The sequence below is a fragment of the Muntiacus reevesi genome, chromosome 8, assembly GCF_963930625.1.
Source record: "Muntiacus reevesi chromosome 8, mMunRee1.1, whole genome shotgun sequence".
Classification (NCBI taxonomy): Eukaryota; Metazoa; Chordata; class Mammalia; order Artiodactyla; family Cervidae; genus Muntiacus; species Muntiacus reevesi.
The window spans coordinates 52,211,741-52,340,809 of NC_089256.1; the positions used below are offsets into that span (position 1 = coordinate 52,211,741).

The 129,069-nt window shown below is 37.4% G+C and overlaps 1 protein-coding gene and 1 pseudogene across 5 annotated transcripts; one reads left to right on the plus strand and one right to left on the minus strand.

Moving 5' to 3' along the window:
* Window positions 1–13,766: 13,766 nt before the first annotated feature.
* Window positions 13,767–91,962, minus strand: OPA1 (OPA1 mitochondrial dynamin like GTPase). Of its 5 annotated transcripts, none has more exons than XM_065942240.1 (31): window positions 91,786–91,962; window positions 87,687–88,005; window positions 86,939–87,035; window positions 85,212–85,319; window positions 84,528–84,581; window positions 83,782–83,849; window positions 75,148–75,258; window positions 70,232–70,285; window positions 67,293–67,397; window positions 65,229–65,315; window positions 64,507–64,620; window positions 63,715–63,795; window positions 63,516–63,590; window positions 63,140–63,211; window positions 62,958–63,057; window positions 62,262–62,392; window positions 59,220–59,292; window positions 59,059–59,131; window positions 57,870–57,985; window positions 56,624–56,688; window positions 55,787–55,863; window positions 51,775–51,940; window positions 49,631–49,783; window positions 48,275–48,383; window positions 47,739–47,818; window positions 44,392–44,532; window positions 42,509–42,625; window positions 39,923–40,016; window positions 39,329–39,439; window positions 19,070–19,144; window positions 13,767–16,901 (listed from the first exon to the last, which is right to left on the minus strand). In XM_065942240.1, the coding sequence occupies exons 1-30, from the start codon at window positions 91,815–91,817 to the stop codon at window positions 19,080–19,082; spliced, it is 3,048 nt and encodes a 1,015-aa protein (XP_065798312.1). In that variant the 5' UTR covers window positions 91,818–91,962; the 3' UTR covers window positions 13,767–16,901; window positions 19,070–19,079. The 5 variants fall into 5 exon arrangements, with proteins under 5 accessions (XP_065798312.1, XP_065798316.1, XP_065798313.1 ...); XM_065942244.1 differs by having other exon boundaries at window positions 91,701–91,851; XM_065942241.1 differs by lacking the exon at window positions 84,528–84,581.
* A 22,321-nt stretch (window positions 91,963–114,283) lies between these two features.
* On the plus strand, window positions 114,284–115,301 carry LOC136173394 (ribosome biogenesis protein NSA2 homolog pseudogene; annotated as a pseudogene).
* The last annotated feature ends 13,768 nt before the right edge of the window (window positions 115,302–129,069 follow it).

The window sequence follows — 129,069 nt, forward strand, 5'->3', positions numbered from 1 at the left end:
GTTCCCGGGGGAAGCCCCCGCTCCCCCTTGTGAGCCCCAGGCCTCGGGCCGGCCGTGACCTGTGACCTCTGGCGAGGGGCCAGCCTGCGTCAGCTGGACAGGCCACCGGGACACACCGCCCTGGGGCTCTGCTCTCCAGGAGGGGCTGACCCCTCGCTGCAGGTGCCCTGGCCCCGGGGCGGCCTTGCTGTCCGTCAGGTGACCAGAGGCTCAGAGCCTCTCTGCGGTCTGAGCGGTTTCTCTTCTTCCGTCTCATCAGAAGAGCTGGCCCTCCGTGCCCTGCCCCTCCCTCAGCCTCCAGGCCCACACATTCAGTGAGGCCTTCAGTAACCGTTAATTTAGCCAATTTCCTGGGCCCCACCGTTTCCCAGGGACCCCACTTTGGTGGGCAGCAGCGGAACAAGACCGCCTGCTGTTTCCCCTTCCCTTTTAATTACACGGGGACAAGCTTCCTTGGGCGGACTTTGGGAGGCAAGCCCCGGGCCAGGCTGGCTGCCCTCCACGAGACAAAGCACACATGTTCCAGAGAATTCCCTCCTCGCCTAATCCGGGCTGGGAAGAAAAGGGCTTTTCTTCTTGTTGTCAAAGGGGGTCTTCGATGCTAAGATACCATTTTGTGTCTCAAGTCATGTCACGGGACTTCTGCCTGGGCCTTGCGGCCTGCTCTTTAGAAATGAAAGACACAGTCCGTGCTTCACCTCAGGACAAGTACCACCCCCCCCAACACGCCCACCCCAAAATGCAGGGGCTCGGGGGCCAAGAGAAGCGGGGAAATCTCCCAACTCCCACTGTTCCTTTCTTATCCCAGCAATCTCGTCTTTCTGGACTATTTGCCCAAAGGATGAGTAGGGAGGGCTGGGCATCACCTGCTGATCTCAAGGGTCATGAATATTCTTATAATCCCCTGGAAAGAGGGACCCTTTCATTAACGAAGCAGATTCCTCCTGGTGGCTGGGGGGCTTGCCACCCCTTCCTACCGGCAGCCTGCCTCCTCTCTGCTCTGTAGCCTCTGGGTCCCAGCTGGTTTCTCCAGATTTTCCAGAGGCCTGGCTCTGCCGCTTTCCATCATGAATCTATGTCCCTATTTTATGAGTGAATTAAAGAAAGTAACAGCAAAGATATTACAGACATGCAACCTGATGCTTAGAAAGGAGTTGGGTTCAGGCCCAGAGAAAAAGAAACTTCTTGCATCGCTGATAGTTGCACACACTTAAACGTTTACACTTGACTGTGTTTGGCAAGAGGCTTGAAGGTAACTTTTGGAAATAGCCATGAAAATTCAGATGAAGAAATCAAAGATAACTGCAGGGGAAGTAGATTAAAATGAAATCAAGGCAGACGGAAGTCAGTTAAGACATGTAAATGTAAATTTCCACTTGTGAGCAAGGCTCAGCTGCGAATTTAGCTTCCGGCTTCCTAGCAGCCAAAGAAAAGGGAGAAGAATGGTGGACAGAAGGTCAGAGCACGCCAGGCGCTCAGGGGAAGCAGTTCTTGAAACTGAGGCCTGACATGTATACACCGTTGATGCTATGTATCAAATAGATAACAAATGAGAACATGCTGTATGGCACACCAAACTCTTCCAGATGCTCTGTGGTGACCTGGATGGGAAGGAGATCCACAAGGGACGGGATACACATATATGTCTGGCTAATTCATTTTGCTGGACAGTAGAAACTACCAAAAATTGTAAAGCAACTACACTCAAGTGAAAAAGAATTCTAAATAAATAAAAACAATGTAATGCAAAAAAAAAAAAAAAATGAAAGAATCTAAGGCCTGAAGCTCTTTGCTCGCTACCCCATCCCCGTGAATGGTGAGATGGTGAGTTTCAAACAAAAACACTGTGTACTGCATTGAAAATGTCATCTCTGCTTTAAGTTTCCTTAAACTGTGCCTTAAAATGGTTGAATGTACAACTCACATAGCAATGATTACTTCACTCACTAGACTTCCTTCTACTCTTGTCATTGTATTTAAAATATATCCTGCATTCAGGCTAAGAAACAAACAAATAATAATTATGGGGTCAGCATTGCTGCAGATATTTTAAACAAAGGCTCCGATCGTATCGCTAAGCCTTATAGTACAAAGCAATCATTTTCAAAGTTTTAATCTTTTAAAAAGTACTGTGCACACCAAAGTTTTTGCTGACATGGGTTTATGTCTATTGATATTTAATATTTGATATTAATATATTAGAAACCAAAACATAAAAATTAAAATATTTACTCTAATAAATTTTAAAAAATAGAACAATTCCATGTTTTAACATAAATTATATTTCTTATGGAAAACAAAAGAATGTAGTATCAAGAATAGCCTTCTAAAAGTTCTTTGCAATCCTTTTAAATATCCAATTTGATAGGAGATAAATGGATTCTTCTATCTGCTTTTAGATTCAATCTGTTGCAATATGTTGTTTTGGTTGAAGGCGGTGAAGAAAACTTGGCCTCACTCAGTAATGGAATGAAAAACAAGGAGAATGGGAAGAGCCTTTCCAGGTAATCGTGCAGCTTCTTTGATGCAACACTAACCCTTGACAAATCAGTGACCCTAACCTCTGTGACATAGAATCCCTTGGTCCATTCCCTGCTTAGAGAGGAGCTTCCCCCCATGCCTGTTCTAGATCTGTGACACACTAGCTAATCAGAAAATACTGGTTTCCTTGGTTATGCAGATCTTCCAGCTGACACATTTCTTTTGACAATAACAAAAAAATCACATTCCTGGATACCATCCTCCATCTCATCAGAAAAATACTGAGAAGTGATCAGACTTGTAATGTTTCTCCAAATTCTCATTTTGGCTTAAATGAACAAGTTTTCCCATTGGTGACCAATACAGCAGAGGTATTTTCCTGGAAGTGGCAGGTTTACTCTTCTTTTTGAGAAGATATCTGCTTTATGAGTCAGTTTGAATTACCACAATCTATTAGTCATTCTTTTAAGCAAAATGATATTCCTTGAAAAAAATGAGTTTCGGTCATAAGTCAAATAATCGCACAAGTACCTTTTATCAATACGACCATCATATTCTGGATTGCAAACACTTTTTTATGTGATTCTCCTAATTTGTCACAGACTATGTACTTAAGGGTTGAGATTAAATAAAGCTAAAAATCAATAAAATACATTGTAACATAACAATACAAATTAATAGGATGAATGATTTTTAATATTTCATCAAGTCACTCTTTAATTAAACTGACTTGCTTATTTTTTTTTTTTTTTTTTTGTTTTAAACCATGAGTGCATCTTAGTAAAGATGACATAGCACCCATTAGGACAGGTCATGCCATTGTCTTGATCATGCTAAGCAGTGTTACCCACACTGCTTTCACAGAGCCAGTGAACGTTGACATAGTGAGAAGAAGAACCAAAATACCAGTGCCATGATAACATCATGTTGACCATGTGATCACTGAAAGGGTCGTAAGGACCACCAGGGGTCCATGGACCACCCTTCTCAGCTACTGATGTAGAAGACCTGGCATCTAAGACTGCAGTTACTCTAGAAGCGATTCCAGATACCAAAAAGGAAGAGGATTTCCCTCTGAAAGTGGTTTGTATCTTGAGTGTAGCTTTGATAGCTAAAGGAATTAGCAATGTATCCTCTGTTGCAGCAATAAATATTTCAGAAATTTAGTGCTAGAATCAAGTTATTTGATTAAGGTCAGACAAAGGCTTAAAATAAGCCAATAACTGAAATATACTCATTTCATCCCAATGGCTACCTTATATTTTAAAGATCAAGTGAGATAATAACTCTGAAAGCTATATCCCAATTCACGGCAGTTTTATATCAAAATAGTATCAAAGGTTTTTACAAATGTCAGCATTAGAAGGACCTTTAGTGAACAGCCAATCAAACCCTCATATTTTATCAATGAGGAAATTCATAAAGATGCAAAGATCCAAATTATAGCAAATCCTGGTTTATGGGTGCATAAATGGTTTTTTGCCAACTGAAGTGAAAAGTTAATTATTTAACCAGATAGCAAATGAAAAAACAGAACACATGCACGTGCTCACTAACACATAAACTTGAGTAAACATACAGATAGCAGTAAAGGTTACCATACCTTATACATAACTCAATGTCTACATAATACATGTTTTATAGATATAAAAAAAAGTTCACTCATTTAAATAGTTTTTTAATATTTGTCATGTGCCAGATGTTGTGCTAAATGCTAGGGATAAGGAGATCTGTAACACTCAATGTCTGCCCTTAAATATCTTCCAGTCCCATGAAGAAACATGTGGATGAAGCAGCAATCCTAGTGCACAATGCTATGTCAAGACAGACACACACGTGGGGTGCTAATGGGAAAGCAGCCAGTTCAGGTGGGAGTCAGGGAGGAAGGAAGGGGGCACAGAAGTCTCCCAGAGGAAGTGGTGCTGGATCAGGGTCCCCAAGGATGGGATGAGAGTTATCAGAGCAAGGAGGACATTCCATCCTGAGCAGTGTGTGTGCACCGCTGATAGCACACACTGCTGATAGAAGGCGGGCTGACAGTCTGTGGTTCTCCATACAGATGTGGGCTGAGGGGGGTGACTGAACTGCTGTTAGAGAAATGGGCAGATCCCATCCCCTGAAGAACTCTGTGCTAAAGATTTTGAACTTTATGTGAAAATTATCTGGAGACAATTTTAATCAAAAATGGTCATGTTTGCATTTTAGATTCTTCTTCCTGGCAAGAGTGTAAAAGATGTTTAAGAGAAGTGAGACTGAAGGCATGTGGTGGGAAGAGAGATGAGCCGTGGGGCCATCTGAGGTGTGCAGAGACAGGAGGAAAGATACTAAGGTCAAAACTGTAGACATTGATGACTAGGTCTGTTGTTTGTATCAGGGACAAGGGGAGTCCTGGGTGTCTGTCTTGGCAGCCATCACAGTGCCTGTCACCAAAACAGTGAAATCTGGAGAAGGAACAGGTTTAATGAAGAAAGGGGTGCTTGCACTTTGGACAAGTTGAGTGTAAGACGTCTAGGGTACATGCAAGTAGGGAGTTGGAGCTGGTGTTTGGTAAGGAGAGAGAGGAACAGGATGGAACTGGAGAGTTTAGAGTCACAAGCAATGTGGCTGGAAGTTGAGGAGGTAGGAGGAATGGAGACAGAAAAGAAGAGTTCCAAGAAGGCACTCTGAGAAAGGCCCACCCTTGGGAAGGTGGGTGGACAAACCTGACAACCAGCAGCCATTTTGTCATAAGATGGAGGATGAGGATAAAGTGGGGTCACAAAAGGACAGAAGTCAAAGAAATGAGTTGACAGGGAGAGAGAGAGAACAGATGTCACAAAGTATTACCTGGCCTTAATGAGTCAAACAAAATAAGTATAGAAGCATTTGGGGGGATTAGCATGGAGGTTGCTGGGGGCCTCTGTGAGAAGCAGTGGTGGAGGCAGTGATGACATGGAGGAGGGACGCCCAACTGGCAAAGAAAATGCCAGCTTGGAGTGAGTTAAAGAATGAATATGGCGGTGATCTCTCTTTCAAGGAGCTTGGCTGAGAATGAAAAGAAATATAGGGCATAGTTTACAGATATATAGGGATCACGGGAGATGATGATTTATTTCTAGATCCTGTGATTCAAGGACATTTTAAAAGTTAACTTGCTTTATTTCCAGATAACTCTACCCAAAGTATTCAGAAGACAGTAAGTTAAAGTGGTGGTATAAAATGGAGGATGAAATGGAGGTATAAAGTGGTGGTATAAAAGTGGACGATGAAGGAAAACATGTTCAAATTAGAAAAATGTAAAAATAGCTAACTCAAGCAGGCATACTGAATACGATACCCTAAATCCAAGTTTCCGTACCCTCGCGTGATAAAGTGTGGCCTGTTAGCAGGGCCAGTAGGCAATACGGAGTCAGTCCCTTTGTGCCCCCGGGAACACGAGGATTCACACAGCTCACACTGCGCCCTCCCAGACAGCCAATCCACAGTCTTCAAAGACCTACTGGGTCCTACTTCCCTCCCATGTTCCAGTGCAAGTTAAGCTCGTGCCCTTCCCTCTGGCAGGGAGGAGATCTGGGCGTGAACCCTCTCCTTGGCAGTCAGGGGATCCCAAGACTGGGCGGCCGGGTTCCCAAGGCCTCGGGTGTGGTGAGGTGCGGCAATGAGTCCTAGAAATAGAAAAATGTTCTATTTGCAAACATTCCCGAGGGAGCTGGAACTTTCTTATCTACAAATGCCTGCCTTCTGAACTCACAACCTCTCAAACTTTTCTGACGCCCTTTGCCAACAGCAGCTTCAGCCTCAGGCCTCCTGCTAAGCGATGCAGGCCATTTCTAGCGGAGAGGCAGTTTCCAGGGCAATGGTTAAGTGTACATCCACAAGAAGCCAGACATACCAGGTGGAAATTCCCACTTTGCCACTGACGAGCTAAGCAAACTCGAACAACTTGAACAGCTCAGAGACTCCATTTCTTTTCTTCCCCTCCTGTCTATAAAAGGGGGGGAAATACCAGAATCTAGCTCTCAGGGCTGTGGAAACCAACAGTGTTCATGAAGGTTAAGTGTTTACAGTAGGACCTGACACAAAATCAGCACTTAGCAAACGTTTCTATCATTATTTAGGAGGATTTAGGGAACACCTTGTACCCAGTTTGGAGGCAAACATGATGCTTTCCACTGAAAAGAGAATGTAATCTGGAAAATGTCCTGTCCTGACTTAGCTGAACCAGGAGACATTTTCCTTTGGGTTTGGGAAAACATTTTTAGATGCGAAGTGTAATCAGTGGCAGAAACTCATAGGCCTTCTGGGCTGGAGGCCTTCGGGACCATCCCAGAGCAGTAAGGGGCTCTGATAAGGTCACCTATCACGTGGGCACAGAGCATAATTAGAAGCACAGCTCTCTGGCTGCGTGGCCTGTTCTCTGCCTTTGCTCTTCTACAGAAAAACACACAGGTTCAAGACCTGAATGTATGTGCTTGTCAGGGCCTTGCCCTTCCTGGTAACTGCCTTCTTTCTGGTGGAATTTTTCCAAGTAGAATTCTTTTTCTGGAACCAGTGATGAATTCTTGATTACAAATCCAGGAAACACACACACAGACACTCAGTATTCAATAGCCTTTCCTTTATGACAAAGCGTGCTTTAGTGAGTGAGGTGGTTTTATTCCAGCTGTGCCACAAATTATCAATACAAAATAATTATTTAATACCAAGATTCTGGATTACCTCCTCCTCATGCTCAGCTGTGTCCAACTCTTTGTGACCCGTCAGGCTCCTCTGTCCATGGGATTCTCCAGGCAGGAATACTGGAGTGGGTTGCCATTTCCTCCTCTAGGGGATCTTCCCGACCCAGGGATTGAATCCGAGTCTCCTGCATTTACAGGCAGATTCTTTACCACTGGGCCACTGGGGAAGCCCAGTACCCCTTCCTCAATAAACCTTAAAAATAATGTGCTCTGAATACTCAGAATTCACTGAAAATATGAAAAACTGGTATGACAAGTGCTGGTTTCCCTGACTGAGGTTCACCAGTGTGACTTTCAGAATTGAACAGTTTGATGTTTAGAACGAAACGCTTTTATGTAAGTCTGTGCATCTTGTTCAGTTGGGGTTTTCCCTGAGCGCTGACTCATCCAATCCAGGTCTCCCTTTATGAATATGCCTGCCTCTTCACCAGGCTGCTCACAACACGAAAAGGAACTGCCATTTCAGAAGAGTTGAGGAGGGAAGGCAAAGGGCTGTTTAGCACGTGGCCAGCCCATCCAATACCTGCACTTTGTTCAAGATTCTGTGCTGAAACCTACCTGGGATCCCAGAAAGACTTGGCCAACAAGCCGGTCCTGGGACTGCAGGTAGCTTCTCTGAGCCAGAGTTGACCTGCTGGTAACATGTTCCCTTTAGTCCAGCCTCATCATCAGAGAAGTTAGACCTCTGTGTATCTAAATGAAGCTAAAAACCTATGCATCTCTAGGAATGACCAGAAATCATATTTTTTTCAGAAGTCCTAGTAATACTGTCACTCAAATCCAATGGGGCCAGAGGTGAGCATAAAGTTACAGTTTAAATCAGAGATTTCAAATGGTGACCCGGTAGTGTGGGTAGTGTGTTATAGAAGTTTTGGTCTGACTCACACACTAAGACTCTTAAAATCAGCTGCTAACATTTCAAAGGAAGGTTTCACAGGACTCTCAGGATCCCCAACTTCTACAAAATGATTGGCTTTGGAGGTATTACATCTGTGTCCCCTGACATAAATCATCATGGAACAGAAACAATACTTCCCTGGGGAGTCAGAAGGCAAGGGTTTCAGCTAGACCACTAATTGAACAAATTGCTTCTCTCTGGGCCTTTTTCTTCTACTTTTTTCCTTCTTTAAAACAAAACAAGAGTTATTGTTGTTCTAAAACTATAATTCATTTTCTAGATAAGCAAAGTAAATCTGAGGGTAGAAAAAAAAAAAAAGAATACAATTCCTCTGGAAATCACACCATACTCTGTACAGTTAGCCAGGTGGTAGGAGGTTTTAAAAATGTTTCAGAATATATATAACTGTTAACACAAAAGATTATCCAAACTATAGGCGCCGGTATATAAGTCATGGTAACTCAGAAAGAGGAAGCTATTTTTAAAGGATGAGGTGCTGGGTCTCATACGCTCGGGAAGATGGAAGCTGCCCGCCACCAGATGCTGAGCATGCAGACTTGCTACATATCCATCTGCCATGGAAATTTCCCTGCTTCCACATTCTCATCTTGTCGTCCTGAGGTTGAGCATGCCACGCCTCAGCCGTGGAGGCTTTCTGCTCTGGTGGCTTCAGACAAAGTTACCATTAACTCCCCAACCTGCAAGAAAATTATTTGATACAAAGGATTCCAAAATGTCCTCCTCTCCCCCTACAAGCCTGCAAACAAATGGTACAGGAATGAGGTCAGAAAGGAATCCCCCGCCTACCAGGCCCCTGAATTCATTTACCTACCTCAGAGCCCATTCAGGGGAAGGGGTGGGACTGGGAACAAGAGCCCCTTGGAGGCCAAGTGGAGTTTGGGGGTCGAGCGCTACATTACAAGATCTGACAGGCCTTTGCCAGCCTTCAGCTTCTTTGTGTCTCTCACATAATAGAGAAACACAAACTGAGCAGCACAGGATCTGCGGTTACACCCTTGGACCCGGCGCACTCTTTGCAAATGCTAATAGTATTGTAGCATCCTGTCACCCAGGAACACAAAGAAAGGATGTTGATTTTCACATGAACCAGAACACGCCCATTGTACACAAGCTGGTGACCAACTTGTAGTATCTGCACATCAAAAGCCCAGCCAATCACAGGGCACACAGCTGGTGAACTGCCCCGGTTGGGCCGCCTGGCCCAGAGAGCAGATCCAAATGCCCTGTCCCCCGCCACAGTGACAAACACAGGACTTCTGAAGTGAAAGGGCCCACAGTTTCAGGGTCCTGATTCAGTGATGACCAGAGCAATTGGTATGATTAGCAAGAACGTCAGTGTCTCAGATATTTAAAGAGAAATCTGAATGTATGAAAATGGGAGTGGCTTCCTGCTTCCGCTGAGAGTCTTCAATACAGCAGAGGCTGCAGAGGGCAGGGATGTCCAACAAGGCATGCACACTAGTGGGTATCAGAGGAATAGAGACGCTCCCAAGAATGTTGGCAGGGAAGTATTTATTATCTATTTCTTATTCTAATAGTCCTGGGAAACTAGAAACTCTCAGGGCAAGAAGATGAAAGAATATATAAGCTATTCCTGAAAATAAACATACTAAAGATTGCAAAGATTTCTGTTAATAGCTTTTGGAAAGTGTTTAAGGCAGTCAAAATTTGGAAAAATAAAAATATTCAATCAAGGTTTTGAAAACAGGTAAAATTAATTCTGTACCTTGATAGTTGGGCTAACTCAGAAAGAAAGGATCTGTAGAAGTAAAATGGGAAAATTAACATGGTTAAGATGTTGAGGGAAAACTGCAGAGTATTCATTTCCACTCCTGCAACTTAAGTTCTTGGATAGCCCTGAGATTAGAACCCCCCTGAATCTCAATATCACTTTGCCTCGCAGGGACCTGTAGGGAACCGTACATCTCTGCAGGGCTTTCCATTCTCAAGATGCGACTGAAACCTCATATAAGTTAGGGAAAGCCATCCTAGGGCATTTCTGTAAAGTTAGCTCAAATTGCACTTTCTAGGTATATCAGTGCCCTAATATACTCAGAATTTATAAATACATTCATTTTCCTAAAAGTATTTTTGAGAGCGAGCGAGCATGTTTTGGACAGTGGCTTGTAACCAGATCTGTTTTCCAGTTTAGACTCTATTCACATGAATGACATTGGTTACTTAAAACTTTTCTGAGCCTATTTTCTCATTTATAAAATAGAAATAACACTGCCTGTGATAATGGATGCATAACACAAGACATACAGTTTCCTTTGCTTTAAAGTTCTTTTCTTCAAAATTTAAAAGGAAAGTCGAAGAAGTTTCATGGGATTAATCCTTGGAAAAGACAGAAGAGTGGCCTAAAAGTGTTTCAGGGGGTTTCCAGATAGATCCCCAAAAGCTCATGGCCAGTGAGAGTCCACTTCCCTGCTGTCCTTTACATGGACACTAAGAGCCCTTCTGGGAGTCCTCCTCAGGGTGTGTGGCCACCCCTGCAATGCTGCAGATGGAGGTGGCTGCACACATTTCCTCCCAAAATGCATCAAGCACCACCTCCCATCAGGGCTGCCGCTGGCAGTGGGGCGGCACGTTCGCTGTGAGCTGGTGTGTGCCTGAAGTCCCAGCCACGCGGGGTGCTGAGGCAGGAGAATCGTCTGAGCCCAGTTCTGGGCTGTAGTGCACTATGCTGACTGTGTGTCTGCACGGAGTTTGGCATCAGTATGGTGACCTCTGGGAGTGGACTACCAAGTTGCCTGAGGAGGGGTGAAATGGCGCAGCTCAGAGCTCCTGTGCTGATGAGTATTGGCTGCATCCCACCCGGAGCACCGCCGAGTGCAAGTGTGAGGCCTTCTGACTTAAGCCCTCTAGACAGATACAGTTCTTAATGGAGAAACAGTAAGGATGGCATTTTTGTTAATAACCCATGACTACTTCCGTGTTAAGATGTACGGAAAAGAGATTAAAAATGGAACACAAACTAAGGAAGCAGAGAAATGAATAGGTTCATTCATTAAGAGATATGTTAATTTCAATGCTTCCTGGTAGCTGAGGCAGAAAGACAGGTGAAGTCTTGAGTTCTCTTTGACAGAAGGGAAGCACTGTATATGGGTTTCCCTGGTGGTGAGCCCAGGCAATAAAGAGTCTGCCTGCAATGCAGGAGACCCGAGTTTGATCCCTGGGTCAAGAAAATGCCCTGGAGAAGGAAACAGCAAACTACTCCAGTATTCTTGCCTGAAGAAGTCCATGGATTTACAGAGAGATGGGCATGACTGAGTGATAAGCACTTTAAGCACTATATGCTTTGGTCTGGAATGGAAAACTCGGCTGGTCCTGAACGATATATCTAGTAATCCTTACTTTAAAGAACCTAACCGTTAATTGAGACATGTCATTTTACTTTTGCAAGAGGTGCTGTGTATTTTCTTCAAACAGGTGCATCATAAAATATTTGTCTGTGAAAACAAAGGACATAATATTAGATAAATTAATAAATGGGTAAAGGTAAGTAGTTCAGGCAGTAATCCTGATTTGGCCTAATTCTCAGATAAACTTTAGCAAAACAAACAAGATGGAGTTAACCTATTCCCTACATACTTTCTCACAAATGTTAGAAGTCTCACAAGCTTTTGGCAAGTATTAGATCATGTACACCAAGACCATAATTTTTCACAAGTGGATAAAATTCTAATTCCTGTGTTGTTGCTATGATTTAGTTATTCCAAGAGACAGTTTCAAAATGGACATTCTTCTTTGAACTCTTAAGGAGTGAAACCTATATTCTTAACTCTACAATAAGACATACCTCTCTGGAGGCTTCTGGCAGTTTTCATTGGATCTTCAGTGGGGTCTCTGGCCTACAATTTTTTAAATGACATTTTGCATTTTCTCAAATATTTGGATAGGAACCATGCTACACATAGGTTAATTAGTTAAAAACAAAACATACCACATAGAATAAGGAACTGGTTTACAAAAACATTTAAAAGCTGTAGTTACTCCAGTCAGTGACTTGACCCCAAATAAACCTTAACACTGATCCTGTAGAATGTGAGCAAAACCCACATGAAAGCTTCACAGGGTGATCATATACACATTCTCTGTCAAGCTGGTAACTCAACTCTCATTTCAAGATACACACTTAACCCAATGCCTTATGATGTACATCTTTCCTCAGCTTATTTTATAAAAGTGTCTTTAGGCTAAGTATCACTCACATTTAAACTCTGGACACTACTCTGCTTTTTAATCTTTGGCAACTTTTATAGTGCCTGTCTTAAGTTTTCTACATCTATCAACTTAGTCTAATATGTGCAGAAATTATTTATGACTTAGTTATCACAAGTTGAATATTTTATTGTTTAAATTTAAATAGTAATCATTAAATAACACACTTTGTAACATAATTAAATAATACATCTCTATTATTTACAGGCACATGGTAGCTGCTTCACTTTGACAAAGATGCTAATTCTTCAGCTGAAAGTATTGGCAGAAAACAGATAAATTACCCTATTAAATCTTCAGGAAGCAAACTCTTCAAACTTTCTTGATTTATGAAGTTCTTGAGGTGCACAAGGGTGAAATAATTTAAAATGCAACTACGTTTGGGGTCTCACACTAGGAGTGATCTGTTAGCACTGATAAGTGAAATAACTGTTAATATGATTGAAATATGTCCTTCCCTATAAATCTTCTCAAGGAATTTAAAGACTGTCTTAACATCTATTCACTAGAAAATATACCACACTCCAGCAACTGTGCACTACTTATGGAAGTAATCGTGACTTTACAGACGTTTCCTGGTTTTGGATTTAGCTAACCATATGAATCAGGGAGAAGAAACACCCACACTCTGTCTTATTTTACATATCTAATGATCACCAAATCTTTAGCTCAGCTGGTAAAGAATCCACCTGCAAGGCAAGAGACCCCTGTTTGACTCCTGAGTCGGGAAGTTTCCCTGGAGAAGGGATAGGCTACTCACTTCAGTATTCTTGGGCTTCCCTGGTGGCTCAGATGATAAATAATCCACCTGCAGTGTGGGAGACCTGGGTTTGATCCCTGGGTTGGGAAGATCCCCTAGAGAAGGGCATGGCAACTCACTTCAGTATTTTTGCCTGGAGAATCCCCATGGACAGAGGAGCCTGGTGGGCCATAGCCCATATGGTTGCAAAGAGTTGGACATGACTGAGCAACTAAACACACACATGAGCAAAGTTCTGGGAAAAATTTTAAAATTAAAAAAAAAGGGAGTTCATAATCAAGTGGTGGATGGAATGAAGTGATCTTTAAGGTTCCTTCTGGTTCTAATACTTAATGATGCCTTCTTAGCCTCATAAATGACTAAACAGGTTAGCATCATCAATGAAAATGATGGCCATGGTAGCAAAATACAATTAAATACATTTAAAAAATATATTTTACCAAAGAAAATACCAAACTGTATTGACAAATATCAAGACATGAAAAAGAGCATGGTTAGATCGTGTGCAATGTGAGGCATGTGAAAGTCAAGCATTCAAAGGAGAGTCACATATTAAGAGGCTTGTTAGACCATGAATTTGGTTATACTGTGGAGTCAATTATCCTGGGTGTGTAAGTTTCTCTCTCTCCCCCTCATTATAACAAAGACAACTTAAAAGATGCTCTCCAATAACATGATTTCAGTGTCTTTAATTACTCATCTACACCAATGATCTTAGATCAAGCACAGGCAAAATATAAATTGCAGTAACATCTACATATAGTGTGAACATTTTTAAAAATAATACAAAGTTCATTTATAGTGCACAAGTAAAAACAAGGCTAAGTTTTAAATATTTAAACATAAAGCCATGATTATTCAAAAGGTAAGCATATTTATAAGCACATTTCTATACTGCTGAAGTTCCTGAAACTATAGCATATACCAGCTTAGAGAACCAAAACTGAAAAAAAGAAAAAAACAAAAACCACAAAACTTTGATCCCCTTTATTAGAAAACTAAAACGTATTTCTTTTAGCACATAAATACATCTAAAATAAATAAAAATAAAATTATTGACTGGTTAAGGGATTTACCTTTTAAACCTACACTCTGAATCTTAATATCATATGCAAAATTCCCAAATTATAAGGTCAGGAAATACCACTCTCTGCAACATTCCCTACTCATTATTACACTATTCATTTGTATCTGGAGGCTCAATAATTTGTGGGAAGGAGTGTGTTGGAGTAAAGCCTGGAAAGAGGGGATAATATAGAGAAAAAGAGGACATAATTAAGCAGCTAAGAAAGGCTGACTGCTCCGCTTGTAACTACAGCTCAGCTGAACTATGGTTCAACCGTGAAGCTGCAGGAACCACTCATTTCCTATCATTCATTGCCTACATAGCTTGATTTCTTAAATTGATACCTGGATTGAGTAAATTTTAGATACAATCTATTTACAGTTGTTCAGTCTTTAGTACAGAGCTTTGTTCATTCTATTCCTTGCAAATTCTGTGGTGAAAAACAAAATGACTCCTGGTCTCATTAGAATTTAACTTTTGTATACTGAATTTGTTTCTATTTGTTACATTTTTATACTTTTGTGTAGTAATTTGTTTGCATTTGAATCATTTGTGATTTCTGAACTGCTGACACAACACAGTTTACTGCTGAGAATTTGAGGTTTTTTTTTCTTTTAAAACATCCAATTTTAAGAAATAGCTAGCTTTTGAGTGGGGAGGGAAGCATGCTTAGTGTGATATCTGCCATAAAGGAAAACAATATATAATCCATATTAATTACTTTAATTAATTATGAAAGAAGTCATATTACCAAGTAGGACAGGGAAATGTCTAGACTCTAAAATGGGATTTTTAATAAAATTTTATTATTTATTTATATATTTAAATCACAAATACCAATCTCAAAGGGAATGGAGACATCTCCTTTAACCCCTTCTTAAATTTATAGAAAGAGATGCAATAAAAGCACTGACTTAACATCAGCCTTTTACTTGGGGGAAATCTGTAGAAACACAGCTGAGCGTTTTCCCTATCCATAGCTCACAGAAATAAACACGGTCCTTTTCCTTTTTTTTTTAGAAATACATTTGTAGTTGTAAAGTTGCTGTGTTTTACAACTGCAAAAATATTAATTACTAACTGAATGATGTCTGCTTCAGTAGGGTATTCACTCACTGGCCAGCACTAGTTAGAGGGAGTTAACCAGAAAGGTCACCTCTTAACCTTTGTACAGAACATCGGGGCACCCTATTCCCTCTCCATTCATTCACCCACCCACCCATCCACCCACCGTCCCCAGGTCTGAAGGATACAGAAATGTTCTCGAAGACTCAGCTCCCAAATAAAATATATTGATACTCTCTGCTTAAAACTGCATCTACATCCTATCAAACAGTATATAACAAGTAATTCCTGAATTTTCAATTTCTGAAATATTTTGTGGTATCCTTTAACCTTGCATATTGTGTCAGACCTTGACAGAGATCACAATAAAGAATGTACTGATGTTAAATTTAAAAAAATGTGGAAACTGTTACCAGAACATAATTCTAAGAAACTTAAAAATTAAGTAAACTGTAAAATAAAAACTGTCACAAAACTGGGCACTTTTATTAGAATACTAAAGGTGTAATGAAATGGCAGCAAGAAGCAGAGTTAAATGGCAAAGACATTGAAAGTCAAAAATGGCCTATTTCTTTGCTTTAAAGTCCTTTAGCCATTATAAAATATTAAAGAAAAAAAACACATGAAAATGGTGTGAGGATATTACCATAATTGAACTGCAATGAATTAAACTTTACATTTTTCTTTAAACATCCAGGGAAGAAGGGAATGGTCAACATAATTCTAACTGTTTAAATAATTTCCATTTAAAACACAGTTTTATGAAAGAAGGCTTTTCCTGAGGCCTCAATGAAATGTTTGACAAGAGTCTAAATGAATTAGTCAACTGATTATTCTTAATCTTCCCCATCTTACGTCACAATCCAACAGCTCTGTCAACAGGTTAAAAAAAAAACAAAAAAAACCCACTGTCAACAAGAAAGCCTAGCTCAAGTATAAAACATCCAAAATGAATGAATTCAAATGGATAGAGAAAGTACAAAGACATCAACTGAATCAAATAGGTAAGCTGCTACTGACTTAGCTTCTAAGGCAACTTCTAAGCTGTCAATGAAGGGCTGAAATCTTTCACTGAATGTACACAGAATTGTAATACAAATTAACCTATTTGAAGAGTTTTCCTGTTAACTCACTTTCTTTCAAGTAAATATAAACTGAACTATCCTGGTCAAATAGCTTCTGTACACAACATTGCAGATACAGATAACAACTCAGCAGGTTACCATCATTTTATATACAATTGATAGCCTTTAGAAAATTGCCATAAGTTTTATTTCAAAACACCTAACATTCTTTCTCTGGAAAAGAAATTACATCAAGTAACGTTGGCTAATGAGTTAGTTGAACTCGTGCCACTAGAAATGAGACAACAAGCAGGAGTACAAGTTTCTTATCTTCAAGGACAGCCTAATGGCCCCACCACTTAAATTATCCCAGTTTCTCACTTTAATACAATAAAACAGAATGTTAATGGCATTTCCACTTTTCTTCCATTCAAAAGGCAGCTGACTGTTAAAGTGCCTCTAACACACATAAATCATTTTTATTCCATGACTTTATTTTATGTTTAGAAAGGCAGAATAGCAGAAGAAAAAAAGGCAAGACAAAAGACTTTCGAGTTTTCTTTCTTCAGATGTATGCAGAGGTGATTATATGATGAGTAGGATTCTGTAAAAATAAACAGAATTTTCATTGGTAAATTTAGGTCTGGGGAGACAAATGTAAAATTTCTAAGTAAATTTTACTATTGTATGATCATAAAAATATTGAAGCTTAACTGCCTAAGTTGCTAGCTTCATTAAATTTAAAATATCCACCAGAACAATACAACACAGTTTTATCAAATATGATGTATGAATCAAAAAATATTGGAATTAATCTTCAGCAAGTATCAATTATTCAAAATGATCAGGCTGAGTAACTACATGCATCTCAAAACTCACTGAGAAGAATACAAATTCCTTAAGATGCCTGGCAACTTTTATTAAACGGTCAAATGAAGCAAGGCTACAGTTTCACCAGATTTATTATTTTACTTTTTTTCTCTAGCCTCGCCTGTGGCATGTGAGATCAGTTCCCCAACCAGGGAACCTATCGAACCTAGGCTCCCTGCATTGGGAGCATAGTCTTAACCACTGGACCACCAGGGAAGTCCCAGATTTATTCTTTTAAGTGGATTTGCAGTATACAAAATAGATCATCTGTCCAACTCACAGATAAATGTAAGAGTTCACAGAGCCATGAATCCCAAGGGGTGGGAAGTGCCCTAGAGAGCAGAGACAAGTAGGGAACAAAAATGCTGGGACTGTTTTCCGGTACACAGTCTGCCTCGTAGGACTGTCTCGGCCTTCACCTGGGCCAGACACTTTGGCAGGAAAAGGCATGCTCCTGGCAGCAACAATCACTCCAGACGTCACACTGACCAGCTTAGGTAAGTGACACTGACCTGGTTGGCTCTGGGCTTCCTTATTTCCTTAAAGAGATGGAAATGCACCTGATATTTTTAATTGGGTTTCTGTGAATTCCAACCCACCAAAAAACTATATTTGTAAACAAAAGTATCAAGCAAACTCTGATGCTTATGAAGAGAATCTCCAAATCCAGAAGATTCTCAAATGTTTCTAACATTAACTACTGATAGTAAGGAACTATGACAATGAGGAAGACATTGTAACATTTCATGGTTTTAAAAGAAAATTTTCGTACACTGAAACTGTATAAAACGTTTACAAGCATAGACACTTAAAAACACTGAATTATTTTTGGCCTGTGTGAAAGATGATTACTATTTAGTTTCTAGACACATTTTTGCATACATCCATACCTGTCTTAGCTTATCAAAGAGAAACAAAGTAACAAAGAATCATTCTAAAGCTTTTTACTCCTTCCTCTCTCATGCATTGCTGGTGTACCATTCTATGTGATATTGGTCTGAGCTGTGCTTCCTTTTTCTAGCTTGCTTTCTCAAATATATTGCCTCGACAGTACAAGAAAGTAGGCAATCTGATTTAAGGGCCTTTTTTGAACACAGTGCAGCTAGGGAGAAAAACTTTCACATTTCTACTCCGTCTACTTCTGTGTTGCAAGCTGTCTACAGAGCAAGGACTCACAAATAAAGTGAGTAATTAAATATTTTAAATAAGTGATAAGCTCTTAATTATAGCATTTTCCCTTTCTCGACTTATTCAATAAAAGACTTCCTAATTATATTTTTTCAGCAATAATTAGCAATTAACTCTGCTATTACAGGAAGTCTTCAAATAATATATTTTATTAGGCACTGCTTACAACGCCACACTACAGAATTAGACAAGAGCCCACACATTCACAAGAGTCCTAAATTCTACAGCTGTCAAGTTATTTTAAATTGAAAAAGTTTATTTAAATGTCTTTAAATACTGAAGACTAAGAACAATTATTAAAATTTTTAGTCAACCCAAAATAAAAAGCTTTGCAAGTGAACATATATGTGATTATTTACTGAATACGAACAATGAGAAAATGAGTGCAACAGTTCTTTATAAACAGAAAACCTATGAGCCACCAGCATATCATGAAACATTTTAGCTTTGTTCACCTTTTTTCTGTTCAAAATGAGTTCTAGGGGAGATTTTTAGTTCAGCCACAAGGCGATCAAGTTATTCAAAGGAACATCATACATAAAAACTGTAGAATCTAGTTTTGGAAATTCCTGCTTTTTAAATTATTTAATTACATTAAGATTATTATTAAGAAGTAGGATATAGTTAAGTAGAATGATAAACTATTAAAGTAAGTTTTAAATATAAATTTTGTGTTTAGTCAGTACCAATGCAGTAAGAGGTTTTTTTACTCACTTATTATAATTTATTTCTCCTGATGAAGAGCTTCAATAAATGCATCAAGTTTTTCTTGAATTTCTCTAACTTTTTCTGTAGATATAAAAAGATAACAAATTAATTAAAAACAAATTTATTTCTTGAAGGCAATGGTTTGGGATACTTGAACTACTTAGGAAAAGGGAAAGAATCATCTTCACATGACACACCATCTGATATCCAAATGAAGTTCAAACAGATTATAGCATTAGCTCTTCTAATAATTTTTTGGAAAGGGGAAGAGTGTAGGGGACAGATCCTTTTGAGAATCTAACAAATGTTGCAGATTCTTACACAGAAAAAGGGAAATATAGATATAGGTACACATACAATTATGTGTAGAACTTTAAGGAGTTGTTAAGATTCTCTGGGGTCTAACCAAGGACTCACAGTTAGCATTATCTGGAACAGAGGAAAATATAAAATAATAAAACCAATTTTTTAACATTAGAAGAGAATTACAGGTGAGTATATAACTGGCCTTCAACTAGGAAATGACTTTCTAGGTGTGAAGTAACAGGAAGAGTTACAAAGATCAACCAGTATGACCACATTAAAATGTACACTTTATATGTCAAAATATCCTAACACTGAAAGACAAAAAAGAAACTGTAGGAAGTACCTTCAACAAAAATGAAAAAGGCAGTAACACTTAAAAAAAAAAAAAGTACTTTTCTTTCTGTGAATGAAGAAAGTTAAGTTTAAAAACACCAGAGCCACTGAAGACAGATTTACATTATTTTATTTGATTTCAGGTTTTCACTTTGGGTGTTCAAATAAAATCTACAAATTCTCTCTGAAATATAAAAATTTCCTTCAAAATGTGTTCACATGGCATGCCAATCCCCTAATATTAAAAGCAGAAAGAATCATGATTTATTCTGCTTCACTGCTAACTTAATCATGTAGCTCCTATTTTAAAACACAGGTTAGGCATGCTATTGAACTGTGGTGCTGGAGAAGACTCCTGAGACTCCCTTAAACAACAAGGAGATCAAACTAGTCAGTCCTAAAGGAAATCAACCATGAATATTCGTTAGTAGGACTGATGGCTGAAGCTGAAGCTCCAATACTTTGGCCACCTAATGCGACTCATTAGCAAAGACCCTGATGCTAGGAAAGATTGAGGGCAAGAGGAGAAGGCGGTGACAAGAGGATGAGATGGTTGGATGGCATCACTGACTCAAAGGATGTGAGTTTGAGCAAACTCCAGGAGATAGTGAAGGACAGGGAAGCCTGGCGTGCTGCAGTCCATGGGGTCGCAAAGAGTCGGACATGGACATGACTTAGTGACCAAACAACAATAGTAAGCATAGTAACAAGTACTTTTATCCTGTTATCGTAGTATGTTTGTGAGAATTACCAATTAAAGTGAAATGACTGGTTCAAAGTTGGTGACCTAAAGGCAAAACCGCAAAGCCTTCTACCTTCTATTCTTACTCTTACGAAGTTTATATTTTTTTCAGCTTTCCTTTTTTATTTTTTAAAAACTGAAATATAATTGATTTACAACATTTGCATCTTTAACATTTAAAAATAATCTGCAATCAAAGATATAAGTATCCTTTTCTATCAATGAGACAGCATTTGTGATGAGTAGCCAATAAAAAGAACTGTTCTTTTGGTAAATTCTTGTCAGCACTGCAGGAACTCAACATAGCCTACCAGAGTTGTATATAAAGAATGCAATGTCTTCATTTTCTTTTTCCAGTAATTTAGAACTTCTTAGTATTAGACTGAGATGAATACACACCAAAAAAAGCCAGGGCAGAGGGATCCCCTAATATTTTAAACAAATTATTTACTGAGAAAATATGTTAGTTAAATATAAACAAGAATTCCTTGCTTCTATCTAAAAAAATCAAACTCTTGGAAATTTAGTTTGTACTTTTTGTAGTCTGTTTTTTTATGGGGGGTTTTGTTTTTTTAACTAGCAGTCAAACCAGTAAACATCCTTCCTTCCACAAAATAAGGCTACATTTTTATTTTAAAAATTATTTCATATAGTTACTTAGGAACAGTTCACCTATCTTCTTCACTGAACATTTACAGAGCTTCAGATATTATAGCTCAGTTGAAGACTTTCTTTAAAGGAGGTTGGGAAATAGGGGGAAAAAAGTTTTCTAAATCATCTCATACAATTTTGGAAATGGATGAGGTCATTAAAAAATCATCCAGCTTAAATAGCACAAAACATGGAAATCTCAAACAAGTGTTCAGAGCCTTAACAGCTCTCTGAACACTGTACTGAGAACTACTTCTACGTGGGAAAACTGTATTAAATCACAATCTATCTGCTCCATCATCTGAGTACAATAAGGCAGCTGAAGGGCCAGTTCTATCTGTCCTTTGCTCTGTCAATGACCTCTATGCTCAGCTGGACAGTCTATCTGTGAGTGTGTGGGACAGTAGCGTCACTCACAAGAGACTGTTCACAGCAAGATCTACTTGTATTGACAGAGACCAAGAGCCACTCTGATGCATGTGCCTAACTGTGGAATCTGAATCAAATTCTTCTAAAATTTAAGTGATGTTTCTCATAAATTAAAGTTTTTTAAAAAACTAATTATATATAAAAACCACAGAATAGAAAATTACTAATTTTCCCTTTGAAAAGTTGTTTTTACAAAATATTTTACCACTGGAATATCAAGACACTGTACCTCTATGCCCTGAAACCTCAAGAATAACACAAGGAACAGTAGTGTTAATGGGAGGAAATGAGAGAGAAGAGGATGGAGGTAAAAGTTGAAAGAAAAAAGAATAACTGTGATAAATGTTTCTTTTTAATACTAAATTGGAAAACTCATTTCTTCATTTGTTCCTTCACTTATATAATGTACTTACTGAAGTGACATGGGAACATATGATACCCTGCCTTTAAGAATTCCTTGCTTACCTTCTACCTCTCTCTAAGTCTGTAAGTGTCTACTATGTTTTGTGTGATTTCAGATCCCACATTTCATTTAGTCCTCATATAACCCCACACGTTTCACTGCCAAAGACAAGGCTATTAAGCCTGGAGAGTTAGCCTTGTCCACATTCCTCCATTTCAGAGACATATACTAGATCTACTACCATATGCAGACTCTATACGGTAACAAAACAAATGCTATTATTGCAAGTGTATTTGTTGCAAGTTTTGCCTTTTGTGAAACAAGATATTTTGATAATAAAAATAGGAATTTACTGAGCACCTCCTAAGTAATTCTGTGTCTAGGAATGTCTAAAAAATGTATATTATGCTATCATAATATGAATATTATGAATATGAATATTATGATAAGATGGGTATTATTACTTCTTCCTCTTGAGATTAAAAGGAGACCCTTGAAGAACAATATAAGAACAGGAAACTGGACCAAAAAAGCTTAGCGTCTTCAGTGTCTACAGCAATGTCTGACTTACTACACATGTTCAATAAATATTTGATAAATGAAGTTACCAAAAGTATGGCATGGAGAATGATGGCTACAGGTTATCAAGCGGGGGGAAAGAAGCATTTAACGTGCTTCCAGGATGTTATGCCAGGATCACAAGAGCTAGAGCAAGTCTGGGAACAAGAGGCAGGGTAAACGGTGACAATGAAGAGCTGGTGGGCTCCCAACAACACAGAACAGAGAACACTCAGGTCTTAGAACACAAAAGCAATTGGTGGCGGAGGGGAGGGAGGACTTAATTATTACACCTTACTTAAGAAGGCTAAAATATGATGACTATACAAGCACACACAAGCATGATTTCAAGCTTTGCAAGGAAGTTATATTACAAATAATAAGCAACATTATTGTGCATATTTGAATTAATTTTAAATTCTGATGTAAAGTTTCAGCAATGTCTTGTATCTGGCTGCACAGAAAACTGAGTTATGCATAAAAATCAAGTTGGAATGTTAGCAACTAACACTTTCCACTTTCTGATCCTTCAAACTAATGTCTCACTGTTACAGTGTTTTCAAATCCCCAAATCTTAACGGTATTTAATTTATCAACATTAGAACTTACTTTCCCATGGAAAAATGTGTATATATTAGCAAGGCTAATTATAGAGCAAACTCCTTTTTCTATTAAATATTTGCATTAAATATTTACATAGCTAGAGAATTCTTATAAATTTGTGATTTACTTGATAAACTAAACCAACTCAGGAAGGGATTAACAAACTGCTATTTCTGTACACTGAAACAGCCAATTCCACATGGAGTGAATACGGCGTCTACTTTCCATTTATCCAATATTTACTTAAAAGATGAACAATTTCAAACATCAATTCATTGTGCTTCTTGATTGAGTCATGAATATTCCCATAATCCCCAACTCATAAACCATCAGTCTCAGTGAATGAAGTTCCTTCTCTTTTTTCTTTTCTTCAGATGACTTGACACCCATTCATGTTTAGGGTCTCTTTATCTCTACATGAAATGATACCACTACTCTCATTTTCTTTTTGAGTCTTCTGATACTCGCTCTAAAAGTCTCAAAAACACACTAATCTGTAATTAGGTTTTGAATACACTGTGAATCCAAAAGGCCAAACCCGGGAGAAGGTTCACTTCAGTGGTTAATAACAGTTTAGAACAGGAACAAAGAATCACACACAAAACACTACTACATGAACCGAAATAAACCTTTTACAACTTTTGATGTTTTTAGAGAAAGCCTTAGAGAAATGAGCTGCAAACTTATGGATGCAGTGTATTTTATACAAGCACACATCCAAAGATCCAAATGTTCCTTAAGAGAACTGTTTCATAACACGCTGCGTGTACGTTTTCTACCAAGCTTGGGGACACCTTGTAGGTGAAATTGTGCTATAAAAAGCTATTCACTAAGGGACTGAAAATTAAAGGAACACTTCTTATTATGTTACATATGCTGTTCCTGAACAGGCTTGCTTTTTATGAGACAATTACACTGTAAGTGCTCTTTAGAAATTTAGTGTTTAAAGGAAACATCTAGGGAAACAAGGAAAGAAAACCAACCAAAAACAAGTGAATCGAGACCAGATTCAAGATTCTCAAAACCACAGTTAAAATCTTAGACTTAGCACCAGAAAACATGTACACCTTTGACAGCTGAAAGGAAGAGCCAAAGAGATATAGAATCAAAGATACACATTTAAATCTAACACTTATCTTCTGAGTCCTGGTCCTCCAGTTTTTTTCTTCTCTTCCCTACAAATAGGTATGATTATTTTGAAACATACTCATTAATGAAGACAAACGGTAGACTACTGTTTGTTACAGAAGAGGGAGGTGTCATCTCCTACGTCCTGGGGAAAGCTGTTTGAGACTGGGACAGTAATTTCAAAGCTGGGTGGGGTCCAGACTTCCAGGGGTCTGTGAGGTAGAAATAGAGTTCTCTGAGTTATTTCTATTGCTTCAAAAGTTCAAATGGAAATCTTTGTTTGGGCTAGAATTACATCTACTCTTGTAACAATTATTTGTTTGGGCTGATTAAGAGATATAATTGCAATTCTATGTTTCAAATTAAAAATAAAAGTGTATTATAGACAAATCTTACAAAACATGGACTTCACAAAATGAAGTATACAAAAATAAAACGAGTGCCTGACAAAAAACAATGTTAGGAATCCCTGGTCGAATGCTCCTAATCAGCAATGGGGTAGTTATTTCATATGATTTTTATAAAAATGAGACCATACTGTACTAACAGGCATATGATAATGTGATCAGGAGAACTACGTTTCTAGTACTGGCTTTGCCTTTAACCTTACTATTGTGGACAAATCACAGTCCTAATTTCTTTATCAATAAAATGAGGGAATATGTCTTAAAAAATTCAAAGTCTATACTAATGTACTTTAAAACTTAGGACTGAAATGTACTATTCTGATGTTAATAATAATTGCACCTTTTAAAACTTATTAGTGGTCTTTTGTTCTTTAGTTATCTTTTTATCTGATATTAAGCTACTAGCAAAAACTGCAACCACAAATGATAATATTATTCTCATAGGATTGCAGAGTTCATTTTAGAAAGATTCATTTTTTTCTTTTTCTTTTTTTTTATTTTTCAGTGGGTTTTGTCATACACTGATGTGAATCAGCCATAGAGTTACATGAATTCCCCATCCCGGTCTCCCATCCCACCTCCCTCTCCACCCGATTCATCTGGATCTTCCCAGCCCAACAGGCCTGAGCACTTGACTCATGCCTCCCACCTGGGCTGGTGGTCTGTTTCACCACAGACAATATACATGCTGTTCTTAGAAAGATTCATTTTATACTGTCACCCTCCCCCACCCTCTGCCCAGGAATAGGCTGGCTTATATGAATTGTTTACTTACAAAGAAGTCTGTCATTTAAAATCACTCAGCAAGTGCTACACTTGCTATGTAATAGATGCCCATGAATATTCATTCATTTGTTCATTCATTTATTGACAGGTGCGTTATCTGACTTAACCAATACTTAATCTAAACGTTAAAGATGATTACTTTAGGGACTTTCCTGGTGGCCCGGTGGCTAAGACTCCATGCTCCCAATGCAGGGGACCCAGGTTCAATCCCTGGTCAGGGAACTAGATCCCACATGCTGCAACTAAGAGTTCACATGCCACAACTAGGACCCAGTGCTGCCAAATAAATAAATAAATATTTTAAAAAAAAAGATGATTTTAAAAGTTTTAGAAGTTTATTTCAGACCCCAAAACAATATGATTTAGAAAGAAAGCAGCAATAAGAAAAGTCTGTGAAATAAATTGTAATTTCTGTTCTGCTTCACTGACTACACTGAAGCCTTTGACTGTGTGGACCACAACAAACTGTGGAAAATTCTTGAAAAGATCCTGATGCCAGGAAATACAGAAGGCAGGAGGAGAAGGCAGTGGCAGAGAATGAGATGGTTAGATAGCATCAATGACTCAATGAACATGAACCTCAGCAAACTCCGGGAGACAGTTGAGGACAGAGGAGCAGGGTAAGACAGAGGAGCCTGGAATGCTACAGTCATGGGGGTTGCAAAGAGTTGGATACGACTTAGTGATAGAACAACAACAACATTCCTTCCCCACAACCCAGTGTCAGTTGATTGGCTTTGCTGCACCTAGGGCTAGGGGATCAGAGACTGGTTCGGCAACACCAGTAGGAAGCTCAAGACTAAATCAGCAGCTTGTTTATAGCAAAGGATGCAGAACCCTCGAGAACACCAATCTCATCCTAAGTTTCACATTATTTCACTTGCCTGGATTTTCTCTTCCCTTCCACCCTTTTTATTTAAGAATTCTTACCTTTTGCACAGGGTAGATCTTTATAAGCTGCATCAAATTGTTTCGGGAATAAGGTAGGAAATTAGTAAACTAACAAGCTAGTTTGTAGAAGATACACCACAGGCAGCTGATTCATACAATATACTATAATACTCTAAAAATGATCTTTTTATACCAACAGTGCTTTTAAAATCAGTAATTTAAGAACATTTTTGGGAAACAATATTATCACATTTAACCTTCTATGAACAATCTCTAAATGAGAGAAAATTATTTTCATTTCTGCTCAATTCTCAGAACACGCAAAGATACAAATATCTATACTTAAAGTCATTATTTTAAGCAACAGAAAAAAATCATACATTTTTATACGATTCATGATCATTTTTTAAAAAGTTAGATTGTACCATAAGATTATAAACATCTCCTGTGAGTTATTTCATTCTGTATCCAGTACATAAAATATTCCATATTCATACAACTATCAACTCAAAATTATGATGAAAAAATATTTATAAGTTATTATGTATGCTAACTCATTAACATATATTGATTTTTTTTCTCAAAAAAATTTAAATAAATACAGTATTTCAAAGTAAATAATTTCTTTTCTTTCCCCACAGGAAAGCCTGAAAATCAATACAATTTAACAACTATGATATAGGTAATTAATTGGGAAAGCTAAAAAAGCACTAGCCTTATGACCAGTAAAATATTCAGTCCCAAATAATTAAGAAAGCATACAAGTAACTTATCATTTCTTTCTTTCCTATTTTCTTCTTATTCTTAAAGGGTATTTTACTCTGAATTTTGTTAGAAGAGACTTTGAAACATTTTAAGAAAAGGAAAACCACCCAGGCAGCTCTTAAAGAGACAGGACATCATTTATCACTTGCAAAGACAGATTTATAAGAAGAGGGCCCCTTCTGTTCCTTTAAGACTGCCAAACAGATGGGAAGTGAATGGACAGTCAATGGGACAAGAAAACACATGGGAGGTGCTGTCCTATGTATGTTCCCAGCATAAGAAAGAGGTCAAGATTGTAACTGCATGACTGGATCCTGGAAAGGGTCTTTCTTCAAGCTGTTACAAAGACAAACGCTGTTCCTCATCCTGCTGTCAAACTGTTATAAATATTGGTTTGTCAAAAGACCTTCAGTTCTGAAGATTTAAAAGGGAGGAGTAACAGATGAATGAATCATGAGAACGATTCTTAAACAGTCAGCTCATTAATGTAATTTTAAAAGCAAAAGAAAATAATACAAGAAGGGAGAATGTAATTCTGATTTATGAACCAAACTAAAGATTGTAGAAAGTAAAGTATGGAATTAAAAATTATAGACTTTAATAAAGTTATGAATTAAGTGAGATGAAAAACAAAAATGAAATATAATTTTATCTCTTAAATAAAACATTGCATTAGAACAAAGTATTATTAATTTTATCACTAAACTAATAGAGAACTAATAGCATTTATATATATATTTTTTAGGCTGATTTCATAAGTTTTCAGTTATTTCTCACTATAACCCTATAAAGAGGTATTACTGATATTGGTTTCATAAGTCAGAATGAGGCTCAAAGACACAAAAATAACTTCAGAATTAATTTCATGCATTCACTAACTTAGAAAATCACCTTTAAATTATAATCATAATTTCTTCTACAGAAAAGGAATAATTGTAAAATTGAAAAGGCAATAAGCACGCATAGATTTATATGCCTGAGTTATCTTTTTTGAAGAATGAAATCATTACATGTCTTTAGGAGACAAACTTATTGTTCTAGAGTTAATGATTAGTTTAACTAGGAGAGCAGGGTCTGAAACCAACACATTGAAAAATAATATAAAAAAGGAAGCCAAACTATATGAACTTGGTTATATACAGTCACTCACTAGCACAATCCCAGACTAAAGATGAAAAGAATCCCAAAACAAACCTAAAAAGATACTATCTCTAATATATGTTGTTAGTCCCAGTTTTGCCACAAAGATTTTTGTGCTTGGCTAAACCATTTTCCTCAATGAACTTCAATTTTCCCATTTGAACAATGGGGATAATAACTTATAAGCCTTATATGCCTTTACAAGGCAAACCTAAGAAACTGTGTAAAGTGTAAAGCGCTGTACACATTTAAGGGATATATACAGAGTTCCAAGCAGGATTTGACTGGGATTCCAAAGTACCTAATGATGCAGCTACTCGAGAATATAAAGTGGAGGTAGCAGCCAAACATTCAAACCGTTTCCTGTTTAAAAGAGAATCATGAATTGACCCGACAGTTTTAAGAAGCAAATGCTTCAAGCATCTTTGAAGGAAGGGGAGACATAGTGAAGGCACAAGTACGTATAGGAAGTGCCAGGGTCCTAAATACAGGTGGAGATTAACTTTAAAACAGTAATTTTCAGTACATGTTTTGTTACAAGATAGCCTCTGGAATACCTCATCTATTTAAAGTAATGAGCACCATAGTTTTTATTTTTACTAATGCTCCTTATTCCTCTCAGTGAATCTTTTTGAAGTCAGTTTATATGAAGAAAAGGAAAAGAAATTTAGCCTACTGATAGATGAGAAACCAGAAATAGTAGCAACAACAACAAACTGAAGACTCAGAGTATAGATGGAAGCTAATCCAAGATCTCTTCATGAAAAATGCGTTCCAGATGTATGACTCAAGTTATGGCCCTAAGATCACATTAAAAACTTTATTAGAATACAGAGCTACAGTGGTTATTTCTGGGCAGTGGCAATAGCTTAAAAAGTTTTGCCATCTATATTTTCTAATTTTACAAAATGCATATGTACTAGTTCTGTGATTTAAAAAAAGATGAAAACAAAAACACCCAAAATTCTAACAGTTGTACTGGGTGAAAACAGGTACATGACTCAGAACTGGCACCATGAAGTGGTGCCAATAAAAAGAGAGACTAAAAAAGACTTGAATTCCTTGACCCAGAAAAAAGATCTAACTTAAAGCACTAAAACTAAAGGAATAGACTGAAAGAATTCTCTTCAGAGGAATTAAAATAGACCATTTCCATACACCAGCTAACGAAGAAGCAGACAAAATCTGTTTTTTAACAGGCTGCACAAGATTGAAAACTTCACTAGTTCAACAAGAAAGGTTTCAATTCATTCACAGATGACAGATCCATGAAGGAAATGAGAAGAATTCAATGTGAATTCCCCACCACAAAGGATGATACATTGATGATCACTTATTATGCAGCCCCATGAAAAGTCTCTTGGTGTCACAATCACCAAGAGGTTATTTGGGAAGATATTAGTCAGTCTTAAGATTTATCATATCACAAACCAGCTTTATCATTTCTATGAACATGACAGTTAAGAATATGCAATTTCTAAGGTAATTCTGAATTGCGCTCATTTGGGCAAAGAGGCATTTAAGGAATGTATAAAATGGTAAAGAAATTAAAATTCCTTTTGCCCTTAACATACCCCCAAAACTATTCTGAGAACCCTATTTCATAAAGATTACCAGTTCAGTATGCATCAATTTGTCCTTCAAGACAGTTTTTTTTAAAAAAATTATTCATTTCTGCTTAATTTTATTTTTTAATATACTGTTACACATGTCGATGGATTGTTTCACAGTTTGATTTAGCTTTCAATGACTAGATTCCATTTTTCTATCCATCTCAGAATGGAGAGAATAGTACAAAAGACATAATTAAAAAATAAAACAAATCGAAGTTTAATCCCAAATATAAAGATATTATTTCATTCTAAACTCTCACTGAGAGAGTGGTAAGCATTAACAGGGGGAAAACAGCCTAATTTCTAGTTTTAAATATGAGCACTGGCTTTTAAATACATATTAATATACACACAAACACATAACACAGTAAAACATAAATAGAATCCACTTTAAAATGATAACCAAAATTCAACTCATAAATTACTGAAGAGTCCTTTCCTATCTTTATTCTGACTTTTATCAGTTAAAAATGTGGCTTTTAAGCAAAATGAACATACTTGCTGGTAAAGCATTGCGTACCAGTAGCCTGTACAAGATTTTAGAGAAGTAAATATCCTTTTAACCTTGTACCAATTTATCAATATCCTTCAATGTTGTCCTTAAAAGACAGACTTAGTGCATGAAAAATGTGCTTGATTCTAAAAGCTCCATTTTGAGTATAAATTTTCTCATCAATATCCTGGAAAGCACACAATTTGGACTCATCGTGTGGAATCATGCCTGTAAATAACTACTTCTCTAACACAGAGGACTCTCCCTGAGGATTACTTTATTCTTTCTGTCAACTCACACACACTCTCTCTCTCTCTTTTTTGGGCTACAACACAAAGGCAGACTCTACTTCATCTCTGCAGACTCAAGGTAAAAATAACTCTTCACTCTCTTTCTTAGCTGCTTTTCAATTTCATTTTATTAGGAAAAATATTTCACAAAGGCAGAATTTAAAGACCGCTTCTACCCTGAGAAGATGCCTGAAAGACCTCAAACACTGATAACATAACACAGGAAGCAGTTATTTATTCTGCAGTGAAGAAAAAAATTCCAATCTTTCCATTTTTCAAATATATTCATGTCTACTAACCATTCCAAAAAGTACTAAATATCAGAGAGAATAAAAATACTCCAATCAACTTAAGACTTCCTAATAAACACACACAAAAATGAAAATGCTTTGGTGAATTGGGTGGGCCAGTGATTAGGACATCACAGGTGACCTAGAAAGCAGGGGTTTTGTTAGGGATGAAACCTAGATAATAAAATGTGAGCAAAGGAATGTGTGGATACAGAGCTGACTGCAGGAAATGTGAGCTGTTCCACAAGAGAAATGAGATGGCAGTTTCCTGGCAACACAGAGGAAAGCTTCCTTAGGATGAGAAAGTTTCCTTGGGATGAGAAAGCTTCCTTTTCCCTCTCTTTTAAGTTAAGAGAAGTGGGCTAATGAAGAGTCTGTATTAAAGCAACATGATTCAACATTCAGCAAACATACACAATGTATGATTTACAAAGTAAGGTAAACTTACGAAAGCAGCATATCACTTGGGCAGAGGAGATCATACATGACAGACATGAAAAAAAACTCTTAAATTGGTTATTTTGGTTGATCTACAGTTGTCTATAGTGGGAAGCCTGCCTTATGCTCCATTAAACAACACTGGCAGTACCTCAGTAAGGTTTCTAACCACTGATGAAGGTAGAAAAGAAGAGAGGAGGAAAACACTAGCTCAGGACCAAGAGATAACAATGACATAGAAGAAGGAACAGTGAGAGATATTAGAAAAAGAGAGACAAAGGGAAAAAGACTGCTTAGAAATGTTCTAGAAGACAGCAGAGACGAGAAACCAGTATTGAGGTTCTATAATTATTGGCCAAAACTCACAATAAAAGCATTTAGATATAAATGATGCCACAAGGATTGCCTAGGTACCTATAATTCTACAACTCAATACTATCCTCTTATCCTTTAAATCAAATCCCTTCAAAATTAATTTTCTTTGGTTATGTTTACAGAAACAAAATGGACATGCTACTACAAATGAAAGTGCAAATAACAAATTTTCAGTAGCCACATGATTTATCACACTCTTATACTAAAAGAAGATACATGACAATTTCACCCCAGCTACTAATTTGGCAGATTGTACTGCTGAAAACATGAAGAACTCTCTAGAGTACTCGTGTGAGGGCATGGCATGAGTAGGTGTTGTGATGCATGGCAAGAATCACCTATGGAGACTTGGCAAAACACGAGTGCCAGAGCCCTGGCTCTGGGAAAGGTAGTTTAAACATGACTTCCCTTTTCTACAGTGTTAAGTTTCAGATTCTGAGTATAATCTTTCAAGGAGAATTTTTAGTCTCACACTGCCGTGTGGCCGCTATTTTAATCCATAAAGGCCCTCAAGGATTCTGTAGGTATGGCAGAAGTTTAGGAATGTGAGGAACCAATGAAAATTAAATTCAAGAGTTATCTATTTCTTTTTTCTAAATGAAGAACAACAAAATTATTCTTGCTGAAGCTTTTCTCATCTTGATATTTTCTGACTACTTTTTACCCAAGTTTTAACATGGTTTGAAGAAATTTTAACTCTTATAAACTAGAATTATATTTTAGAGATAATGAAGGTACTTCTTAAACTGGAACAGCTAAGGAGCATTTCTCTTCCAGACTTGCTTTTAAATGTATCACTGGATCATTCTGCTGTTGCTCCCTTTTTATGTAATTTATAAAATTAAATTATAAAGCCACTAGTATACTAATCATGAAGAACAAAGTTTTCATTAAAAAAAATAATTTGTTACTATCTGATAGCTCAGAGAAAAAAAGAAATTTCCATCTGTCATCCATATTTCTAAGTTTTTAGCATCAAAACTGAATCTCCTGCACACTAAGATACAAAACCTGTATCTTGACTCCACTCTAATTATCAAGAGAAAGCACAGAAAGAAGGATAAGAGGAGACTGGGAAAGTGAGGAGATACAAAGACGAGTCCCACCAGCATTGTATACTCCCAAGAGAAACAAACTTTAGGGTTCGAGAAACAATTGCTGGCTGTCTGGGAGATGCTCAGGCATCAAACAATAAAGAACAGTCAACAGAGGCAAGAGGCCGAGCACGCTGCTGCGACTGCGGCTCTAATCCCCAGAGCTCTGGTAAAAAGGCCAGCTGTTGCCACCTCGTGTAGGGAGTCAGCAGAGCAAATTAACTAGGGAGAGAAAAGCTGCGGATATTGGAAAATTCTAATTTACCAGCCTCTCTAATCTACGCTGTTTTTAACATTAAGGGCATCAAAATTATCATTAAAATAAGCCTGTGCAATGGTAGCTCAAGTAAAAAGTTTATGACTGTTTTCATATTTCATTAGTAAATGAGATGTAAATATGAAAAATTTGGCTTTGACTGAAGCCTATCTTCTCTTCATGTAAAATACAAGAAATATGAAGAAATATACTGAAGCTTATTATAAAACATCTCAACACTCCCAGATAAGCTCAACAAAAAAGTTCAACTAAGAATAACAGCCATTATGCTCAAGTAAAGATTCTGTATCTGTTACAGTTGGATCTTAAGTCTCTAAGTACAAACACACCAGACTGAAAAGCTGTGTCTAGATTTTGGGCAACATACATACAACTTACCTATGGCGGAATCTGATCGAGTACCCTTACAGACACGTCTACAAGTCATATAAAGAAAATTATATGTTTTCTTCAATATGTTTACTGTTTACCAGTAAACCTTCAATATGTCTACTGGTGTTGTTCACACTTTAGTGTTCTCCTACCCGGATTTTCTATCAAAGGTTTCACATTGTTTGAAAGTTTAAGCTGCAATGCTTTTGTACTACAGAAGTACATAGGATGATAGTGATCATGATCATAACTAGTATGTATATCTTTCTGACCCACTCCATAAGGGACACTGTCAACTATGGAAGTTTCCAAATATACAAGATTGTTTCATATAATTATACTGTCTAATGCCTTGGGGTTTTTTTCGCTCCTCAAAAAAAAGAGTTCAGCACAGTAGTTAAAAAACCTGAGATCAAATTTTGGCTTTACCACTATGTGGGTGTTTTTAGGACTCCATTTCTTTATTATATGTAAATGAGAAAAAATGACTGTACCTATGAGAATATGAAAATGCGTTTTAAACATATAAGCTAGTATCTGTCATAGGAAACGTATTTAAATATTAATTCTTTTTCACAAGCAGAATCAAATTCTGATACAAAAATGAGAAGGAATTTATTGTAAAATAAGGAGAGGAAAATCTAAATGACTGTTAATACCCCTTTAATTATTGGGTTATCAGTGATTCTTTGATTATGTACACAGAGAATGAAAAGGATAACTCAGATTTTAGTGAATAAGAGCTGAAAAAGAAACCTAAGCTCTAAACTCCTCACAAATGATGTCCAGGTCCAAAAACTCACAATAATCTAGTCAACTGTTGATACAATATTCATAGAGCAAACAACAGAAGAATCCTGTGCTGGACTGATGAAACCCAGTTCAGTAACACCACCAGCAGCTGTTACCAGTGCCCAGAAACTCAGTTTCCGGGCTGGAGTGGAGAATAAACTCCAAAAAAAAAGTCTACGAGGAGTTGGCAATATTATTTTATATAATGACAATCACAAAATAGATCTTATAAATCATAAACAGATTATAGAAAAATTCTGAATTGAGCTATATAACATGCTGATTTTTCCCTCTCCAAAGAAGGCGTTTTAAAATTGCAGTCTATTTCAATAAATAGATAGGACACACTGTTAAAAATTATGCTGGGAATCCAAATGGATTTTATCTAAATTAATGTTGTACTTAAATATCTATAAAAAAGAAATCCTGAGAAAATATTCACTACAAAATCAAAAGAATTTCATCAGTGTCATAGTGGATACCGCGTAGTTCTGAATATGAGTAGACACTGCAAAAAAGGGATTAAGGTGGAAAGATCAGTTATGTATTTTATTAAATTGTCCATGAGGTGACCCAATCTTTCAACATCTTCAGAGATGATGTTTTCAAAAGCCTCATTTTTTCTAAATTATTTTCATATGATCCCTGATTCTGTATCAGGATATATCCTTTTTTATCCTTTTCTCAGACTTAGGAAACAGTTTTAAGAATACCACAAAGAGCACAATTTTCCTGAATCATTTACTGTCATTATGCCTCACAAGCCCCAATTGCATTGTGTGTTAGCTACAAATAAGATTATTTCCCTAAATAATCTCAATCTAACAATCAAAGCTTAAAAATTGATAATGTTGACATATGACTACCATGTAACCCTCAGATCCCCACCAACTGTCCCATTAACATCCTTCAGAGCAAAAAGATTCAGTTCATCATCACATATATTGTCTTTTGTTTTCCTGTTCTTGGTCTCCCTCAAGCTGGAACAGTTTCTCAGCCTTTCCTTGTCACCCATGATCTTGATATACTTAAGAGATTACAGACCAGCTATTTTGTAGAATGTGCTTTAACTTGGGTTTTTCTGATGTATCTTCATGATTGAATTTAAGTTACACATCTTTGGTAAGAAAATCACAGAAGTGACACTGGGTTCTTTTCACCGAATTCTCTAATGTAGCACATAGTTCTAATCTGACCATTACTGATAATACTATTTTAACTGCTTGATTAAGGTGATTATTACCAGTCTTTTTCAACATAGTTACTCTTTTTTCCTTACACTGTCCTTTTTTACTTTGATGCCCAAATTGTCCTAGTGTTGGCTAGCAGGAGCCTCTGCATGTTGGCTTCTGTATCTTGTTGACATGTCCCTATCATCCTTCAACTATTTCCTTACTTTCTACATTCTCAAGATGTCCCAGGGTCCTCCTGACCTTTCCCTGTTCCACCGATGGAATCCACTGTTTCTAGAATCTAGGTTCCTTGTATGACTCCTCAACCGATGAGCCTCCTAGGACTAGAAGAGGCAAAGTCTTCTTTCATCTTTCTAATTCTAGTTTTGTGGTTTCATTTCAATATTGAAAGTGGTACCTCTTCTTAAAATGAAAGAATGTCACACTACCTTTTATGTAATCATCTTAAAGTATAATCAGTTGCTGAACCTCCAAAGTAAAGTGGTGAAATGATTTGAAAATGGGCAAGCTTAAGACTGGCAAAATACACGATGCATCAAACTTGTACCGATTTCTATAATATTTCATCCTGTATCCATTTCAAATTGTAAAAAACAAAACAAAAGCCCTATCTGCCTTCCTTTCTCTAAATTTCATTAACCAACTTAACATATTCTAATTAAATATGCTATACTAGGAATTTTGATCTGTGTAATACAGTAGTAACCATTAAACTTTGAAAGTTTTCTGGCTGAAGGTATCCATGACCATATTCCGAAGTGTTACACTGAAGATAAACAGTAAGGAAAAGGTACTCTCAAGATTCTTTTTCAACTAAAGGACAAAGTCATGTCTCATCTCCTTTAGTGTGAGTGATGAGGCTGAGTCACTGGTCAAACACTTGCTTCCAAGGACATTATTTGGTACAGAAACATTATGATAATTATATATTTATACACACACACAAAAGTGGTAAGTCATTTCAAGGGAGTCATATGAGTACTTTTTCAGGAAAAACAGCAGGAAAACATAATAATTGGCTTGACAGTACACAAATTTGTGTTAGCAATACACTTTCTTTAAATAATCAAACTGGGAGTGAAAAGTGATGGGGTTACACAAGAGTCTATTAAAGGGACTTCCCTGGTGGTCCAGTGGCTAAGACTCCAAGCTCCCAATGCAGGGGCCTAGGTTACACGGTCAGGTAACTAGATCCCACATGCACCAACTAAAAGTTGCCCCAACTAAAGAGTCCACGTGCTGCAACTACGACGCAGCACAGCCAAGTAAATAGATATTTTTTTAAAAAGAAGACTATTCTAAAACTTGAGAAAAGACACATCATTTTCTAATCACTTAAGAATGCATATACAGGTAAAACACATGGAAGTACTTCACTGTCTGATAACTATTTCTTGAGAGACACAAAAGAAATAGATCTGTATACATTGTGAAACTGATACATCTCTTCCTGAACAGTACTAATTCAGCATAAAATTATGAACCAGGAACTTACAAATCTTTTTTGAACCAATTTCCCTATAAAAATTCCCTATATAACAATTCTATAAAAAAAAAAGAACTATTGTAGTACCACTCTTTCAAAGGAAGTTAAGGTTGTGGGAGACAGCCTGCCTAAGAAGGGAGAGACAGAGGATGAGATGGTTGGAAGGCATCACCGACTCAATGGACATGAGTTTGAGCAAACTCCAGGAGATAGTAAAGGACAGGGAAGCCTGGCTTGCTGTAGTCCATAGGGTTGCAAAGAGTCAGAATACCACTGAGCAACTGAACAATGACAACAAAGTACATGGTAGTTCAGATTTAAGCACAGACCGGTGAGTTAGCACAAACTTAACTATTCTGCCAAAGTGGCATGAAAAACTGAAAGAAGAGCAAAAGGAGATGGAAACAAAAGTTAAAGTGAGATATGTTTCAAAGAAAGATTACCTAAAGAAAATAAGGAAAAGGCAAGGAGAAAGAAAGAAGAAGCTAGGGTAAGCTGGGAGGAGGGAGGAGAGGACAAACAGTGGAGGACACACAGCTCCGGCACAGGGAGGAGACTGGAAAACTGCCTGGTTTTTCTTGGATGTTCTGGGGACTGTGTTGGAGTGCTACATATCAGCTCAGAAACTGTTTTCAGGGTTGAGTAACTGCTTTCTGTTGAGCATGTGCTATCTTCTGGACATCAGAAAATTCATAGATAGTAAAGCTAAATATACATTGAAAGGAAAAACTACTGTTTCACGAAGCTGAAATTAAGGGAAACTTGTTACAAGGTTAATGCAAACAGAAGCACTGATCACTAGTATTTTTATTTAATAATATAAATCTTTCACTGATTTCCTTGGATTCAGAAGTATCTAAGTAAATCTTAACATGAAATCCAAACAGCTTAAAGCGAGGAATTCACTAGCACCCAGGAAAGAACCCCGACCCCTATGCCCTGAAAACAAAGTGACAAAATGACGAATAAGGCCCAGCGAGGTTGGGGGCTGAGGGTAGGGAGCCATATCGTCCTGGTGTATGTGTTAAGGCCAGACCAAATTTAAGAGGGTATTCACATGGGGGTGTGGTGACCTGCCCAGTAGTGAGGAAAGGATTCATGGAGGAGGGTAGGCAGGCAGTGCAAAGTGCCAAAGCACAGGCAGACCAAAATGGTATCTCTACAAAAGCATGTTCGGGATTTAGGTGAGGAAGAGTCCTTGTGTCGCTGGATGGGGAGCAGGCAGAATGAGGAGAGACGCCTGGCAGTGTCAGAGCATGACATCAGTGATAGGGACTCCATGAGGAAGGGCATCCTGGCACAGCATGTCACAGCCGAGAGGAGGTGGAAGGGGTATAAACACAGGAGGAGGTACTGTGGTGATGGCCTGGAGTCAGGTGAGGAGAACCTGAGCGGGGTGAGGACATCTGAGCAATGAAGGGGACAGTGACAAGTTTAGTTACCTGTAAGAGGACTGACCAAAATAAGTAAATATATTACGGACACTAAGAGCCGGAATTCTCACTGTCAGAAAAAGGGATTATAAATACGGAAAAGGGGAGATTTCCCTGGGTGGTCCAGTGGTTAAGAATCTGCCTTCCAAGGCAGGGGATGGGGGTTTGTTCCCCGGTTGGGGAACCAAGATCTCACATGCCGTGGGACAACTAAGCCTTCATGGCACAACTGCTGAGCCCGCAAGCCAGAGCAAAAGGTCCTGCGTGCCCGGGGTGCCACAACTAAGACCTGATGCAGCCAAATAAATAAACATTTTAAACAATTACAGAAAAAGAGAAAATTAGAATGAGCTCAGTATTATTAGATTAAAATCAAAGTACTGGTGTCAACTGATGGTTTTCAATATAGACACATATGATTAGAAATACAGATATAAATATGTGTATATGTGCACACAGACACACATGCATATTTGTCCCCTTGCCCCACTGAGTGCGTCTGGGAACAGTGATATTTCAGTAATAGTGAACGTATCTAGTTCCCAGCTCTTGATTTCTAAAGGCTGTGCTGTGCTTAGTCGCTCAATTGTGTCCGGCTCTGTGATTTCTAAATATCATTCTACAAAAAACGGAAGCTGGGTCAGGGAAAACAAAAGATGCATATGGAATATCTTGTGATATGGAAGGACAATATAAGGACAACAGGTGAAACTTGAATGGAGTCTAAAAATCAGATGTAGTAATTTATCCTTGTTAAAATCTTGATTTTGATGGTTGCTAGGAGAAAATCCTTGTTTCTAAAAAGCACACATTAAAATATTTGGAACTAATGGAACTTTAAGACAGCAACTTTACTAGTTCAAGGGAAAAAAGCTTTTTGCATACACTCTTCTGTAAGTTTAAAATGAAATGGAGAAATAAATGGACATGGGGAAGGTGAAAAGGCACTGAGATGGAGGGCAGGCAGGATTACTTACTGAGGTCTTCAGCCAGTTGAACTCGTTTGCCAGTAAGCAATTTTACCTTCTTCTCACCGTCTTCAGCAAAATCTTCCAATACCTCTTTAACATTTTTCTCTAATCGCCTGACTGTTTAAAGCAAATAAAGGAACACAAGAAGCACCATTTTTACGAACGTACAAGAATGACAAAGTCAACAATATATATGGAGAGCAAGTTCTTATTTTTCTCATCATGGTAAATCTATTATTAAGTTCAGACTTCTCAGTTATAGGGAGAATCTCTACCTGATATACAGTACTTTATATATTCTCAGAGATAGTCTTATTCTTAGGCCCTAATACTTTCACGGAAGTACAGATTTCCCCAAACCCTAAGTGATGCCTAGCACACCTTTAATAACAGAGTTTTTGGATAATAAAGACTCCTGGTATGTTTATTTTCCATATTTCTCAATTATGATTTTATTTTCATTAATATTTTAAAGGCAAATTATTTTTGGTTTTTTAATAAATCTAATTTTCAGGAAGTATTCTGGCATCCTTCTATCTAAAATGAACATTACTGTTATTTTTTGATGTCAAATTAGAAAGCGGTACCTCTGTGGCTTACCTTCAGTGTTTGTAAGTTGCTGTCTTAAAGTATTTGCAGTGATAGCAAGCATACGCTGTATTCGCCAAAACAGGACAACATCATTGCATTCCAACTGAAATATGAGATGATTAAAGATTACCAGATGCAATTTAAAAATGAAAACCACAATCACGAACCCATACAACTACTAAAGTCAGCACCTACATCTTATGATTCAATAAAAATACTCAGATTTACCTAATATACATATTCCTCTTATAGAGAGAAACTAGTGATTTTTTTTTCTGTATAGGATCCATGAAGTTCTGCGCGATTTGGGTTTTATCTGCTGCACAGCTAAAAGTTTTGATTTCAATGACAAAGCCAAGTAAACTTGGGAGGTAGAGCATTTCATTACATTCTATACAAGTAGAAGTCCACAAAATATATCCTTAATTAGCATTTAGTTTCAACTAACAATCACATTATCTTAAATATGTCCTCAGGCTAACCTCTTTTCTTTGAATGTGCACGCAAGCCATTTTTGAAATTCACTTGCATATGAAAATAAATTAGTGATATTTTAAAAAAGAAGCTTATCCTCTGGGTGAGGAGTAAAAGAGGGATAGGGATTAAGAAGTACAAACAACTACGTATAAAATAAATAAACTACAAGAATATATTGTACAGCACAGGGAAACATAGCAGTATAACAACTTTAAACGGAACATAATCTATAAAAATATTGAATCCCTATACTGTGTACCTGAAACTAATATAATCTTGTAAAATCAACTATACTTCAAAAAAAAGCTAGCATGCTGCTTCTCAAAAGAGGAAGAAATAAAGCTTATTCTATACAGAGAGGTCTTTCCAACAATTGTGTGTTAGTTGCAAGCGTGCTCAGTTGCTCAGTTGTATCTTGACTCTCTGTGGCCCCATGGACTGTAGCCCACCAACCTCCTGTCCATGGATTTTCCAGGCAAGAATACTGGAGTGGGTTGTCATTTCCTCCTCTATGGGGAGGGATCGAACCCGCGTCTCCTATGTCTCCTGCATTGTAGGCAGATTCTGTATCCACTAAGCCACTGGGGAGGCCACATTCCAACAATTAAAATGATGCAAGAAAAACTTGTTAATATTTACATTGTCACATTTAAACAAAAATTTTCTTTTAAGCTGCTCAAAAGAAAAACATTTTATGGATCTCAAATAGGACTGCTGATTAACAGAGCTCTTTCAGTATACTCTGAAAAGCATTTCTGCTTGCATGAAAATGCTCAAATGCATTAGTCTACTGCCACCTAGGGGTTTTCCTAGGTCCATGGAGTTGCAGTCAGATAAATGAACAACTAACACGCTCACTGCCACCTAAGGGTTACTCTGTAAAACGCGACATTAAACTGTGCAACTGTCCATTTTAAGAACTTTACACAGATCTTTAAAGAACTAGTTAAAGCAAAATTTTCATGATATAAAGAGAGAATTATAATATGGAGAAAAAGCATGATAAAAATGTATTACATTATTTCCACTATGAAATGGATGATTATGTTATAAATCTACACACATACAACATGTGTAGAAAGAACTAACTAAAATTACTTCTAAGTAAGGGGATTATAGGCTTCCCTCATAGCTCAGTTGGTAAAGAAACTGCCTGCTATGTGGGAGACCTGGGTTTGATCCCTGGGTTGGGAAGATCCCCTGGAGAAGGGAAAGGCTACCCACTCCAATACTTTGGCCTGGAGATTTCCATGGACTGTATAGTCCATGGGGTCGCAAAGAGTGGGATACAATTGAGCAACTTTCACTTTCAAGAGGATTATAAATTACTGTTTACTTTTGCATGTTGCACATTTACTTATTCCATTTACTTTCCAAAATGGAAAAGTATATCTTTGTAACATAAAGTTAATCCTTAAAAAAAAAGTCTTTAAAAAGTAGCATAGTGCCTATTATATACACAGTTTTATAAGCAATGGAATGATAGCATGTAAAATGCAATTACTACCAAAGTGGCAAATATTTTTGAAAAAAATATGAGTTAGGCTAGTCTTTCTAAGTAATGCATACTTTTTTCCTCAGAAGAGCAAAAGATTTTAATGCTAAACCTCAATTACTTTTCCAGTGGTCATGTGTGGATGTGAGAGTTGGACTATAATGAAGACTGAGCGCCGAAGAATTGATGCTTTTGAACTGTGGTGTTGGAGAAGACTCTTGACAGTCCCTTGGACTGCGAGGAGATCCAACCAGTCCATCCTAAAGGAGATCAGTCCTGGGTGTTCATTGGAAGGACTGATACTGAATCTGAAACTCCAATACTTTGGCCACCTGATGTGAAGAGCTGACTCATTTGAAACGACCCTGATGCTGGGGAAGATTGAGGGCAGGAGGAGAAGAGGACGACAGAGGATGACATGGTTGGATGGCATCACCGACTTGATGGACACGGGTTTGGGTGGACTCTGGGAGTTGGTGATGGACAGGGAGGCCAGGTGTGCTGCAGTTCACGGGGTCGCAAAGAGTCGGACATGACTGAGAGACTGAACTGAACAAGGTTACTTCTAAGCACTTAAACAACTATCACTAAAAAACATTTCTCCCTGCTTTTGGAAACTTTACCTCAGAATCAACAAAATGCCTCTGGTAGTAATAGAAGCCTCTTCGACAAAGGTTACAATGATTTAGAGCTGTTTTTAAGAAATGTCTTCTATAAACTTGGTGCCAAGTATCCTTAATCTGAAATAAAAACAAAGAAAACCAAGACCAAAAAGTTACTGTATACTCTCCAGGTTGATAAAACACATTGTGAAAAGTCATATACAAAGTTTATTTATAAAAAATTAAAAACAACAGCAATGTTGTTATTCTGTCAACTGTTTATAACCATTAAAAAATTTGTTTCAAGATAAAGATTAGATTACTACTAATCTGACTCGTTAACAGTCTTTGTACTTCAAAATTTGTACTGTTTTTAACAAGCATTATTATTAATAATCTAGTAGAGTAGACAGGGTGGGGATTATCTTCCCCTAGCTAGAATCAAGGTGTCTGGGGCAAACGAGGTTGTGAGCCTTGACTGAGGTCAGGGCTAGACTAGGAAGCTGGTCTCAGACCATGTCCATCAACCCAACAAGATTTCCTTTCTCATTATTAAATTTAATTGTTACCTCAGCAATATGATCCCCATCATTTTATTACTACACAGTCTGTCAGTGTTCAAGGTTCTCTCACACCACTGTCTTCTCCTGAGCATCACAATGATAATGTGGATAAAGTAAACAAGCACAATCAACACCATGTGGCAGTTGAGAAGGGGCTGAGAGAGTTTATACCAACTGTTACAGGCAGTATTACCAGCCAACGGAACGGAAATGCACCAGAACTCACATCTCCTGACATCCAGCCCATCTAGATTACAGTACTTTGTTCAGGGAACATACTTTCTCTTGGGGAGAAAACTGGTATTTTCTTACTCACAGAAAGTAATTAAGATATATAGCCAATGCACATCCTAAGATATGGACAAAGTCCCTCCTATTTATAAAGTTCAAAAGTATCCAACCAAACACAATTTATTGTTAGTGAGAGCTAGGACTAATGTGGATAAATTAAATCTGTATTCAACTAATAACTGCATGTAATCACTAGCTTTAACTTCATTTTCAATTTATAAACAATGAGATATATAACAGCTTTATCTGTTTCTTTTTATCAGTTTTCTTTTCTTGTTCTGATCTCTGGTGAATTTTTTAAATAAGTATACTTTTTTCTCAAGTGCAGAAACATAAATAGCAAATACTCTTTAAAAGAATTTATGTGTGGCTCTGAAATTTCTTAAGTAATTGTTTTACCCACTAGAATTACTTTTCTAAATGGAATTCATTTAAGCTAATATTAAAATGAAGTTGATTCTTTACACCCTAACTAGGGAACATAGATCCAGAAACACAATTGCTTTTTAAAGACTTTCTCCAAATAAGCATCATGAAAGTAAGCAAAAAAGTACTTTAAACTATAATTATATAGCCTCATATTTATTTATAAAAAGGAAAAAGAGAACTCAAAGGTATTATCCAATTTACTCATACACATTAAGTATGATTAAGATACATATGACTGAAAAAACATACATACAAATGAACTATATTTAAGCAAAAATTTTATTTTGTAATCTGAGCCCGTGTAATGTGGTGCAGAGATCTGAATGTGTTTCATCCCCTTTTGCCAGAACTAACTGCTAAATTTGCCCAGATACTTCCCTCTTCTAGGTCTCAGGTTCCCCATTTACAAACTAAAGCATTACACTTAATAATACTGAGAATAAAATTTCAAATTTTTTCCACACTCAAAATCACTGAGTTCTTTCTGTCAGCAAAAGTACCCATGAACAAAATCAAATTAAGTACTTAAGTATCTAGGTAATATATTAGAAGTAATAACATTTTACTACAAGAAACAAAGACTCAGGAAGCAAACTCATGCTTTTTAGAAACGTTTATTACCAAGCTTGGGTCTACTTCTACTCCTCGTGATTCAAGGTTCTTTCGGACTGTAGTTATCTCATCACTCGCAAGGTAAGCTGGGTGCTCCTCATTACACTTCAGCATCTTCTCTAGCTCATTCTTGGTTTCATTGTGAACACACTTTGAAATGTTTAAAAGAGGACTGTGTTTAGATAGTTCATGATTTGGCATAATTATAAATACAGACTCCCATTTTTAATAAATATATTACTTTGGCATGACTGGTGCCACACGCTCAATTACAACAAACAAGAAGACCAGAACAGCACGGCTTATGAATGCAAAACAACCTGGACATGTGAAGGGCCACAGGGGTTAAGGGGATTAGCCCTATTTGCTGTATTTTACTTTGGCTGAAATGTTTTACTGTCCAAATCACAGAACCAGACACCTTACTATGCACTTCCTTTCTTGATCTTAGGGTATGAGTTCAATCTAGGAAAAAGTACCCTGTATACATGGGAAGAGATAATGTTCTATGAATGCCTTAAATCTAAGAACTGGATGACTATAAGGCCCTGTGCCTATTCACATAGTCCTTTTCTGATAAATTAAATATGAAATTAATAGTTAAGTCTTTTCATTAAAAATCATTATTAGACTGCTTCGGTGAGATATCTATCATTCTTAAATTCACTTCCAGTCTCTTCTTAACAATTATATTGCTTATAATCTCTTCACCAAATGAGAAAAACACACACACTAGTGATAACTTTGAAAGCAAAACTAGCATATGGTGTCAAAGTAAATTTATATTTTCAGTTTTCCATCCTTTCCAAATTACATGGTACACGAAACTAGCTTCAAATTCACTGAATTACATGAAACAAGTTACTGCCATAGCACTTTGCCCATAAGAATAACACTTAAACACAAAGAAATGGCTTGTAAATGAAACTACTAAATAATATTCTCTGAAAACATGATACATTAAAAGACATTTAATAAAGAGAAATTTCACTGTTTTCTTAAACTTCTGCTATCTGGTCTGACAGAGGAAGGAAATCTCTAACATGACATCCTCCCACTCTTCCTGCACCGATTCACTTCCATTTGTCCACCTGTCTCCATCACACTGGGTGTCCAAGAGGCTAGTACTCTCCCGTCTATCCTGATCAATTTTCCATCAGTTTAGCTCAAAGTGAGAATGCTTCAAAGGAATGGATCCCCTCCCCCCCCCCCCCCCCCGCCCCGGATTAAGGAAAAGTAACAATACAAAGGCAAAAAATAATTTTCAGAACATGGATTTCTCCTCTTCAACACAGGACAATCTTGTTTCTTTTCCTAAGTCATGCCAATTCAAAAAGAAATGAAACTGTTACAGAGCTATCTAAATTTGCAGCATGAGACTTTAGGAATATTCTCAATCTCTTCTAGAATCAGTTTCTCACTAAAACCTCCAGGTATGAAGCCTCCAGTGGTTTTCACCTGGGAGTGGGAGGGTTAGAGAGATTAGAGCAGGAAAACTTAATTCGGTGAGTCTGACATGAAGCTATGTTTTGAAACAGAAAACAAAACATACATATACAAACACCTCCCCTGTGATTCTCCTGTCACTCCTCTCTCCAAACTACGGCCTCCATTCATCTACGGATCTTATGCACGCTGCCCTGAAACCCTAAAAGAAAGTTTCCTCTACAGATCCTTGCTTTGACCTTAAAACTTCTGGGTTGGCCAAAAGGTTTGTTCAGGTTTTTCCTGTTGTTGTTTTTTTATGGAAAAAACCTGAACGAACTTTTCAGTCAATCCAGTAATTCCCCTGTAAGTTCAAGTTCCTGAGAAAGTAACATACAACTAGGAACCATTCCTCTCTGAGAATGTTTGGCTAAAGCATATTTACAACTAGTTGCTGAAGTAAGTTCTGCCATCATTGGTTGTTCTAGACCTAATTAAGCCTAACTAAGCCTTAAGGGTGAGACACCATTTTCCTTGGAGTTTATCTGCCTTACACCAGTTCTTTCTAATCAATGTCTCTTCCTGTCTCAAACTCAGAAATCTCCGATGGATAGCCCTGAAATTCTTTTTTGAAGACTGCCTCCCCGTAGTCCATCTGGAGAGCAGAGGTAACTGATGTACTCTGAACACAGGCAAGTGAGTGAAGTTGCTCAGTAGTGTTCATCTCTTTGCAACCCCATGGACTGTAGCCAGCCAGGTTCCTCCATCTATAGGATATTCCAGGCAAGAATATTGGACTGGGTTGCCATTTCCTTCTTCAGGGGAACACAGACAAGACCCAACCGTAATTCTGTCAATTTTACCAGCTTCTCTTCAGTCTCTTCATGACTCATTTTCCCAAAAAAATCAAATTAGAAAGAAAAAGAAAGGAGGAAGACTATCCCCTCACTATTTTAAGACAACTGGGACTCAAGATAGTCAGCTTATGAAACAAGAAATGCCTAAAACCAGAAAAAAATAATAGGATGCTGATCATATAATTAATTTATATATAATTCTTTTAAAAATGAAAATAAAAAATAAAGAAAAAAATAGAAGTGATTTATCATTTGGTAACCTTTCATTCTCTTTATCTGCTCTTTCAGTATTTCCACATTCGATGGTCTCATTTTGCTAATTATATGGATTCAAGAAAGGAAATGAATTGTATGCCACCTCCTTTTCTTACCCATTACTTTCTTCATCTATGTATTTTGATTCTATATTCTATTTACAATCTTTATTTAAGGAATTAACATAAGAGATAGTGGTGTAAGACTCAATGCTAATAGGAAAAGAAACCATAAAAAGGAAGGAATAAAAATGGGTAGAGGGAGGATTTTAATAACTACACATTTTCCTTCTATTTATTCACTTATAAAGTTACTTATATTTGCCTTACCATTTTGTTAAAGTGCTAATTAAATGTTTATAAATGAATGAATTATATAATTCTACTTCCTGTCTGAATTTTTATACTTATTTTATAAACACAGGAGCAAAAAATGCAAAAGAATAAAATAACTTGAATAGACAACTAACAGAAAATTTCACTGATAACTGAATAAAAAAGTTATATCTTTTATTCTAATCACATTTATTCTACATCCTCTGAAATCTTTATCATTTTTTTCTTCTGTTTAAACTTCAGTCTTTATTTTACATCAAACAGGCACTTCAAATGAAGAAAATAATCAATCACTCTTTTTAATAACACAGCTACCTCACTTTTCAAAAAATTTTCTTTTGTAGTTTATTGTTTATTCTAAAGATTTATTGTATTTTAGAAAGGCTGATATGAAATATTTGAAATTATTAAGTTTGGTCTAGAGGCATTCAGAGATTATATTTTAATGCCTGAATTAAAATGCTAAAGATTTGTTTGTTTTTACCTGTTCCTGAGTTCGATTCTTCCAGTATAACCACCTCTTTTTCCAATCTGGACCTACCATATTTTCAATTGCATTTTCAGCTAGAAAAATTAAAAAAAAAAATTTATCACTTACCAGGCACATAAAATATAACTAAATTGCTTTCTTAACTACTTCAAAACACTGTGTCAATAAAGTCAGTTGAAATAAAAAATTATATGATTGATATGGTGCATATAGAAGCTAAAGAATTTAATTTTATATGTTTACAATCTATGAAAACTATAACTGCTTATGAAGTTTCCATAAGTATAGTAGCAAATACTAAAACAGTCTGAATTACAGCTTTTAAGAATATAATTACACATAAACATGTGTCCAATTTAACATTTTAGTAGTTACAAGCAGCTGACTGAAAAACTGCACAAATAATATTCAACTAGAGTAGTACTGACAAAGAACTTGCGATGTTGATGCTTTTTTAACCAATGTTCACTAAAGTTAGACGACTTTCTACTGAGAATACTAAGAACTTAATAATCCACATTCCTACTTACTATCCTTGAGACGAGCCTGAAGAGCCTCTTCCATAAAATAAATAGCTGCATCCCATTGCTGTTTATCAGATATGGATCGATCTTCTAAAGCATTGTGTTGAATAACCCTCTGAAATAACAAAGAAAAACAACCACTTTGATTTATGTCTTGTCATCTGAGTAACTTTTTTCTAACCAACAGCTCAGCAAATATCCAAGCTAAGAGATGTATCTACAATAACGTAAAAGTATGTCCCTCCCATGCAAATGCAGAGGGTCCCATTATCTGCCTGCGTCAGCGTCCTGTATACTTCAAGTTACACCCTAGAATCCTGGTACTCAGGAGCTAATGGTTCAGATTGTATCTATTGCTTCTTTTTTGCCGTATGACCTACATGTTAGCATTTTCAAAAAAAAGGAAAAGAAGAAAAAAGCAATAAACATTATCTCACTGTTAACAGCAATGGAAAATGTAACGAAGGGGGCTTAAAAGGCCTACACAATCCTAAGTAAATGTGAACTACTTATTTTCAAATCTTACACTTTTTAAGTTAATGAATGAATGAAAATGGCACCATTCTCTCTCAGAAAACCAATCTTAGTAGGACGCTTAATAAGAATGAATATGACTTTCAAATATGAAGACAAACATTTCTTTTAAAAAAAAAATCACCTTATAATTAGGATTAGCCCATAGTGAGATATGCATTTCCAGAAAACAGAGCAATCTCACCAATAGTTCCTCTCATAACTCAGCAGAACCAGTGCTTAATGAAGGTTTGACTATGGTGATGAGAATATTCTACATAACAAAAGATTTATCAGGTGATGAAGGTCAGGAGCCAGGCCTTTCTTTATAACTAAGACAGAGGGAGGGTGTATCCCAGCTTTGCCAGTGACAATAATAGATATGCTTAAGAATGAAATAAAATAAAGTTTATAAAATACATAGCCGAGCTTCTGGTACCATGTAAGCATCCAACATATTATGATTTTAGGAGTCTTTAAACATTTTGACTCAGATCCACTGAAAACCAATGCATCTAATTCCTTTTGTTATCACTGAGGGTAAAATGAGAAGCATCTATAGCTCAGGCCCATGCAAATTTTGTGGAAGTTTACAGAAACCTGTTTACTGTAAGGTTTGATTTTTTTTTTTCTGAAATGACAGCCAAGGAAGAAAGAGCAGAGGGTGATTTTAGAAGGGCAGAGAAACGTCAAAAGGCCGGTTGCATTCTATAAATCTATTTCTTCCCTTCATTATTTTCAACTCAGAACCTAATTTAAACTCATAAAAACAGTCTCCTATAAAAGAATATCAATTAGAGAAATCATACAAAAATAGGAGACTGGCACCCTAACATACAAATGACATACCAAGCTGTCCTCTGCAAAGTCATTCCACTTGTGACGTTTAATACTTTCTTCCTTAACAGCCTCTTTGAGTTTATCAAATATGTCATCATGTTCTTTTCCTTTTGGTTCTGTCATGAAGCGGGAAAATTCTTCTTGTAAGGTCTCCCAAGCTACCTAGAATGATTTAAAAGAAAAAAGCTATATGTATATTCATACTTTCATTTAATGTGTAACAGGAACAATAAACACATGAATATAAGCCAAGTAGCTGTGATAAATCAGTGTATCAGAAATTACATCATGAAATCACATTTTTAAAAAAAGATAGCAAATATAAACTCTACCTAAAGACCTCATACTAGTAGCTGGTGGGATAGAGTTGGCCTACTGATAGGTTTTACTACAACACATATATGGCCTCCTAAATTTGAAAAAAATAGTAACCAACATTTAAAAACTGAGAAATTTCATATAAAATCTGTTCCCAGTCTCACCTGAACTGTCCAGCAACACTGGGCCCACGTTCTACACACCTCTGCCCACTAGAGCAGAGAAAGCATGCAGCCCCCATCCGCCACCAGACTCAGTTCACTTACTTATTTACTTCACTCTGTACAACATCTGAGTTTGCCTGCCTCTTTCATACTGTAAAAAGTTTTAAATTTCTTAATGTTTTAGTCTTTTTCACATCTTTGCCCTTATGCAAACATATGAAGCAATGTGTCAACACTTTCAAACAAAGGTGAGTACTACTGAGTTTTGTACTACTGCCAATTCCCAATGATCTGAACAGTGAAACGACAGAACAGTGTCAAAAGCAATTAAGAACTAAACCTACTTAGGACTGCGTGGGCTAGTTACTGTTGTACTTAATATTCTGCCCTCTTCATTTTAAACATGAAGAAATTATGGCATGAAGAAGGTGACTGTCCAAGAATAGAGAGTGAGGTATTAAAATCTGTTTCCTGACCTTCAGCAGGTTCATGTCTTCCTACCACACCTAGGTGTGAAGGGAAAAAGTAGCAAAAGAGAGAGTCACTTGCCATTTTTATGACTGCTTCCACTGCTTGAACCTTAGGATATGAAAATATGCTATCATGGGACACAGCCCATGTCAGGGCCAGTTGTGAGAAGAGGAGGCAGCAGCTCTCTAATTACTTTAGGGGGAAATGTGTTGAGACCAGGGGTCAGGAACACCTGAAGGCAGAATGGCTGCAAGAGTTCTTAGAAAAAGAGACTTGAGGAAATTAAGAGCAGAGATAAAGAAGCAAAGATTGGCAGGATAGGCAAGGGTAAAATACACTTGAATAAGTAGACACTGACATTTTGTTTCTAGTAAGTATGAAAAACAAAATTATTTCTAATATGGATTCTAATTTTGTGAGCACCTTCACAAAGAGGCAGAGAACACACTGACTCTGAGCTACAACAATCACTCTTCAAAGTAACATGCATGGCAAGATCAATTTGGATGATGATGGTCATCATTGTAAAGCAGCTGGCATTTACCGAGTGGTTACCATGGACCACACATTGTCTACATATTCTACATGTTAACTCTTGACTCCTTATAACAACGTTTTATGTAGGCCACATTTCCCCCTTATTTTAGAGATGAGAAAACAGAAACATTACTAAGCAAACAGCCCAAAGATCGCACAGTCGCAAAGTGGTAGAGCCAAGGTACACAGGTATTAGAAATGCATTCTCTAAGAGGAACATGTAACTTTCTTATATTCCTAGTCTAACCTTTTGGCAGGGTCTTAACTAAGGAAACTATTTAATTAAAATTGAACCCTGCAGAAAACAAATGAAATGTTTCATCTGTTAAATATTTTCTTTACGGCATATCTAACCACAGAAGAAGTTAAAGGTATTTCATATTCGAACAAATTTTGCTTGTTTTGTTAAATGTCACCTTTGGAAGGAGAACGAATACCCTCACACCAACACCATAGCAATGAGCAAAATTTTTTAATAGTAGTAATGATAGCAGCTAATTGAGATTAAAGCTAATCCCAACACAGAGGTCAGGAATAAAGAATAAAAGTAGTTTAAGAACCAAAGGAACTACAGAGACTGTGATGGGAATAAATCATAAAATTCACAGCTCCTACTCTCTTCAGATAATGCTTCTTACCCATTTAATTAAATTATATCCTAACCTCGACTGCTTTATTAGGAAGCTGCTTATCAGTCCACTGTTTAAGCTTGATATCCACTGTCGTATTAAAAGTCCCAGAATTCATGGTCTGTGCAGCTGGAAGATAGATGTTTTCAATCACATGAGTTGATACTCTTTCCCACAAAGACTGCTGAAGGATTTCCTCCCTGAAATTAAAAAAAAAAAGTTCCAAGAACACCAAATTCAAACATAATACCAAGTTTTTTTTTTTTAATATCAAGTTTTTATAAACAGCTTCACTGAAGTATCGTTAAAATTGTCATTAAGTTACAATAAGTTGCATATATTTAAAGTTTTGACATACATACACGTCTGTGCATCACAGTAATCGAGATTATGAACATATTCATCATCTGCAAAAGTTGTAACCACTAGATTTACTTTCTGTCACTACAGATTATATTTTCTACAGTTTAATGTAAATGTAATCATATACCATGTACTCTTATTTTGTCTTCTTGCATCAGCATAATTGAGATTTATCCATAACATTGTGTATATTAGTATTTCACTTCCTTTTTTGCTGAGTAATAGATGGTTGGATGGCATCACTGACTCAATGGACATGGGTTTGGGTGGACTCCAGGAGTTGGTGATGGACAGTCGAGGCCTCGCGTGCTGCGGTTCATGGGGTTGCAAAGAGTCAGACATGACTGAGCGACTGAACTGAACTGAATATTCCATTACACGAATCTGTTTACTTATTCACCTTCTGATGAACATTTGGGTTGTTACTACTTGTTGGCTATCACAAATGAAGCTGCTATGACCATTCATGTATCAATACAAGTTTGTGTATGACATAGGCTATTATTCCTCTCGGGCAATAGCTAGGAGTGGAATGTCTGGATCATACAGTAATTATATACTTAACTTTATAAGATACTGTCAAACCACTTTCCAAATTGACTGAACACCACTTTACATTCCCAGCAGAGGAGTATGAAAGTTCTAAATCCTCTACATCTTGCCAACATTTGGTATGATCAGTCATTTTCATTTTTGTCATTGTAATAATAGGTGTACAGTGGTATCTCAGTATGGTTTTAATTTGCATTTCCCTAATGACTAGTAATTCTAAGTATCTTTTTATGTACTTATTTACCTAATATTAATACACACTTTATATGTGTTGACTGTGAAGTGGAGTCCAAGACTGTACACTTCTTGGTACAATTTTAATAATTTATCAGCATAGAGCACCGAGATGCTACGGTATTGTTGCTAGGTAAAACTGCTCAACATTTCATGATAATATAAAGGATGAATAATCAAGCTGAAAATTGTACCTTAAAAGACATCTTACAAGAACACAGTTCTCTAAATAGAAAAAAGAAAATTATTTTAATCAAGAAAAAATTTATAATCTCTAGAAAATATCTATTCAAATTCTCCAAAATTAATCTCTACTGTAAAATAGTGCTACAACATACAAAAACACCCTGCTTATCAAGTGATCAGTTTTAAAAGTAATCTCACCTTTTTGGATATAGTTACAAAGCTCAGGGTAACAGAAACACCCTCTTCTGTCCAAAAGCCAAACTGTACTTTTCTTGGTTGAGGAGAGTCAACACTCCCTACTGTGCAAGTTGACTCATATTCACTCAACATTTTGTGTAACATTAAGTCTATTGGGTCAATGAGCTTAGCTGCAGGTTTTCCTTTGCTAATTTTCAGGTCTTTTTTCTATTACAACCAGAAAACAAAAGTATGCAAGGGAGGACCAAACAGTTGAAGAAGACGAAAAGGTATACACATCCAGTTGTAAAATAAATAAGTCACAGGGATATAATATACAGCATGAAGAATATGACCAATAATAATGTAATAACTTCGCATGGGGACAGATGGTTTTTAGACTTACAGTGATTGTTCCATTAGGTATGCAAATGTCAAATCACTGTGTGGTACACTGAAACTAACACAATACTATACATCAACTATATTTCAATAAAAACAGAAGGGAGGAAGGGAGGGAGAAAGGAGACAGAAAGAGTGTGAGGAGAGGATGCACACTGAGGGTCAGGACAAAGTCCATTTAGTCATGGCGACAATGACAGATAATGGGAGAATTTTAACAGCAAGATGGAAGAAAAGAAGTTTATCAGGGTCATCTATTCCGGCAACTTTAAACACAAACTCAAGGCTTCTGAAAGATGAATAAAAAATCAGGAGCCAGCCTCTGACCACGAAGGCCTTTAGCTGCTCCTGCTGCAGTCTGTGACAAGACTCTACAACCCATACACCTTTTCAAAGAGATCATAAAAAAATTCCAGACCATCAAATTCTGACAAACCTTAGGTAACTTTTTGCAAAGGACCCTCAGTGATTATCTTCAAATTCTGCCTGGAAGTTCCTAATTAGCTGCATATGCTTCAGTGTTAGGAAGAGGAAGCTATGTTCTCCCAATCCCACGACTTCTCTTTCAAACCACTAGTCCTCAGCTTACATTGGCCAATTCCCCAGCGTATGTTCTAGGTAACTGAAGGCTTCTTCTCTACTCTAAGTTTTGCAATCATCCAGGGATTCAGTTCAGTTCAGTCGCTCAGCTGTGTCCAACCCTTTGCGACCCCATGTACCACTAAAACACAAAATACAGTTACCATTATAGTTCTATTTATTACCCTCTTTATCTCCCAAACTTTACCTATATATTCTTTCAATTAAAATTTTTTTTCTTTCTTCTTCTAAAGCATAGGACTTACTCCATAAAATAATTTAAAATCAATACAAAAAAAGAAGTCCTCCATAATTTCTCTTTCACTGAAAGTAAAAGTGTTAGTCACCCAATCACGTCTGACTCTTTGTGACCCCATGGACTGCAGCCCATCAGGCCCCACTGTCCATGGAATTCTCCAGGCAAGAATATTGGAGTGGGTTGCCATGTTCTCCTCCAATCCAGGGTTCAAACCCAGGTCTCCTGCATTGCAGGTGGATTCTTTACCATCTAAGCTACCAGATGATCACTATTCACAGCTTAATTTATCATTTAAAAAATTTAATGCCTACATTACTATTTGTGTGTTGACACAGGTGATATTACACATACTGTTTAATTAACACAATATAAAGCTATATAGTACATGGTTTTCCATGTTAACATCCTATACTTTTCAATGGCTACAGAGCAATCCACTCTATGCATAAATCAATTATTATGTAATTCCAAATAAAAAGCTAGTTTTTAATTTTTTTACACTTATACTATCACTTCTATCCTCTAGGTAACCTCTCAAATATCTCAAAAATGTACTCTCTTCTCCATCTGCACAACTACTATTCTAGTCACTATTCTCTTTTCATCTAGATTATCTCAATAGCCAACTGTCTCCTTGCTCAGTTTTCTCCACCTGTATTCCACTACCCCTATTACAAAAATCTGTCTAAAATGCAAATCCGAAACTCTTCAGTGAAACCCTTCACTGGTTCTAACTGCTTGTAGGACAAATTCCAACCTTCTGAACATGGTATCTAAGGCCCTTAATCATCTATATTTTGTTTATATCCACATTTATTTAATCTTCTGGCTCTTGCTTCTTCTATGCTAAAACCATAAGTAACTGCCTTAAGTTACCTGTGTAATTTTTCTTGCTCTCATCTCTTGGCCTCTGAAATATTCTGGTCATTGGCTTACCTAGCACCTATATATTCTTTAAATCTCTTTATAAAAATCAAAATCATGTATTTTTTAAGTATAAGGTAAGGAAAAACCTAAGATGAATTAAGATTTCAAAAGAGCATGGCAAAAGCTATCCTTCAGAATATCTCTTCTCAGAGATACTTAATAAATACCTAATTCATTATACTTAAAATATTTAATTGGTTAGACTAAAATAGTGGTTTTATTTTAGACATTTTTATGTTCTTGTCTGTTTACTAAGTGCTTGGGGGATGAGCCAAGGCTACAATAAATCACTGCCTTATCAATCTAAATTTTAGTATTCCATTATAATTCACATAGTAAAGTCTTTGAGAAAAGGTCAAATACTCACCAATGTTTTGGGGTAACCTGGCTCAGACTGATAACTTCATCGAGGATTTCATTTTTAGCTTTTTCAAATAGTTCATTCTAGGCAACATAGATACAATTAAGTAAGATTTTCATAAGACAGTCAATTTGCCCTGCTATGATTTTCAGAGATAACTAAAAGGAAAGCCTGTGACAGGCTACTGGCTGGGCTTAGGTTTGAAGCATCCATGACCTGCAAGTAATGCTCTTCTCTTCTAGACTCTTTTTAGGAATGCCAATAACCAGATAAGGACAGAAAAACTGACACAAATGCCTATGTTATTCACTCAATTCTGAATGTAGCTTTTCATGTAACATTTGTTTAGGTAAGTTTTCCATGTAATGGTATATGACAGCTGTCAACACATATTAATTTACTATAGTAATGACAGTATCTGATACTATTTTACAACTGATGGCATTTTAAAATAAAGGAAAACCAACACTTAAGTCCTACTAACTTAAGAGTATAAATACTAAAAAGGTTAAAAAGCTGATGCATAATTTTTAAAAGTTTATATTACATAAACATGTTAATATATAAGACCTTGAAAGAATAGTCTTCAACTTCTCAGAAAAATTTTTTTTAAATACTTGCTTGCATATGCTAGAATCCCTGATTTTTAGTATTATGTAATAAATGATTTAAATTATTGTAGAAGTGACAACTGTTCCTTCAAATGTATTCCTGTAAACTCTAAAATTAGTAATCATGGTTAAAAACAATTTAGCTTACCAGATTTTATTCATCAACTTAAATTTTGTTAGAGGACAATATTAAATTAGATATACACAAAATTCAGAAGTCCACAAATATTACCCGGTCAAGTTCTCGCAGGCGAGGATAGTTATTCTTCCACTCAGTTTCAAGGTTAAAACGTGTTGCTGAGGAAGAAGGAAAGATGCTCAGGTTTGAGGATTCTCCTTCATTCCAGACACATTGGTTAAAGGCTATCTCATATATCTGGTATATTAACTGAATTTCTGAATGTGCACTGATAGCTCCTGAGTACTCTGGGCTCTCGATATCTGTTGCTGCTGCTAAATCGCTTCAGTCGTGTCTGACTCTGTGTGACCCCACAGATGGCAGCCCACCAGGCTCCTCTATCCCTGGGATTCTCCAGACAAGAATACTGGAGTAGTTTGCCATTTCCTTCTCCAATGCACGCATACATGCATACTAAGTTGCTTCAGTCATGTCCGACTCTGCGACCTCATGGACAGCAGTCCACCAGTCTCCTCTATCCACAGAATTCTCTAGGCAAGAATACTGGAGTGGGTTGCCATGTCCTTCTCTGTCTCAATACCTCAGAATCTGCATTATCGCAACAGTTTTCCAAAGTAATCCTTTTGACTTTAGTTTTTCCATTTTCAATCCACAAATCATACAGATGACACAATTTAGTACAGTTGCTAAGAGCATGGGACTCTGAAGTCAAGTCACCAACTCAATTCTGATTTTGAACTCCATTCAAATCCCAGGTCTATTATCTATTACTGTGTGATGCTGGGTACGTTATTACTTAGGCAAATTATTCTCTGCCTCAGTCTGCTCTTTGGTAAAATGAGAATAATACAAGATTGCTGAGGGACTAATGGGATAAATAGGTAGGATTTCCTAAAGAGAAAATGGAAGGAGAGTATACTCTGGCCAAATGAATCTACGGAAGCAAGCAACGCCATGGAAAAGGAAGGCCTGGGATTCAGAAACCAGTACAATATATCTGAAAAGTACACTGGCTGCTCTGCCGCCTAACACATTTCCTCTCATTCCTCTAACAATGCGGAATCTGAGTTCTCTATAGTTTTCTAGGCTCTTTCTCTCAAACATTGCTGCAAACTTTCTGTTTAAACTTTGTAATGTGCTCCTAGCAATTGTTCCTCCAAAAGGAAAAATCCTGCTCTCATACAACTGAAGATTGGTATTTTTCCATTTCCCACATACTATCTTATAATAAATGAATGAAAAGCAACTGTTAAAGGAAGTCAAGAATCTGATGGATGCCTAAGTCTGTCAGGTAATAAAATACATAAATTTGAGAGCTTATTTTAAAAACCCAACGTACCTTTGAAACTATCAGCCTGCTGTTCAACCGACTCTCGTACCATTTTCCAAAAGCAGTCTGATACAGCAAGGCTTAGATTTCTTGTAGTCACCTGGTGTGCCTTTAGCATGCTTGTCCTACAAAACAATAACCAGAATTAAAGTATATTATGAGAACAGCCACTTAATTACCTTATACTAGGGCTGTCCAATGAACATTCCATGATAAAGTAATCTATATCTGTGCTGTCTGACACAGCAGCTACTAGTCACGTAGGGTTAATGACACCTTGAAATGTGTGGCTAGTGTGACTGAGAAACTCCAGTTTTCTTTAGTGTTAACTGATCTGAATTCAAACAAGCACAGACGGTTAGTGACTACTGTTAGTTAGTACCGAATAGCTTAGTTCTTGTCGCTGTTTAGTCGTTAAGTAGTGTCTTCATGTACTGGAGCCCACCAGGCTCCTCTGTCCATCGAATTCTCCAGGCAAGAATACTAGAGTGGGTTGCCATTTCCTTCTCCAGGGACTCTTCCTGACCCAGGGACTGAACCCACGTCTCCTGCTTGGCATGCAGGATTCCTTACCACTGAGCCACCAGGGAAGCCCTAGCATAGTTCTACCCCCATCCCAAAAGATAATTCTCAAGACAATGGGTGAAAAGACTACCTTGACTCACTATACTAATATAGAGGCAAACACACTCTTTCAGCTCAAGACTCTCTACATGTTACAATGTTTTAAAATTCAGTTGCTCTTTAGCATCTCCTTTTTGCTTTTCTGTTAGTATCTTATTTTCTGTTAACATTTGTCAGTATCTATTTAAGGATACCCCTTTGACACTGCCACCTCTCACTCCAACTTTCCCCAATACTCTAAGAGAAATCTGGACAAGTATTTAAAAATCTAAGTGTTGATTTTTTAAAAAATCACCTTGTAAGTAAAATGACTTAAGAGGTATCAGTGTTGTCTCCAGTGCCTGTATGCCAAGGGGCAGTTGATTACGACACAGTTTTGCACTATGTGATAAACTGCTCCCAACTTTGTCACAGTAGTCTGAAGACTTGCTTACTAGATACAGATCACTATTTGAGAATTCATCTCTGGAAAGTCAATGTTAAACTGACAGTTATAAGACAAGCTTTTAAATTGAAAACAGCTGAAGTTACTCCCTCACTATAAATTCTTTAAAGATTTCAACAAGATACTTACTTTAGGAGTTTTGAATTCTGAAAAAATTCTTCTTCATAGTCCCTTATAGCTTCAATGCTTTCAGAGCTGTTTCCTAGGGAAAGATGGTGGTAAAGTTCTCACTAAGTTCATTTTTATTACTTGAAAACAACAAAAACCTGTAATAATCCATCTTTGCATACCTTTTCCTGTTACAACAGCAAAATAACCTAGAGCTTTCATTGGGAAGAGCTTTCCTTCAATTATCTGTTGAATCTATTTTTAAAAGTGGGAAAAAAGAAACATGACATGTGAGTTTACATAATTTTAAAGCATAATATGCTATTTAGAAGATGAATTTAACAATGTTGTATTTGTAAATGTTTAGGTAAATGTATGTCTGTACAAGTGCTGAAATGTATTTCAAATGCTATTTGAGGAAAAAATAAAACACATTTAATTTTGTTATATCAAAAATGTATTAAAACATAAGTACCAAAATTAGAATTTGGAATGATATACAGTGACTTAGAGTCAGGCCTTATTTTGAATTTCTGCTCTGTCACTTACTAGGTATGTGGCCTTAAGTAAGTTACTTAACTTTTCAAAATGGTAGTTGAAAAGAGTATATGATATTTAACACAGTGCCAGGCATGCAGACGCAATCAGTAAACAGTAGCTACTATTATTATTTCCCCAATATCTAAATTCTAACAAAGTTGGATGGTCTTTCTTAATTAACTCTGAAAAAAAAATTTGGATCCACTGTTGTTAACTCTTTTGGGTCAGTCAAAACTCCTTTTCTAAAAGTAATAAAAACTACAGACTCTGTCCCCAGAAAAATACACATTTGCAGAGATCTATCATTCACACACAATATAAAAGAATTCCTACTTCCAGAAGCTCATTCAGATAAATATTGAGGTAAGAATCCCTCCTGTAAGATAAGTAACATTCTTAAGCTAACGCTAAATCTTTAGTGTAAAAAGAAAAGTGATACAAGCTTCAACTGTATTTAAAGGAAATACAAGCTCATTACCCTAAAGAAGAGAAGAAAATGAAAGAAAAGATGGGAAGTGGGAAGGAAGCACAGAAGTTTGCTTCTCCATATCAGGACCAATACTGCCATGGCAGGCCTTCTCCTTGAAAATAGGGCAAAGCTAAGGTCATGGAGACTGCAGAGTTAACACAGCAGGCTTGAGACTGCTGTCCTCAGAAAGGCCTGCTTGTCCTTGGCTGGCATCTATGAACTTAACTGGTAAACAATCCCCTACATTGATACAGAACTTTCCCTAAATAACAGTGGTTTATTGTGCAATCAATGTGGTTTATGCTGAACATCTGCTTTCCTTTGGGCGTCTGGAATTTTGGTACTTGTGGGTGCCTATGTGACCAGCCCCCAGTAAAAACCTTAGGTGCTGAGTCTCTAGTTAGTACACCTCGTTGCTGGCGGCTTGAGGGTTTCCTGTGTGACTCTACTGGGAAAGGACTCTTGGAAACTTGAGCCTGGTTTCCTCTAGACATCATCTCTTGCACCTTTTTCTTCGGTATAAGTATGACTATGCACTGAGTCCTATGAGTCCTTCCAGACAATCAGTGAACCTAGGGGTAAGTCTCTCTTGGGAATCCTTACCACAGAGGCAGAGTCCCACAAATTTTCAGATTTGTGAGAAAAATAGAAATTCTAAACAGAAGCACAAGTGATGGCTACTTATATTTCAAGCTGTTGTTCTATGGGGGATGAAGCTATGATAATAACAATGGATGATAGCCACAATTTACGTAACACTTTCATGCTAAGTTCAACCACTTTACAACAAACATTTAACTCAATAAATCTTCATCACTTATGAGATGTGCTTGTGCTTAGTTGCACATGTGTGTCAGACTCTCTATGACCCCACGGACTGCAGCCTGCCAGGCTCCTCTGTTCATGGGATTCTCCAGGCAAGAATATTAGAGTGGGTTGCCTTTCCCTTCTCCAGAGGATCATCCCAACCCAGGGATGGACTCAGATCTGCTGTGCTGCAGAATTTTAGTAACATTAATATTTTCATTTCTAATAGCCTAAAGCACTGAAAAAGTGAACTAACTTACCCGATGTTACATAGCAACAGCAGAGCAGATGAGAAACTAAGCAATCTGGCTTAGTTTGCACACTTCCACCCACTTTTACATTACAGTGAAAGTGAAGTCGCTCAGTCATGTCCAACTCTTTGTGACCCCATGGACTGTAGCCTACCAGGCTCCTCTGTCCATGGGATTTTCCAGGCAAGAATACTAGAGTGGGTTGCCATTTCCTTCACAATTAAGAAGAGAGCATGCCCTAGTAAAACTTGCACACAATGGTACCTTGAAACAAAATTCTTTCCTTGTTAAGGGAGGAGGAGAAAATGGACACGGAACACCATGTGTAGATGTCACGTGTGTGTGTTTGCGAGTATGCTCAGTGGCTAAGTTGTCTGACTCTTTGCAACCTCATGGACTGTAGCCCTCCAGGCTCCTCTGACAATGGAATTTTCCAGGCAAGAATCCTTCTTCAGGGGATCTTCCCAACCCAGGAATTGAACCCGTGTCTCCTGCATTAGCAGGTGGATTCTTCGTCACTGAGCCACCTGGGAAGCTCATATAGAAGCCACAAGAATATAAGAAATGAAAGCGACCCTAGAGATAAACTAGCCTAATAGACTGGATCGTGCACTGTCTGGATGCAGAACAAATTAACAAGATTTGCCCAAGGACATGTAGCCATCTGTTGGTAGAGCATGGATAAGAATGCTGAGCCTGGACACCCCATCCAATGCCTTCTCTATTATGAAAATCTGCCACATGTTCTTTAATCAGTTAAGAAAGATAATATTTATCTGAATAAAAAAATAAAAAAATTTAAAACAAAGAATAACATAACTAATGTCCAAAAGGAATCTAAACTGTCACTAGTTTTACACTATTTTATGAACACTAATGTTAAAAAATACTGCAATGAGGTTCATGACTATGTCAGCCTGCAAAATTTAGAGTAAGCAACATTAGTTTTAAGAATTTGAATCAAACTATAGTTATAACTGTAGAATTAAACTTAAATCTCAATTCTGCACTTACATCATTTACTACAACTTTACAATACTTTGCTTTTTTTTAATGAAAACCAAGAAAAACCCCATTACTACTTGTACTTCACCAGGAGATGTCCCCCCGTCAGTTTCTGTCGGAATTAACGCTTTGCTTAAAGAGCCTGTCCTCACCCTGCTGGGGCTGGTCACGTTCTTCTCCGCCAGGTCTACTTTGGTCAAGACGAATATCGTCCTTCTTCCATGAGGGTCCATTTGACTGACCAAGTCTGTAACAATGCTGCGTTCAGCATCCACAGATCCATCTGAAAATACATTGAAAAATGACACAGTAATGGTTACAGAGTGGGTTTTTAAAACTTCAAGAAGCTACAACTGTGTCATCTTGTGTCTACACTATAGTAAGATCATGTTTCCTTAATATTTTATCTTAATTGTGAAAAGAAATTCTAGCCAATAAGAATTTCTATGATGCCTACACAGTGAGATTCATCAAACATATTACCAACTTCAATTCTACTTACTAATAAAATGAACAAGAGGAAAAATAAAACATCTATTTTATATGTTTATGTAAAGTGAAGCCGCTCAGTTGTGTCCGACTCTTTGTGACCCCATGGATTGGAGCCTACTAGGCTCCTCCATCCATAGGATTTTCCAGGCAAGAGAACTGGAGTGGGTTGCCATTTCCTTCTCCAGGGAATCTTCCCGACTCAGGGATCGAAGCTGGGTCTTCTACATTGCAGGCAGACACTTTACCATCTGAGCCACCAGCGAAGCCCGTGTTTATGTAACACATATGTAAAACAAACCTTGATTGCTAAATAAGGAAGAATATTAGTGCAATTAAAATCTTTCAATAAGATTTACCTTGAATACATAGTATGATGGCATTAGGGTTCTGCATGTAAGCTTTGCTGATACTGAAAATAGTTTCCTTTGTGTCGGGAGCCATGCCTGATGTCACAGTCTTGAAGAAAAAGGTTTTAAAGGTCATTATAAATGTCTGCCACAACAGAATAAGAAAAGATACGTGCTTTGTATACACTTACATTAATCACACCTGGTAGGTCAACAAGCACCATCCTCTGTAGTCCAGGACCTTTTACATTTAAGGATATGGTCTGTTCAGGGGGAAAAAAACCCAAAAGCCAAAAAACTTTGAAAGGCAGCTTGTTAGGAATTTTTTTGTTGACACATATCCTGAAAATTCTTTATCTCATTCATTTAGATATGTGGTTCAGAAAAAAGTTATGGGAGTAATTATTTCATAAAACTTTTCCACAAAATGATACATTCTTTGGAGTATTAGAAAAAAAGACTGTGTATCTTTGAATTACTTCAATCTAAATATCAACGCTCTAAGATTTCAAATCATAAAACACTGGATCTCCATAGAACACAGCTGACATGAACTGTAGCACTTACCTCTGGACTGACAGTACAGCCTTCTTTCACATTTTTCCGCATTCGGAGTTCTATTTCATGTCTTAATGCTGCAAGCTATCAATGGGAAAACAACAAAATCCTAAGAAAATTGTCAGTTAAATATACCATTTAGTTCTCTTTTATGTTTACACAGATTATAAAAAATTACACATACAAACTTCATACAAAATCTACTTACATCTTCCTCTTTAGTAAGATCAAACTCCCGAGAACTATCTTTAAATAAGGCCACATGATGAGGGCCTTCACTGAGAGTCACCTGAAATTAACAGAAAATTGAGAAGACTGTATTTACAATTTCTATTAATTCCCACAGTACTTACATGGTTCCATTTCCCAGTCAATGTTATAGAGAGTACCAAGCACAAAACCATCAATCTCAAACAAAACTTGAAAAACTAAAAGGAAATTTTGCATTTCACATCAATGGTAAAGTTAGGTAACAATTCATTTCTTTAACATCTACTTATTGAGAGTTAAAGGTGTCAGAGGTTGTAGGTCTTCTCCATCTCCATTCACTCCCTAGGCAATCTTAGCCATTAGGGAGTTAACTACCACTTTTAGATGTTTGATTATGACTCCTCCATTTCTGTCTCTAGTCCAGACTGCCCTCCAAACTTGCACATCCAGCTGCTGCTTTGTTAACATCCCACAGGCAAGCCCCAAACTCCTGATCTTTGTTTTTGTCTGAGGGGTGACTTCTACTAATTACTACACTAGGAATAATTCCAAATGCTACATATCAGTTATTTTTTTGGTCAAAATCTTCATTTCAACACAATGGACAAACTTTGTTAAAGTGATTACTTCCCTGAAGAACTTCATTTTGCCTATCTTTTTCTTTTAACCGAAGTACAGGTAACAAACAATATTATGTTAGTTTTGGTGTACAAAAGTGATTCAACATTTAAATACATTAGAAAATGATCACCACAGTAAGTCTATTAACTCAGAGAGCCTATTTTCTTACCTTAACTGGAGAACGTGTCATCATCTCCCCAGATCCTCTAGGAAATATTCGTGCCTGAGCAATCATTTCCAACACACTAGTTTTTCCAGCACTTTGATCTCCAACCACAACAACCTTACCACAAAATAAATACCACATATTCATATTTTTTGATACAAACTTAAATTTAATACATTTGGAATGCTGCTGAGAATTAGTCTTTAAAAACTGTCCAGTTAAATGATTTTAAAATATCCACACAAAAAAATGATAGCTTATACATGGATGTGTACTGAAAATAAACAGCAAAACATTAATTGGGTCCATTATTTATAGCCAAATTTTTATTACTAATTTAAACCACTAGTTTTAAAACCAGATTAACATTAATATTGCATAAATCTCTTCCACAGCTAATTTACTCTTTACAAAGACATTTTCAATTCTGTGAGGTTATATTTCTCCTATGTACCTAATTTCATCTACCATTCAGGAATTTTAATATCATGGACATCATGAACATATAATGCCAAATGTCTTTCTTCATTATGCATAAACATAAGTAAACTAATGGACCAAAATAGTCAAACAACATTCAATGCTTGAGACATCACCTAGAACACATGAATATCATAGAGAAAATTTTATGTCTTTGCCTATGTATACACATACGTAACTTTTTAAAAAACTAACACGCTTTTTTGCTGATGGGCAGTTTCACTGTGCACTAACTTTTCACTCACCCTTGGCAGATGATCTTGTGTGTTATAACTGGCATCATAATCAGACAGAACATCAAGAACTTCAGAATACATATCAATCAAAGATTTCTACAAAATTCAAAAATCAATATTATAAAATACAGAAAACACTTTTAAAACCCACAGATGTGTCAGGATAAAAAAGCTGATAAATTCAAGGAGTTCTCATAATTGTATTCTGAGTAAATGTAAAACAGTACAGAATAAAATTCCATACTTTCTTATCCAATCTATTTCAAGAGACACTGATTTAACACAGTATGTTAATTCACGGTTTCCTAATCTTCCAATTAAACAGTAAAAGAGGGAGGTTATTGTTTAATACTGAAGACCTAGGGACTTCCCTGGTGGTCCAGTGGCTAAGACTCCAGCTCCCAATGCTAGGTGCCCCGGTTCAATCACTGAGCAGGGAACTAAGTCCCACATGCCCACAACTAAGAATTTGCACACTACAACTAAATATCCTTCATGATGCAACTTAAGAGAAACTAAGGACCCGGGGCAGATAAATAAATAAATATCCAAAAAAAAAAAATACTGAAGAGCTAATATTAAGTGCCCAACAAAGAAAGACCATTAACACTAAAAAGGTCCAATAAGCCAGGTACCAACTGAAAGGAATGTTTGGTGTATGTGTCAGAGAGGGAGAGACTGAAGAAAGGGTAAAGTAGAGAAAGAATCACCAAAATTCCTGTTAAATCAGTAAGGAGGAGTAGTGTATACTGATAACTGGGCAGACTAAAACGTGAGAGCACCAGGAGCAGACATCCTGTACTATTCTCTCAGTAAAACCAGGGTCAAACATGTTTTCTGGAAAATAACAAGCTTCAAAAATTTGAGGAATGACTGAACATATAAACAGGCCAAGCATTTAATAATCAAAAGTAAATTTTAATACCAAAGTAGGAACAAAATGAGGCCTGAAGTTCCTTTCATCTCCTTTAACACCTAAAATTAAAAGGAAAGCAACTATTATCCCTTTGACCTAAACAACAAACTTTTCACTTCATTACTATTTCACTTAATGAGAGAAAATACAATTTCTCAGGTAAAGTCTCAATATTTATTAACATTTGGATGTGACTTTTCCAACTGCCACATACCGGCTTATAAATAAAGTCATGCTAGTATTATGCAGTTGCAATTTGGAGTCAGAACTATTAATACATGTTGGTTAAATCAGAACTGTATTATCTTTGGACTGTGGCCACAAAATGCATGTGTCATGATTTATTGCAGTTTTGCTACATATACATTGTTTACTTATATGACATTTAAGTTAAAAAAAGAATTACTTCAATTTAATGTAGCACATACAGGTTGGTTTAGTGGGAAATAATAATATTGAATTTACTGATAATGGTAATTATCAATATGCTGATAACAATACCAGCATATTTTTTCAAAAATTCTTTAAAATGCCCAAGGAACCTTCCAGAAGAAAATGTTAACTATTGTAAAACTGAAGAAAGTGGCCTCTTCATTCAGTGGAATTACAAGTAAGGTATAAAGATAGGACATATGTAATTTTCTATTAACTTACTGATTTTACAGCTGCAGAAATGAAGCAAACCTAGGAGTAAAGTGTTGGTCACTCAGTCGTCTCCAGTTCTTTGCGACCCCATGGACGGTAGCCTGCCAGGCTCCTCTTTCCATGGAATTCTCCAGGCAAGAATACTGGAGTGGGTTGCCATTCCCTTCTCCAGGGGATCTTCCCCACCCAGGGATTGAACCCAGGTCTCCTGCATTGCAGGCTGATTCTTTACCATTTGAGCCACTGGGGAAGTTTCAATATTTCAGAAAAAAATAAATTGATTCATTGATTCACACGTATGAAGAATTTATGGATCTAGTAAAAAAACAAATGTTTGGAGACTATAATTTACGAAGTCTTAACAAAAGAGGAGACCTCCCTTTTCCTTAAGGACACAAGATTAGAAAGAAAAGGACGATAGAACCCTTTGCAGTTCCTTAAAAACTGATAGTGATGGACACACAATGTGAAGTGGCAGAGTTTTGAGAGATAACAAGACACACTTAAAATACCTTAAGCTTTCTATGATGGATGCCTTTGTCATCTTTCTGTAATACTAATTTTCTCAATTCTTTGTTCTCCTTTTCTAGCCGTTCCAAGATTCTCTGGTACTTTAACTGCAACACAGTAATACAAGTAACTTCATGAGAAACCATCAGTTAAAAAATAACATAAAGTATAAATTAAAAGATTCCTTGATCCTGAAGTACTTAAAATGAATTATTTCATTTAAAAGTCAACTATGAAAATGCTGAACAAAATAATATTATCTCAAACAATGAACTTCATAGTTTTCTGTTATAATTGGCATCTTATTGGAAAATTCTTTGCTGTTTATGTTGAAGAAATTAATAAAAATACTAAAAATAAAAGGAGTTTAAAAGGCAAGCTCTTAAGTATCTCTATGAAGCACTATTTCCTGCATCAAAATTTTAAATCTTCAGTTAAGGCACATTTGACAAAAATTCAAATTTTCCTAATGCCTCTATAGTATTAAAATGGTATAAAATAAAAATAGCTAACGGTACCTGACCATGAGTTACATGACAGGCCCTTTACTCAGTGCTTCACCTGTATTAGCTTCTTCAAGGCTTCACGTGAGGCAAAGGTTACACAGGTTAGGAATCAGAGGTTAGAGATGCTTAGGAGCCTATCCGAGGTCACAGAGTTTTGAATATAGGTCTGAGTTGAGGGCTCAAACTCTTCTAAGTTTTGGTAAGTTTCTACGGTCAGAGATTACACATTAATTTTTAAAATCCTGACATAAGAACAATTTAAAAGACTAATACGTTTATACAGGCTTTTTTGTCAAATTAGATGCTTGGCTACACAGTTCTCCAATAAATGTGATCCTTTTCTAACTGGTCTTCTCTGTTTATACACGATTATTTCTTCTATAAACACTAACCATGTTCAGAAAATTATTAAGAATTACTGTTTCTTACAACCAACTAGATTTTTTAAAATTTATTTTCAATTGGAGGACAATTACTTTATAATATTGTGCTGGTTCCTGTCATTCATCAACATGAATCAGTCATGGGCATACACACGTCCCCTCCGTCCACAACCTCCCTCCCCATCCCACCAACTGGATGTTTTTGTCCAATTTTACAGTAACATGTCTTTTGTTAATGGAAAGGAGATGGAAAATATTTCTTGGAAAATATGTTAGGCTGTTACAATCTTCCAAGCACAAAGTAAATAACAAGAGATCATGGTTTTATCCTCAGAGGATGTCCAATTTAAGATAAATTTAAGAAATTACATAGTATGAGACAGGTAGAACTATAGGCTAGTTTATATTATAAACATATTTTTATAGAACTTGTTCATTTATATTCAGTAACAGTACACACAACAAACTTCTGGCAGTTATCTAAGAATTAGACCTATGCTGTCTAATACAGACGGCAGCCACTGGCCACATATGGATACTGAGCACTTGAAATGTGGCTAGTCTGCACTAAGGTGTGTGTTAAGAATAAAACATACATCAGATTTCTATAAAATATATCAATACCACATTAATATTTTTATACTAACTAGATATATAACTATTTTAGATCTACTTTGTTAAATATATTATTAACATGAAAATTCTACCTATTTCTTTTTACCCTTATTTTAATGCAAAAATTTTAAAGTACACATGGCTTGCATTTTATTTTAACTGGACACTATTAATATACATAATGCCATTATTATATCATGAATTCTCCATAAAGTACTTTCAACAATGCCTACCAGCTTCCAACAAATGGAAGGATTGATATCAACAGGTATATACAACAGTGGTAGGATTTCTACTGGTTCACTTGGTAAATACACAATCAATTATGGGGTCTACATTTTCTGGTGCTGGAAACACTCTTTAGTATACGTCAGTCTGCAGGCTTCCTGCAGAGATGTGCTACTGGGCCATCCTGCAAAGTTCTAGGCCAGTAATTCTCAAACTTAAGAACTCATCAACATCACTTGAGGGTTTTTAAGAACAAAGACTGCTCAGTTCCATATCCAGAGTTTCTGATTCAGTGCATTTGGGATGGGACCAATAATCTGCATTTCCAACAAGTTTCCAAAGAGTAATACTGATGCTAATGCTCCAGAGATCACATTCTGAGGCCAGTGATTCTTAATCTCTAGCTACAGACTCCAATCATAACAATGTTAGGGCTGCTCAGAGCACACTTGATTCTAACATACTGTTGAGTATAAGAAGCAATACATAGATATGAAGAAAACCTGAGACTCAACATACACTGGTTCCTAATTTTATTTAAACTGCTTTGTTGTACTTTTCCCTAAAAAAGAGTCCCGACGAAGTCTTTTAAATTTAAACTTAATTACCACATATCATTGTATCTATAGAGAATAATTAATGATAGAGTGGATAATGTGGCAATTTTTCACGAGAATGTTCCCTACTCAATTACATTGCACAGAACAAGTCTTTAAAATAATAATTGTATCATCAACTATAAGAGAATAACTCTTTAAAGTAGTGTGAGAAATATTAATACCTTTAGAAAGATTATTATCTGATTGGCTTTGGACTCTAGAGAACTGTGATAGACTCCACTTCAATTTCTTTTAACTGTTACTCTAATTAGCCAATCAATGTAAAAAGGCAAGCACAGGTTTATACAAGGACAAGTCACTTTCCCCCGTCTTTTCTGCCACAGTCTTCCTCTAAAATTAAAAGCATAAGATTCACTCAACAATAGGTTTTACACATAAATGAGTTAATTAAGCTTATCAAGTTCCTTCATTATTCCTTATTTCTCAATTAGCTTTTACATTTGTGGGGGCATCTACTGATGACAGTAATAAGGTTCTATCATTAAATCACTACAAACTTTGCTCAGATAAATTTCCACATCACCAAATTTAGAGTACAAGACAAACTCTTTGGTTCTTTTTACCTGACTATGAATTATATTAGTATTACCTGAGTATGCAGAAGCTCTTCTTGAAGCTGGTCAATTTTCTCTTTGTCTGATACCTAAATATTTAAAATAATTTTTTTTTATTTGAGTAGAATTAGATTTATATAGAATATACAGTAAGTTAACTTTTTAAAGAAACCATTTTTAAGAGTAAAAACTATAGACTTTATATGGATATTTAATCAAAGGAAATTTTAAATCAAATGCTTATTTAAGAAAGTAATCTTATTCATCAACAAAAACAGCTCTTGAAAAGTTTATATAAATGAAAACCTTAAAAAGAGATCATCTTCCTATTGCCGTTGTAGTCATTTCTTATGACTGGCTTGTTAGAAAAATAAGAGATCAACACATACATTTACTATGTTCTTGACAGGTTGTTTTATACTCAAGCACAGGGACTTGGATGCCTGAGAAATAAAGCACTGAAATCCTTACAAAAATGTTTTCGAAGTCAGACGCGTTATAATGTACAGCTACTGAAAAAATTCATTGGTCATAGTGTATCTTTTAAGAAAACACTTATCCATTTCTATTCCATAAGTAGGAAAGTGTTTAATATGTGCAAAGAACAAGTGCATTTTCAGAGCTTTAAGTGGAGCCAGATGCTTGTTTTTAAATTTAGTTCCACTGCAAGATCTTCTAACCCATAATAAAGCGAATGCATCAGAGGCAATGGAGTTGAGTAAAGCAAACAAAACTGATTTGAAAATAAAACAAAAGTAGGATAAAATCCACAGGTATTGGGGAAATGACTCCTAATTATTACTAATGCTAATAGTTCTAAGATAAGATATTCAAAATAAAGAGCTTTATTCTACACCAGGCTGTAAAATAATCACAATTCTAAATATAAAACACAATAACCAATTGCAGTTAAATGATGTCACTTAGGACAAACCCACACAACTGCTTTAACTTCTTAGGGAGATGCCGAAGCTGCCATTCTCAATCTCAAAATAATTATCTAATTTCTGTACTCAAAATTTTTAAACGTGATTTTATTCCACAGGAGACAAAAATCAAGTTAAAACTCATGTAAATCTTTATTCATCCTGATTTCACTGGCTACTTAAGCAGCCAAGACCTCATGGTAGCAAATACATATGAAAATATTCTAAATGATTTGCTTATTGAAGTGGACATTAATAACTCTTATCCATGCAATAAAATGTTACTTTTGAGATTTTAATTCCTATTTCCAAATGCTTTCTCAAAATTCCCCCCAAACTTCTTTTAAATAAAAATGACAATACTTGCTAGAAATATTAGGTACATAATCCATAACTGCTTTTTCCTAAAAAGCCTTTGTCTAAAAATTTCAAATTTTATTCTGTGAATTAGAAAAATGCAACATAAAACAAACTTTGTATTACTGCTTCCCACTCCTGTAGAGCAAGCAGCAGCTTCTGGACAGAAGCATTTTTCATTTGACTGTGTTTGTGTAAAACGGACTAAGAATTATTAATCATCTCCTAAAGTGTGAGAAAACAAGCATGCTGAGGAGCCCACAACCCAAGGAACAAAATCCTGAAGGGCAATGAAGAAATAAATTCCATATTTTGATCATATGGCATGATATCACACTCATAATGTGATCATACACATGGTATCACACACCAATGTGATCATAAAAATTTTGTTATGTAGATTATATTCCCAATTCATCTGGAAAGTTACTCTGATTTACTCTGTTCCATTAAATATTCATCCAACTGAAGTAGTATGAAATGTATAAACAGTATTACTACAGGATGTGAATATTTAATGATATCATGCAATACAATCTAAGTTACAGTAGAAAATCCAACATCTCTCTACAACTGGGGCAATAATTAAAAAAGCAATATAATTACACAAAACAGAACGTTTACACAAGCCAAGGACTATAAAAGACTAACTTTGACAATGTGGTAAAATAAAACAGATACATAAAGAGTTAAAATGATATAAGGTTATTAGAATATAACAAACACAATTTTTATGCTAATATTAGTATTTAGTAACAATGACTTAGGATTTTTATAAATTTGTATTTTTGGAGTATTTAAATTTATCATGTGCCCTTCTGGCATGACTGTTTGAAATAACTCATGCATAATTTCACCAATACCATTTCTATCTGCTTAACATTAAATTAAAAGATTAATACTATATGATATAAAAGACAGGTTGATGATAGAGTCAAGAATTAGATCTAGGATTTTATAGGAAACAAGATTAAAACCTTTAGGTTCACAAAATAAAGCTTAAAGATTAGTGATAAGACACTTTAACGTATTTTAAGAGAATAATACATGCTATTGTTAGTCTATCATTTATCTGAGGTCTTAACTAGCAACCTGGGATATATTTTATTTTGATGCAATTTACTAGTAAAATTCAGCTACTTACAGTAAGTCCTTGTCTTGTTGTTTAATATATTTAGTTTTCATTATGAAATTAGTTCAAAACTCACCCTGACAGAAAAGGGTATCAACAGTCTTGAAACCAGAACTTTCCTACAATTCCAGGGCTGTAAAACTGATGGAGAAAGAGTGGAACCCTCTGCAGAAACAAGCTAAAGCTGAAAGAGAAAAACCTTTACTAGCTCCTAACAAAAGCAAGCCTGATTTTTAAATTTTAAGTATTTCTTCCTACTAAGCAATTGTAGCTATTCTGAAATACGGAAATGTATAAGACTTGCAAAAATTTCTATGTATGTGTACATACACATTTACAGGAGGCAAATCTACCAATGGCAGTTTTAATCTACTACCTCTGCATGAGCTCCTCTGCTTGAATAATACAGGGAAAATCTACTAGCTGCTACCAATAAGATATAAATAGGAACTTCCCTGGAGGTCCAGTGGTTAAGATCCTTGGAGAGGGTGCGGGTTTGATCCCTGGTCAAGGAGCTAAGATCTCACATGCTGTGCGGTATTACAAAAAAAACCCCAGAAAGCATTAAAAAAAAAAAAAAAGAAGGCCTACTAATATTTTCAAACTGCAGTAGGAAAGAATCATCAAAAAATGACCAAAAGTAGCTGTGGTTTTGTACCTCAAGTAAACCTCAAATGCCTGGAAAGATAAAAGCCTCATCAAATTAGCACTTTGGTCATTACGACAATGTAAGGCTGAAGTCACCAGTGTACTAACTATAAGGGGAATGGAGGGAAGACACAGTAAGGAAATCATCTTTAAGGACAGTAAAAGAATGATACTATGATAGAGGTGCACAAACTGTTTTTCGTCTCATTTACTCTCACACAAGGTAAGTGGGCAGGAACAAGCCCCGTTCTGCGCCCTTCTAAGTACATCTTAATAAACAAAATAGACAGAGGTACAGCCCTGTCAGTAGCTCTTTCACAAATATGGAGAGTGAGGAATAAAAGGGTTATACATGGATAATCCAATAAATATTAGGAAGAGGAAGGATAACACCAGGTCTGAAAAAAGGCCCTTGGCTGCGTAAAAAGTAACAGTATTCACTACTGCTTTCATTTAAACTGTCAGATTCAACAGGATATTAATAATCTTACACTATCTTAGAATCTTAAAATAGCAGATCTATGGGGCTCACTGTAAATTATTTTACCATTAAGAAAAAAACAAGATCTACTGGTCTTGAAAACAAGAGCTATATTCATATTTCTAACTAACACACCAAAACATAACAGTTCCTTTCCCTCTTGTTTATAATGAAGCTAAGGACAGAAGCTTAGCCTGAGCATCCAACTTGTTAGTATATTTAAGTGGTACTCTGAACAGCAGGAGAATAGAGAATGGTCAACACCATTTATACTAAGTCCTCCTGTGATTTAACACAAGCAGGAAAATAATTTGCTTTCTATTTCCACCTATATTATTCATTTACTGAAAGCTAAATGACATATAGCAGTTTATTTCACAGCCATGGAATTGAGAAAAGCCAGGAAGCGACACTGAAAAAATAAACTATGATTACAACTCTTAAGTACTAACCACCACCAAATGCGATAGGGTTAGCCAGCAGGATCATTTCACTAATTATCTGTAATGTTGGTTGATTTCAATATCAGAACGTACAGGAAGTTAATTATATGACTGGATCATTTTTCCTAAGATTTATACCTAACTGTAAAACTTTTCTAATATATGTAACTAGCCGATGTCAAGATCTTACAATAAAATTTTAAAAATCATTTTAAACACTTCATTTGACTCTAGTCTCTTTAGGACATTAACCTGGGGATCTACACTATAGGATCATCTAAAGCCGAAAGCATTAATTTTAAGGATTTCTTGGTGACACCTGTAAGGAAATATTTGTACAGTGTTACACTGAGTTTTATTAGAATCTGTCCTTTAGTGACCAGAATCATATCAAATTTCCAATGTTCAATTTTTCAGTGGACAAGGTGAAAATCTGTGCTGACTTTGTTAATAAATGTCAAAAGTCTTATCACAAGTTTATCAAAGTATTTAAGAATAACTGTCCAAAAGTTAGGTCAAAATAGTTTTCTTTTGTAGGAAACAAGAATTCTCTGCTGAATCATTTTAACTAAAACAAAACCACTTCATTCTTTAATTTAACATGGTCATTCACAGTAACCCTTTTCATTTTAGAAGTGAAAACTTAGAGAATAGATAAGTTGGCCACAGATTTACGGTGACTCAATAACTGGGCCAAGTAAACTGCAATTCACAATCATCTAAGTACAAGTCCACGAACCCTCACATATCATCTAATTTTCAGAAAATAAATTACTATGCTTAATATTTTGGGTTTGTTTGCATACTCTAGAAAGTTGCATGTCTGTATTATCTTTCATATTTTTATCTTATCAAAACTCATTTCTCGTAACTGTAGTCCATGAATGGATTAAGGTGACATGACATTGGTAGAAACGGCCGATTGGTGTAAACAAATCAGTAGCCCCCTTAAACCATCCATCACCTTGCGCTTCTGTTGGGCATAGCTCGCGCTATACTGGCCAGCAGCTCTGCGTGCTTCCTCTTCATGCTCTTGAATTTGCTGTTGTAAGAGAATGAGCTCACCAAGCAGACCCTGCCGTGAGTTTACAGCCAGGAGAAGAGGAAAATTGGGGAGGAGAACAATGTTAAACCAAAGGGCACAAGAAAGGAACAGATGTAAGTTAGGGAGGATGGATAGCTTGTAACAAAAATGGAAACTCAGTTATGTACCTTTAGAGCCACTATATAACCGGGCTCTGTACCACATTTCCACTTTTCCCCTCAGTAAAATTATGTCTCAAATATAAAACACCATAGTCTAAAAAGTGAAAAGGAAAATGCAGTAAGTGGCTGTTTGCTGAATAAAATGAGCCAGATATAATATCAACATACAGTAAAACCTAGACTAACTGGAATGCTCAAGGAAGGTTGGAACTACAGTTAACTAAATGAGTAATAGGAACATTGAGAAACAAATACTTTCACCCGTATTTTTGAACTGCCAATATGAACCAGTGTATGTTCCTGACTTGATACATAGGGGGAAAAAAAAAGTGATTTTTCAAGTGTTGATCTTACAGGCCTGAATCTAATTCTCAACCGTTAAGTTTCTTAAGACTAAATGGAGGATACACAATAGCTTAATTACTTATTAAATCATTATTTTTAAGTAAATATTTTTCCTTAACATCTAATGTCTTCAATTAAAGATCCCTTAAGGGACTTAGCAGCAGCAGCAGCAGCAAGGGACTGCCCTGGTGGTCTAGTGGTTAAGACTCTGGCTGCTTCTATTGCAGGGGGCTCGGGTTCAATTCCTGGTCTGGGAACTAAGATTCTGCATGCCATGTGGCATGGCCAAAAAGTAAATAAATCAAAAAATATCCCTGAAAACTTAGTTTTGAGCATCAAGTTAATAAAAGTTTTACATTAATTCATAATTTTACATGGCTACACACATAATCTTATTTGATTAAAACTTAAGAGTTTTTTAATTTAAAAATGTTTGAGGTACTGTTTTAACTTTATACAACAACAAATAAGAAGTGTGACTGAATTCTCACTTTTTATGAGCTGTTCTGACATTCAGTAAAAATGGCCTCTGAGAATATAACCAAGGGTACATTAATTACTAAAGCACAACTTATTAAAGAACATAACTAAAATATGGAGATAATACAGTTGTTACAAAACAAAACAGAAACAAGACTCAGTTTGGACCTATGTACAAAGTAATCACCATTTTTATGCTTAAAATTCATTCCATTTAATAATAATGAAATGTTCATCTAAGGCAGTGCATTCACTTGTGGAATGAAACTAAAATACATGTCATTTTCTATACAGTCCTTTTAACTGATGGTCTATTAGATAATCAACCTCAAGAAATGTAGGAGAAGTAACAACTGGGAATTGACAATTCTATGAACCTTACATTTTCTCAACTAGAAATCCTAAAAAGGTAAAGTTGCGATGAAGTCACTCTTTAATCTTCATAAGAATGGTTTACCTGGGAGAACAATGAGCTCAATTTTTACCAAGTCATAAAAATAAAAAGTTAGGAAAATTAAAATTAAAAATGAAAATAAAACTTCATTAAAATAATCTAAGGAGTTTCAAATAGCCTCACAGCTTTATAACTAACTGCCAAAAATACTTTATGATTATATTAAAGAAAATAAAGTTTCTTAAAATGAAATACTGATTAATGTTACACTTACATTTTAATTAGCAGACTCAACCAGAAGCATAAGTTAGTTTATATAATCCAAAGATTTATATATATATAAAAAAGTTCACCAGAAAAGAAATAAATACAAAAAGAAAAGCTGTGTTATAGTACAGCACTTTAAGGGAAATATTAACAAACAATTAGGGGAATTTTTACCTTGATTCTTAGGTTTAATACATTAAGCTATACCAATATAATGAAACTGGTTGACTTACTATAAATCAAAGGATGAAACTAGTTGATATTTCTGCATGACAAGTAAGAGAACATCAAAGTGGCAAGTAACATAACTGAAATTTTGACATTTGTTTCCAAATTCAATAGTACAAAATATAAAAAACTGCAGTTATCTTTTATAGTCTTTAAATAAACATTTTTATGGTCATTGATAAATCTAAAAGAAATGCGATGTCAACTCACTAGCCTCATCATTCCCGTAACTTTTTATGTCCTTTTCTTTCATTTCATGTATCACTGCCTTTCATCAGGCAGAAAGAAATTACCCAGCTCATTTTCATTCAGTCATTTATCATAATAGCTTCTACTCATCCAAGTGTTTAGATTTCTCAAAATAGTTGTCTTTTAAAGAAGGCATCCCATGTTGGCTTACACATTAATGTGCCTGTGCTTTAATTAACATAATCCCCATTATTATAGTTTATAAAATGCCAAAGCAGTAAGAAAAATATTCCACATTTCTAAACTGTGCTGGTCTCTTAGGCACAGGTTTCTTATTTACTGATAACTTAACCACCCCTCCCTAATCCATTCCTTACATGTATATACAAACTGTATGGCAAATATTCTAACATCTATTAAAGTACAAGAAAAACACCCTCTTTCTAGTGACACCTCACTTTCCTTCCAAGTCTGTTACTGAAGCACTGCTATGTGAAGGTAGTTGAAATTAACAGTTACCTCCTGAAAAAAGTAGGAAGAAAACAAGAATTAGACACAGAAAAGAACTATTTACACTATACTATACAACTAAAAAAGGTTACTTTTATTTTAGGCAACACATCTCACTCTAAGCACTGCTAGGCTAGCTTTTAAAGCCAAGGCCATGTTGAATAAGGAGGAAGAAAAACGCATGTGCCTCCTGTGTAAGATACATCCTTATATAAACAAAACATTTAATAAATATTTTCCAAGTTCAGACATTTTTCTCTCAAGAAACAGTACATTATTTTTAAATGATATATATTAAAAACGCAGTAACTGTGGTCTATAATAGTAGTTATTGTAAACAACCACATATGATACACTCTCAAAACAACTCTTGGTTACTGTCAATTTGACACTGCTGCTCTCATGGTCCCATATCGCATGTACAATGTTCTCGGATTTTTAAAAAAGTATAGTGTCAGACCAAGAAAATCAGTGGTAACTCCAAAAACCAAGACATAAACTGAAAGTGCTGAAAGACCTCTAAAAGTTGATGGTTATTATTTTTAAAAACCTTGAAATTATGACTCATTTTTATGTGAATACATTTAAAATACTACATTTTGGTAAGTCCCTGGCTGTCCAGTAGTTAGGACTTGGAGCTGTCACTGCTATGGCCCTAGGTTTGATCCTTGGTGGTCAGAAAGCTAAGATCCTGTAAGCCAAAAGGCATGGCCAAAAAAATAAAATACTGTATTTTTAACAGTATTCTAAATATGAACAGCAGAGCAGGGTCTATACCTTGTTTGTTTTTATACCTAGCACATAGAATAAGGTCTTGACACTTAGGTGTGTCATGGCCAGCACCTAGGTTAGGGCTTGGCACATGTTTGTTGCAAAAATACACAAAGTTTATAGCATAAAATCCAAATCGGGTTTCCTAAAAATTGCTTACTCTGTAAATAAGCTACACATCAACCCTACAATCCATTTTTCCCACTTATCACAATTCCCAGAACAGACTCAACAGGAAATAAGAAGAAATTAATCAAATAACATTAATATGCTGTTAACTCATGCCACAATTCAAAGTATTAGATGATAATAATATTATGTTGATATTTATTGAGTTTTATTATGTGCCAGACCTTCTGCTGAAGGGCTTTATGAAACACTCACACTAACCATTATCAGGTAGCATGCCCCCTATTACTGAAGAGGAAGCCAAAAACTTGGAGAAACTAAGGAACTTATCCAAGGTCACACACCTCAGAAAACCGGAAGGGCAGGGTCTGAATACAGGCAGCCTGACTCCAACGTCTACACCTGATAGCATCCTGTGAGCTCTACAGTCACTATTTTCAGTGTCTTTGACCCTTCAGGCTCAATCTACACGTTAATAAGGAAAATGGTAAAACTACAACACTTCAGAGGACACATGTAAATTACTCTTTAGAGAAGGAACTGGCAAACTATAGTGGGCTGGAGCCCATAGGGCTTGCAAACCTAAAATATTTCCAATCTGGACCTCTAAGAAAAAGCTTGCCAACCTCTGTTTTATTAGTTTGGGGTCCAGGAGACAACTTTGTGAAAGTAAGAACTTCTTTCCCGTTATACTTAAAAAATATTTCTAGGCACTAACCTATTTTCAAAGTTTGAATAATTCTGCTATTAGCTATAAAGATCTATTTTCCTACTTTTCTCCCTCCTAGTAATATATAATTCTTCTCAAGATATTCAGAGCCAATCAAAATACATTTAATATTGGATATCAAAAGGAAACGAGTCTTTCTACTTGAATTATTTAACTTGCCCCAATTCAGAAATACCATATCCTGTTTTACTATTTGGACAATTTCTACAAATGATAATTTTAAAAGATGAACAAATCAGTCTATTACCAATAGTTTTTATTAAAATTACAATTTCTACCAAATCCCCTTTGTTCCAAATTATTACACCTAAAGACAGTGTTATGTACACAGTATATATTTAATGTAAAAAAAAATAAAAATGCAATATGATTATTAAGGAATAAAATTTTAAGTATCTAATCATGTACAACTGCTAGTTGTTAGCTGCTCAGGAAACTTAAGCTTCCTGGATCTGTGGCTACTTGATGGTGCTGGTTGTGAGAATTTCATTTTGCTACAGTTTACATCATTTGTTGCATGAGGATTTCCAGAAATGTAAATCCCACTTAAGCAATACTGCTTTGTTATAATTCAGAAGTCCAAGTACATGTGCTCCTTCACATTCTTGTTCTCCTCAATAGTTGTCAAATATTGAAGGCCAAGAGAAATTCACAGGTAATCACAGCAAAATGACACATTACATAAAATATTTGGGCCCACTCTTGTTAGCATTAGTCAAATTTACTTACTTTAAACTAGCCTTTTACTGAGTTAAATTAATTGATGGATTTTTTTCTTTTTTTAAGACTTCAACAATATCCTAGGTGCTTTCAGAACCAGAGATTTTATGACAGAAGTAGCCCATTACATACTAAGAATGGAAACCAAAGTAAATAGTGCTTCATCTGTCTAATGTCTTAAATGTTAAGAGTATAATTACTGGGACTAAAATGGTTACAGAAGGCTTCATGAAGGTAATGACTGAGCTGGACTTTGAGGATAAGGGAAAATTAGGCAGAGAAAGGAAAGAGAGAAGTGGGGAGGTACAAAATAAGTAAAGCCACACAGATAAGAATTATAGTAACATGTGGAAAGGAAGAACATTACTATTTAATGATTATTTTTAAAACGGTAACAACACTTTATGATTTGGACTTCAAATATTTTCTATAAATTATACATGTACTTATAACCTTCAGAATAATTATATTCCCTACTTCTGTGAGATGTTTATGACCAATCAGAAACATGATCGAACAAAAGCACAGAAAATGTCTCAATTTAACAAATTAATTTGCACTAGAACACAACAATGTTACTGAATCTAAAAAGAGGAGATATACTATATGGTCCCGTTACCTATATATATTATGACTGAATGCAGAAATCTGGGGATTTACAAACTAGGTGAGTCCATAAATTCACTAAGAAGGCTTGCCACTCCAATTATGACTTTGCCTTCAGGTCTCAAAAATATTATTAAGTTCACACTAAGGGCTCTTTTCAGTATTTTTCTATAGTGGACACAAGTTTAAACTTTTCTGATTAAAAGCATTTACTAAAATGTAGTTTCAGTATTTTTCCATTTATTTATTTATCAAAAAAATCTGCCCTCATGTCTCATGTCTAAAACCATGTCAAGCTGGTTTTAGAAAAGGCAGAGAAGCCAGAGATCAAATTGCCAACATCCGCTGAATCATCGAAAAAGCAAGAGAGGTCCAGAAAAACATCTACTTCTGCTTTATTGACCATGCCAAAGCCTTTAATTGTGTGGATCACAATAAGCTATAGAAAATTCTTTAAGAGATGGGAATACCAGACCACTTGACCTGCCTCTTGAGAAATCTGTATGCAGGTCAGGAAGCAACAGAACTGGACATTGAACAACAGACTGGCTCCAAATAGGAAAAGAAGTATGTCAAGGCCGTATACTGTCACCCTGCCTATTTAACTTATATGCAGAGTACATCATGAGAAATGCTGGGCTGGAGGAAGCACAAGATGGAATCAAGATTGCCGGGTGAAATATCAATAACCTCAGATATGCAGATGACACCACCCTTATGGCAGAAAGTGAAGAAGAACTAAAGAGCCTCTTGATGAAAGTGAAAGAGGAGAGTGAAAAAGTTGGCTTAAAGTTCAACATTCAGAAAACTAAGATCATGGCATTCAGTCCCATCACTTCATGGCAAATAGATGGGGAAACAGTGGAAAACTTCATTTTTCTGGGCTCCAAAATCACTGCAGATGGTGACTGCAGCCATGAAATTAAAAGATACTTACTCCTTGGAAGGAAAGTTATGACCAACCTAGACAGCATATTAAAAAGCAGACATTACTTTGCCAAGAAAGGACCGTCTAGGCAAGGCTATGGTTTTTCCAGTGGTCATGTATGGATGTGAGAGTTGGACTATAAAGAAAGCTGAGCACAGAAGAATTGATGCTTTTAAACTGTGGTGTTGGAGAAGACTCTCTTGAGAGTCCCTTGGACTGCAAGGAGATCCAACCAGTCCATCCTAAAGGAGACCAGTCCTGGGTGTTCATTGAAAAGACTGATGTTGAAGCTGAAACTCCAATACTTTGGCCACCTGATGCGAAGAGCTGACTCATTGGAAAAGACCCTGATGCTGGGAAAGACTGAAGGCAGGAGGAGAAGGGGACGACAGAAGATGAGATGGTTGGATGGCATCACCGACTCAATGGACATGGGTTTGGGTGGACTCTGGGAGTTGGTGATGGACAGGGAGGTCTTGTGTGCTGCGGTACATGGGGTCGCAAAAAGTCAGACGTGACTGAATGACTGAACTGAACTACTGTATAAAGTGAAATCTGTAAATACAAATAAATTTTCAAGATTACTTCTCTTGTTTCTTCTATACTGCAAAGCTCCTGACCACTTATCAATTACTACTCATTTGTCACTTTAGCAGGATTATAAGGGAATTATCTGTCAGGTCCAAAACAGGCAGGATTCTCATGAACCAAAACAATCGTAGGCCATGTCAGAAAAGAACAGAGATGCAGGCCTCGCCTAACTGATCTAGGCAACAACAAATCTTGTCACTTCAAAATCATACTACCTCCTCTGTAACAGAGGTTCCTTCTCAGATACATTTGTTTTCTCTCTGCACATTAAATCTCCCTGCAGCAAGGGTCAAGCCTTTGGCTCAAAAAACAAATTGATCATCATAGGCTAATTTCTATTCAGATTTTTCTTCCCAGTAGCATGCACAGTCAAGGGTGTCCCTGGTCAAAATAACGCCAAGGGTAAAGGAAAAGAAAATGGAAAAGGTTATCAAAAATGATCAAGTTAAAAGACAAATACACATGCACACATACACACATCTTGAAAAATGTTTTCTACAAAAGATCAGGTTAAAAGACAAAACAAAAAAAAAGCTTTTGAAATATAACTGACACGTGGAATATCACATAAAGAGTTCAAAGTTGAAGGATAGGAAACCAGATGGAAATCTACACAAAGCAATTATTTTCTTCCTGCTTCCCCCAAAAGCCATGAAATTATTTACCTCAATGCATTACAACCACAATAACCTTCATTATTTGTTAAATGTTTGTACTTAATTTTTAAATGTTCGTAGAGTATTTTTCAGATATCTATTTACCTAGGTATTATTTTGAAAAAAGCTTTCAAGGAATCACTTATATTACAATTTTGAAAAGATGAAAAAAGTGAAGACTAAGACAATATCAGGCTAACATGAATATAAACACGCAACAATGCATGTTATTCTATATCAGCAAATCTCCTAAAACTTTATATGGATTTTAAAGCATGTATGGAAATTAACATATCCTAAATAACTCCATACATAATTTTGTTGACTACCAATGTAATAGAAATCTATATCCCTCAGTAACAAATTTGCTATTTCCTTAAGATTTCCCCTAAGTGTATATCATGAAACACTGGTATCTAGAAGATATTTCATGGAAAAAAGGGTTTTGTTGGTAAATATATCTAGAAAACTCTGCACATTTTGACAAATCTCTTATAGCTTCACAATGCGCATGCATATATCAGGGTCTGAGAAATCCTAGAGAAAAGAAGCTTACTTGTTTTATTTACACCAGTTTTCTCCCACACATATTTAACAACAAAACCCTTTGTTGCCAAAACCCTGGAAACTAATATTTCTCAAATATATTTGAGGGAAACTGGCTTATCCAATTCTATCTCCACAACTGTTGCACAAATCCCTCCTGTCACCAAGAACAACACCACCTCCACTGAGCAATGTTATGTTTGCTTCTCAGATGTTACCATTTTAAAATCTTCCAGGGCAGGTAAAAACTTAAAAAAAATCTTTCAAGACTGTCTATGTGAAGACTGCTCCTTTATACTTACCTTTCTAAAACGCTTGTCACTTTCAGATCCAGGATCTGTTGCTCTAAAGGCCGTTTCTCCAGGTGAACCTTAAAGATAAATATGCAGTCTTATAAATTCTCCAGTGAAGCTCAAAGTCTAAACTAAATTCCATATTATATTTAGTCAGTTGAAAGGTAAGTGGATTTTTAGAGCAAAAATCATTTTGGAAAGCTATTCTTATTTTAAGGAACAAAGTGGTAACCTAAGAAAAAAAATTCTCAAAACCATTATAGGACCTGTTTAACTGATTTTTTAAAATGTCACTGAAAAGTACAATTAAAAAATAAGAATCTTTGATAAGGATTATTTTACAAGAGAGTACTTACAGTTCAGCCATACACTATTGCCATAACAGACCACATACAGTAAAAAAAGTAAAAATGTCAACTGTGACAGGACAGATGAAACAAACTAAAATGACTGTTTCAATTATGAGAAACAACCAGATCTGGTTCAAGAAAATAGTTTGGTTAAGCAAACTTTCTTTTTAACAGTTTTATTCTTATAATTTAGATACATACTTAGGAATTTTAGTTTTATCACAAAATAATTATTTTATTATTTCCACCTAAATTTAGGATAATGAATTTGCCCAATATAATTCTGACATTTTAAAATTCAGCACAAGCAGCATTATAAATTTGGTCTGCAATTTTATTTGCAACTAGTTTATTAGAAGCATTTAAAAGACATGTTAAGATCAGCAAAAATATCTGTTTACACACCTAACAAGAGAAGTAGGTCAGAAGCGTCTATGACTTCACTAACCAATTTGTGACCTGTGAAAAATCAGCAAAAGGGGAAATAGAAATGTAAAATTTAACAGGAATGAGCAAACAATGATGTCTGAGACCTCAAATTTATATCATGGTAGGGCAGAATTGGGCAAATACACCAGAATTGACCTTAGTAAATTCTACTCATAATGGTCCATTATCATTAAATGTTTTAAAATTGGCTCTAATCAATTATGAATAGCAAACACACAGGAAGTCTCATCTACTTGTCAAGAAGAAGTGTCTTATTTTCCCCTCACTGACTAAAGCCAAGATGTTTAAGTTCTTGAAATTTTTCATTTTGCTGGGCCAAACAAAAATTAAAACCACGGGAACCTCCCTGGTGGTCCAGTGGTTAAGACTCTGTTTCCACTGCAGGGGGCGTGGGTTCAGTTCCTGGTTAGGGAACTAAGATCTCACATGCTGTGCAATGTGGCCAAAAAATAAATTAACTAAAAAAAATTAAAACTATGGAGCAAAAAAATTTTGTTTTATCTGTCTAATAAAAAAACCTGGCTTTTATTTGTACTAAACATTTTCATTGAAAAGATGGAAAAAATGAATGTATTTTAAGTATCTTTCCTCTGTGTTTCCTGATATTTTAAATGAGATCAAATACGGGTCTTTCCTTACCTGTGGTGAAAAAGTCCTTTAGTAAGCTGAGGCTTTCAGCAATCTTGTCAAAGTCAGGTGCCAATTTTGCAAGGTCCTCTGAATTAGGAAGGGCTTTTCTTATTTTCTCTGAAGAAAAGAAAAGGTAGTCTCCAAATTAAAATGTGAATACTGAATCATTCATACAATTTAAATAAATCATATACAAACTTAGTTTTTCCATTTTTCTCTCTATTCCAACTATAATTGCTACATGTATCTGAAACAATGTGTTATTCTGATGATATTCTATAAGCCATGAAAATTTTTTAAAAAGGCCCAAACATATGGATTAGATATTTTTGATTCATAAGTTAAATGCCTTGAGACAGAAGCACAGTATAAATGTTAACACTGGATTGCAATCAATCCAGTACTTTAAAGAAGTACTTTAAAAATCTTTTGTAGCACCTGGCCCAAATTCTAAAAAAAGTAATGTCAGTTTAAACTCAAGAATAGAATTTCATTACTTCTCTTTCTCCTTTTATGTTACCATTTTGAAAAAACTGTCTATGAACCCAAGACAAGCCTTTATTTTTGCTAGCTTTATTTGTAAAGTGACCAAGTATTTATTTTTGTTTACAAATACTCAACAATTCTGTCCAAGTTTGGTAAAACTTTACAGTGTCTTTTGATTCAAGAAGGGCTTTTCGAACTTTCTCTGGAGAAGATAGAACACAAAGTTTCTCAAAATAAAAATACGTATTAAGTCTTATTCTAAAGGCAATAAAAACATTAACTTGTTCCATCTTCGTGGAAATGCTACAAATCAGTTCTCATCAGCCCCATTTTACAGATCAGGAATGGAACACAGAGACAGCCAAGTGGGGCAGTCAGGTTTAAGACTAGGTAGCCTAGCTTCAGAACCGAGGCTGGTAGCCATTACAGTGTATTATTGGTGAATGTATCAGGTTAAAAAGCTCTCCTCATAAATGTTAGAAAAATAATTGGAAGGACTGCTTTTCTTGTAAATATCTTTATCAATGCAACAATCTTTAAGAAAGTGCTGTGAACAGTGCATGCAGAGATTAAATCCATCCCTGCATACACCTAAGCTAAAGTCTAAAAAAAGTCTACACAGTCTATAAAGAGAGACCTGAGGAAAATAACTTCATCAGACAATTTTTTTTCTAAAGATCACCATGACTTACTGGCAATCACAACTGTCAAATATACCTGTTTCTCATCTATCACTAGAAAAAGGAACAATGGCAGACTAACAGGAGAAATTACTCTGGCCACAAGCAGGCTTTTAAGGAATTTGGTAACAAAAAGTAGAGGTAACCAAGGTACTCAAAAGAGAGCTAGTTAGGTGAAGCTGTTCTGAGTAACATACAACACTGAAAATGATGTTCAAGAAGGCTGCTTGGCAGCATAGAAAACGCTGACAAATGTGTTAGGTAACAAAAGACAAGATAGCAAAGTGTTTGTTCACTATGACTATACAATTTTTAAAAAGGAAAGTAAAATATTAACCACATACACAAAGTAGGTACAATTAAAAGAAACTACAGTGGCAGCTGTATTAAAGTGATGGACTAGTGGATTATTTTTGTTTCTTACCAATTGTTCCTCTGCCAGTCTATTACTTTCATTATGAAAATAAAACTGCTGCAACCTTAAATTTAGAGTTAAGGAGCTATCTCAATACAACTATTTTTCTTTCCTAAAGAGACAACCAAGAAAAGTATTCTAATGTTGATACAAACCCAAATCAATGTACTCATCAATCTCCCACACGATGTCAGGTACAATCCATTTATAGTCACTAAGGTCAGGTATCATGTCTTTCCACTGATCAAAAGTCTAAAAGATAAGAAAGTATGCCAATCAAATAATCTGAATGCCATATAAAATAAAAACTAGCTAAATTCATTTTGTTAAAACTTGCTAAGCTGCTAAGAGTAATGTATTATGTTCACAATTTTGAGAAACAAAGTGGCCTTTGCTCTTCTAAAAATAAACTAACAGACAAGCATATAAAGCATGTAAATGTTTCTTTACTAAATATAGAAAATGGAAAAATTCAAAGTAAACTTCTGTTTCAAATAGTTTTCATGATTTGGCTTTAAACATGATTTGAGGAATAGAGTGAAGACAAACCAGGGATCAGGAGATCCTGCCTCTGGTCCCAGAGTTGCCACGAACTGGCTGCAGGAGCGTGCCACCTACTTCCCTTCCTGGGCTACTAAACGGCAGAGTTGCAAACCAAACCAACGTATTCTCACTCCCAGGTCACTCTCCTTCCATTAGGCCATTTTCACCTCTTATAATAACTAAGATTCCGAGAGCATTTTCCTATTAGTACCATTAAAACAGTTTAGCACATGACAGAGACACACAAATGTTTAAACAACTAATTATATTCTACTGCGCTAAAGAAAAACGACATATGCTATGAAACCTTAAAAATATATGCTGGAGTAACTGGAAAAGCAGTAGCAAGGTGAAACTCACCTTTTTGGCTGTATAGCCACCCCCAACAGCAGATCCGAGTATGAGATACCGGAGTTTCAAGAGTCTTGCTGCTAATCTGGCTGGCCAAAAATTCCTGTGGGGCTGGTAGCCATATTTAACCGGAGAAAGTTTCAGTTTACGTAAAGGAAGGCTAGTTAGAGAAGAGAACTGTTGCAGTGATGTCCTTAATTGGGGTCTTTGAAGCTTTAAGGTAGCATGATGTGTATGATAAATACTTCGTGAAACCAGATGTAGTTTTTGTAGTGGTAAACTTCCTTTTGTTCCAGAGCTGCGTTTCACTAAAGATTGGCAGACCTCACTGAAAGAAAAGTAGGTATGGGAGAAAGATCAGACAGGAAAACAATGTAAAGAGATGATAGTAAAAAAGCAATATGCAAAAGGGAAGCCACACAGGGCACACCTGACCCATTACACTGTGTCTCACGATAGCGCCCAGGCATTAACCAGTTACTGTGCGCCAGACACTGCTGCGGTGGGCGCTAACTAGTTAACCCTGCTGACAACCTTATGACAGAAGTACCAGGATCACCCCCATTTTACCAACAAGGAAAAGGCAGACAGATATAAGTAAGTTACTGAGGTCCCCGCTGATAGGAGGAGTAATGGAGGGATTCAAACCTAGACAGCGGGACTCCAGAGCCTGTCCCTTGATTTACGAAATGTGGGTTATGATCATGGCCCAAAAAATCAAAACTAAAGGAAAACAGAGACTTATTTTATTAACTATTGACAGCTACTTGCTGTCAGTAAATCTGAAAACAAAATATCTTTATTTAGTGACATATCTGACCTAGACTTTACCACGGTGATCATTTTGAAATGGTATAGAAATACCGGATCAATATGCTGTGTAACAGGACCCAATGTAGTGTTGTAGCTCAATTATACCTCAAAACCAAACATTCACACTTAGAAAAGAGATCACATTTGTGGTTACTAGAGGTATGGCGGTAGAAGGGGGAATTGGATGAAGGCAATCGAAAGGCACACATTTACAGTTCTAAAATAAATACTAAGACTGTAGTGTACAACATGATAAATACAATTAGCACAGATGTTATGCTATATATGAAAGTTAAGACAGTAAATCCTAAGAATTGTCATCACAAAAATGTTTTTTCTATTTCTTTAATTTTGAATCTATATGAGACTATAGCTGTTCACTAAATTTATTGTCATAATCACTTCATGATGTATTTAAGTTAAATCACTATACTGTTCACCTTAAACTTATACAGTGATGTGTGTCAATTATATCTCAATAAAACTGGAAAAAAAGATGTGTTATAACAGCAAAAAATAATGCTACCACTTAAATATATAATATTAAGAGCAAAAATTTATCAACTATGGCATATAAACAAAAGAGGATACTGTAGAGCCATTAAAGTGATAAATATGAAGGCCATGTAGATATACCAAAAGACTTCATGTAATATTAGGTTAAAATAGTGACTTGAAAATAAATGTGGGCTTCCCTGGTGGCTCAGTGGTAAAGAACCCACCCACATGTACAGGAGACATGTGTTTGATCCCTGGTCTGGAAAGATCACACCTGCCAAGTCCAGCGCTACAGCTACTGAACCCATGTGCCCTAGAGTCCTCACTCTAGAGAGAGGCCTCACTCACTGCAGCTAGAGAAAGCCCTGTGCAGCAACAAAGACCCAGCACAGACATAAATAAAATGACTAAAAATTGTTTTAAAAAGAAAGAAAATAAACGTGAATTACGGATGCACCTATACAAAAAGGGGCACATAAACTTTTAATCACAAAAGTTCTAGTAGCTTACAACATCTATTCTTTGCCTTCTCATGTCTCACAATCCAGAGACGGTTCATGGATGGAAATTAAGGAAAAATTAACACCTCAGGTACCAGACTCCCCAGAAACAGAAAGAGACCAAAAAACACCCCAAAGAGAAGGATCTAAATGCACATGTTACTTTCTGAGCTCTTCTCTCTTGTTCTTCCTGGCAGCAAATCAAAGTCTCCTACCAACAAACACACACTTGATTATCTTATTCAACACACAGTCATAGTGCTTACTACCAGCCAGGCCCCATTCTAAAGAACTAAAATATTTCATTTAATTACATGGGATTAGAAATATCTTAAGAAAAAGGAATCGAGGAATACTGAAATTATGTTGTGAAGGAGGGCAGTGAGGGGCAAGGGGTATGTAACTGACAGGCATTATGTCAGATGTTTGCACAAATGCTACTGTTAACTCGCAGAAAAACCTGGTAAGGATCCTTATTTTTCCAATTTGCTTTTTTAAACTGTGTCTCACCTAAGGTAGAATGATTAGTGAATGGTGGAAAAGAATTTGAATATATACTTCTGTACTTAGGCCAAACTAAAAATCAAATGTGATGCAAAACAAGGCTCCCCGACCCTCACTCCAGAAATCATCTATTTCCATTTATCCATCTTCTTTTAACCTACGCACTGTTTCCTAGCATGTAATTATTTTTTCAACAATTTTATGCAAATACTTATTGCACCTAAATAAATGTTGGTCAACAGTCTTCTTACATGTCTATGAGTATGTGCATATGAGGATGTACACGTCAAAGAATGTTTGTTAAAGAGTAAGAATTTAAATGTACTCCTTCATAACGTTCAACTACATCAAAAGACAAACTCCAGAACATGGGGCATCTGACCTTCCTCATCTCTAACTGGGCAGGCAGCTAAACTGTGCAGTCACCATAAGATATCTTAAACCATGACTATGGAGTCAATAGTAACTTTACAATTTAGCTGACAGAATCGAACTGAATAATTATCAGTTGATATCTAGTTTGTTTCTAAACTCAATTTTTAAAGTATTTCCTAAATATCTTAATCAATTCAACAAAGTACGCTATTTTCTGAAGTCTTTCCTCTTCTTATGTAAAGAAAACTAGATATATTTCCCCAGTAAATACTAAGAAGTAGAAATAAAAAGGTTGTAAAGAACTTAGTTTAGTACCAAGGGCTTACTCAGAAATTAAAATTTCATGAGGTCAGAAGTAACTTATTTAAGTATTCTAAATGACTAAAACTACAACTATTGTATGCTTTTTTTCAGTTCTAAATTTAGACTCAAGGTTAACCTACATAAAGCAAATGGATTCCATCCCTTACAAACACTATAAATTACACCACCTAAAACACTCTGAAAAAAATACTCAAGACAGGTGTTTAGAGACTGAGTTAATTCAGGAAATCCAGGTTTTTCCAACTTTGCTTGATACATGTTACTTCTCATCGCATGCCTGCAACAATAAGTTAAACCTGAAGGTATTTAAGGACATCAGAACACAACTACGTGTAAAAATTAAAGCCAAATTTAATTTCATTAAAATGCACATAGCAACCCATAGACATATAAATACTTCTATCATTTTCGGTTTAGGATTAAGTCAGACCAGCTCAACAATAACACGGTAATTAGAAAAGTGGTGCTACATTCACCACCTCACATCCAAAAAGCAACTCTCCCTCCATGAACACTGAAAAGAAAGCTGCTATTAACAGAATATCTCTAATCACCATCTCTGACGCTGTATGCGTCACTGCTTCAAATGTGACTTCAAATCATGTTCTTTAGCGGACTAAGGAAAGAGGCAGAGTCCTCTTTGCCCGAACAGAACAGCTCGGGTACCTGCAAAAGCACTGTAAACCCAGGGTGGAGGTAGAAGAAAAAGATGCGGAAAAGGTGACACATAGATAGCACCATAGAGCCCAAGAGAGAGGGAACAGAAACCAGAAGCCACCAGAGACAGAGATAACAGCGAGGACAGGAGGGTGAAGTGGCAGGTACAAAAGGACAACAGAAACAACAGGCCAAGACTGAAATGGGTCCAGAATATTCCCGAGAGGAATAAGGACAGGGGCCAGTACTGGGGCCAGCATCTCAGGTAAACCCAGTCAGGGCTCCTGTCACTCTGGGACCTCAAAAATATCCCGGAACCATCCAACTGCCCTCCGCCTGGCCTGAGAGTTACCTGCACACTCTGGAGGTAGTGATGGAGCAGCCCCGTTTTCTGGACGCCCCAGAAATAGCGGGGCCAGGTCGGAGCCCGGACTTACCAGGCCACGGCAGCCCGGCGAACTCGCCACATCCCGCCGGCGAGGAGGTCACACAGGCGCCGAGGCGGCCAGCGGGGAGCCCTGGTGTCAGCCTCAGTCCTGTCCTGCTCCGGGAATGACCCAGGAAGAGGCCCGCAGTAACAAGGGCACAGAGCAGCCTCTTCGGCCCTCCCAATGGCGAATGGACTTCCGTAAGAGCCTGCCCGGCACCCGTACTCGGTCCGTCGGCCAAACCTCCACCCCGCTCTTCCAGGAGGGCAGCAAAAACGGTCCGGCGGTGGACTCGCGCGTGCACTCAAAGCCCCTGTAGGAACCACTTTATTTCCCCCCTCCCCTCACCCCACCCCGCGCTCTTTGTTTCCGGGGTGGAATTGGGAACTTGGTGCCTCTGAAATTAAATTGTTGAGGAGCGGAAAGGTGGAGGTGCAGGGCAGGGACTGAAAGGCGTGAAATACAGGTGATAAATTCTCCCTGGGTGGCTACCAATTTAAGAAAATTTAATATTGCTGGAGCATAGAGGAGGCTAGGGAATACAGAATGAGTTAATACAGGGATAGACCAATAGAATAGAGTAATGAAAACCCACTGCTGCCCTTTTGCCCGGCTTCTTTGTATGACGTCTTTGTTTAGGAAAAACATTCATAAACTTAGAGCAATCTCGGGAGCCTGAGAGGAGTATTGGACGGGTTAAATGCTTTAGAATCTGAAGGAGATCCAAGAGAAACTCATGAATTAGGCGAGCTTGAAACATGCATGTGCAGTTTATAAAGGCATCAAAAATAATTTTGTTCATTCACTCCTTACCTGGCAGTCATCTGGCTTTTAATTCCACTAATTTGTTGATATTGCTATTGTCAAAAGCCACCAACAATTCTATATTGCCAGTGGTTACTGGACTGCTTCACGTTCATCTCAGAATATTGGATACTCAGCACTCTCCTGGCTTTCAGGACCCACATTAACCTTTTCTCCAAGACCTGCTACTCCTCAATCTCCTTTGTTGTTTCCTCCTCCCAGCGTTTCAATGAAGGCTTCCAGATCTTAAGAAATCCTGGACCCCATCTCTATTATCTCTGCTAGTAGTCTAAGGCAGTTCTATAACTTTAAATATCTTTTTCCCCCTTAGAGCTCTTAACATTTTATGTTTTATGTGGAAATGGGCCCATACGAAGGACATGGCCTGTGAAAGATAGTGAAGTCAATTAGCTGGTCAAGGCTATGGTTTTTCCAGTGGTCATGTATGGATGTGAGAGTTGGACTGTTAAGAAAGCTGAGCACTGAAAAATTGATGCTTTTGAACTATGGTGTTGGAGAAGACTCTTGAGAGTCCCTTGGACTGCAAGGAGAGCCAACAAGTCCATCCTGATGGAGATAAGTCCTGGGTGTTCATTGGAAGGACTGATGCTGAAGCTGAAACTCCAATACTTTGGCCGCCTCATGCGAAGAGTTGACTCATTGGAAAAGACCCTGATGCTGGGAGGGATTGGGGGCAGGAGGAGAAGGGGACGACAGAGGATGAGATGGCTGGATGGCATCACCGACTCGATGGGCATGAGTTTGAGTAAACTCCGGGAATTGGTGATTGATAGGGAGGCCTGGCATGCTGTGGTTCATGGGGTCGCAAAGAATCGGACACAACTGAGCGACTGAACTGAACTGAACTGAAGTCAATATCCATTCCTTCAAAGTGACACCGAATATAGACCCAGCCTTTGTTAGTAAACTTCCCACATGAAGGACCATGGGAATTTTCTTTATTATATTTAGTGTGGTGACTGTGTTAATGAAAACAGCAAATAGAAACTTGCTGTACTGATCTGTATAAACTATCTTTTTGTAGAACTCTGGAGTTATGCAAAAATTCCTCTGTTACTGTTAAGTCCCAGTTGTTTTAATGGGGGAAAAAGATGGAAACCAAATAATGGCAACTCCTTTCCTGTATAGGTTATCTTTACATCTTACAAAACTCTTGTTTTGTGATTTTACTTCTAGGCATTTAGCCTGCTGAATCTGTTACCCCAAAAACTGGGTTCTCCTCTTGGTGAATGTTGAGCTGAAAGACACAACCAAGCCAAAGCTGGGGAAAAGGGAGATTTTATTACTTGCAGCATGTGATGAGACCACTGGGAATCTTTCCCAAAGCAATGCATCCTTTCTTAAAAAGCTGGGGAAGTTTTTAAGCTAAGGGTACATGCATATTCATGAATGGGCTCAGTCAGTTAACAGTGTCTAAGCTTTAGTTGATTGGAGTCACATGGATCAGAAAAGGTCACCATCATCATCCCTTAGATTCCAGTTGATCTGATGGTTGAGGCTTCAGGCTAACCTTTACCAGTGAAAGAGATACTGGAAGTGTTTACAACTGATGCGTTGTTGCTTCTCTTGCCTGATAACAGTTTTATTTCTGCATTCTTTCATTTTGTTCACTTTTGTTGTTATTGCTGTGTAGTTGCTAAGTCATATCTGACTCTTCAAGAGCCCATGGACTGCTGCACGCCAGACCTCCCTGTCCTTCATTATCTTCCGGAGATTGTTCAGGTTTATGTCCATTGAAGCAGTGATGCTATCTAACTATTTGCCTTCAGTCATTCCCAACATCAGGGTCTTTTCCAATGAGTTGGCTTTTCACATCAGGTGGCCAAAGTATTGGAGCTTCAGCTTCAGCATCAGCCCTTCCAATGAATATTCTGGATTGATTTCCTTTAGAATTGACTGGTTTGATTTTCTGGCAATCCGAGGGATTCTAAAGAGTCTTCTCCAGCATCACAATTTGAAAGCATCATTTCTTTGGCACTCAGCCTTCTTTATGGTCCAGTTTTCTGTTCCCTTAAGATCATTAATTCCTGAGACCTGAGGACAAGCTTTGTGGCCAGGCTTAGATCACAAAACAGCTTAGGCCAGAAATGACTTCTCATGCCAAGAAAGCCATACCTGATTTTCTGTTTCCAGACCCTCTACCTTATTTGCTTACAAACTGTGCAAGATGTATGCATGATGTTTCTTTCTGCACTGTATGAAATAGCAGAAGATTAGAATCAGCATGATTAAAAAATAAACCCTTTAAATTTTTAATGATTCAGTTTATCTTTTAATCCCAGAGATCTTTTAGAAAGGGAGATGTTAATGGAAACTGAAATGTTTGCATTTATTTTTTTTTAAGTTTTATATTAAAATTTTTATAATAGAAGTTTTTGTCAAGTTCTTCCTGGGAGATGCCCAAATTCCCTGACACCACACTCTTCCTCTGCAGTTTCCTGGAGAGAGAAACTAGCTAAGTCATGCATAACTGCACCATTACAGTTATCAAACTATTCCCACCCCTCAGAAAAGGATGTCATAATCCTCATCAACAAACATTTATAACTTATTTTCTATAAATCCTCATTTGGGGATTAAAAAAAATGATATATATTTTAAAAAAAGAGTAAAACCCAGCCCTGTTCTCAAGTGTCCATGGTCTGGCTAGGGAGACCCATACCTAAAAGGGTAAATAATATAAACAGTGTTTACAAAGATTGAGTTGAATAGACACTGAGGACCAAGTAAGGGATGGAAGTTCTACTACAGGCAGAACTGTAGCATAAGCAAGTGGGCTAAAGAAAGATAATTCTGGAGAAAACAGAAAAGGGTGAGTTTGTAAAGAGAGACAATTTTGGGAAGGCTGGATAAGAAGCTATGGAGCAATGTAAGTGCGAGAGGTCCAGCTTCAACAGTGGGATAGAGGTGAGAGATTATCTAAAGGAATATTGCTGAGTGTTTAAAGCAAGGGAAAGCTGAATGCATAAATTCAGGACAGCAATCAAAGATGATTGGTATTTCAATCTGTAGTCAATGAACGGTGCTAGTGATAGTTGCAGATACTGGGAAGCTAATTTGGAGTAGAGACGATCATGCTGGTTTTGGATTGATGATTAATGCTGAGGCATTAATGAGTTATCTAGGTGGAAAAATCTATGAGACTCGTAGACATCAAATCCTAGAATTCCAGAGGGAGGTAAAGCTTGCAATACAGATTTGAGAACTGTCTTTATAAATGTGAAACTGAATCACATTAACCTTTGTAAAACTGTGCAAGAACTTGAAATTGTTTATAAAATATTAAATCCACGTTATTTTAAAATTTTATATTTAAGATATTAGAATATTTATATTTTAATATAAATATATTTATATTATTTATAAACTTTATATTTTATATTTATATTTTAGGACTAATATTTTAGGGGTGGGAATAGTTTGATAACCATAATGGTGCAGTTATGCATGACTTAGCTAGTTTCTCTCTCCAGGAAATTGCAGAGGAAGTGTGTGGTGTCAGGGAATTTGGGCATCTCCCAGGAAGAACTTGACAAAAACTTCTATTATAAAAATTTTAATATAAAACTTAAAAAAAATAAACACAAGCATTTCAGTTTCCATTTCAGTTTATATTTTAGGACTAAAAGTATTAAATGCAATGAAATAATGCAAGAAAAAGAAATACAAGGCATAACATTTTCAATTGATTGTTTACGCTGAAAACCTTAAGAAATAAAAAAAAAAGCCAGTAGAAATATTCAATGGGTTGAGTCCCACAAAGGTAAATATAAAAAATGATTGTGTTTTTATATACTTACAAAGACACCTGTGTATATATCAGGTCTGAATTCTTGGAATTCATAAATGTTGCCTTAATTGGGGAAAGGGTCTTTGCAGATGTTATAGTAAGGATTTTCATCTGAGGAGAGTATTTTAGATTATTCAGGTGGGCCCTAAATGCCATTACATGTATCCTGACAAGAGGAAGATTTCACACATACAAACAGAGGAGGAGGCAATGTGAAGATGAAGCAGAGATCTGAGGATCTAATCAACTAGAAAGAGACCATGCTGGAACCATGATCTTGGACTTTCCAGTCTGCAGAACTGTGAAAAATGTTTCTGTTCTTTTTAAGCTACCCAGTGTATAGCATTTTATTATAGCAGCCCTAATTGACTAAGGCACAATGCAATTAAACATGGGCAAAAATTCAAACAAACACTACACAAAGGAATACACACACACATACACACATATACACACACACACCATGGTGGTGGTGGTTTAGCTGCTAAGTCATGTCTGACTCTTGCAACCCCAAGGACTGTAGCCTGCCAGGCTCCTCTGTCCATGGGATTCTCCAGGCAAGAATACTGGAGTGGGTTGCCATTTCTTTCTTCAGTTATTACCCTTATTTGGTGTGAGATCAATGGCCGTGGGTCTGGCCTTAAGTGAATGTGCTCAAAGAGTGTTCCAACCAACAGCCCTGAAAGTATATGAACCAAAGGCTCAAACTGTATCTTACTGAAAGTATAAGATAAAGGATGAAATCATTAATCCAAAAATCACAGCACACACCACAGAACACATAAATGAAGTGCTCAATGTTATTAGTCATCATGCTCAGTCACTTCAGTCATGTCCAACTCTGTGCGACCCTGTGGACTGTAGCCCACCAGGCTCCTCTGTCCTTGGAATTCTCTAGGCAAGGATGCTGGAGTGGGTTGCCATACCCTCCTCCAGTGGATCTTCCTGACCCTGGGATCAAACCCGCATCTGTTGTGTTTCCTCCACTGGAGGTGGATTCTTTGCCATTGAGCCACCAGGGAAGCCCTCTCAGTCATTGGGGTAATGCAAGTGAAAACCACAAGATACCGATTATGTTTCCACTAAAGCTGCTAAAATTAAAGACCTACAATACTGCGTTTGATGAAGATGTGCAGCAACCAGAACTCTCAGGCACTGCTGATGAGAATGTAAAGTGATATAGCTGAAATGGAGCAGGACACTATGGTCTTTGCCCCCTCACCATGTCATCTGTCTGCCTTTTGTCTGTGGAAAACTTTAGTCAAAGGATAAGTTTAATCAGAGAAGTGAGAAATGCGAAAACAAAGGACAGCAGTCAAAGGAGACTTAATAATATCATAGTCATCAAGCATGGTCAAGGACCTTTAGTTATTTCTCAAGGGATGCGGGTAATATTCCGAGCCATATCCTGTGAGCTGTCTTGTAGATACTGAAACGCCAGGTGGAGATGTTAACCACATGATGACTAGACAGTACCTGGGACACGAGATGCCACAGTTATGAGAATTGGCCTCAGAGAAATGAATCACATGGACCTTGGAACTGAAGAGTAACTGTATCTAAAATAATCAAGATGACTCTGATCAGACCACCGATGATCAATTTGAAGATGACTGTCAGGGTTGCCTGTGCTGTTTCTGCATGTAGCCCCCTCCTTCTGCCTATAAAAGCTCTTGCCACACTGGTTGCCAGTGGGATGAGTTGGCCTTTGGACAGATGTCCTCCATCCACCGCCCTCAGTTGCCAGTATCTGAAATAAAGCAAACTTTCCTTTCTACCAACTGAGCCTGTTTATTGGCTTCTTGGACAGCGAGCCGCCGGACCCCACACGTTCTGTTGGTAACACTCTGATGCTAACTCTTCTCCCTCTTCCACATTTAGGGACCCTTGTGATTACACTGGTCCCACTCAGATAACCTACATTTATCTTCCTATTTTTAAATCAACTGATAACAACCTTAATTTAAACTACATCCTTAATTCACCTTTCCATAGTCACAAATTCCAGGAATTAGGATGGACTTTGTGGGAGGCATTCTCCTGCCTACTATACAGCTACATTTAAATTTTCTGACTGATCTCTCTCTGATACTATGGGATGTATGTGTGTATGTGTGTGCATGTGTGTGTGTGTGTGTGTATGTCTGAAGTATCACGCTCCACCCATTCCCCCAGCTACACCTGGGAATATCTGTAGTTTTAAATTTGTACTTCTAATCTTTGTTTACAAGTTTATCATTTTCTTATTTTTAATGTTTTTATACATTTGTCATCTTTTTTACTGCAGTCCAGAAGGAAATCTCAAGTGTGTATTCCATGTCACAAATGTCATTTTCTGCAATGGTACTGTTGCATTTCCTGCTTTCTATTTTTATATTCTTTTGCCTTGTAAATCTTGAGATATTGCCCTTACTTATCTTTACTGCTTTCTCTGCCTGTACCTTAGAGGTCAAGTTTTTTCATTATCTTAAATATGCAAAATTATGTCTAAATTTTTTCCTTGTCCCTATAGTAAATAATCTCATAGATAGTAGAATCATGGATATCATCTTCCACTCCATCTATTATGACTGATTACTGTATGACCGATTATTATGTGATTACTGTCACCAATGGATGCTCTTTGAATGTGCTGGGCACCAAGCTCTCTCTTTACATATACCTCCTGCCATTCTTTTGTACAACATTTTTTTCACAGGCTTCACTATTTCTTCCTTGCTTTTCTAGGCTAGCAGGTTTACTTTGTTTTCTATTGCAAAGTATGTATTATTCAACATAGGCTTCCCTGGTGGCTTGGTGGTAAAGAAGCCTGCCGATGCAAGAGACGCGGGTTCGATCCCTGGGTTGGTTCGATCCCTGGAGAAGGAAATGGCAACCCATTCCAATATTCTTGCCTGGAAAATCCCATGGACAGAGGAGCCTGGTGGGCTAGAGACCATGGGGTCACAAAAGAGTCAGACATGACTTAGCTACTAAACAACAAAAACAATGAAAAAACATAATTGGAAACAGCAGATCCATCAGATTCAAAGGCATGATGAAGATTAGGAAACTGTAGGACTCCAGAAGTTATCTATGACCACTTATTGTAAAAAGAGTTATTTTCTACACATGTGGTTATTTATTATGTCTATTATTTATGTCTGATGGAAATACTATATGATAGTGTGCTACTGTGTATCTTCCCCCAACTCTTCTTTCAGTGACATCTTGCTGGTAGGTTGAAATTAGTTATACTAGTTATTAGTTATTATAAATCAATCAAGACTTGACTTATTGTTTTGTTGACTGCTTAGTCTTAAGTAGGTGATAGAAAAATGGCAATACTGCAAGTTCAATTTAAAAGTGTGTTTTGTCTGTGACTGTTCCATTGTGAATAGCACAGAACATTGAGAAAATACTCTACCAGTATTTAAAATCTGTTATCTGATTCAGGAAAGAAATCTTACACATCATTGTGGATGATCTAAATTTTGACATGCCTTTGTCATTTCACATTTCTCTTACTTGTTAAGGAATAGAAAATATCAGCTTATATTCATGTCAAATCTGAGCTCACAGGCCAGTGATATAAGCAACTTCTTTAGTACCTTTAGTAATTGATAGTACATTCTTCAGTATCCACAGTAATAAAAATAATCAAGCACTTATTCCTAGTAAAGTTGATAAGGACCTTATGCATATGGATGCATGCTTTTTTGGAAGAGTTATTGCTAAACATTTCCCGGGACAACACTGGTGTGCACATGTGTGCTTGGGTAACAGGCTACTCTTCTTCCACCTTTCCATCATTGAAAACTTGTGCCACCTATGGGACTTCCCCAGCTGTCCAGTGGTTAAGACTCCGTGCTTCCTCTGAAGGTGGGGCATGGGTTCAATCCCTGGTTGGGGAACTGGTATCCCACATGGTATGTGTTGTGACCAATCCCCCCTCCCCCGCCACCCACCAAACAAGCAAACAATAAATTGTGCCATTTAGTTTTTTTTCTTTGTTTTGAGGTTTCCTGTACCTCTGGCCACTTACACAGCCATGTCCTCTTTTGGGCTAATGTCATGTCTAAAGCCTGCAGAATATCCCTTTCTCCATTCCCGGGGTTCTGAGCTTCCTCCCTCCTGCTTAAAGATATTTTTTCTCTACGCTTTGAAACATTTCCTCCTTTCTTGTCTTTTAGATGAATAATGTATCCCCTACCACCCCCCGATTTCCAAGCTCATCCATTCAAGAAATATACTTGCTGTTAAGTGACATTGCGTGGTAATCCAGGTTTTCCAGCTTTCTGGTGCCCTCAGCAGAAGTAGATTGAACTGTGTGCCTTGCAAAGGGATAAGCTCCCACATGCTTGCTATTGTCCACAGCCTCCTCATTCTCTCATACTTTGGTTTGCCTTAACTTTCCTTCATGGCAGGAAGGGCCAAGATATGTGGTTGAGGCAGCAGCCTGCTCCAATGCTGATCCAGTTTACAAACAGCACCGGAAGAGTGAGATCCACCATCCCCTGGTCAGGAGACCCATCTCAGCAGCAATGGTCCTTGCATTTAGAGAAGGCAAGCTGAATCTGTGGGCAGGTGGTTCGTTTCTCAGCTTATACTGCTAGGAGAGGTGATAGGAATGCATAGCCTCCAAGAAGTTCTTAATAAGCAGAATTAGATTTACCTGTTTGTATACACTGAACACAAATTAGAACACTTTCTTCTTTTGTTTCCTTTACCTTACTCAGCTTGCCATTTTGTTCCCTCCTAGGGGATGGGTGAGATGTAGACAAACAGAAAGGATGGGGGGAAGAAATAGCATAAGGGTGTGTGTGGTGAACCTGGGAGTCACTGACCATTTTAGGTTTGTACTTCTGCACTGTTCTGAAATTCCAGTACTTTGGCCACCTGATGCGAAGAGCTGACTCATTAGAACAGACCTGGATGCTGGGAAAGACTGAAGGCAGGAGGAGAAGGGGATGACAGAGGATGAGATGGTTGGCATCACCGACTCAATGGACATGAGTTTGAGTGAGCTCTGGGAAATGGTGAAGGACAGGAAAGCCTGGTGTGCTGCAGTCCATGGGGTCTCAAAGAGTCAGACATGACTGAGCAACTGAACAGCAACAAATCAGTCTGTTGTTATGACATTATAGTACCTGCTGATGTGTCTATCTGAGTACAAAATGACTTAATACATATGAGGCATTTAAAGCAAAGCCTGGTACAGAGTGAGCACATAATAATTGTAGGTTGAGATAGGTTGAGATGGGCTGCTCTAGAAGATAAACTGCCAAATCTCAAGGACTTAATCCCAATAGAATTATTTCCTTCTTACATTATTTCCTTCTGATGTGCCCTGGACAGGGAGGGTCTCCTGAAGGCGGGTGACTTGGATGCCAAAGTTGCTTCCCACTTGACCCTATACCATCTGAAACATGTGGCCTTCAAGGCCACTTTGGTGAGCAGGGAGCATTGTCTGGTATCTTTAAGGGCTAGAAATGACTTCACAGTATGACCACTATGTGAGTGGTTAAGAGGGGCAAAGGTCACTTCTGCTCACATTCTATTGGCCAGAACATAGTCCCTTGACCAACTTAGCCACCAGGAAAGCTCAAAACTACTAAGGAGAACATGGACAGTTGTTCTGAGTGCCTATCTCTGCTAATGCTTCATGGTATAAGCATTAGCTATAATAATAACAATAATGTCATTCATTACTCTCCAAAAATGAGAAATTTTCTTCTAAGTATTGCTATCCATATTTCCATTGAACCTATAGTTTTAGATTACTTTTTAACCCATGTCCTTCTGTTTCTAAAACCTACTTTTATTCTCCATAAAGAGCGAATAATCTAATTTTATTTTTTATTAAAAAATTTTTTTTGGTCACACTGCAGCATGTGGGACCTTAGTTCCCTGTGCAGGGATTGAACCTGTGCTCCTTGCATTGAAAGGCAGAGTCTTAACCATTGACAACTGGGTAAGTCCCATAGTCTAGTTTTATTTTACTTTCCATAACAGGATCATCATATTGAAAGTGACTGAATTTCTCAGAAACCAAATACATGAAGGCTCAGAATTAAAATTCATTTGATTTAAATAAACACAATATTTATCACACACATGAGTTTACAGTCTGTGATTTATACCTGCTCCATTAAATACACACTTATGCAGAGAGATTTGAAAGAGACTGAAGTATTTTCAACTTTCAGAATTGTTAATAAATCCTAGTTCTTTAAAGAGCCCTAACAGAAAGGTTTTTGTGGGATGTGGATGTCTACATGCTGGGTTGCAATTTAGAGATCCATTTGATGAGAGATTGGACTTGAAAATGAATCCCACTGCATCAGCTGAAAAGACATGAGAAAGATTGTGCTCTGATGTTCACCTTCCTGTTAGGTTGGACACTGGACTTAGGGCTCCCAGTGGGACCGATAAGCAGTGTAGGCCATATGATTTCCACGTTCTGGTCTCCCAAGGAGCAGTGTAGACTATATGACTTCCATGTTCTATTTTTATGGGTTCAGAGAAATATGTTCATTTTCTCAAGCTCACACTTGAACTTTTTCAAGTATGGTATTAATATATTTACAGCTCCATTTGCAAACCATTTGCCTAAAAGAGTAATGGAAGAGAAAACAGAAAAGTAGGTTCAGAGCAAAACACAAGAGTGTTTTGAAGATGTCAAATTATGTTTGGGTATTTTTCTTTTGGCAAAAGGAACGTGTAATTTCTTTGTGGGGAAGAACCATGATCCATATGATGCTCTGTGGAGGTTAATCTACCAGTGGCTGGTCATATTGGTTAAAGGTGGGAGACAAAAGCAGAGAGCCCATTTAAAAGGAAATTTTAATTATCCAATGTGTTCTGACTTGGATTAGGATTATGAGGTCAAACATGACAGTGAAGCTTTTAGCCTCAATGGCTGAGGGTTTTTTTTTTTTTTTTTTAATGTTAAGGCTTAAAGATAGTTGTATGCTTTTTTTTAAGTTTTTTTTTTTTTTTTTTGATGTGGACCATTGTTTAGTCTTTATTGAATTTGTTGCAATATTGCTTCTGTTTTATGTTTTGTTTTTTTGTTATGAGGCATGTGGGACCTTAGCTCCCTAACCACGCATGGAACCCACACCCCCTGCATTGGAAGGTGAAATCTTAACCACGGAAGTCCCAATATTTGTATGTTTTTGTCATAGACTTTTTTGACGTCAAGTTTCTTTTTCCTTTTCTCTTTTGAAGCATCCATTCTATCACAATTGCTAGTACATCCATACTTCCTCCTTTCATCCCAGCAGTGTCTGTGCTAGTGACGGGAGCACCACTGTCTCCATAGACCTGTTCTGCAGTATGCATTTATTTATTTATTTTTTTGAACATGCAGTATGCATTTATGACTGTTCTTTTCTGCATAGCCTCTAGGCCGTATTCTCCACCTCTTCCAGAGACTCTATGAGCTACCCACTATTGCTTGATACATTCCTTTCTTGCTTAATTTTCCCAGAGTTAGTTTCAGTTACTTGCAAATTAGAACCATAACTAAATCAATTTTCCTATTTGATGTCATAACCCCGATGTTGACTAGAATAACCCTTCCCTAATAATTTAGATAAGATTGATTGCAATTCTACTCCATGGATTGCAGAGTCTAACACCTTCTCCAAGATTTCTATCAATTCTGTAGGAGACTTGGGTTCTCACAGACACATCTGACTCAGAAGTTTTGTATCCTCTAAATCAAGATTTCTCAACCTTGGGGCTATTGACGTTTTGGACTGTACAATTCTTTATTGTGGGTGGCTGTCTAGTACATTGAAGGAATTTTTGGCAGTATCCCCAGTATCTACCCACTTAATGCCAGTTCAAATGTCATGACTGCCGTGTCCCCAGTCATGACAAAAGTGTACCCAGATAATACTAAATGTTCCCTGTAGTACATGGGGTGGTGGTGCAAAATCACCAGTATTTTAACTTAATACCGTGTAGGAACTGCCACCGGTTGTCTCTGCTCTCACCAAGTCTGTATACATGTGGCAATCAGACATTTTTCTCTATTTCCACCAAAATTTTTTAATGTAAATTTTTAAAATCTTTTTTTAATCTTTAATTTCATTTTTAATCTAATACTAATACCAAATTTTATGGAAGTTCTGGAGAAATAGATTTTCATCACAAATATGTAAACAAATCAAATTTGTTAGATGCTCATGTTTTCAAAAAATCTTTTGGTCATTTCTGCAACTTGCTTTCTAGCTTCTGGCCACATTATTTACCCCCTTTCCCATTTATCACTGAATTCTTCTCTCTCTCTCTCTCTCTCTCTTTTTTTTTTTTGCTTTTCCCTGTCTCCAAATTCCTGTCCATTTTCAGTTCAAAGTGGTTTAGTTATATCTTTTTATTTCTCTGCACCAATTCATCCTCTTAGGGACTTATCTTGGCTTATCAAGGTAATTTCCTAAAAAGAAAAGCTCCCCATAGAAATTCTGGAACCTATTGTGAAGATAATTCTCACTACAGCTCCTCCTAGAGCTACTGTAGTATTAGGCCCCTTTTACTGGAAGGAATCTTTTATAATTATCCATTGCAGCATAGATGCTACCCAAAATTTAGTGACTTAAAACAACCACCCTTTCATCCTCAGTCAGTCAGTCAGTTCAGTCTTGTCCGAATCTTTGTGACCACATGGATGCCAGACTTCCCTGTCCATCCCCAACTCCCAGAGCTTGCTCAAACTCATGTCCTTTGAATGGGTGATGTCATCCAACCATCTCATCCTCTGTCATCACCTTCTCTTCTTGCTTCAATCTTCCCTACCTCTCTCCAAATGACATATCACATGGTTAGCTTGGACTCCTTGCAGCAGATTATTTATTCTCAGACTAGTTCACCTTTCATGTTGTGGCTCAGGACTCCTAGAGAAAAGGTTCCTCCTGACAGAGGTAGAAGCTGCCAGTCTCTTAAAGTGTGACCCCTCGGTGTCATGTCTGGCATATTGGATGAAGTAGTCACAGAGCCTGTCTGCTTCAAGTAAATGTGCAGTCATCTTTATTACCATAGTACAGCCTCTGGCCACAAATTTAGACAGTACTCCTTCATGCAGATTGCCCTGTTTCCCTCCAAGAACCTGCAAGTGTCTCATTTTTTTACAGCAACAGACTCAGAATTGAGGTGGATAAAAGAACTAAGAAAAGAGCTAAGAGACCTTGGTGCTCTGAAAGCTGAGGAAAGGAGTGGGTTCAAGAAGAGAGTGGTCAAAGATCATGTAACACAGAGACTGAAGAGAAGAGGACTTTGGCTGAGGCCAACAGATGGCTTGGGTATCATCCTTTTCCTCCTCCACTGCGGGTGGTGATGCTGGGAGTCAGAGACTTTGTTCATTGATTTATTTTTATATACCATTTTATATGCTATTTTATATACCATTTTCTTTTTCTGATGAGTTGAAACCTATTTCTTCTAAGAATTTAGGAAATGTGGGGATAAACGTATAGGTAACCATCAAAACCTTTTGTTGAATTGATTTTCCTATTTTTTATATAAATACGTATGTTTAATCATCTATATATGTTTGAGTATGTGTACATATATCCACTTCTTTTTACTCCTATTCTTTCCCCAATTGCTTAATCACCAACGAGAATTTTCCGTGGGCAGTTGGTGTAAGGTTAAAATGGGAAAGCAAAGAGAAAGAAAGGAGACAACCATCAGTACTTAAGTTTTTGAAATAGACTTGAAATTTCCAAAAGATACTTTACTTAGAGAAAAAGGATTTCTGAGTCATTTCCCGCCCCCCCCCCCTTTTTTTAAACTTTTTTTTCCTTTTTGGCCATGCTGCACAGCATACAGAATCTTAGTTCCCTGCCCTGGGATTGAACCCGTGCCCCCTGCAGTGAAATCATTGAGTCTTAACCACTGGACCACCAGAAAAGTCCTTCTGTGTCTTAGAGTCTGATTTTTTTGTACAAAAGCCAAATTTTACTTTATAAACAGACTTTGGAAGAACGAATGATGTAAGGTCCAGTTTTGGGGTCACAGATTTGACAAACATTTCACAACTGAGGAAGGAGAGATTTGGGAAGTCTGAGTTTCGTGCTGGTGTCAGTTCCAGAGACACACCGTACCTTGTGGGATGACAGATGACTCAGAGCAGTGGGGCTGGGCACCTCAAGCAGAGAACTGGATCCTGAGCCCTGGGGAAGTCTGAGAGGACAGTGACATTGACAGAGAAGTCCGGAGTTCACAGCAGAAGTGAAGACGCGAATGAGGCAGGAAAAGCCTAGCAGGGGCCCACCCCCTACATTAACGGTGGTCCAGGAGGCTTGGAAAGTGCCCTAGTGTTTCATTTGGCCTAAAGGTGTGGAGAAGGGGTGAGAGAAGGCTGAGGTACAACCCACAGTGGAGCCACAGATGTCTCAAAAGATGCAAGCCTAGAAATGCAAATAACTGTGCACGCAAATGATGGCTCAACCTCTGCCAGTGAAGGACCAGTCTTCCCCCCCACCCCGGGACACAAACATCTGGGGAATGGAATCTGGTGGCAGCAAGTGGAAAAGGGGACATCCTTAACTGAGTGTTTAAACACAAAGTGCTTGGGAGTATCCTGGGGTGACTTAGCTAACTCATAGTTGACTAGATTCATTTCCTGCCATCAGGCAAAGTGAGGTAGTAAAAGAAAAAAAATCAAGTTGAGATATAAAAACATAAAGTTATATTTCCTGCACCCTGTGACCTAAGAAATACGTATCATTGTTTATATATGTATGTATGTGTATGTGTGATCATCTATGTTAGTCCCTAAAGTTTTTTATCGCACTGTTTACGGAGTTTTACTAAACATTCTATCACAAGCAGTTTAAACATGCCATTAAATATTCTTGGGCATGTTTTTACTGACTGTGTAAAAAAACCATCATGTGGGTGTAGTTTCCTTTCCCCTTCCTACATTCCTTCCTTCCTTCCTCTCTTACCTCCTTCTTTCCTTCCTTCCATACTTCCCTGATTGTTTGATATTTACTTTGTTTCTAATTTTTCACTGTTATATGAAGCATTTTTTAAAATAGCTTAAACCTTTTACTCTAACTTGTATTACTTTCTGAGGAACAATTTCCAAAAGTGAAATTATTGGGTAAAGGTATATAAATATTTTTGAAACTTTTCTATTCACATTGTCCAATGGTGTAAAGAAGGTAAAGAATCTGACTGCAATGCAGGAGACCTGGGTTCAGTCCCTGGGTCGGGAGATCCCGTGGAGAAGGGAATGACTACCCACTCCAGTATTATTGCCTGGAGAATTCCAAGGATAGAGAAGCCTGGCAGGCTATGGTCCATGGGATCGCAGAGTTGAACACAGCTGAGTGAATAACACAACTCTTGCCTATTCGTGCCATTTATGTTTCCATCAGCTAATTCATTCATGTCCCTTTCTTCAGAGACCACTCAAAGGGCAAAGATCTATGTATATGAATGAAGTGGAGATATGCAGCAGCAGGTCAAGGGCTCTGACTCTTGTCTAGGCTTTGAAACATCAAAATTGGAGCATGAAGGTAGTCCTTTGACACAAATTGTAGACATTATATTAAGCCACTAGAGGGCAGAGCTATCCCACTAAACTAAGGTACTATTTGTTTCTTAAACCAGTTGATACTATCTATCAGTTTAGATCTAAATCCTTACATTGCCACCAAGGTGGCTTCAATTATTTTAGCAAGATGACAAAGGTTGGATTGCTATATATTTAAAATAAGCAGTTTCCAGTGACTGAAACTTTTATTCATACTACTTTTTAAAGAATGAGCTTTTAATTTTACAATAGTTTTAGATTTACAGGAAAATTGTGAAAATTGTGTAGAGAGTTCCCATATGTTCCAAATCCAGTGTTCTCTACGTCTAACATCTGGCGTTAGTATGGTACACTTATCACAATTAATGAACCAGTATTGACACATTATTACTAACCAAAGTCTGTAATTTATTGAAGTCTCCTTAGTTTTAACCAAATGTTCTGTATTTGTTCCAGGATACTGCATTTCGCATAATTGTCATGGCTCCTTAGGTTCCTCTTGGCTGTGACACTTTCTTGAAATTTCTTTGTTTTGATGATCTTGGAAGTTTTGAGGTATACTGGTCAAGTATTTTGTACATTGTCCCTATATGGGGATTTTGGCTAATTTTTTTTTCTCCTCATTATTAGACTTTTATTATGAATTTGAGAGAAGAATATCACAGAGGTAAAGTGTCACTCTCATCTCATCTGATTAAGAGTACATACTGTGAACATGATCTAGGACTGTGGATGTTGACCTTGATCACCTGGCTGGGCTAGTGTTTGTCAAGCATCTCCACTGCTAAGTTACTCTTTGACTCCTTCCCTCACTTGCAGTTACTGTGAAAGGCAGTCACGGTGAGAGGCCCACACTTAAGAAGCAGGGCATTGTGTAACCCTCCTGAAGGAGACAGTATCTACACACATTATATGGATTCTTCTGCTTCAGAGATTTGTCTCTTCTTCCCCATTTACTTATTTACTTTACCCTTTGTCTATATCAATGAGGACTCATGGGTAGTTACTTTATACTTTGGGTTATAATCCAAATCCAATGTAAAATTTTTGTTTCTCAGATTGATTTGGCCCTTGAACGCTCTTTCACTTTCTCCAGTACCCATCATTTTTCTTTTTGTCTTTGTTGTGTGTTTTTGTGTGAGCGCTTCATAACTTCCTGGCCGTAAAAGAGGCTCCCAGCTCACCTTGTATGTTTGCTGCCTCAGTTCTGGAAGAGAAAGATTACGTGCTCAGTCGTGTCTGATTCTTTGCAAGAGACTGTGTAACCTGCAGGGTCCTCTGCCTATGGAATGTTCCAGGTGAGGATAATGGAGTAGGTTGCCTTTTCCTACTCTGGGGGATCTTCCCAACCCAGGGATGGAACCCATGTCTCTTGCATCTCCTGCATTGGCAGACAGATTCTTTACCACTAGAAACATCTGGGAAATCCTAGTTCTGGAATCAGCCATTTTTCTTCCCATGAAGCCCTGGTCCCTGTTGTTGGAGAACAGCATTCAAAACAAAAATCAGGGTGCTAGATTTATGTTCACTTAGCTATACATTTTGTATAATTCTATTCTTCCAACTGTGGCTTCCCTGGTGGCTCAGCTGTAAAGAATCCGCCTACCAATGCAGGAGACACGAGTTCGATCCCTGGGTCAGGAAGTTCCCCTGGAGAAGGGTATGGAAACCCATTCCAGTAGTCTTGCTTGAAAAATCCCATGGACAGAGGAGCCTGGCTGGCTACAGCCCACAGGGTTGCAAAAGAATCAGAATCAGACACAATTTAGTGACTAAACAACAACAACAACTTATAAAGTTATTAGTCTTATTTTATAGATGAGCATTGTTCACAGCCATGCAAAAGCTCCCCCTGCTTTTGTAGTAGAGCCTGGCCTCATGTCCAGATGTGAAGTGACTACAAACCCATGTTCCTTTCACTATGCCCAGAAATAATGGTTAAAGTGGAAGAGGAGTATGCATTATTCCCTGCAGTTGGATGAAAGATTTTCCCTTTACTTTTTATCCCCCCAGAGAAAGAATTTGTCTTGCAGTTAATTGTTCACTGAAACTCTCTCTGGTAGTTAAAGAAAAGTGGTATTTCTAGCACCCCCGACTTACTGAGGTCACCATCATGGACCCAGAACCTCAGATAGGCTATGCTGACCTGGTTTACAAGATTAGAGAGAGACGGTCTCTCTGGAAGATGCTTGTCAGGCTTTGAACAGGACCTGGGCCAGTCTGATTTGGAGAGTCAGGGGAGGGCAGGAAGGAAAGAAACAAAGAACATCACTGGGAGGAAAAACTTGGAAGGAGGAAACATTCTGGCTGAAAAGAGAAAGCCTAATGTGTGGTAGCTGAATTTCCATTTCTCTGGGCAGGTAAGGAGATTCAGTGGCTTGTTAATGAGGATAAATTTCCTGCCAGCCCGAAAAATTGAAAGCATTCCCTCTGAAATCAGGAACAGGACAAGGATGCCCACTCTCACCACTACTATTCAACATAGTGTTGGAAGTTTTGGCCACAGCAATCAGAGCAGAAAAAGACGTAAAAGGAATCCAGATAGGAAAAGAAGAAGTGAAACTCTCGCTGTTTGCAGATGACATGATCCTCTACATAGAAAACCCTAAAGACTCTTCCAGAAAATTACTAGAGCTAATCAATGAATATAGTAAAGTTGCAGGATATAAAATTAACACACAGAAATCCCTTGCATTCCTATATACTAACAATGAAAAAACAGAAAGAGAAATTAAGGAAACAATACCATTCACCATTGCAACAAAAAGAATAAAATACTTAGGAGTATATCTACCTAAAGAAACAAAAGACCTATACACAGAAAACTATAAAACACTGATGAAAGAAATCAAAGAGGACACAAACAGATGGAGAAACATACCGTGTTCATGGATTGGAAGAATCAATATTGTCAAAATGGCTATTCTACCCAAAGCAATCTATAGATTCAATGCAATCCCTATCAAGCTACCAACGGTATTTTTCACAGAACTAGAACAAATAATTTCACAATTTGTATGGAAATACAAAAAACCTCGAATAGCCAAAGTAATCTTGAGAAAGAAGAATGGAACTGGAGGAATCAACCTGCCTGACTTCAGACTCTACTACAAAGCCACAGTCATCAAGACAGTATGGTACTGGCACAAAGACAGAAATATAGATCAATGGAACAGAATAGAAAGCCCAGAGATAAATCCACGAACCTATGGACACCTTATCTTTGACAAAGGAGGCAAGGATATACAATGGAAAAAAGACAACCTCTTTAACAAGTGGTGCTGGGAAAACTGGTCAACCACTTGTAAAAGAATGAAACTAGAACACTTCCTAACACCATACACAAAAATAAACTCAAAATGGATTAAAGATCTAAATGTAAGACCAGAAACTATAAAACTCCTAGAGGAGAACATAGGCAAAACACTCTCTGACATAAATCACAGCAAGATCTTCTATGACCCACCTCCCAGAATATTGGAAATAAAAGCAAAAATAAACAAATGGGACCTAATGAAACTTAAAAGCTTTTGCACAACAAAGGAAACTATAAGTAAGGTGAAAAGACAGCCCTCAGATTGGGAGAAAATAATAGCAAATGAAGAAACAGACAAAGGATTAATCTCAAAAATATACAAGCAACTCCTGAAACTCAATTCCAGAAAAATAAATGACCCAATCAAAAAATGGCCCAAAGAACTAAACAGACATTTCTCCAAAGAAGACATACAGATGGCTAACAAACACATGAAAAGATGCTCCACATCACTCATTATCAGAGAAATGCAAATCAAAACCACAATGAGGTACCATTACACGCCAGTCAGGATGGCTGCTATCCAAAAGTCTACAAGCAATAAATGCTGGAGAGGGTGTGGAGAAAAGGGAACCCTCTTACACTGTTGGTGGGAATGCAAACTAGTACAGCCACTATGGAAAACAGTGTGGAGATTTCTTTAAAAACTGGAAATAGAACTGCCATATGACCCAGCAATACCACTTCTGGGCATACACACTGAGGAATCCAGATCTGAAAGAGACACGTGCACCCCAATGTTCATCGCAGCACTGTTTATAATAGCCAGGACATGGAAGCAACCTAGATGCCCATCAGCAGATGAATGGATAAGGAAGCTGTGGTACATATACACCATGGAATATTACTCAGCCGTTAAAAAGAATTCATTTGAATCAGTTCTAATGAGATGGATGAAACTGGAGCCCATTATACACAGTGAGGTGAGCCAGAAAGATAAAGAACATTACAGTATACTAACAGATATATACGGAATTTAGAAAGATGGTAACGATGGCCCTATATGCAGGGCAGAAGAAGAGACGCAGAAGTACAGAACAGACTTTTGAACTCTGTGGGAGAAGGGGAGGGTGAGATGTTTCAAAAGAACAGCATGTATATTATCTGTGGTGAAACAGACCACCAGCCCAGGTGGGAGGCATGAGTCAAGTGCTCGGGCCTGTTGGGCTGGGAAGATCCAGAGGAATCGGGTGGAGAGGGAGGTGGGATGGGAGACCGGGATGGGGAATTCGTGTAACTCTATGGCTGATTCATATCAATGTATGACAAAACCCACTGAAAAATAAAAATTAAAAAAAAAAAAAAATTTTCCTGCCAGCCACAGAGTGAGGCACACAGGTTCTTTATTTGAATATTTTCTGTGTAATTGGAATAAATTTGCATTACCTTTCCAACTTCTTATCTTTGATGATGATATTAACTTCTAGCAGATGGTCCCATCAAAGACATGACATTGCAAAGTTCTCAATGAAGGCAAGAAAAAGACTTGTTCTAGTCTAGTAGAAGTTAAGTAGAACTTGAAGAAATTATGCTATAGCAAAAGATAATTTTAATAGCATTACTTTTTTCTGATTATGACTTTAAGGCATGTTTGTTGTGGAAATTTAGAAGAATTTCACTTTCCCTTTTTCTCCAGAAGATGCAGACAGACAAACAAACAAAAATTCTCCCATTAGAGGTATTTACTGTTAGAATTTTGCTGTGTTTCCTCTTCTTTTTTTCTTTGGCTATGCATCTGTGGATAAAAACATGAACATGTGGTTCATGTTGCATGTAAAAATTTACATCTTGCACTTTTTAAATAGATTTTTTAATGGGGACCATTTAAAAGTCTTTATTGAATTTGTACAATATTGCTCCTGCTTTATGGTTTAGTTTTTTGGCTGCAAGACATGTGGGATCTTAGGTCCCTTACCAGGGATTGACCCCACTTCCTCTTCACTGGAAGGTGAAATCTTAACTAAGTTAATTCCTCAGTGATCATCACTGAGGAAGTCAAGTTCAGTAAAGGATACTGGGATTTAGGAAGATAGCAAAAAGAGTAAGTTAATACAACAAGGGTGGGAGCATAGCCTCCAGGGACTCACAGTCTAAAATACATCTGGGTTGGTGGACCAAGATTGTAAGGGTTGTGTAGGGTATTTAGGGGTGGAGTGTATGGTCAGGCCACCCAAGATGGCTGTTCTTTTGCTCTCTGTGCATCCTTTGCCCAATCAGGGCTTGCTTCACCTGCACCCTACTCACATGACTGACTTTCCTGCATACTTGAACCAGGCCCCAGCTAATGATGGCTTATCAATGCAGTGGTGAAGGGTATGCCCTTCTGCAGGTTTCCCTGGTAACTAATAAGCCTATCTGAATTCAGTTCCCCCTATAACTGATCGTCTCCCCTCTCCTCCACCCCCTTCCCCCTGGGAACAAAGAGTGGCACCATGTCCTGCCTGCCATGCCCCACACATGGTGGGGTGTTGATCCAGAACCTTGCTTCGGACGTGTAAACTGCCCCCACCCATTAAATCATTGTTGGCTCTGTTGCTGACTCTGGGCTCCTTCTTCAGTCTTGAAGCTGGGCAAGCGCAGGCCTTGAAGGTTTGTGCAGCTCAAACCCAATACGACCACTACTTATAAACTAAATAGCTAACAAGGACCTAATGTATAGCACAGAGAACTCTGCTCAATGCTCTGTGATGGCCTCTATGGGAAAAGAATCTAAAAAATAGTGGATGTATGTATAACTGATTCACTTTTCTATATGCCTGAAACAAACACAACATTGTATTCCAACTGTACTCCAATAAAATTTAAAAAAACAAAATGAGTCTGTGTTTCTTCTCCTGGGGGGGAAGAAAGTGCTTTGACTTGCCCCTTTCAGTAGCCACACAGGTTTGTGAACTGAGGACTTGGACTCTCCCTTCTGCATGGATTTTACCTTTATTACTTCCCATGATGCTCATTCATTGTGGTCTTGTGATCTTCCCTTCATGGAGTACTTAATCTTATTCTGAGCAGTACTAAGTGCTTTACAAGATCACAAGGATGGGAAATTTGAGAACATTGCGCTGCAGAGACTGCACCTGGCAGCTCGGCACCCGTCACCATGCCACAAAATGAATATATCGAGTTATACCACAAGCTCTATGGATATCGTTTGGATTACCATGAGAAAAAGAGAAAGAAGGAAGGTCAAGAAGCTCATGAACGTTCAAAGAAGGCAAAAAAGATGATTGGTCTGAAAGCTAAGCTCTACCATAAACGGCGCCATGCTGAGAAAATACAAATGAAAAAGACTATTAAGATGCATGAAAAGAGAAACACAAAGCAGAAGAATGATGAAAACTCCACAAGGAGCAGTACCTGCATATCTACTGGACTGAGAGGGACAGTCTCGAGCTAAAGTACTTTCCAATATGGTTAAACAGAAACAAAAAGAGAAAGCTGGAAAATGGGAGGTCCCTCTGCCCAAAGTTCGTGCCCAGGGAGAAACAGAAGTATTAAAAGTAATTCGAACAGGAAAGAGAAAGAAGAAAGCCTGGAAGAGGATGATTACTAAAGCCTGCTTTGTTAGAGATGGCTTTACTTGAAAACCACCTAAGTATGAAAGATTCATTAGGCCAATGGGATTACGTTTCAAGAAGGCTCATGTAACACATCCTGAACTGAAAGCCACCTTTTGCTTGCCAGTACTTGGTGTAAAGAAGAACCCCTCATCCCCACTGTATACAACTTTGGGTGTTATTACCAAAGGAACCATCATTGAGGTGAACGTGAGCGAGATGGGCCTTGTAACACAAGGAGGCAGAGTCATCTGGGGAAAATATGCCCAGGTTACTAATAATCCTGAAAATGATGGATACATAAATGCAGTCTTACTGGTTTGACAGCAGTTACATACAAATAACTCCTTATAATTACTGAATACTACACACCAATCGGGAAACCATTACTCTGATATTTCTAAATACTACCAATCAACCTTACATGTTGTCTTCAGTCAAAGAAAACTATTTATTCTGTTTTAAAAAAGAAAAAAGCCAACATTAAAATGATCTCATTTAAAAAAAAAAGATCACAAGGATAAGGCAAATTGTAGCTTTCATCGAACGGATGAGGAAACTGAGGCTCACGGCAGTGAACTGACTTGTCAAGATCACGTAGCAAGAGAACAAGAGACAGGAAGTTAATGTGTTTCCCACCTCCTGTCCCAAATACTTGACTATTTATAGGCACTTAGTATATGAGTTCCTGGTTGCCAGATGCCAGAAGAGTGCTGAGCAAGGAAGGTGCCCTGTGCAGATGTACCAGAAGTCGAGAGGAAGGGCAGGCTGGGATGCCTTATGCAGAGTGGGACGTCTAGATTGGAATTGCACCAGCCAATCCCTAGAGTTCCTTCTAATGACAAGATTATCTGACTCTGAATTCCTCTCATTTAAGAAGCTGAGGTTGCCCACCTTGGACAGTGAGGCTAAAAAAACTTGGCTGAATTTCTCCCACTTTGCAGTGCTCTTTGATGGCCTTTCAAAAAGTCCCTGGAAATCCACCACCCCAAATCTGTCCCCCACTAGGCCTGGCAGGAGGCCTTCTGTGAAGTTCGAAGGAAGCTCCTAGGCAAATTTTTGCCCCATTGACTCTGCACTAAGCACTTTATATGCATTATCTCACCTGTCTTCTTATCAAAATGCAAGAGGTTTATTAGAGGTTAAGGAATTTGTTTTAGATCACACTGAATCTAAGTGGCAAGGCAATAATTGGAGCCGAAGACACTGGACATAAAAGCTCATATGCTTTTTGACTTTATTGATGTATAAATGGACTACAATACACTGAGAATATAAAAAGTATAAAATATGTCAAGTGTATACCTGTGAGACGATCACCCCAATCAAGAGGACTGAAGCCCTTTCTCATCAACACTGGGTAGCAGCTTCTATTAATCCTAATTCTTCTCTTGGCTTCACTAGATCAGTGTCAGTTCCATCCTACATGACAAGCAGCCAGATGCCCAACCTGTGCTTCCTAAATCTTCTGTTCTTCTATTCCTCAAGTACCTTTGAGAGTTTTTGCAAATGCACTTCATGGGACATAACTGAGTTTCTCTTATCAGCTTGTTAACCCCCCCAAACTGATTTTGCCCAGGTAATTGAATATTTGGATGATTCTTCAATCGCCAAAAGCCATGCAGCTACTGTCACAGAGCAGACAGGTTGCAACCAGGCCTGTAGGTGGCAGGCTGCAGGGTCCAGAGCAAGGCCTAGTGAGGCAGGCTCAGTGGCCAGGGTTGGGATGTCTTTGACTTAACCTGGCCTGCTCCAAATGATGACATCTTTCAACCAATCAGTTTGTGTGTGTTTATTTTAGAAAGATTAATAAAATTATTTTACCTTATTATTTATTTTTATCAAAGCATGGTTGATTTACAGTATTAATCTCAGGTATACAGCATAGTGATTCAGTATTTTTATAGATTATACTGCCCTTAAAGTTATTACAGAATAATGGCTGAATTTTCCTGTGCTGTGCAATATATCCTTTTTTTTTGTGCAATATATCCTTGTTGCTTATCTATTTTATACACCGTAGTTTGTATCTCCTGATCACATAATCTTGCCCCTCCCTGCCAAAATAAAAATGATTTGTCTTTTTTCCCCGTTTTCTGTGTCTATGTAGAATAAATATACAAATAGTATTTATAATATGCTTTGTATTTATATGTGCTTTGTATATGTGTATATATATATATCTGTTTCATATAAAATATTTTTAGGGAAGAAAAAATTCCCAGGTATAGTTATCTTTAACTTCCACTAATTTTTCCTTTAAAAAATATTCTTATAATTTGTTTGACACTAGTCTGGGTATGTATACACCATCTTGCTCATCCTTACAACCACCTCACAGAGTAGAGCAGGAGTATTACTCCATTTCACAAATGAAAAAGTAAACTAATGTCCTGTAGGGTGAATGGGATATAAACAAACAGAGCAACAAAGCAGGCAGATGATGACTAGTGTCCTGGGACCAGAGGAAGACTAAAGGGGTAGTAAGCTGCTCAGGCCCCAGTGCAAGGAGAAGTTCAGGGACATTCCTGTGACAGACACGAAAAGAAAGCAATGTTTCACGGAGCCTTGCGGAGGAGGTCAGTGGCAAGACGTGACGGCCCCCAAAAACCTCTATTAGAGCAGAGATTGAGCTGGAAGCAGGCGGACTTGTTTTGAAGTTGCGTTTGCACGACAAACTCGGTTTTTCCTTAGATTATTAATCTAAGAAGATTGAGTAGAGTTAGTGGAGGGCCTCGGCAAGTCGAAGACCTCAGCAAGCCCCCTTTGATACCTCACAATGGAGGGACAGGTCTGAGTACTGGAAGTGCTTCAGTTCCAATTTCCACTCAGTTTCTCATCAGGAAATAACACTTCCCTCACCCATTTGCTTAAGGCATTGGAAGACACCTGTAAGATGAACAAATACAAGCTCTGAGCTTTATGAGGCTTTCGTTGCAGTCTCCTCTCCCTTCCCAAATATCAGTGGCTGATACACTCGAGAATCTCTTTCCTTCTGTGCAGTGTCACTTGCTGATGAATGATGAAAACCATAACCAGCAAAAGTCATCCTAAAGTGGGCATAAGGGAGAATGGCAAACAAGGAGCCCCAGCTGCCACTCCCAGTTTTGCCTTTCTCTTTCCATCTCCATGGGGGAGAGTTCTGACAAAATGTGGTCCACTAGAGAAGGGAATGGCAAACCACTTCAGTATTCTTGCCTTGAGAACACCATGAACAGTATGAAAAGGCAAAAAGATAGGACACTGAAAGATTAACTCCCCAGGTCGGTAGGTGCCCAATATGCTACTGGAGATCAGTGGAGAAATAACTCCAGAAAGAATGAAGGGATGGAGCCAAAGCAAAAGCAACACTCAGTTGTGGATGTGACTGGTGATGGAAGCAAGGTCTCATGCTGTAAAGAGCAATACTGCATAGGAACCTGGAATGTTAGGTCTATGAATCAAGGCAAATTGGAAGTGGTCCAACAGGAGATGGCAAGAGTGAACGTCAATGTTTTAGGAATCAGTGAACTAAAATGGACTGGAATGGGTGTATTTAACTCAGACGACCTTTATATCTACTACTGTGGGCAGGAATCCCTGAGAAGAAATGAAGTAGCCATCATAGTCAAGGAGAGTCCGAAATGCAGTACTTGGATACAATCTCAAAAACGACAGAATGATCTCTTCATTTCCAAGGCAAACCATTCAATATCACAGTAATCCAAGTCTATGCCCTGACCAGTAATGCTGAAGAAGCTGAGTGAGCTGAAGTTGAGTGAGTCTATGAAGACTTACAAGACCTTTTAGAAATAACACCCAAAAAAGATGTCCTTTTCATTATAGAGGACTGGAATGCAAAAGTAGGAAGTCAAGAAACACCTGGAGTAACAGGCAAATTTGGCCTTGGAGTACAGAATGAAGCAGGGAAAACGCTAACAAAGTTTTGCCAAGAGAATGCACTGGTCATAGCAAACACCCTATTCCAACAACACAAGAGAAGACTCTACACATTGACATCACCAAATGGTGAACACCAAAATCAGATTGATTATATTCTTTGCAACCAAAGGTGGAGAAGCTCTATATAGTCAGCAAAAGCAAGACTGGGAGCCGATTGTGGCTCAGATCATGAACTCTTTTTTGCCAAATTCAGACTTAAATTGAAGAGTGTAGGGAAAACCACTAGACCATTCAGGTATGACCCAAATCAAATCTCTTATGATTATACAGTGGAAGTGAGAGATAGATTTAAGGGACTAGATCTGATAGACAGAGTGTCTGAAGAACTATGGATGGAGGTTTGTGACATTGTATAGGTTACAGGGATCAAGACCTTCACTGAGAAAAAGAAATGCAGAAAAAGCAAAATGACTGTCTGACAAGGCCTTACAAATAGCTGTGAAAAGAAGAGAAGCAAAAAGCAAAGGAGAAAAGGAAAGATATACCCATTTGAATGCAGAGTTCCAAAGAATAGTGAGAAGAGATAAGAAAGCCTTCCTCAGTGATCAGTGCAAAGAAATAGAGGAGAACAATAGAATGGGAAAGAAAAGAGATCTCTTCAAGAAACTTAGAGATACCAAGGGAACATTTCATGCAAAGATGGGCACAATAAAGGGCATAAATGGTATGGATCTAACAGAAGCAGATGATATTAAGAAGAGGTGGCAAGAATACACAGAAGATCTATACAAAAAAGATCTTCATGACCCAGATAATCACGATGGTGTGATCACTCACCTAGAGCCAGATATCCGGAATCTGAAGTCAAGTGGGCCTTAGGAAGCATCACTATGAACAAAGCTAGTAGAGGTGATGAAATTACAGGTAAGCTAATTCAAATCCTAAAAGATGATGCTGTGAAAAAGCTACACTCAATATGCCAGCAAATTTGGAAAGCTCAGCAGTGGCCACAGGACTGGAAAAGGTCAGTTTTCATTCCAATCCCAAAGAAAGGCAATGTCAAAGAATGCTCAAACTACTGCACAACTGCACTCATCTCACATGCAAGTAACACTCAAAATTCATCGAGCCAGGTTTCAACAATACAAGAATTGTGAAATTCCAGATGTTCAATCTGGTTTTAGAAGAGTCAGAGGAACCAGAGATTAAATTACCAACATCTGTTGGATCATCAAAAAAGCAAGAGAATTTCAGAAAAATATCTATTTTTGCTATATTGACTGTGTAAAATCCTTGGACTGTGCAGATCACCACAAACTGTGGAAAATTATGAAAGAGATGGAATTACCAGACCACCTGACTTGCCTCCTGAGAAATCTGTATGCAGGTCAAGAAGCAACAGTTAAAACTGGACATGGAACAACAGACTGGTTCCAAATAGAGAAAGGACTACACCAAGGCTGTATGTTGCCATCCTGTTTATTTAACTTATATGCAGAGTACATCATAAGAAACACTGGGCTGGATGAAGCATAAGCTGGAATCAAGATTGCCAGGAGAAATATCAATAACCTCAGATATGCAGATGACACCACCCTTATGGTAGAAAGTGAAGAAGAACTAAAGAGCCTCTTGATGAAAGTGAAAGAGGAGAGTGAAAAAGTTGGCTTTAAAGCTCTACATTCAGAAAACTAAGATCATGGCATTCAGTCCCATCACTTCATGGCAAATAAATGGAATACAGTGGCTAACTTCATTTTTCTGGGCTCCCAAATCACTGCAGATGGTGATTGCAGCCATGAAATTAAGAGAATCTTGCTCCTTGGAAGAAAAGTTATGACCAACCTAAACAGTGTATTAAAAAGCAAAGACATTACTTTGCCAACAAATGTCTGTCTAGTCAAGGCTATGGTTTTTCCAGTGGTCATGTATGGATGTTAGAGTTGGACTATAAAGAAAGCAGGGGGCCGAAGAACTGATGCTTTTGAACTGTGGTGTTGGAGAAGACTCTTGAGAGTCCGTTGGAGAGCAAGCCAATCCAAGCAGTCCATCCTAAAGGAAATCAGTACTGAATATTCACTGAAAGGAGTGATGTTGAAGCTGAAACTGCAATACTTTGGCCACCTGATGCAAAGAATTGACTCATTTGAAAACATCCTGTCGCTGGGAAAGATTGAACTGTGAGGAGAAGGGGACGACAGAAAATGAGTTGGTTGGATGGCAATACCAGCTCAATGGGCATGAGTTTGAGTCAACTCCAGGAGATGGTGATGGACAGGAAGGCCTGGCGTGCTGCAGTCCATGGGGTCACAAAGAGTCAGACATGAATGAGTGACTGAACTGAAATGAACTGAACTGAACTCCATCTCCAGCAGCGACCTGTTCTGAATTTCCACCAGGAGGCTCAGCCCTGTTCCTGGGTCATCCCACAGTGGGGGTACCAAACCCAGACCAGCTTCACTCTACACCAGGAGCTCTAAGTCACACTACCCACCAGTCTGACCAGAGGCAGTGTTCCTGATTGAGACAGAATAGGATGGTCAAATAGTTAGCTTAGAAACCCCATTAAGGAATTGTAGATAAGGAAATTTAGGGGATTGAGGAAACCACAGTAGGAATAATGACCACTTAAGAAAGTAATGAAAAAATTCTGAAACAACGTGGGCTTGCTTGACTCATAAGGCAAAACAAGTCGCTTAGTATCATAGTCAGATTGGCTTGCTTAATGATAAAATCAAGGTAACTTGCTTAGAAAACAAAACCATGTAACAGAAGCACGAGACGTAACCTAAAACAAAACAAAACAAAAAAACTATGGTGGCATGAGACCTATATCCTCCTGTGAGCTCAGTGAGCTGGTAACACCCTAAACGTGTTTTTTGGCCCCAAGACATGTTCTTTGTGCCATGCAACCAAAACAATAAAACAATAGTAGAAAATAAGGACTACGACCTGCCCTGTGGTGTCATCAAGGTAATGACTCCCAAAACCGGCTCTGTGTACACAAAAAATAATCACTTATGGGAAGGTGACTTTTCAAAGTGAAAGCCCCTCATTGCACGGAGACTTGAAAATATTTTTTCCAAAGTGATATGACAAACCTAGCCTGACCATACAGGGAGGGACAAAGCAAACGGTCCTTGCTCTACGCGGTGGAGGAACTGATGATGGAAATGTGATGTCTACTCAAAAGAGACCATGAAGACCTTCTCCTCCTCCCCTCTCTTCCTCTGATTATAAAAATGTAACTCACTGAGTACCCAGAGCAGCAAAACACTTGCCTGCCCACTTGTGAACCTTACAAGCATCCTATTCTAATAAATCACTTCTTATCTATTACTTTGTCTCTTGCTGAATTCCTTTCTGCACTGAGACATAGAGGACTGTGGGGCCAGAGCTCTTTGGAGCCCTGGAAATGACACCTACCAGTTTCACTCTGATTCTGCTAATTGGGCTTCTGTCTCATTCCCAAACGTAAGATCCCCTGTGGGTACTACTGTTCCCCAGTTCCTGTTTGGCAGCCTGCCTCAAGCCCCAGATCCTTCTTAGGAGTAAGGACTAGGCTTTCTCTTGCCAGGCTCCTACCCAGAATTGGAACACTCCCCCAGGCTCAAAGTCTCTAGCTGGGCTTGGCCACTAGAGAACAGACTCCTGGAGCCAGCTTCCTGTTTGGATTTCCAAGTATCACCTGCCCCATGTTCCTCACAGCTGGACTTAGCTGCTTTTTGGAAACATTTCCACTTCTGCATTATCGCCTCCTTTCTATGGCCAACTGCTCTTCTGAGCTGTAGGCAAGGATTGCCATAAGACAATTGGCTAGATTGAGCTTCCTTTGTTAGCACCTGCAAATTCATCAGTTTGCCAAGTACAGATATCCAGTCCATTGGGTATGTTCACAATCCTTTCTATTCTGCCTAAATCAGTAATTGGATATATCCTACAATTCTGTGATATGGCCATGGCTTTATCCAGTTAGTGGATTCTGCAAATGTTCTATTTAAATTGGACTTTCCAAATGAAATCCTCTTTTAAATATACTAGAGAGACTGTTCAAAGAATCCTATTCTGATTCCTTTGCAAAAAGTGGGTAGCATTATGGTGCAGTGTAAAGTACCTTATGGGCTTCCCTGGTGGCTCAGTGGTAAAGAACCCACCTGCAATGCAGGAGACACAGGTTAGGAGTATCTTCTGGAGAAGTGTCTTCTTGAGAAGATCATCTGGAGAAGGAAATGCCAACCCACTCCAGAATTCTTGCCTAGGAAATCCCATGGACACAGGAGCATGGTGGGTTACAGTCCCTGGGGTTGCAAAGAGTCAGACACGACTGAGTGACTGAATGATAATAACAATAACAAAGTATCTTATATAAGACTCAAGTTCTTTATTTGAGGCCCACCTCTCATAGATTGTGACCTCGGAAAATAATTATACAGTTTTCTTGGAACTTTTTCTTCATCTGAGAAAAAATGAAGGTAATTTAGTAATTTCTAAGGTTCAGTCTACTTGTAACAATCTATGGTTCTTAGTAATTCTACCTTAGCATGTATGATTTTGCATATTCAAAATTTCTGGTTAGAAGTTCTCAAAAGTAAGTACACTGGCATGAAGTTTCTGCCTGGGGGTTTACTCTTTTGGCTTCCATTTTTATAGACTGTCCTTAAGGACCCAATATTGTCGTAATACTTGCCAACTGAGATACACTTCACAGAAGAGGAGCTGCCTTACCTCCAGAGAAGAGTTATTCATTTTTGAAAATAACAGAAAGCCAGGTGGTTGCTTCTGAAGATGGACCAATAGGCCAAGTCACCCTAAGGAAGGTCAGAACCTGATGCCAAGCAATGATATTTGAGAGCAATACTTCTGAGAAGTAGAGACAGTGGTAACCTGCTCTTTTCTACTGTAATTAATGGGGAGTCCCTGTATATTTGTATTAGACTCTTTCATGTTAGGGTTGCTAAATGTTTCATAAATGAAATTAATTCAATTAAACTTCACAGCGCCACTTTGAGGTAGGTAATTCCTCTTTGGGACCTCACATCTTTGCTTGCTACCATGTCATGTGAAGATTATACGATAGTGCAGATTAGGACAACTAATAATAAGATGAGTTTAGATAAAGTTCTAGAGTTAAAGGTCTCAAGTGCTTTGCAAGTAAGCAGAATGGAGGAACGAAGACTGGAGAGGAAGCTTGAGGCAGCTCATTGCCAATGATGACAAGCAGAGACATCACGCTCATTTTGAGTTCCACCTTATATTGAGGACACATGACCCTGAACTGGTCTTTGTGACCCCTTTGTGACTCAGCTCCTACAGTTCTCAAGTGGGGGCAGTAATATGACTCATCTTACTTCATAGAGATGTTGCAAGGAATAATGTTTGTAATCTGCTGTGGAGTTCTCAGATGAAAGGTGGAGGTTAATACATGATGAAACATGATTACCACTTATCTTCACACCATCTAAATGGGTTAGGATGTGAAGAAGTCACAGGCCCAGAGTCCTGGCAGAAACTAGAAGTGTCATTATTTCTATTTTGCAACCATTATATACACCCAAAAAGGGTGAGAAATAGACCAGTGGACATATTCCTGAGATAAATGAGAGCAAACTGGGACACCAGATCAGCAAAGAGGCAGCTATTTTTTGGTTTTCTTCTTTTTTTCTTTTCCATTCTTATTTTGAAATGGAGTATTTGAGAGGGAATGGCTGAAGCAACATCTTCTCTTGGGAATTCCTCTCAATTCTAAGTTATCAATATATAAATATATGTGTATTATTCAGATTCCTAAGAATGGGCTCATATGTATGTTTTTCAGCAGGCCTTTGCTTTCAGTCTTCTTTGTCAGTAATGATTTCTCTATCTCTCCATCTCCATTTGTCTAGGTTGGCATGGAGCTTCCTACCTCCATGAAGTCTTTTTGCTTTAACCCTACCTGAACTTTCTCTGCCACTCTTTTGTAATTAGCACTTGTTTTGGAATTCATATTTTGGTATTTGTCTTGCTTCTTAATGACTTAGCTCTTAATGACTTAGCTCTTCCAAGGTATATTAACTCACATTCTTCATCTAGTACAAGTTGGCATATGAAGTGAAACAAACAAGTGTTAACTCTGTTAGAAAAGTGTCAAGATTTGAATTCAGATCACGCCAAACCCACATCTGCTGCACTCACCATGTCATATTATGCTCTGCGAGGCACATCCAGCGGAGAAGATATTTCAAATGGGTGATATTAAGGAAAAGAGAGACTGATTTAAATAATAAAACTTTTAACTCCTTGGGTAAATTCTAGGGAGGGTAATAACTGAATTGTATGATAAGATGTTTAATTTTGTGAGAAATTCCCAAAATGTTTTCCAAAGCAACTGCACCATTTTGCATTCCCATCAGCAATGAAACCTTCTCCTGTTCCACATCCTTGCTGGTATCTGGTGTTGGCAGTGTTCCAAATTTTGGCCATTTTAATAGGTGTATAGGGATATTTCATTGTTGCTTTAATTTACAATTCCCTGATGGCATAATCAAATGAGGTGATTATAAATAACAAACACAAAAGTTATTTACTTAAATTATTTCTTGGTTAATTAGTTCAGCCTTGATTACTAAATTCCTTGTTCCTAAACGTATGTCTCCACAAAAACCTGCACATGAATGTTGATAGCTGCCATTCTCATAGCCCAAACTTGGAAGTGACCAAGATGTCGTTTGGTAGGTGAATAGATAAATAAACTGTGGTACATCCAGACAATGGAATAATATTCAACTCTAAAAGAAATGAGCCATCAAGACAAGACTGGGAGAACTTACGTACATATTACTAAGCAAAAGATATCAATTTGAAAAGGCAACATATTGTATGATTCCAACTATGTAACATTCTAAAAGCAACACTATGGAGACAGTAAGAAATCAGTCATTGCCTGAGGTCATTGGAAAGTTAGGGATGAATAGCGGGAGGAAGGAGAATTTTTAGGGCAGTGAAACTATATAATACTATAGGGGTTAAAACTCAGAATGGACAACGCCAAAAGTGAATTCTAGTGTAAACTGTGGACCTTGAGTAAAAATGACGTGTCAGTGTAGGTTTAATTGTTAACAAATGTACTATTCTGGTGGGGAATGCTAATGGGGTAGGTAGGACATATATTTTTTAAAAGTATATGAAAGATCTCTGTACCTTCTGCTCAACTTTAGTACAAACCTAAAGATGCTGCCAAAAAGTCTATTGAAATTTATTTAATGTTAAAATTTATTTAATAAATAATAATTAATTTTCAAACAATGTTGTAAAAGGAAGTACATTTAACTTAGAGGGTTCAAAAAATCTTTCTATTATCTAGAAAGACTGAGCTATTTTTAGAACTTGTTTATTTAGTGATTCTTGTAATAATAGTCAAGCACAGGTTGATCAAGGAAAATATGCATATTTGTGATGCTAGTTTATTTTCACTGATATCATTACTTACTGTGTTAAGCTCAGACTCAGGCCATTCAGGTAATGACCTTAATCTCTATTTCCTGCCCTCTCTCACTCCCTTTTTCTTTCACTCACACCTTGGTTGCAGCAAAGGTGATGGATTAATTCAGGACCAGCTTGTGTGTTTCTCCTGATGGCTCCCTTGCTTTAGATGCTCTTTCCTATGTCACACTTCCAGTCTAAGCCCCGGCAACTCCATCTATTGAAGCTTTTCCTATCTGACTTCAACGTCCTTCTTAAATACTTCCTTCCCGAAGAGGCTCTCCTGATCATATAGATTTAATATCTCTCAGAAAGCGCTTAGATTATGCCAAATGAACCTGTAGAAGTTGTATTAACCTGATAATGAGGATCGTGGATTGGGAGAGCTGCATTGCCATGTCCGAATACTCGAGCATCACTATTTATTTTCTGTGCTGGCATTCCCCAGTCTACTAAGTGGGAAGGTCCAGAATAGTACTGACTACAGAGGTTGCTGTCAGGATTGTAAATATGTGTGTAAAATGCTCAGAATAGTGCCTGGTATGTGGAAGTGTTCTGTAAATGTTCTGTTTCCTTTTCATGGAATATAGCTCCGTTTCTAGGTACACTCATGCTTACAGACCAACAGTACTAGACAAGGAAGGAGGCTGCCCACGAGTCATGTGGGTTGTAGAGGTATTTGGATCTTTTACCATTAGAACTTCTGGAGGGATGTGAGGAAACTCATTGTTTCAAAGTCCTCAGTTCTCCTGGACCATGTCATTAAAATGATTTTCCACAGACTCCTGGTTTTCAATAACTTTTTTTCTTTTACATTCTTAAGGACCGATTTTGCTATTCAAGTTGGGCTTAAATATTGCTATGGCATAATCAGATCTGTTTAATGAGGTTAAGTTTGTGTGCAGTTTTTCCTGAAATTCTTAATTATACACTCATCTTACACCCACAGTGGCACATGAATTGCCAAGTGTATTCAGGAGCCCAGTCAGAAGGAAAAAGTGCAGGAATTGCCAGTTCTAGACAATAGAATGAAACACTTGTTTCACTTGCCCACTAGCACTGGTATAGTTTTACCACTTCACTTACAAACATTTTTCAATCCTCATAAGTTGAGATAAAGTTTGAAGTCTCTTAAATATTTACATGACTCTTGCTAGAGCTCTAAAATATTCACTTACCCTTTTTTGAGATATAATTTTTTGTTGTTGTTGAGATATAATTCACCTTTATAAAATCTACCCTTTAAAAAGTGTACAATTTAGTGAGTTTAGTATTTTCACAAAGTTTTGATGTCATAACCACTATCTAATTCCAGAAGATTTTCATCCTCCTAAAAAGAAATCTCATACTCCTCATATTTTGATTTTGTGATAAAATGTTTTATTTATGTGGTTAAGTTGCACTAATAATTTTTAGAAATTCAGAGAGCTACATGTATGTATAAATATAGTAATCAATATTATAATAGGCTATTTTTTAATGCTTATCTTAGTGATACTTTGCCATTTTTTCAATGGTTTACACACAAGAACACACTTCAGTCTTTGATTTGCCAGGATTTTTCATATCAGGTTGGTGATATCGGTTCCAACATTTGTGGGTAGCTTGAAGAAGAGTGGGTGGACACATTGAAGGTAAAAACAATTCTCCTTTATTGAACACACACTGTTTCCCAGGCACTACCCCTCACACAGGAGGTAAGTTCTATTGCTATCATTTTTTATTTTTTATTCTACATGGGAGCAAATAGAGGCTTCTGGGGCTTATGAAACTTGTTATCCCCACATGGCATAACTAGGAAAGGCCAAATTTGAACCCAGGCCCTCCGAAGAGGGTGACAGAGAGTGAGATGGTTGGATGGCATCATCACTGACTCAATGGACATGAGTTTGAGCAAACTCTGGGAGATAGAGAAGGACAAGGAAACCTGGTGTGCTGCAGTTCATGGGGTCACAAAGAATCATAACTTACTGACTGAACCTCCGAAGTCAGAACACTTGCCCTTAAACACTGTGCTCTAGGGATTGATGTTAAATTGAATGTCTAGCTTGATTACGATGACAGTCCTTGATCAGAGCTGTACAACACGCTTCCCCAAGCCCGCATTCAATTCCTCCAGTTATTGGTTGAGAAGAGCCAGCTTCTGCAGGTTAAATGCTTACAGTGAGGCTAGCACAGATGAGCAGCTAGACTGCTTTTTTTTTTTCTCTTTCAGAACAGACATGAATGTGTGTTCCTTCCACAGTACTGGGACTTCTGACAGTTATCTTAGACTTCTAGTACAGCTCTCAAAATAACTAAACATCTTTTACCACATTTGTTTGTGTATTTGAATCCTTACATCAGTTGGAGGATAGCAAATATGACTTGATTTATATATGTCGTCTCTGTGCTTTAATAATGTGTGTTGAATGAATGTGTGAAAAAAATTTAAAAATGAGTCTAGACTCCTTATGAGTTCAACCACCGATATTTTAGTGAGAGGAGACTTTACGGAATAGTTTGATTATATGTATGTATATATACACACACACACACACACACATATATATATATATATATATATATATTTTTTTTTTTTTTTTTTTCCTGCAAGTTTCTCAGAAAAGTAAACTGAATTCCACATTCCACTGAGTGGAATATTTTTTTTACGCAGACAGAGAAACGTGATTTCAAATACCTTTTGAAGACGATTAGTCACAATTTTTACCTTTTGTGAGCAAAATGAATGAAGGTCCTATTAAAAGTCGATGGATTAGGGCTTTCATGAATCAAGTGAAATCTGCAGCTCTGTTAGCTTCCCTCCCACAAAGCTCCTTAGCATCTGTGAAGGAATCTGGGAGTCCTTGTGCCTGTTCCCCACTCCTCAGAGAGGTCCTGCCAACTCTGCATTGTCCCGCCGGATTTGCAGTCAGATGTCTTGGGCTGGCAGGCACTG

What these genes read in the sequence shown, in the direction of transcription:
- OPA1 (XM_065942240.1), bottom strand. Translation starts at nt 91,817, where the DNA reads ATGTGGCGAGTTCGCCGGGCTGCCGTGGCCTG. An exon ending in CAGAATTCAAAACTCCTAAA is followed by an intron (nt 57,986 to 59,058) that starts GTAAGTATCTTG and finishes ATTGTTTTGTAG; the next exon opens with GACAAGCATGCTAAAGGCAC. An exon ending in GGCATTTTGTTGATTCTGAG is followed by an intron (nt 40,017 to 42,508) that starts GTAAAGTTTCCA and finishes CTCATATTTCAG; the next exon opens with TTGGAATGCAATGATGTTGT.